The 144,179-nt window shown below is 43.6% G+C and overlaps 1 protein-coding gene and 1 long non-coding RNA gene across 3 annotated transcripts; both read right to left on the reverse strand.

Moving 5' to 3' along the window:
* Positions 1 to 15,298: 15,298 nt before the first annotated feature.
* LOC138266588 (uncharacterized) lies at positions 15,299 to 112,491 on the reverse strand. 2 transcript variants are annotated; one of them, XR_011199557.1, is made up of 4 exons: positions 112,438 to 112,491; positions 71,901 to 71,985; positions 23,277 to 23,390; positions 15,299 to 15,822 (listed from the first exon to the last, which is right to left on the reverse strand). It is a non-coding gene; the product is annotated as an uncharacterized lncRNA (long non-coding RNA). The 2 variants fall into 2 exon arrangements; XR_011199558.1 differs by lacking the exons at positions 71,901 to 71,985; positions 112,438 to 112,491 and adding an exon at positions 58,648 to 58,769.
* RAP2B (RAP2B, member of RAS oncogene family) lies at positions 59,642 to 61,665 on the reverse strand. The gene has a single exon (XM_069213321.1). It carries the CDS (start codon positions 61,304 to 61,306, stop codon positions 60,755 to 60,757), a length of 552 nt encoding a protein of 183 aa, XP_069069422.1. The 5' UTR covers positions 61,307 to 61,665; the 3' UTR covers positions 59,642 to 60,754.
* Positions 112,492 to 144,179: the final 31,688 nt, after the last annotated feature.

A 144,179-nucleotide genomic window follows, 5' to 3' on the forward strand; every position in this document is an offset into this window, starting at 1 on the left:
TTAACAAATTGTACTCCATTGTCAGAAATGATGGTGTTGGGGAATCCCTCACGCCTAAAAACGTCTTTGAGAAAATTAACTGCCTTGGATGCTGACGGGGTGGCACAAAAATAAACCTCTGGCCATCTGCTGTGATAGTCCATGAGAACAAAAGCATAACGCAAGTTATGAGGGAGAAAATTAAATGGCCCTATCATGTCAATCCCAATCTTCGACCAAGGTCTATCCGGAACTTGAATAGGATGTAACGGAGGCGTACACACCTTGAGACCCTTCTCAGCAGAATTACAAATTGCACACCCTCTAATAACAGCATCAACATCTTTATCCATAGATGGCCACCAATAACTCTCTCTTAACCTCCTTTTTGTCATTGTTGCCCCAAAATGGCCTTCGTGTGCTGAATTAATCAAACCTGAACGAATACCATAGGGTGGAATACATCTCTCACCCCTCAAAATTATCTGGTCTTCAATAGAAATCTCATCAGCAACTTTACAAAATGGTTGAAGAGGTAAAGGGGCACTTTTCTCTTTCGGCCAACCATTGGTCACAAAATCTTTAACCTGAACTAAAATGGGATCCTCATGTACTGCTGTCTCCCAATCCATTTTGCTAAAAGCCTTGAACGCAGGAAGATCCACGCTAGCTACAAAACAATCTTCTCTATCATCTTCCGAATCACATTAATCCGTGTCCTCAATGGGAAACCTAGAGAGAAAATCCGCTCTTACATTAAGTTTACCCTGTAAAAACTTATCCTCAATATCATATTGCAGCAACTTAGTGGTAAGACGAGCAATACGCAGAGTGGTATAATTAGTTTTGTCTCCACTGAGAATATAAAGCAGGGGCTTGTGATCGGTTACAATCACAAACCTCCTGCCCCAAACATAACTCCCGAATTTTTCACTTGCCCAGACACACGCCAACAACTCCTTTTCAATGACGGAGTAATTCAACTCTGCCTCTCTCAACACTCTAGAAGCATAACTAACTGTCACTTCTCCTTGCTTAGAATCTTGGACGAGAACAGCACCCAGACCATATCTGCTGGCATCAACCATTATTTTACGTACTAACTGGGGATCATAAGGGCGTAGCGCTTTAGCATTGGTCATTTCAACTTTCACTAAATCGAATGTGTCTTGGCAATTTTTGTCCCAAGAAAACGCCACACTCTTCTTCATCATATTAGACAAGCACTTCATCTTAGAAGCGTAACTAGGAATAAACCTAGAATAAACTTCACACAAACCCATGAAAGAGCGCAGTTCATCCTTATTTTTAGGAGGAGGACAGTTCCTAACAGCATCAACTAGACCAGGTCTTGGTTTGACACCCTCAGACGACACAACATGTCCCAAAAATTCAATCTCCCTCTTCCAGAATTCACACTTTTGATCCTTCACCACAACCCCGCTCTCCTCAAACACTTTTAACACTAACCTAAGTATTGTGTCATGTTCAGTTAAATGTTTAGCAAAAACAAGTACATCATCCTGGAACACTATTACTCCATCAATATCCCTCAAAAGATGTGACATAATGCGCTGAAAACAGATGCTACTGAGGCAAGGCCAAAAGGCATTCTTCGCAACTGAAAAGTACCAAAGGGTGTGTTAAAAGCTGTACAATGTTTGGAATCTTCTTCAAGGACAACTTGGTGGTATGCCGAAGCCAAGTCAATTTTGGAGAACCATTCAGCACCATTGAGTTTACCCAACAAATCATTTATTCTGGGAAGCGGAAAAGAGCCAACCCATATCTCCTTGTTCAAACTTCTTAAGTCAACGCAAAGGCGCATTTCACCACTGCGCTTGCGAGCAACTACAATGGGAGATAACCACAAACTAGACTCAACCGGTTCAATTACGCCTGCTGATTATAACTTTTCCAACTCTAATTTAAGATCTTCTCTCAGGCTGAAGGGGATCGCTCTCAATTTGTGCTTAATGGGAATGGCGCCCTGTTTGATTCTGATTTTATGTTTGAACCCCCTAATACACCCCAGTTTTTTCTCAAACACAAAAGGGAAAGACTCATGTAAAATCTGCAAATTTAAACCACCACCATCTTTAACAACCATGACCTGCTCAGCGGTACCTGGCCTCAGTACCATACCAAAGAGGCCTTGGTGGTACCATCCTAATATGTTAAGACCCTGTACTGCCACATACACCTTTCCTCGGATTCTGCGCCCTTTGAACTCCAAAATATCCTCAATGAACCCTTCAAGTTCGATCTTCCTTCCTTCATAGGAGACAGGAGCTCTGTCAGGAGGAAGTAATGTTCTAGAACCCCAAGTTTTCTTAAACAAGTCCGATGTCACCATAGTGATACGTGCACCGGAATCAAGTAAATGAAGTATCTTGCCCCCCACATTAATATCTACATAGGGGTCAATACACTCTTCCGGAATACCAGAAACAACCTGTTCATCCGTGACCACAACAATCATATCACGGAACTGACTTTCCAAATCTTGATCATTTACCACAGGAGGTTCACACACACTATTAACTTTGACATTCTTGCTCACATTACTCTGACAAACTTTAGCAAAGTGACCTATACGGCCACACTTATGACACACCACATTCTTAGCAGGGCATCCCTTAGAGTCTTTCACATGTGGTAAGTTACCACATCTAAAGCAAATATTTGTTCGTTTAAAAAAAAAACTGTTCATAGATTTCTGTTCTTTGTGTGTAGAGACAAAGTTAATAAATGTTTTTTCTTCTTCCTTGCGTTGAATTGCAAGTTCCTTAAGTGATGCCTGAGCCATTTCTATGCTCTTAGCTTGCTTGATAACATCATCGAGAGAAGGTTCCCCCATAGTGAGAAGTCTTTGCTGAATATGTTTGTCAACACAATGTCCTATCAGCTTGTCTCTAATAAGTTGATCACGGAAAGTGCCAAACTGACATTGTGCACACAGCTTACGAAGTGCACTGACAAATTCATCAATGAATTCATTTTGTAACTGGCTCCTCTTGAAAAATTTGTGGCGTAAAACAACTAGACTCGGCAGTTTATCAAACCTCAGAGAATTTTTTTTAACAGTTTCTTGGTATTCATCCAAATCTTCATTTTCCTGAATTTGAATATCTGGGAGATGTTTAAGAATTTCACGGCCTTCAAAACGCAGAGAGTGTAACAACAACAAAAATTTCCTCTCCGGTCTAAAACGTGATGCTCCAATCGCACCCAAATAAGTCTTGAAAGCGTCGAACCATTGAGACCATTGCACAGGTGGTTCTCCAGGTGTTTCTAAGAAAGGCGGAGGAGCAGTAACAGATTGCATTATGCAATACTTGGTTTTATTTTTGAGTGTAACTTTGTGAAAATATGATGTTCTGAACAGGAGAACGTAAAATGATACTTGAAGGAAAAGTCGAAACAAAACACCAAAAGACCAAAAGAACCTAACTTGATCACTAAAAAAGGATCAAAACTGCAAAACACAGTTTTAGTATAAGTAATAGTCAGTGATTATAACTAAAACTCTAAGGACAAGCATAAAATACCTGTTTCCCAGTGAAAACAAAAAATAGAGCCATGTAAACACTGCTGCTGCTTGGAAAAAGTCATGTGGGCAGACGCGCTTCAGTAAACCAAAACAGTTTCATGTAAACACAGCGGTTGCTTGGATAGACAGTAACCAAATAGTCAAATTTCGCCATAGGCGGACGTGCGCAAACTCTTCCGTAATAACACAGCGGTTGCCAGGATACAGACGCGCGCACTTCCTCTGTTCACACGCTCTACGCTTCAGTGCGTGCTCGAGCTAGCCGGTTGCTAGGCGCGTATAACTTCTGACAATGAAAATTTGTTTTAAATAAATAATGAAATATCACCCTGACGGGAATGGTCCCCCGTGACCATCGAAAGCAGGATACAAACTTGTGAAGGAGACGACTTCAACACTTGATAATGCGAATGACTCGGTGATTTCGCGTAGGTTCCGTGGTGGCTCCAGTAACTGCTCGTCGCCAAAATTATGTTGTGGTTCAGGAATGCAGCCGGAGGAGATTTGGTAAGTAAACAAGTTTAATGTGAGATATAACAGGAGCCACCCACAGCGCATCCTTCTAGCCGCCAGCCAACCGCCGATCTGCCTCCCTACGTCCTCCCCGTTCCACATTCCACCGCTCTACCTCCCCGCGCCCCACATTCCACATTATAAATAATACCAATACATAACAGATTGTCTGTCACATATTCTGCATTTCTACCTTTCCCAATGATATTGGTGTTGTCCTCCCACCTTTAGTAGTGTATGGTGATGGATTGTGGGATTGGTAGTTCTACAGGCTGTCTATGCATTGCCAGTGGGTGTGCATGCAGAGCTGGGAGGGATGTGCTTGCAGTGGGTATGGAATGCAGGGGTAGATATTTAGGTGTGGTAATTGTGATGATGCCCTGTGTGGGATGGAGTGGGGTGAAGGGAGTCAGGGTGAGGGGGTGACATAGCATACAGGTATTGGTGGTGGTGGGTTGGTAATGGTGACTCACCAGTGTCCAGTCCTCTGGGTACTCCAGTGAGGCCCTCAGGATGCAGTATTGCCAAGACTTTCTCTTCCCATGCTGTCAACTGTGGGGGAGGAGGTGGAGGTCCACTGCCAGTCCTCCTGATGGCGAGCTGGTGCCATGCTGCAATAGAACGCAACTTCCCCCATATGTCGTTCCACCTCTTCCTTATGTCATCCCTTGTGCGTGGGTTTGTCCCCAAAGCGTTCACCCTGACCACAATCCTCTGCCATAGCTCCATCTTCCTGGCAATGGAAATCTGCTGTAGCTGTGCTCCAAACAGCTGTGCTCTACCCTGACTATTTCCCCCACCATCACCGGCAATTCCTCATCAGTGAAACGGGGTGCCTTTGTGGGGACATGGGTGTTGTGTGGTGTGTGTGTCGTGCAGAGGGTGATGTGTGATGAGGTGTGTGGTGCGTGACGGATGAATGGGTATTTGTGGTGTGTGTGTGTAGTTATCTCTGGGATTGGCGTGGCAAGGTGTAGTGGTGTTCTCGTGTTTGCAAAGGTTTGTGGGTGATGTGGGGGTGTAGTTAAATTGCTGTTGGTGGGTGTGTGGGGTGTGTGTATTTGTGTTAGGTGTGGGTTTCTTGTTCTGGCCAATGTTGTCTTGTTTTGTTTTTGGGTGGCCATTTTCCCGCCATGGGGTGTGCACCGCAAATGGTTTACCGCCGTTGAATGTCCGCTGTGGTGATTCGTGGGTCACTATTTGGAGGGTGTTGTTTTGATGGCATAACAGTATGGATGCTAGTTCCGACATTTTATCGCGTTTGTTGATTTGTGGCGGATTTGTGGTTGTGGCTGGTTTCTGTTGTTTTTGCGTGTGTGTCATAATTTGGCAGATGGATGTTCGCCTCCGTGTCAGTATGTTGGCATCCTTCACCGCGGCGGTATTCAAAATTTACCGCCAATGTCATAATGAGGGCCTAAGTATGGTGAAAAGGAGGAATTACTGGGGATGGGGGAAGGAGCCGGACCAAGAATGGCCTTATCCCTAATAATTCCTCATTTCTTAGTGGACTTTTAAGCTCTAACTTGTAATCGGTTACATTTTTCCCAGCGCTGTAGATACCAGCACCTTTAATATCATTAAACCAGAGGTGGGGGCAATCCACCCTTTTATCTGGCCAGCCATAATGAAAGTCTGAGATCCGGATGATGCAAAGCCATTTGTGTGCATGCACAATAGTACACTTAGCATACGACTGCAGAACACATGGAATAGCAAATCACAAAAGGGCATTCATAAATGTATGCACATTGGTAGCCTGGCATTAGGTGTTGATACGTTTGCTACATGTTTCGAGTATGCTGCACAAGAAAACCTACCACTAAGTTGTAAATGAGGAAGTTTATAGAGGAAGGACCAAAAGAAATGAAAACATGTCGTCAAAACTGGGTGTAGAAAAGAAAAAATATAGTAATAGCACAGGGGTGGCCTTGAATATCCACTGACACACGTTCCAGGTGCAAGCCAAGCACAATTCACTAAGGTTACACAAAATTGTTCAAATAGTAGCAAAGGACCAACAGATTCAAATTTAAACCATATCAGCGTTTAAATAAGTCAAACACTACACCAAACTACTCAAAGAAAGTGTGATGCAATTACGCAGAAAGCAATGGAGCCAGGAAATAACACTATCAGGATAAAGAAAAAAAGTGAAATATAACATGACTGGAACAACAATGGTCATGCACATTCGACCCAAACTCGCAAGAGGGTCAAAAATCCAAATCAAAGAGCATTTACAGTAGTTAGAGTACGCTGTCAGCAGAAACGTATTAAAAAGAAAGTAAGTTACAAATAAACACATGTAGACGGGCATTTGAACAAACAAAACACACACATCACACACATGTAAACACTACAAACATTACACACGTTAAACAGAAATGTGTCTAAAAAAAGATATCTGTACACTGGCTAATGCGGAAGGGGACCCACTGATAGTACCCGCATCAGACCCTTTACCAGTTGCACCTTAGCAAACGATCTGAAGAAAACCAGCCACCAGCACAACGTTTGCACCGTGAAGGCATCGATGTCTGTTGCTCTGTTCCTCACTGCGAGAAACAACTATTTAAGGAGGAGAAAGAGGACATACAAAAACAGGTAAATTAAAGGTAAAGTTCAGCGGGTTAAGACTGACTAGGGATGCACTTTGGTTAGACTGGTAAGCAGGTAGGTCTCGGTCTCCTCTCAGTTCTCAAGACACTTTTTGGCAGAAAATGTTTTAAGTCCAAAGCTCTGGATTTGGGCTATTTGGGCAACTTTAGCACCACCTACAATGGCACAGGAATGGATGGGCACCACTGGAGGGGTCAGGACACACTCAGGCTGGGTCCAGGTGTGAGTCAAAGATAGTTGTAGCTATTTCTGTCCCTGAGACCTTGATGGGGAGGCCAGCCAACTAGCCCTTGAGTTCACTCTGGAAGTGCTGAGTGCAAGCAGAAGTGCAGGTCTCAAGCAGTAGGGTAGTCCACTTAGAGCACAATGCAGGCTTCAGGCAGAAGGGTAGTCCACTTGGAGCAGCAGGGCAGTCCTCTGAAGTACACAGCAGGTCACAGGCAGCATGACAGTCCTCTGAGAGTCCCAGACGTGAACTGAAGAGTGAATGAGTCTGAGGGTCCTAGTTTTATTTGTGCTGCCAGCTTTGAAGTGAAAGTAAATTCTGGAGTTTTCCACCCACAGACGGGTCTGGAATTTCCTGTCTCCCTGCCATGGTCCCAGTCTGTCTGCAGTCACAATAGGTTGGGGTGACGGCCTTGGGGTGTGAGTTGGAGCAGTGTCTTTGGAGTGCAAGTGGGGCTGTGCACAGTTCTACCACCCACGCTATAGTGGAAGTCCCTTCCTTCCAACATGCAGTCCCTCTATTGTGTGGCTGTCTGGGAGGAATACACAAAGGCCAACTGCCAATTACATGTAACTATGAGAGAGGTGGGCCTCACAATACTGAAAATTTAATTTGTGAGTTTTTCATTACATGTTTTGTAAGAGAAGTGTGACAGGTGCGCATGTAGCTTCCAATATATTGAACCAGCCACCACTGCATTAGAGATGTGGATGTGAAAGGAAACTTACCAGGCTCTGTCCTCCTTCCAATGTGTGGGCCCGTACCCAGTGTAATACAGAAAAGAGAGCAGAAGTGGATGTGGTGGCAGGTATTGATTAGCTGGCAACAGTTCTTGCAATAGTGACTCAGACTAGATGTTATTGTCTCTGGGGTAACTTATGTATAGGGTTTCCCACTCTGCAACAGCATATGATGCACACAGACACTCTTTGGTTGTTGTTTTACACAGTATTGAGCACTTCAATGTGATGTGTGGGTAGGATAGAGATTGCTGTGACACATACCTGGCAGGGTAGTTTGTTTGAGCAAGTTTTGGCAATACTGACAAAACCCCTCCACGGAATGGTTGCCTGCTGCTGCTGGGACTTTCAACAGTGGATGAACAGGTGTTGGGAAGAGTAAAGGAGAATATTATGGACATTATACTTTTTTGGCTCTGTGTGGAGATGTAGTTGAAGTCATGTGTGTTGATGATTTACTTTTGTTGCATTTGTTGTGAAGTATGTGATGTATCTGGCACTGTGTTATGATTGCATTTTGTTTGTGGGAATGGTGACATTTGAAGGGGTTGTCATATGTTGGTCCACTAAGAAATAAATTAATCTATCTGAAATGATAATGTAATGCGAGTCTTAGAACTGACAGGTCATGCTGGGGATGGGGGCTAAGGGTGGGCATCGTGCTGAAGTGATGTGGAAGCATGATACTGACGTTTGTCAGGGACTGCACCTGCCACATGATAGGGCTTGTTGTGTTATAATTTTCTCAAATAAGGTTTGCATCTAATTTGGACAATGGATCTTGAGCACCAGATAATATCTGGGGACACTTCTTAATTTTGTATTGATTTTGTCCCAGAACATTACATAAAAACTCTGCCAAACATGTCCTTGACGGGCCTCCTATCACCTTGTCATTTCTTTTTCAAGCCCTGCATAGCACATTCTGCCACCCCAACATATTCACTCAATCCACTGAGGATGTGGGAAGGTAGCCCATATAGTATATGTTAGAAATGGGGTTTTTGGTTGGCAGTCAGGTTGCCCTCTGTCCAAGCAAGAACACTCTAGTCAGGGTAAGTCACACACAATCCAAAATCAGCCTGTGCTTACACTCCGGTAGCTTGGCACGAGCAGTCAGGCTTAACTTAGAAGGCAATGTGTAAAGCATTTGTGCAATAAATCATACAACACCATAGCATAACACCACAAAAATACACCACACAGTATTTAGAAAAATATATAATATTTATCTGGGTATCTTCAGGTCAAAACGATCAAAGTTGCAATACGAATTTGTAAAGATATCACTGAAAAGTGATAGAAAGTGTCTTAAGTCTTTAGAAAGTAAACAAAGTCTCTTTCAAACACAAAGTACCTGGTTTCTGGTGGAAAATCTCCTCAGAGGGCCACAGGAGAAGAGGTGCGTGGAAAACTGGTGTGTGCGTCGATTTCTCCTCTGCACACACGGACTTGCGTCGTTATTTTCCACGCGGGGAGTCGGGCGTCGTTTTCCGGCGCGCGGACAGTCTCTTACTGTGGTTTGTGGGGAGTACCAGATGTCCCGGGTCTGTGCGTAGATTTTCCTGCTTGTTTTCCGGCTGCGCGTCGTTCTGCGGGGCTGCGCGTCGAAGTTTCGATCTCACGGCAGGCGTCGCGTTGATTTCTCCTGGAAAGTCGGGCGGCGTTGTCCTTGCAGGGCCGTGCGTCAAAGTTTCGATCTCACTGCAGGCGTCGCGTCGATTTCTCCTGCGGAGTCGGGCGGCGTTGTCCTTGCGAGGCCGTGCGTCAAAGTTTCGGTCGTCCCGAAGACGTCGCGTTGATCAGCGTCGGTGTGCGGCGTTTTTCTTGCCGCGGAACAAGCTGTGCGTCGAAAAGTTCAGCGCACGGAGCGTCCAAGAGGAAGAGAGAAGTCTTTTTGGTCCTGAGACTTCAAGGAACAGGAGGCAAGCTCTATCCATGCCCTTGGAGAGCACTTTCACAGCCAGACAAGAGTTCAGCAAGGCAGCAGGGCAACAGCAAGGCAGCAGTCCTTTGTAGAAAGCAGACAGGTGAGTCCTTTGAGCAGCCAGGCAGTTCTTCTTGGCAGGATGTAGTTTCTGGTTCAGGTTTCTTCTCCAGCAAGTGTCTGATGAGGTAGGGCAGAGGCCCTGTTTTATACTAAGTTGTGCCTTTGAAGTGGGGGTGACTTCAAAGAGTCTCTAAGAAATGCACCAAGCCCCCTTTCAGCTCAATCCTGTCTGCCAGAGTCCCAGTAGGGGGTGTGGCAGTCCTTTGTGTGAGGGCAGGCCCTCCACCCTCCCAGCCCAGGAAGACCCATTCAAAATGCAGATGTATGCAAGTGAGGCTGAGTACCCTGTGTTTGGGGTGTGTCTGAGTGAATGCACAAGGAGCTGTCAACTAAACCTAGCCAGACGTGGATTGAAGGGCACAACAAGATTTTAGTGCAAAGAAATGTTCACTTTCTAAAAGTGGCATTTCTAGAATAGTAATATTAAATCCGACTTCACCAGTCAGCAGGATTTTATATTACCATTCTGGCCATACTAAATATGACCTTCCTGCTCCTTTCAGATCAGCAGCTGCCACTTCAACAATGTATGAGAGCAGCCCCAATGTTAGCCTATGAAGGGAGCAGGCCTCACAGTACTGTAGTGTAAAAACGAATTTAGGAGTTTTACACTACCAGGACATATAACCACACAAGTACATGTCCTGCCTTTTACCCACACAGCACCCTGCTCTAGGGGTTACCTAGGGCACACATTAGGGGTGACTTACGTATAGAAAAAGGGGAGTTCTAGGCTTGGCAAGTACCTTTAAATGCCAAGTCGAAGTGGCAGTGAAACTGCACACACAGGCCTTGCAATGGCAGGCCTGAGACAAGGTTAAGGGGCTACTGAGGTGGGTGGCACAACCACTGCTGCAGGCCCACTAGTAGCATTTAATCTACCGGCCCTAGGCACATGTAGTGCACTCTACCAGGGACTTACAAGTAAATTAAAGAGTCAATCATGGATAAACCAATCAGTAGTACAAGTTACACAAAAGCATATGCACTTTAGCACTGGTTAGCAGTGGTAAAGTGCCCAAAGGTCAAAAGCCAACAACAACAGGTCAGAAAAAAATAGGAGGAAGGAGGCAAAAAGTTTGGGGATGTCCCTGTCAAAAAGCCAGGTCCAACAGTTTACCATAGAGTGCAACTACAAAATTAATGATCAGCTCTGTCTCTTCCTCAGTGAAGCTAGTCTTCATCTTGGCTAGTAATGTGTGGATTTTCAGTGCAGTAGAAGCTCCAAGACTCTGGCTCTAAGATGACAAGCAGCACAAGGAATACACAAGGGCCAGCTGCCAACTACACTTAGTCATGTAACCCTATGAGTGAGGTGGGCCTGACAGTTTTGAAAAATGAATTTGTACGTTTTTTATTAGGAGGACTTGTAAAACTAAAAAGTACATGCCTATTTTTTTCAATACACAGCACCCTGCCCTTTGGGTTATATAAGGGCCTTCCGTAGGGGGTTACTTACATGTATTAGAGGGCATGGACCTGGATGTTGGTTTTATTAATGTGCTTTACATTGTGATTGGTGCCAGATGTGCTGGAACAAGGTCAGATGTAGCTGGCTAATTATTTTCCCATCAGAAATTATATGTAGTGTAATTGTTCAGATCTCGTTGTTAGGTACACAAAGGTGTAATTCGATCATAACCTTACTTGTAGTAACATTAGAGTATTACTTTGAGGAGTACATCTAACCTTCCACTCATTTCCATCAATTACCATCAGTACAAGGGGACTGAAAGATGTATGTTTACTCTTAAACAGAAACTTCTGTTTTTTTGATGAATTAACTTTTATTTGGAGTTGAATGCACAGCGATAGCCTATTTATTCCTAGTTGTATGTTTACTTTTGTGAATTGCACCGAAAGGTTATTTTAACCCCCAGATACACTTAATGAGAGAGTGAAAGCGTGATATCTATTTGATTTTTTCACAGCTTCTTTCTCCACAAGGAAAACAGTGTCCTGTGCGGAAGCCACTCCTCTTACAACCCTATCAGAACTGAGGGTGAAGGTAGCTCCTTTCTTAAAAAAAAAAAAAGTACTATTTGTATGTACAAATGTTTGTGAGCAAAACATTTCTGAGTGGTGTGCACCAATACTGCACTGCCTCGCCTGAGAACCCTTGTATTCATCAGCCCTTATTCCTACACTTACAACAGAGGAAAATTAACCCTCTATAACGGTTGAAATTTCAACATGATAAGAGCACCTAATAATGTAATTCTAAAACTCTACATATCTTTAATCAGTGAGTCAGGAGATTGATTTGTTTTTTGTGAACACCTGAGTGCTAAATGTTTCTGAAATAAGCCCAAAAAAGAAAAATTAGCAGAAGCAACTTTACATTATAAGGATTCCCGCAATACTAATATTGGCTATCATAAAAGTGCAACCTTCACTATTAGATCTCGGCTACAGTCAGCTTTAGATGTCTGTGTTGAAAGACATATTGTGTACAATGCCAGTACATAAAAAGGGCTTTGGGTCAGCCCATTGCTTTTTGTTGGTTAGCTCTCTTTTAAATTTCATTTCCTTGCTTCTTATTCAATGGCTTACTTTCTTCTTCCTTAGTTTGTTGCTCCACTGGAGCATATCTTCCTCACTATCATTTTAATTGGATAGATAACATTCTTCTACTGCTTAAATCCATGGAACTATTTTTCTATTTTGCTTTCTGCACTCCATGTGAGTGCATGTGTTTTCATATGCTCTCCATCTTGCCCCACACCCTCCATATTGCTTCCTCCTCCCCAGCTAAACTATTGCTTCCACCACACAGCCCCATCTACTTCGGCTATTTTTTATTTTATTTTTCATCCCCCCCCTCTCTTCTGTTGCTTCACCATCTGTCCCTGTTAACCATTTCCTCCATGCCACTCACCTCCATTATACATATATGTGAATGCATGATATGCCTGATTGCACATATTTAGGCTACCCTGTTTCAGGTTTAAGCCTTTGATAAGTGACAAAAACCAGAGAAATGTGAACAGCCAAAATCAGTGTAAACATCTAAACACTGATAAACACCTGTACAACCAAAAACTAAAATGCCATTCAAGGAAAGTAAAATGAAAGAGAATGAGTCATTGTTATGTCTTCCTGAATGGGCCAACACAATGTAACTTTGTTATAAAAGCTAGCAACAAGAAAGACTAGTCTAAGACTATTGTGATTGAGTTTTGTAGTTTAGGGATGACAATAGAATAATGTTACTTCATCCTTTCTTTTACTCCAGGTTTGCATGCTTGAATTGATGATGCAGGGTTTAGAAGCATATTTTAGGTCTGGTCTAATTATTTTATACACTGTAGAGCAGCATTTCTTAACCTGTGGTCCGGAGACCCCTGGGGGTCCGCAATACCTACCCAGGGGATCCGTGACTGCTCAGAAAATTAAACAATATTAACAGATTAATAATATGTATATAAATAAAAAAGCAAAATGTAAAACTGATGATTTTAAAAAGGTTTAGTAAATATAAAGGAGTGCCCCGAACTGAAATTAGGAAAGCTACAACCTTCCTGTTACAATTTTCATATCTTTATATTTGATAGAGAATTAAATAGAGTATTTCATAATTTGTTTATTTGTTCAATGAATTCTTGTTTCTGCATTTTTGTGTATTATTTTGGATTTCAAACCATCAAAACTGCCTAAGCTGGGGTCCCAGGCTTCCAGTAAGGACTTGGTGGTGGGTCCCTGGAAAGCAATAATGATTCAGTGGGGACCCTGGAATCTAGTAATAATGCTTAAGTGGTGGTCCACAGAAGTCAAAAGTTTAAGAACTAATGTTGTAGAGAATATGGGAGGATTAAAATCATATTTGATCTTTTGGCAATGTATAATTATTTCACTGATTGGTGAAATGTCTGGCTCATACGAATCTTGGCCAATATATATTATTACATTTTCTCACAGAATGGGCAGAACCCTTTGATACATTAGCCCCTGCATCTAAGTTAATTCTGATAGCATGTCAACGTTCAAATACCACACCCTTTAAACCTTCAATACAAGGTGCAATGACAGGTACCTGTGAAAAGATTGCTATCAACATGCGTGTGGGATAGTGCTGAAAAAGTACGTTTTTCCACATGCCATCAACATTCATAGCTGAAGATGTCATGATATTATGTGTGATACCTTCATCTAATCCTGGCTTTTTACCAAACTGCGCTTTACTATTGGTTTTTTGAGCCATTACTTACAAAGTTTACAGACAAATTTCAAGTCTCAGAATACAACTTTGTGTCGGTTAACTAGTCAGTACTGACTTAAAGTGAGACATTTGCAATGGAGACACTTGGCAGCAATGAATGTCCACACAGTAGCAGCATCACCACAACGTAACCAGGAAAAGAATACAGAAAAGCAATGGCAAGCATGATAAAGCATCAAGTTTCAGGTGCCTAGGATTGTGGAGCTACACATTAATCTGGTGTCATTGAAACTTTTAAATGTTCCACAGAGTAATATGCTGTTGGTAGGGATGACAACCCCTACAGTTTTAGAATATTCAGTAAGTAATAGGTGCATGCCCCCCAACTGTGTCCAGAAATGTGTTTATTAAAACATTTGAATCTAGCAATCTAGCACTCTTCCTTTTTAAATACATGGATAGTCCTGTAAAGAGCAGGGTCCTGACAGAGTGAGTGAGAGTGGTAATGAAATACGAGAGAAGGTTATGAGATGCTAGTATGAGGGAGAGTGCAATACTCAGACTTTCCGTGCTTAAAACAGTATAAAGTAAGTCTGTTGGTCACACTGCCAATGGGAAGACTATACATGGCCTGCAAAACATCTCCCTTAACAAATGTGCTTTAGAACAATTACAACAAAACATAACATTTTTACAAACACTGGAGAAACACTGTTTTGTCTATTTTTGGGTGGGGGGCAGCTGAATAAATAATGGCAGGCACTAATTTCAAAAGTTTTGGAAAACACTGGGCTAGCACCACTGAAGCCCACACAACATAAACACTGAAAGCAGGCCAGTTTACACCAATGTGATCATAAATAGGTCGGCCATACACTACAAAAATGGCTGCCACAGCTTATTGACACATCTAGGCGCATGCATGGTTACATGTGCACATGTATATCTCATCATGCGACCATCAGCCTCTTTCACCTATTGGCTGGAGAATTTGTCAATCATTTCTTGGCCTAGCCCAGCACATTATTTATTTATCACTGGATACTGGCTGGTTGGATATATCCTTCTGCTTCTACTCCAGTGCTTGCACTTAATGGCCTGGTGGATTACTTTACAACTATATTCCTCACTGTGTGATGCCGCTGGCTCCCTCTCAAGTATCTCAATATAGTATGCTAATGCTAGATCATTAGAATTTATATCTATTGGCTTTGCCAATTATTGTTTTTCTTTTACAAATATTGGACAGCATAAGCAATAGGCATTGTCTAAGTTAAAAGACAGCTATTGTCTTTGGTAAGCAAGACATACTGTCTTTGTCAATGCTTGTTTAAAACATGTTTAAACAGAAACTAGGTACACGCCTAGTTCTGTTGAGTAATATTGACTTCAATCTCAATACTAACACATCCATTACATGTGATTACATTTAATCAAATTTTAGATATGCATTTTTATCAGGTAAACATAACGTTGAATACATTTATGCTGTGTGCAAATGTTTTATGATCCAGGAATATTTTAATAACAACAGGCAAACTAGATGTTTCAAAGGACAGCCTTAAAGGGATGTGCATATTTTGAATGAATTTACTATACTGAAACTTAAAAGATATGTAATTTGTACTGTTCTGGTAACTTACAAAACATAACTATACATGATTATCAGTTACCTGATAGGGCCACTTAATTACTTTATTCTTCCAGAAAATATCCCAATTAATTTCTATACATTCATTTCATCATATAAAGAACAATATTGTTATTATGTGCTTGCCATTCCTGGTTTGGTCTCTCTGCATGCCTTTGAGACTTCTTAGCAGGAGTCAGCAGCATCTATCCAGGTCTTCAGATGGTACACCGCCTGATCCTAGCGCTTCACCCGTATTCCTGCAGGGCTTCATTGTGCACTACAGTGTTAAAGTGTTAGGGCTCATCACCTGCAGAGCTCCAGCTTTAAATGCATTCCTTTGGGACCTGCTGGAATGATCAAGAAGCAAGTAAGATTAGTTTGTTAGGTATTTCGTTTGTGTGCTTTGCAAGCATTTGTTAGTTTCACTCCTGAAAACTGCATTTGGGAATAGTGCAGCAATGGGAGACTTTTACCAAGTGCCGCAGCACAATAATGTTGGCCTTATAGCACCGCATTCATAATCACATGTATCTATGCAAGTTGCCAATTATCTAAGCTCTAAAGAGGCCATTTTTTATACTTAGTATTTTCTAACTTTCATTCCTATGATGACTAGTTGATATTCTGGTACTATCGAAGTTATGGGTTTTCACCAAACAGAGCTTAAAAACTCCAGCCCTCTCAGCTTTCATCTCAATGCATAATGTAATGCATAAAGGCAAACAGAATTGTATAACCTTCCGCTTTGAGTGTGTACTAAAGTAGGTGAAGCCATTCGTATAACATTTTATTAATATTATTTCATTAAGTACAGTACTTTAGTACTGATACTCTCTTGTTAGAAATGTCTGTCCATTTATCAAACTGAGTAGGACCTTTCACAGCCTTGTGTAAACCTAGTTTATATTACATTCCCTGCAGAATGAAATATTTGTAGGCATCAAATACTGAAGAATGTGTTTTACAAAGTGCGAAAACAAAGTCTCCTTAGGGGTTATACAACCAAAAAGAGATTCTGTAATGTACATTGAACCTTATTGAAGCAATGATTGCTATGTGGACTTTTGCATTTTTCTACCATTGCACACTTATAACCATTATACCACATACAGGACTGACTATGTTAGTATATGCATGTTACCCCCAGGCACATGGATGCAACTCTTTAAATGAAAATGGTAAAATGGAAGCCTCTTAAAAAATCACCCAAAAGGTACTCCTTCTCAAAGGCCTTTCAACTAGTACCATGTTTGTTTGTAAATGAAAAACAAGTGTCACAAAAATTATGAAATGGAACCCATCCATTTTTTTTACAAAGATTTAATATAGATAATGAGGTTATTTCCCGTTTGAATTCCCATATGAGTCTTGATATAAAGCAAGTAAACGTTAAAAAAATTATATGAGCATTTGTATGGATTTCATAGAGATGGGATATAGAAAAACAGACATCACCTTGATAATTTTTAACTCTCCAAACCTGGTTGGATCTGGAATATATCATCACTTCTGTTGGATCAGATTGCAAGGTTAGTGTGTCTTGACAGTATCTGCTGCCACAGACTGCCACGGTGGCAGGTAGAGCTGTGCCTGCAGCCCAAGACATCTTGGCCATAAAGTGGTATGTGCATCTCTACTTTAATTAATAAGTCAAAAAATGGGTGTTATGGCAAAAGATTATTGCAAGATACAAAAATAAAACAGAGGTGTTTTTTAACTGCTGAATGTACTAAAATACTGAAACAGAACAAGCCATTACCTAAAAGCACTTATAGTTAAAAGAAAAGCATGTGCTAATACAATAAAACAGGAAGAAAATACTGATGCATAACCACCAGCTACAAGATTTGCATTTAAAAAATGAAAAATGAAATAACACATTAAACTTGCACACAGGACCACTTTTATTTCTTAAATAAAAATGTGAACTGTTTATTGTGCTTGATGGCTTTTCCTCTTGTTTTAATACTCTATGTTTTTCCTATAGTATGAATATTGTATGTAACACAACGTTTTAATGACTCCTTTTTTTAGGTGTTATAAAATATTTTTAAGAATCCCGGATGATGAGATGGCTCATCTGGATTGTTCTTTGGGGACAATTTGGTATTGCTATGTTTAGACTTAACCTGTTTCTGTATTTCAGTACGTAAATTCAGTAGTAAAGGTTTGAGAGTTTTTTCTGTTATTCAGATGTTTAATTCCTTGTTGCCTTGTGTGTGCCTTCATAGGGCATCGTGTGCCACTGCATGTGTATAATTGTCTTCCAATTCATTGATGGTACTGTCAGCAATGTTATTTGGAGTTGACAATAGAGTGCATATGCTGTTTTTTGCAGTAAACATCCAGTTAAGACCATCTTTGATGTGGAGACACACTTTCAATCACTTTTCCTGAACCGTGTACAACACCTCTTTCATGTCATGACACTTACTCCAAATCCTCTTTCATCACAAACTTTGTGATCTCTTAATAGGAACCCAACAGAACTATCCTATTGTGACATTGAAGTTTGAGCCTTTTGTACCGCAAACCTCACTTAATTACTTTATTTTCTCTCCTATTGTTACCTTTATTGTATGATTTTCTTGTACCACAAACCTTCCTTCATTAGCTTTTTTAATGCCTAAGATCCGATCTGGCCAATATTACACGATTACTCCTGATCTGTGCCCCTGGGTCTTGTATCATTACTTTTTATGCAAAGGCTGCGAATCTAATCTCATATTAAAACCTTATAAGCAAATCTTCCGCACTGCTAATTTCATGCCTTGTACACCTATTTTGAAGCGCTCCCTCCCCTTTATTTTTTGTCGCCACTTATATCTGAGTCTACCGCTTGAGACTGCTTACTGCTTACTCTTCGGTCTCCTGTCACACATTTTATACAGTAACCGCTAGTACATAATCCCTCACCACTGCAAACTCATATCAGGAATTCTTAATCCTGACCTTCTTTTTTTAAGTCTTAAGTAGAAAGTTTATTGAAAAATCATACAATATACAAAAAATAAAAATACATTTGATAATAGGAATGAATTAATATAACAACAGTTCCATTTCCTGAGAAAACACGTATTAAAAGAAACACTTTAAATATATTAATACTTTAAAACAGAAGTATATATGCATATATTATTAACATTATTATAAGAGATAGTTAAATGTAAGTAGGTACATTAAGATAGTGAGAGAAACACAATTCATGGTAGTTTAGAGACCTCCTCATTTCTAGGAAAATGATTACAAGAAGAATAAGCCAAAGAGTTTAAGTAATTTGTAATAGTTAACCATAGCATGTCTCTTTTAATAGCAAGGGATACGGGGGAGACATAGGGCCTGATTCTGACCCTGGCGGCCGGTGACCGCCAGGGTAACCGGCCACGGGAGCACCGCCGACAGACCGGCGGTGCTCCGAAGGGCATTCTGACCGCGGCGGTTCAGCCGCGGTCAGAAAGGGTAAACCGGCGGTCACCCGCCGGTTTACCGCTGCCCTTCTGAATCCTCCATGGCGGCGGAACGCGCTCCGCCGCCATGGGGATTCAGACACCCCCTACCACCATCCTGTTCATGGCGGGAAACCCGCCATGAACAGGATAGCGGTAGGGGGTGCCGCAGGGGCCCCCGTAAGAGGGCCCCACAAAGTATTTCAGTGTCTGCTATGCAGACACTGAAATACGCGACGGGTGCCACTGCACCCGTCGCACCTTCCCACTACGCCGGCTCAATTCTGAGCCGGCGTCCTCGTGGGAAGGTTGATTTGCCCTGGGCTGGCGGGCGGCCTTTTGGCGGCCGCCCGCCAGCCCAGGGCAAATCTCAGAATCACCGCAGCGGTCTTTCGACCGCGGTGCGGTGTTCTGACGGGGTTACTTTGGCGGGCGGCCTCCGCCGCCCGCCAAAGTAAGAATGACCCCCATAATCTCTATCCAGCCTATGATTATAACACACACCATACCACCAAGCTTGAAAGGATAATTGAGACGAATCCTTCCAATTTTTCGTAATTTGTTGAAAAGCAACAGCCAACAATAAATCCAATATTACAATAGATTTTTTGGGAAAACTAAACAAGTCAGCTGCAAGGCTACCTAGAAATATGTTGGCAAAGCTCATGGGAATTTGAGTGTTAAAAATAGTATTAATTTGACTCCATACTTTAACCCAAAATTGAAATGTATATGGACATTAAAAAAGCATATGTTTAAACCGGAGACCAGGTTATTACAGGACCAACAGGAGGATGGGAGGTTAGAATTAATTTTATGTAACGAAGGAGGTGTTATTAATAACCTATTATATATAAAAATAAAGTTTGAATTGCATTAGCTGCTCTAGAGGATTTCCGTATTTTAATCCACACTCTGTTCCATAAAGAAGGTGAAAGTGAAATATCCAGATCCTTCTCCCACTGCATTTCAATTGCAGACTTAGGTCTATCTTCGGGAACAGCTGTAATAGTTTGATAAAGACAAGAAGCTGATGCAGATTGTAGTAACAAATTCTTAATTGGAAGAGGACGGACTAAAGGTGTTTGCTGAGCTGGAAAAGATTGATATAAGAGTATTTTTTATGAAAAGAGGATGGAAACGAGAAAATAAATTGTGCCAATACAAAAGAAAGGGGGGAATTATTTTCAAATAATTGATGTACCCATCTTAACCCCTTCAAATGCCAAGATTTCCAATAGATGGTTCTATTATTCAACTTATTGAGCTTATTGTACCAAATTGACGAATTTAGAAACTGCACCTTATCATCGTTGTATGAAGCAAAAACAGGCTGCAAAATTCAACAAGAGTTGTTCAAAATCGGAAGGGAGATAGAAGTGGTTTATTTGACAGTCAGTACCTCCAAAAATGTAAAGGGAACAACAAAAGACTTTTCAACGTCAATCCATAAGGGTAAAAAAGCAGAATCATCATCCTTCAATAAACAAGAAGCTTGCTTAAGAGAAAAAGCCATATGATTAGAGCAGAGATTCTGAAAATTAACCCCTCCGCTGCATTTAGGTGTCATTAACTTTTGAAGAGACATTCTGGGTTTCTTAATATTACATAAGAATTTGATTAAAATAAATTCAGCTTCTTAAAATAAAAACATGGGATTGATAAATAAAAGGATTACAGGGAGTAACATCATTTTGAGAGAATCTAATCTACCCCACCAGGATAAAAATAAAGGGTTCCATTTAGAGATATGAGAATCAAGAATAGAAAATAATTGCAAAAAATTACAAGAAATTGTATCTTTAAAAAAGGGTTTAAACCACAGACCTAGATATTTAATTTCATCATTATTCCAATGAAAATTTGAGGATTTAAAATTCTTAGGAAAACAGAAATTATTTAGGGGAAGTATTTCACACTTGTCTCTGTTTAACTTGTACCCTGAAACAGAAGCAAAATTCTGTACTTTCGATAGAAAAGAAGGAATTGAAGATTTCGGATTTGATATAAAAAGTAAGATGTCATCTGCATAAGCCGAACATTTTATTTGTCTTTCCTCATATTGGAAACCATGCAAATTTGGATTAGCTCTAAATTTCAACAAAAAAAAATTCCAAGGCAAAAACAAACAGAAGCGGAGACAACGGACAACCCTGACAAACTCCTCTATGAAGTGAGAACGAGGGAGAAATAAGACCATTTAGAAAAATAGCAGCTTTAGGAGAGGAATACAATAACCAAATTAAACTTATGAACTTAGCTCCAAAGCCAAACCAGGAAAGTGTTGAAAAATAAAAGGCAAATTAACCCGATCAAAAGCTTTTTCAGCATCTAGAGCTATTGCAGATAGAGAATCTTTATATGTCACAGACTTACTTAAAATATAAAAAAATAGGCGTGTGTTGTCCAACAATAAGCGTCCTTTAATAAAACCAGACTGCTCTTTACCAATTAACTTAGGTACAATCAATTCCAAACGCAAAGCAATAATTTTAGCAAAAATGTTATAATCCAGATTTTCTAGAGATATAGGTCTATAATTCTTGCAAAACTTTGGATCTTTGTTACCTTTTGGAATAAGAACTATTAAGGCTTCTTGAAAAGACCCTCCAGAGGATTTTGCTTCAACAAAATGGGTAACAAATCTTAAATAATCTTGGAACCAATAATTTAGAAAAACGTAAATGGAATTCAATAGTGAAGCCATCAGAGCCTGGGGCTTTACCTTTTTTAATACGTTTTAGTGCACTGAGAATGTCATCAATAAAAATATCATTGTCAAGCTCAGAAAAATCAGAAGAGTGGAGTACAGGTGGATTAATGGTAGACAAATATTGATCAATAAGATCCTGAGCGGGAACAGAATCAGGAGTATACAATTGTGTGAAGAAATGAACAAATTCATCCGTAATTTTTTGTTCTTATGTAATAAAAGATTGGAGGAGTTATAAATAGATTCTATCTTTGTTCTATCTTTTTGATTTTAAGATAATTTGCTAGACGTTTTCCTGATTTATTTTGGCCCCCATAATACTTAGCACTAGACTTAGGAAGATAAGAATTAGAAATATCAGTTGAATTTGTATTGAAGATAAATTTAGCTTGAAGTAAGTCATTAAGACAACTTGTAGATTTGGAAGAGTAGTAAAGATTTTCTAATTGTTTGATGCAATTCATTAAACTAAGTATTTTTTTATTAGCCATTTTCTTTTTGTTGGCAACATAAGATATAATAAAATCCCTAGATGCCGCTTTGAATGTATCCCAGATAATTTGAACAGATATCTTAGGGGTATCATTTCTTACAAAGAAATAAACTTCTTCAAAAGCTGAGTAAAATTATTACAAGAAATAAGAATTATTAAATCTCCATCTATTACTTGGCTGATTATGTGCGATAAGATCAAGGTCCAAGCTCACAGGAGCATGATCCGAGATTAATATGGAACCAATCTCTGAACCCAAAATGTGTTGTACAAGAGGTTGTGAGACAAACAGATAATCAATCCTCGATTAGGAAGAATGTACTGGGGAAAAAAATGACAATTCATATAATGTGGGGTTACACAATCTCCAAACATCCGTTAATGCTCTTTGTTGAATCATGGAGGTAAACGGTGAAAATATGGTGGATGGAAAATCTAGAATTGGACTTGTGATCAAGAAAGGGATCCATAACGATGTTATCAAATATCATCTGAAAGAATCATTAACTTAGCTAATATTTCATTCCAAAAGAATTTATCAGGTTGGGTTGGCGCATAAACATTAAATATAGTGAAAGGTACTTTATTATTATTCATTGAAACTATCACCCATCTAACCTGCTCATCACAATCTTGAGAAAAATCAGTAATGTTCAAAGCCTTCTGACACAGTATAGTAACCCCATTTCTTTTTCCCATACCTGGAGATGCAAAAACATGACCTACCCATTGTCTTTTGAGTTTAGCTACCTCATCACCTGTTATATGAGTCTCTTGCAACAGAGCAATATCAGCTTTCAATTTAAAATATGTGTTAAAACTCTTTGACGCTTTATTGGGGATCCCAAACCTTTAACATTCCATGAAAGAAATCTAATTGTCATTTAATATATAGAATATGTAATATGACCATGAAATTAATGCATATAAACCACATATTAATATGAAGAAATGGAACCGAAATAAATCATTTGGTGTACAGAAAAAGAAAAATAGAACTATGAGCATGAGAAAATAGAAAGAAGAAAAGAAAAGGAGAAACAAATTGTAAAAGCAGAAGAGATGAAGTGAAAGAAAACAAACAGAACAAAATAGAGAAGAAAACATGAAAACTACAGAAAAAACACAGATCGAGTAATAAAAACATACCTATAAGACAAAAACAACGTGAGGATGGTGAAACCACAAAGGGAAGACGACAGAACCTTCACTCCACGACTGCAGATACGGATTAGAAGAGGGACCCAGCCACATAGGTTGCTACTACAAAAGATGGGTACGTTAATGCATGAAGTTCTAAAAAGAGAGGAACATGGGAAACATTCAAAACTGTAGATAATTAAACACATTTAAGATTACATATACCAATAATGGGCATATCCATTAAATAAGAGGAAAATTGAAAAACAAAAAGCAATACAATATTTAAGTCTCTGATATTTTGGAAGTGTTCATCGTTTCACCTGTACAAGACTCAATAAATTGCTGAAGTGATACTGGATCTTCATAGGTTGTGGTCTTATTATTGTAGGTCACCTTGAACAAACATGGATGAAAGAGACCTTACCGAGCATTAAGTGGCTTTAATGCCGGACGCATATCCAGAAATTGATTTTGTTTGTCCGCTGTCGACTTAGCATAATCCTGAGCAAAAAAGAGATTGGAACCTGACCACATGATCCGACCTTTAGTTTTGCTGCTCTGAGAACCTTTAGCAAGTCTACATACTCCAAAAAATAAAGTATGGTTTCTTTGACGTCAAAGCCAAATGTTAGGGATGACCAAGTCCCTGCGCTCTTTGTATATTCAAAACAAGAGAAGTAGGTAGGACCAGAATCTTGGGCAGAAATGCTTGAAAGAAAGATAAAGAATCCAAACCTTCAATTCCTTCAGGTAGACCATAAATACGTAGATTATTCCAAAGGATCTGATTTTCTAGATCCTCTGCATGCTTTTTCAACATAGTAACTTCAGGTTGCAGAGATTGAATAACCACCACTGGATCCTCGAGCACTTACACTCTTCATTCCACACGAGAGACTCTGTTTTCCACAAGAGATCAATTTGTCGTCCAATATATGTAATGGTTTATTTATATCCTCCATATAGGGTTTAAGCACTCTTATTTCCTCAAGGGGTAACTCCATAGATACGGTATCAACAACTTAAAGAGGAGATGGAGGATCCTTTTTAGCTCTCTTATTCGTGGACTTCGTAACCATTACTGGAAGCTTGGAGGATACTTTATTAATAACAGTAGGAGGAGAAACAGGCGCTGAGAGTGTGGCATCAAGAGTAATAGCCCCAGCATTCTCCATATTGGATAAAGGAGCAAATTAGCTTGAGAAAGGAATATTTTCAGAACTTTTATTGCTCTGTACTTTGTTGCTAGTCAATTGAAGGTTCCTAGATCTGGCCATAAGCACAGATTAATAATTCTGCCCAATATATAGTAAAGCATATATTTTATGAAGTGAGGTTCATCTCAGAAAAGAAAGCAGTCCAAAATTCTCATTAAGCTGTATCAAATCTTCCAAAAAGGAAAATACGATGAATAAAGAGCATAAATACACACCTTTAAATCAAAAAAGTGCAAAAAGAAACTCTCAGACCACTATGAATAGAGCAAAAACGTAATTATGAGGTGAAAAATAAAAAACAAAATGGCGGTCGCAATAAATTCCTAAGACAATGCAAGTCATTTAAAAAAGGCTTAAAAATACCTTTTACTTTATTTTAAGGGGAATAATGCTGCCAAGGCATATTCCCCTAACTTTTCCTCTCTTGAGGAGAAACGAGCCGGCTCCCTGTGCCCCTGTCGCGGTCAGGGAACTCCGGTAAAGGCGGCCATCTTCTTACGGCGCCAAGCCACGCCCCCCCAATCCAGACCTTTTTACATGACCAGTTTCATATAAAACCACTTATTAGACAAACCCCTTCAATCACTGCATCTCTCCCACTATATCCTGAGCTCTCATGATCAATTCTTATATCATGACATATTACCTCTTACCCTATCCTTTAAGTTTCTTTTGAAGTACTCTGAGCCTATTGTACAAGCTTTGGCATAAAATTACCTCTTTGTCTCGAGTCACCAGTCTAATACTGCCACCTCTTTTAATACATTATGCATTTGTATAAAGTGCAACTTTCGCACATTCCTTGGCCTTTTAAGCTCTGAACAGAATGCTGCCTAAAGTTAGTGGGATTTCCCATGGAGATGGCAAGCTGTGGTGACTGGGTGTTGCAATGCCTCAACAAAACCTGAATGAGTGTGGTCAGTGAATCTTGCATTTTGGGAACAGGATGGAAGTCAATTTCTGAGTCATGTGTCTTCTCTATCACAGATTCACTATATTTCCTGCCCCAGTACTGGTCTCTCACCGAGCCATTTTAAGACTGTCCCCATTAAATTATCTTTGTCTCCCTGTTTCAGTGTGTTCCCTAACCCAACCTTGACCACAGGAAGTTTAATGTCGCAATGTGGAGTCCTTCACAGAGAGGAACATTCTATCCACTCTCCCTTATAAGCACATTTGGCCTCATTGAGAGCTGGAGAGAAGGTGGGAGGGAAAGGTATAGGATTTTTAGTTTCGGGCCACGTGATTTCCAAGGTGTTGAAACCTTATGAGAGAAACAATACAGCATTTAACTGAAGCATAAGTTCCTTCAGTCTTTCAGGGAGGATTGGCCTAGACTCCAGGCACCCTGACCACAGGCTACTAGTTTTGTACAATCCAGCGAAGTTACTGTTTTTTACATTCAAACATGCTTTTAATGACAAGAAGAATATGTTGCTGGGCTCTATTGGGATCATGTTACAGGAGTCATATGGACGCATGGCACACAGTTCTGCTCATATCAAAGGAGGATTTCTCTACAAACATAAGGCAGGAGAAGTAAGCTGTCTATCTCAAGGGTAAGGGATTCACAGATCATTCACAAACATACTTCTGCGTATGAAGGCATCCCTGATTTACATTCATCCTTTGTTCAATGAGATATGTCTTGATCCACAAGGTGTTAAGGGTTCAATTACGAGTGCCGTGGGGATAGTGGCACATTTATTGAATCCCATAAATAACTAACCCCTGCGGATTGTTATGTATAGGATACGATACATTTTGCCAAATGCAAGTATTTTCCCATTGGAAATGGGGGATAACAAGCAGGTTTGGTGTTTTCTCACCAAAATCTGCATGTTCCAGAATTTCCGTACCATTTTCTACTGATAAATATCTGCAGCCTTGACCTGCTGATATTCACCTGCAGAAAAGTCCCTATGTCTGATTTTATCACACCTGGTGATTACCTGGTGAGATAAAATCGAGCATTCTCCTAATTGCAAGACTTGTGCAAACAGGGGTTTGAATGGGTTCTGGAATTCACTGAAGCATTAATATTCAAGGCCATTGTGTCAAGTCATCAACAAGGTACTTTGCCGTTAGACACCAGAGTAGTATGATTCAACTTACATCAGAAACAGCTCTTCCAGCATCAACATCCACTCAGACCTATCAAAAACATACCTGCTTCCATAGCAACCTCTATTACACTGAAGTCTACTACACAAAATCATAAAATAATTTACCTAAGTATAACAATTACACACTTTATTCCACACAATTCATGTAAGGCAAACCACACTCCAGGCCTATGAAGCTCACTGCATATCTATCCTAGTTCATGCCAAAACCACAGCATCAACCTAATCTGAAAGACACCATAACAAGAACCTCTGTATTGACCAATCAAGGCCCACTCCAATCATCTATGCTGATTTACAAATTTAAACTGGGTACTCCAGGTCCCTTCTCTTTTTCTAAAAATATCTCAATTTGGACACATGTATTTGCCACCCTACAATAATCCCAAAAAATACCTCTTTGGCTTTTCACTGATACACTGTCTCATATTGCCCAACTATTCAACCTACCTTTATCACTCATTACTGAAACAGTAACACTGATAACAGCATCAAACGTAAACCACACTGACTATTCAATGAAACTATGGAGTCACACAGAGAATGCATCATTACTCATGCTAAACAATTATACTTCTTAACTTTTTCCTAGATCAGCACAGTGAAAGCACCAAATACAAGTCCACAACACACCACAGGGTGTACTAAGACCTACAAGCCAACAAGCTTTTGTGAGTCACATATAAGTCACCCAGTGTGTATAAATATTACAAGCCTATACCTCATCATATTGTTCATCTTGATATCCAAATTGATAAAAAGCATTTAAGTTCCTTACACCACCACCATACTTGTGCCTAGGCTCACCTCCATACCAAAACATTAGTAAATGTAAATGATAGTAACTACCAATGAGTATGTATATAACCCACTAGACTAATATCACACTCTGAATTTAGATGCATTCTGATAACCTGTGTTAGACCTGGCAGCTTTTTGGAGTGTCTCCCCTGTCTTTTTGCCTTCTGACCTGTTTTATGGTATACTGGACTCTGTTGTTGCTGGTTTATTGTCTCTGAGCACTTTAACACTGTTTATCACGGCTAAAGTGCAAGTGCTCCCAATGTAAATTGTAATGTGAGTGGGTTATCCATGACTGGGATATTTGATTTACTGGTAAGTCCCTAGTAAAGTGTACTAGAGGTGTCCAGGGCCTGTAAATCAAATGCTACTAGTGGGCCTGCAGCACTGGTTGTGCCACCCACATTAGTAGCACTGTAAACATGGCTCAGACCTGCCACTGTAGTGTCTGTGTGTGCAGTTTTAAATTGCTGAGTCAACCTGGCAAGTGTACCCACTTGCCAGGCCCAAACCTTCTCTTTTGTACATGTTAGGTACCCCTATGGTAGGCCCTAGGTAGCCTCATGGGCAGGGTGCAGTGTATTTAAAATGTAGGACATGTACTGGTGTGTTTTACATGTCCTAACAGTGAAATAGTGCCAAATGCGGGTTTCACTGTTGCAAGGCCTATCTCTCTCATAGGTCAACATGGGGGCATCCCTTTAAATCACTTAAAAGGATAGATTCTCTTTGAGAGCAGATAGAAATATAGAGTTAGGGTCTCTGAACCCACAATTTAAAAATACTTCTTTTAGTGAAGCTGGTTTTTGGATTGTGAGTTTGAAAATGCCACTTTTAGAAAGTAGGCATTTTCTTGCTAAAACCATTCTGTGACTCTGCCTGTTTGTGGGTTCCCCGTCTGGGTCAGTTTGACAGTTGGGCTGTTTATACCTTTCATCTAGACAGTGACACACATGGAGCTGGGGTGTAGCCTGCATATCCTGATGAGCCATCTGAGCTAGAGTGGAGTGAGGAGTGGTCACTCACATCTGAAAGGACTGTTCCTGCCCTCAAACAATGTAGTCTCCAAGCCCCTGGTGTGTGTCTGGGGCCTGGCCTGGACAAGGAAGGATCTTTCAAACACTTGAGACTTTGCTTTGAAGTTTGCCAACTTCAAAGGCAGAAAGGGGTATAAGTATTGGACCCAAAACCCCAGACTTTTAGAATCTTTCTGGAATCGAGAGGAACTTCTGCCAAAGAGAAGAGCTGAAGAGCTATAGGTGGAGTACTGACCCTTTGCTGTGTTGTTTTGCTGGATTGGTCTGCAGTTTCTGCTTCTACCTTAAAAGAGAGCAAAGGATGAACTTTGCTGTGTATTCTCCAAGGGCTTGGAGTAGAGCTTGCCTCCTGTTGGAAGTCTCAGTGACATCAAATACTTCAGTTTCCTCGACCTGCAGCACTGGGAACTCTGTGTTTTGTGCTGTTCAAGAGGGGAAACAACGCGGCACTACCAACGACGCTGCTGGCCTGCACTGTGACCTGCAGACGCCGCACTGAGCCACACTGACCTCCTTCGCACTGCGACCCTGGTCTCACCGATGCCATCATCGGATGACTTCAATGAGCTTCTCCTCGCACCGCGACCTGTGGGCCCCATACTCTGGCATTGCCTTACTCACACTACAGCCTGGACATCCCTGATGACGACGGCTGCCTGCACCATGGCCTGTGGACACTGCTCGTGAGGTACAGGAAGCACTTCCCGCACTACAGCCCCAGTCCAGTGATGCCAGCACCACAGACTCCAGTTTCGTCACCAGGCATTCCTGCCTGCACCGTGGCCTGTGGACAACGCTCGCGAGGGTCACGAAGCACCATCCTGCACCACCTGCTTGGACCTACCGATGACAGCGCTCTAGCAATGACGCCGCCGCTGCCTGCACCGTGACCTGGTGACACGGTACGTCGCACCACCCCACTTCACACCACAGCCCTGGTCTCACCGATGCCGCTGGACGCATCACTGAGCTGCGGCCTGCACTGTGACCGGTGAGCACCGCACATCACGTCATCCCACTTTGCACCGCAGCCCGACGCGATCCATGCCAGCGTTCCTGACTTCATCGGCCCGGAGTTCAATCTGCGAAGCCAATGACTCCGGCACCGACTCCGGAACCGACACCGCAACGCCAGTGACACTGCTCTCCGGAGCTCACCACGAGGATCACGACTCCCTGCAATCCCAAAGGTACTGTTTGTGGATTTTCCCTACATCGTAGCTATCCCGTGATGCCCCGGCCGGTCTGAACTTTTGGTTTTGTTGATCACGATGCCGTAATAGCCCCAGGTGGAGCTATAGACTGCATGGAACTGTATTTTTGAGAAAATGTTGTAGAATTCATATTTATTACTGTATGTTGGATTTTTTTATCATATTTGTTTTTGTTTTATATAGATAAATATTGGCTATGTTTTCTAAAACTGGTGTGGTGTCCTTATGTAGTGTTTTCATTGAGTTACTGTGTTATGTGCAAATGCTTTAAACATTGGTTCTGAGATAAGCGGGACTGCTCTTGCCAAGCCACCAAGGGGGTAAACAGGGGTTTGTTTTCTGAGTGGGTATCTCCCTTATCCTGACTAGAGGGAGAGTCCCTATTTGGACAGGGTACAAACTGACTGACAAGTAGAGACCCCATTTCAAACAATCGCAAACTCAGCCTCCAAAGCCTGCTATGAAGTATATAATCTAATAATTCCTGGTTTACTAGATCATCTTATCATACTTAAGATTGAGTTCAATGGTGATTAAGCCCCTATAGAACATGATGCAATCTCACTCAAGCAAAGGATTGCATTAAATATCAGACACAGCCAAAGAGCTGAGGCTTAGCCATAGCAATTGTACAGAAGCAAGAAGTACACACTAAACCTAAGCCAACTCCCAAACTTGACTGTGAAGCGGGTTTGTGGTGTGGCATTCTTGACTTGCTAATATGTAATAAAGCCTGCCAATCTAAGGACTATATTAATATGTTCCATATATGCTGGAAATTTCAGTGAAATTATGATAGACCCATCCTGGATGACTTCCAACACTCAGGGCTTGATTTAGAACTCGGCGGAAGGGTTACTCCGTCACAACTGTAACGGATATTCCATCTGCCGAAATCGAAATCCCATAGGACATAATGGAATTTATATTTTGGCAGACGGGATATCCGTCACCGATGTGACTGAGTAACCCATCTGCCGAGTTCTAAATCGGGCCTTAGTTTGACCATCCTATCAATGAAGCACCTCAGACACTCACAGACAGCCTGGAAAACAGAAAGGGTCTCATTATGACCCCGGCGGTCAGCATTAATATGGAGGAAAGTTCTGCCAACAGACTGGTGGTACTTTTCTCCATTTTATGACATTGGCGGTTTGGCTAAAGCCAAACTGCCAATGTACCACACCGACCACCATGGCGGTAACAACCGCCGGGCTGCAGACTTCACTCTCCAGCCTGGTGGCCGTCACTTGCCTGCCTGCGGGATTATGACCCCGCCTACCGCCATGGTTTTCATGGCATCCTTACTGTCACAAAACCCATGGCGGTAGGCACTATCAGTGACAGGGAATCCCTTCCCTGTCACTGATAGGGGTCTTCCCTGTCCCACTCCCCTTCCACAGCTTTCCCCCCTGCCCCCTTCCTTCCTGACCCCCCTATACATGCCCCTCCCTTCACACACGCACCCACGCATACACACACACATTCCAACATTCATCCACGCATGCATACATCCATTCACATACACACATACATACACGCAGACATGCATTCACACAACTCCACAAACACATACTCACAGATCCATACATGCACACACACACACACACACAACACGCAACACACACCTGCATACACACACGCACAGACATACACACAGATCCCCACACACACACACACAACACCCCACCACCCCCTCCCCTGTCGGAGCACCCGACTTACCTGTAGTCAGGGGGTCTTTTGGCAGGAGACGGGATGGCCAGCTGCTCCCAGCAGCAGCATCCGCCTGCGGAACACCGCACGGTCGTATTATTCCCATAATACGGCCGGCAGCAGTCTACTGGCATGGCGCTGCTGCTGGCAGCAATGCCACCTTACCGCCATCTGCCGGCAAGGCCACAGCTGGATTTCCGCCATCCTTCTAGCAGAAATCCGGCTGTGGTCATAATACGGCAGACGGCTGGTAACCGTGGCAACAGTCTTTTGGTGGCTGTCACCACGGCGGTAGGCAGTTTTTACTGCCAGGGTCATAATGACCCCCAAAGTTTGTCCAACGTGACGGACGCTCACCTACTAAGCAGGCCACTTACTCCTTGAATGCAGTGTTCACACTCCGGTCAGGATCAAAGTTGTCCCTCTATTGATCTTATTTTAAAGGAATATATTACATGAGATTCCACATCTCTGCCTCCTATATCACTAACCCCTTTCCAAGCTGCAACCATTTTGAGCCACATTCTTTGTGGCAATTGACCGAACTTCCAAATTCACCTCACCCAGATCCCACACTACTAACACACCCGCCACAGTCTTCATCTGAGGAACAACGTTTGCTCACCAACACACTAACAATTGTTGCAAAAGAATCTCTAAAATGAACAAAAATAATTCTAATCAAAGTGTTTCAATGACCAGATGTGAAAGTAATTTAAAGCAACCTGCAGAGCACTAGAACACAAATGTGAGCCTGTTAACCTTCTCTCACACATACATACATGGCAACTAAGGAACAACAGTGCAGTCTTAAATAAGGTCAAAAGTAAAAGCTAAACAAATATTATTAGTACCTCCTTCTGTCCAGAGAAGTATATATTCAAGCATATAGGCGAGCTTTAAAAATGCACATGAATTATTGAAACAATACATCATATGTTTGAGTGATTCCGTTTGTGGACATATCAAATCCAAAACAACCGCCATCCTCAAGCACATCATTCTAAAGACCCCACTAACACCAAACAATTGCCTCTCTAGGCATGCTCAACATGGAAATTGTTAGACTTTTCATCCTCGGCGTGGTCTCCCTTAACTTTTTGCCTCTGTTCCCCAGGTTTTTGATGTGTGCTGGACTCTGATTTTGCTGTTTTTGTTACTCTGGGCACTTTACTGCTGCTAACCAGTGCTAAAGTACAAGTGTAATTGGCTTATTCATGATTGGCATATTTGGTTTACTAGTAAGTCCCTAGTAAACTGCACTAGAGGTGCCAGGGCCTGTAAATCAAATGCTACTAGTCGGCCTGCAGTACTGGTTGTGCCACTCACACGGGTAGCTCTGTAATCATGTCTCAGACCTGCCACTGCAGTGTCTGTGTGTGCAGTTTTAACTGTAAATTCGACTTGGCAAGGGTACCCACTTGCCAGGCCACACCTTCCCTTTTCTTACATGTCAGACACCCCTAAGGTAGGCCCTAGGTAGCCCCAAGGGCAGGGTACAGTGTATGGTTAAGGTAGGACATACTGTATACTAATGTGTTTTATATGTCCTGACAGTGAATTATTGCTAAATTTGTTTTTCACTGTTGCAAGGCCTGTCCCTCTCATAGTTTAACATGGGGGCTACCTTTAAATCTGATTAAAGTGTAGAGTCCCTTTTGGAGCGCATGGACATGTGGAGTTTGGGGTCTCTGAGCTCAAAATTTAAAACTACATCTTTTAGTAAAGTTGATTTTAAGATTGTGTGTTTGAAAATGCTACTTTTAGAAAGTGAACATTTTCTTGCTTATACCATTTCTGTGACTCTGCCTGTTTGTGGATTCCCTTTCTGGGTCAGTTTGACAGTTGGGCTGGTTGCAGCCTGATGAGCCTTCTGTGCTAGGAGGGAAGGGAGGAGTGGTCACTTACACCTGAAAGGGCTGTGCCTGTCCTCACACAATGCAGTCTCCGACCCCCTGGTGAGTGTCTGGGGCCTGGCTTGGGCAAGGCAGGATTTCACATTCAAAAGAGACTTAGGGGGTCATTCTGAGTCTGGCGGGCTCCCACGCCCGCCAGACTTCCCCCCTCCAAAATACCGCTCCGCGGTCGTAAGACCGCTGAGGGCATTTTGGCTTTTGCACTGGGCTGGCGGGCGACCGCCAAAAGGCCGCCCGCCAGCCCAGTGCAAAAGAGCCTTCCCACGAGGACGCCGGCTCAGAATTGAGCCGGCGGAGTGGGAAGGTGCGACGAGTGCAGTGGCACCCGTCGCGTATTTCAGTGTCTGCAATGCAGACACTGAAATACAATGTGGGGCCCTCTTACGGTGGCCCCTGTAGTGCCCATGCCGTTGGCATGGGCACTGCAGGGGCCCCCAGGTGCCCCACGACAACCCATACCGCCATCCTGTTCCTGGCGGGAGAACCGCCAGGAACAGGATGGCGGTATGGGCTGTCAGAATCCCCCATGGCGGCGCAGCAAGCTGCGCCGCCATGGGGGATTCCCAGGGCAGCGGAAAACCGGCGGGAGACTGCCGGTTTTCCACTTCTGACCGCGGCAAAACCGCCGCGGTCAGAATGCCCTGCGGGGCACCGCCAGCCTGTTGGCGGTGCTCCCGCCGACCCTGGCCCCGGCGGTAAGGAACCGCCGGGGTCAGAATCAGGCCCTTAGACTTTAGATCACTTCTGGACATCAAGATGAACCTCTGCCTGGAGAAGAGCTGAAAAGCTGAGGAAGAAGAGCTGCCCTGCCTGTGACTGTGCTTTGTGGAGCTATCCTGCAGTAGCTGCTTCTGCAAGAGTAAGAGGGCAAAGACTGGACTTTGTGTGCCTTCCATCTTGAGAAGAAATGTCCAAGGGCTTGATTTAGAGCTTGCCTCCTGTTGTTTGAAGTCTCAGGGACAGCAAAGACTTCTCTCTGGAGAGACTCCTGCTCTGACAAGTGGTGCCCTATCCAGTCTCTGGGCCCTTGAAAGGAAAGCTGGTGGAAATCCAAGGAATGACTTCGGACCGCCGCCGCTGCTGAATCCGGTGACGCCGCCTGCAACCGACTCCGCGATCTTCGCTGGAACGTGACAACCTTCGCAGGCCCGCCGCTGCTGCAGCCCCGCTGAAGTCTGCAACTCCGTGGAAGTCGCTGCACCACATCGTGACCGGTGCCACTCGAAGTGCGCTGATTCAACGTTTCGCACAGACGCTGCGATCCCCGACTTCGCGCATCGACTTGTTTTCACTCTTCACCAAAGGTACTGTACTTGGAGGTCTACGCGACTCCGTGTCCGGCGCCACTTGTGTCTGCTTGTGGGGAACGACTCCGTCATGACGCCGTGTTAACACCTCATCGGAGCATTTTGTGTTTCTAAGCTCTATTTTTGAGTTTAATCTTTAAAAATTCATAACTTGACTTGTGTATGTCGGATTTTTGTCGTTTTGGTCTTGTTTTGTTTAGATAAATATTTCCTATTTTCTAACGGTATTGTGTCATTTTTTAGTGTTTTCATTAAGTTACTGTGTGTGTTGGTACAAATACTTTACACCTAGCACTCTGAAGTTAAGCCTACTGCTCTGCCAAGCTACCAAGGGGGTAAGCAGGGTTTAGCTGAGGGTGATTCTCTTTTACCCTGACTAGAGTGAGGGTCCTTGCTTGAACAGGGGGTAACCTGACTGTCAACCAAAGACCCCATTTCTAACATTGGTGATCAGCGGTTGGGATTTGGACTTGTATTTGTACTTGACATACAGTGATTAAGTGTACACTGCTATTTTGAGTGCAGACCACTACGTAACCACATACTACCTGTCTTGTGATTTTTGCTTTCTCTCTTTTGGACTGTTTTTGTTCTACTTCCATTTTTGCTGATCCCTTGAATGACTTCTTGAACTTCAGTTGGGAACTTGTTTTTCTGCCTTTGGAACTTTGCGTTTAAACCTCTCATCATGTCTCAATCTGGAGATGCATCAGTCGAAGCTGCTTTTGGCCTAGATAAATTAGAGAGCTTTACAAAGGCTCAGTCGAAGCAGTTTTGTAAAAGTTTTGACTGTCCCATTAAGAGCTCATCGAAGAAGGAGGAGCTGCAAAAAGGCGCTGAGGGCCTGGGTGACAGCCACAGAAGCTGAGGAGCACACAGAGGATGAGGAGGATGAGGAGGGAGAGAGGCAATCCATTCACAATGGTATAGTGGGTGGACCTGTTATACCCAGGGAGAGAGTCTCTAGGGCAGGTAGCAGTGTGTCCTCCAAGGGTCTGACCCCTGAAGAGTTACAGGACAGACAGGCAGAGAGGGACTACCGGTTGGAGCTGAAAAAGCTCAGTCTAAAGATGGAGTGGGAAAGGGAGAGGGAGTAGAGGAGAGCAGCCCTTGAGGAAAAGAATATGCAGCTGGCTCATGAGCTTAACTTAAAGGAGTTAGATCAGAGGAGCCAGTCTAGTAAAGATGGTGGCATTACTACAGTGCAGCCTGAAAGAAGAGTAAACATACCAAACGATCTTGTGAAAGATTACAAGAGGGTGGGTGACATATACTTGTGGTTCAAGGGGTATGAGTCTGCTCTCCACATGAATCTGGTCCCTGAAGCTCATTGGGGGGTGGGTCTGTGGAAGCACTTTGAGGTAGAGGGGAGGAATACACTGACAGCCTTAGGGGATGCTCAGAATGTCACCTACACTATCATGAAGGATGCCCTACTCACAAGGTATGGTCTCACCCTGAGCAGTATAAGGATGAGTTTAGATCCTACAAGAAAAAGGAATCCCAAACATGGTTGGAATGTGTAGATTCTTTTTGCAGGTCACTGGATGGTTGGGTGAAGGGCCATAAGGTAATTACGTATGAGGGGCTTTATAATCTGATTGCTTGGGCGCACTTGTACAGTTTATGTTTTCCAGAGCTGCGCCAGCACCTGATTGACAGCAAGCTGACTGATCCCAGGAAGCTTACGCAGGAAGCGGACAGCTGGGAGAGCACCAGGGTCCAAAAATAGTATGGGGGAGACCACGCCCAAGGGTGGGCAGGGTCCCCCTCAGAAGAAAGGGTAAACAGGGGGAGTTCTCTAAAGGGCCCCAAACTGATTCCCAGACCCCCCAGTGAGAAGAAGCCATGGTTCTCCAAAGGGAAGCCAGTGGCAGGTGGCCCCCACGTAAGTGTTATGCATGTGACCATGCCTGTTGATTGTTTGTTAGGCAATGACGGAGGATTCCCCTTGGAAGGAGGTGGAACACAGGTCTCACTTGGAGATGTTGGGTCTGCCTGGGCGGGTATGCGTATCCACCCGGTCAATGGCAGCCCGTCAGGGTGGTCAAGAGCCCCTGGAGCCTGAAACAGTGGCCCAGGGGACCGCCAAGAAGAGGAAGGGCAGGGGGCACGGGAAACTGCCCCCAAAGTTCCCATGGTCCGGGAGGACGCGGAGCCTGAGGGTGACACCCCCGAGCCTACAGGGGAACAGGTGGCTGAACTGGGGGAGGTCCCTAAGCTGTCGCAGTGGCAGCAGGAAGGGGGGCCCACCTAAGAAGCATTCTGTGAGGCACAGAAGGTATGCCCTACTCTAGAGGGGGTGCGGCAGCAGGCTGCAGCCCAGGCGGCTGAGGGGGACGCCATGATCACACCTAATTTACTGGGAGGATGGCCTCCTGTATAGTGAGCCTAAGGTTCCTGAGACTGGGTGAGCCTGTGTGCTGGTGGGTTTAGGGCACTCCTACTGGGTCTGGCTCATGATGCGCCTTTAGCTGGACACTTGGGGCAGGGCAAGACCTTTGACAGGCTTGTCACCCGCTTTCATTGGCCCCTAATGCGAAAGCACTCTGATACCTAATGTAGGTATTGCCAAACTTGTCAGGCAAGTGGCAAGAGTGGGGGGAAATGTAAGGCACCCCTCCAACCTTTTCCTGTAGTTAGTACCCCCTTTAAAAGGGTTGGTTTTGACATTGTGGGGCCTCTGAGTCCCAAGACAGCTATAGGCAGCAGGTTCATCCTGGTCTTGGTGGACCATTGCACTCGGTACCCAGAAGCCATTCCTCTAAGGACCGTCACTGCCACTGTGGTAGGCCGTGCCTTGATGGGAGTTTTTACCCGCATGGGGTTCCCCAAGGAAGTGGTATCTGATAGGGGTACCAACTTTATATCTACATATATGAAGTCTCTGTGGAAGGTGTGTGGGGTAACCTACAAGTTCACCACCCCTTACCACCCCCAAGGTAATGGTCTGGTTAAGAGATTCAACCGCACCTTGAAAGGCATGATCATGGGCCTGCCAGAGGCCTTGAGGCGGAAGTGGGACATCCTCTTGCCATGCCTTCTGTTCGCTTACAGGGAGTTGCCTCAAAAGGGACTTGGCTTTAGCCCCTTTGAGCTCATCTATGGCCACCCTGTGAGGGGACCTTTGAGTCTGGTGAAGGAAGCTTTGGAGAAAGCTCCGAGTAAACCACCCCAGGATGTATTTAGCTACATGCTGGCTTTAAGAAACCAGACCGCCTGCTTCAGGATCCTCGCTCAGGAGAACCTAGAAGCAAGCCAGGAGGATATGAAACGGTGGTACAACTGGAACGCCACTCTGGTCAAGTTTCAATCTGGTTAGAAAGTGTGGGTGATGGTGCCAGTGGAGCCAAGGGTGCTCCAAGATAAGTGGACTGGGCCATTTGAGGTGGTGGAGCGCAAGAGCGAAGTCACCTACCTGGTGGACTTGCGGTCTCCAAGGATCCCTTTAAGGGTCCTGCATGTCAACCGCCCCAAGCCACACTTTGAGCGGACTGAGCTGTCAATGCTCCTTGCGACAGATGATGGGATGGAGGAGGAGAGCGAGCCACTTCCTGACCTCCTGTCTGCAGGAGAAAAAGATGGGTCAGTGGAGGGAGTGATCCTCTCCCCCTCCCTGACTGAGGAGCAGCAAGGTGACTGCTGCCACGTGTTGGGGCAGTTTTCCTCACTGTTTTCCCTGATCCCAGGAGTCACACACTTGTGCACACATGATGTGGACACTGGGGACAGTACACCTATTAAACAGAAAGTTTACAGGGTGACTGACAGGGTCAGGGCATGCATTAAGGATGAGGTATCCCAAATGCCTACCCTAGGGGTTATTGAGCACTCCAGCAGTCCTTGGGCCAGCCCAGTGATATTGGTCCCCAAAGCTGCTGCACCTGGTGCCACCCCAGAACTCAGGTTCTGTGTGGACTACCGGGGACTCAATGCGGTCAGAAAGACTGACGCACACCCCATTCACAGAGCTGATGAGCTCATTGATCAGTTGGGAGCTGCCAAGTACCTTTGATTTAACATCTGGGTACTGGCAGATTGCCTTAACTGAGGGGGCTAAGGAGAGGTCAGCATTCTATACACCAGATGGACACTTTCAATTTAAAGTGATGCCATTTGGGATGAAGAATGCCCCTGCCACCTTTCAGAGGTTGGTCAACCAGGTGCTGGCAGGACTGGATAAGTTCAGTGCTGCCTAACTGCATGACTTTGCTTTGTTTAGTTCCACATGGGAGGAACAACTGCAACACCTCTGGAGAGTGTTAGAGGCCCTGCAGAAGGCAGGCCTCACTATTAAGGCGAGCAAGGGCCAAATAGGGCAGGGTTTGGTGGTGTACTTAGGACACCAGGTGGAGAGTGGCCAGGTGGCACCCCTACAGCCTAAGATTGATACAATTCTGGTGTGGGTGCCTCCCAAGACCCAGACTGAAGTGAGAGTCTTTTTAGGTCTCACAGGATATTACAGGAGGTTTGTTAAGGGATATGGTACCATTGTTACCCCCTTAACTGAGCTAACTTCCAAGAAGCAACCCAGGAAAGTGACCTGGACAGAGGCTTGCCATAATGCTTTTGATGCCCTGAAGGCTGCCATGTGCACAGCAGCTGTGCTGAAGGCACCTGACTACTCCAAGGAGTTTGCTGTGCAAACAGACACATCAGAGCATGGTATTGGAGCAGTACTCTCACAGCTTACTGAAGAGGGCCTAGATCAACCCATAGCCTTCATTAGCAGGAGGGTACTACCCAGGGAACATAGGTGGAGTGCCATAGAACGTGAAGCGTTTGCTGTGGTCTGGGCACTGAAGAAGCTAAGACCCTACTTGTTTGGGACTCACTTCTGAGTTCGGACCGACCACAGGCCCCTCAGATGGTTAATGCAGATGAGGGGGGAGAATCCAAAACTGTTGAGGTGGTCCGTTTCCCTACAGGGGATGGACTTTATGGTGGAACACCGTCCTGGTACAGAGCTCGCCAATACTGATGGTCTGTCCAGGTTCTTCCGCCTTAGTGATGAGAACTCCCATGAGGTTGGGTAGTTGCTTCCCACTTTCAGCTGGGGGGGACACGTGTTAGACTTTTCATCCTTTGCATGGTTTCCCTTAACTTTTTGCCTCTGTTCCCCAGGTTGTTGATGTGTGCTGGACTCTGATTTTGCTGTTTTTGTTGCTCTGGGCACTTTACCACTGCTAACTAGTGCTAAAGTGTAAGTGCTCCTTTACAAAATGTGTATGTAATTGGCTTATCCATGATTGGCATATTTGGTTTACTAGTAAGTCCCTAGTAAAGTGCACTAGAGGTGCCAGGGCCTGTAAATCAAATGCTACTAGTGGGCCTGCAGCACTGGTTGTGCCACCCACATTAGTAGCTCTGTAATCATGTCTCAGACCTGCCACTGCAGTGTCTGTGTGTGCAGTTTTAACTGTAAATTCGACTTGGCAAGTGTACCCACTTGCCAGGCCTAAACCTTCCCTTTTCTTACATGTCAGACACCCCTAAGGTAGGCCCTAGGTAGCCCCAAGGGCAGGGTGCAGTGTATGGTTAAGGTAGGACATATAGTAATGTGTTTTATATGTCCTGACAGTGAATTATTGCTAAATTCGTTTTTCACTGTTGCAAGGCCTGTCCCTCTCATAGGTTAACATAGGGGCGACCTTTAAATCTGATTAAAGAGAATTCCTTCCCTGGCATTGATAAGGGTCTCCTCCGCCCCCCTTCCCCTCCCCAGAGTCCTTCCCCACCCAGCCCTCCCCTCCCACCCCCCACATATACACACATACATGCACATACAAACACACCAATACACACACGCATACACATATTCACCCATGCATACACGCATTCAAACACAGTCACACACAGCCCCATACATGCACACAAACCCCCCACCCCCCTCTCCTGTCGAAGAACCCAACATTCCTGCTTGCAGGGGAACCTCTGGCAGGAGATGGGACACGGCACTGCTGCCAGCAGCCGCGTCCGCCAGCAAAACACCGCCAGGCCGGAACATGATACAATAGGTGGTGTTTTGATGGCATGGCGCTGCTGCTGGCTGCAGCACCACCTTACCGCCGTCCGCCACCATGACAATAGCTGGAATTCTGCCAGCCTTCTTGTGGAATTCCGGCTACGGTCATAATTCCATGGATGGTCAGTAGCCACGGCGACGGTATGTTGGCGGCCGTCGCCGTGGCGGTAGGCGGCATTTGCCGCCAATGTCATAATGAGGCCCATAGTGTCTTGCGCATGGCTCCATATTTTAATAATCTAGTGCATAGTGCATAAAAGCTACAAAAGGTCTGAGCTTCTATCTCAGACCCAGGGGGTGTATTCACCTTCCGTTTTCAGACTACATCATATGCTGATTGCCCTATTACACTTACCTGTAAATAACAACATATTTATTATAGATCCAAAAAAGACAAAGTGCATTGTGTTACTTATGTGCCATTATATAGATTGAGATTTTAACCCACTTATTTATACTCATGCACATCTTGACTGCTCAGCTTTGCTACCCCCTGGGAAGTTAACTGCCAATAGAGAGAAAATTGGTTATCCAACTGAAAACTGTCAGTATTTGAGATGCTAGGACATCAGTTGTAAATGAGAGTACCTGTTACGGACCATGGCCTAGTAACCACTGACAGCCCCAACAGTGAAAGAAAGGAACTCGGAATCTATCACTAAATTGTAACCGTGCAAATCTAATTGAATACCTACAGCATGTGAAAGAAAGCAACAGGTCCTGAAATGGAAATCCTTCTCCATTTCTGGAAGAATATGAATAGTCTTCCTGGTGGCACCAGACTACTTTTTAAGCTCCACACAGAGTCATCAATGTGTACAACACATGCACATGCAACAATTATCAGTCATCCAATCCTTACCATGTCCACCACCCCTTGGGTCATGCCACCTATCATCATAATTTGTTTGCAGCCTCTTCTGTAATACCAAAGTGTCCAGGGTGCCGAAAGCAGGATCATTTACCCCTTCCAGCCATGGGGCATATCCCTAGACTACAACTCTTACCCATGCCACACATCAACAGTGTAGTCAAAATCTCACTCACCACATGAGTGGTGGATGGATTTTCTCTTTCCTGGCATCCCCATAAGGATTATTTTGCTAAACTATTGCTAATACTTCACTGCTTAGACCAAGACTACTGCCCACACTTAATTCTTAAGTGCTATCATTCTTATAGGCAGCAGAGTGTTCAAAAGTCTGTTGAATCAATCAGGGGAGGCTGGTGGATTTTAAATTTGGTGGGGTGGGAAGAGTAGACCCAATGAAAATGTGGCAGCGAGTACTAGAAGCGAGCCAAACTGATATAGAGGTGTGTGGGGATAGTCCCCCCACAAGATAATTTTGAAACAAAACAGATTCAAATGGTGGACTTTACAGCACACTGCCAGTACCTTTCATTTTAGGGTAATGCATAGAACAGTAACACAGTGTGCAGTACTAGACATAACTGCATACAAACACAAGTATGCACTATCTAAAGATCAATTAAGGTCTCAGTAAAAAAAGTGTATTTGTGTTGGATACTTTCTACCAGCAGTTGTTTTCTACAGTTTTTTTGTCTGTTTCAGTCTTTTAGCAACTTAAAAGAGACAGAGGCCAAAAGGCGGCAAGCAAGCTTCTCTTCGCTTCTCTCATGCGAAGCGGACACCCCTGTAACAGACATGTTATGCCCATGTATGCACTCTTGATGTTTTGTACTATTTATTCTAACCATTTTCCACAGAGATCCCCAATGCATGCTATGCTTCCCTGTGTCTGCGGAAACCACCTGGACAATGCATGCTGTTTTGACCATTGTTAATTAACTCATGGCGGTGATGAGGCCGAATGGCCACATCTGTAACCCATGCAACTCTACTCTATCCTTGCTCCACTGTACAGCTTCACTCCTATGTACCCCTTCTCTCTTTCCTATTTCCAGAATTGTTTTGGTCCTCATCTTCATTCTATTCACTCTTCAACCCTTCTATCCATGCCCTGCTACCTTTTTCCTCCACTACAGCTCGTTTCTGTTTATGCTGTAGTCCTTATCAGCACTGTCTCAATTGTACCTCTTTCTGCTTGCTTTTCTTTCTACTCCTTCTCATATGTTGTGTTTCTCTCCTCTCCATTCCTGTTTTCGTTCCCCTAATGTCCCATCTCTCTCTCTCTCTCCTTCACACCTGATCTACTTTCTCTCTCCCGCTGTATTTGTGTGGATGTCCTCTCTCCCTTCTTTCCAGCTCTCTTTCACATCTTTCACATCTTTCCCCACCAGTCCTGCCTTCTTTTCTTTCTCATTCCTCCACATCTCATTTGTTCAAGAGACTAACACTGATGTTGGCGTACACCTCTAATTTTGACTGATTGCATAAATTAGGAAAGAAAGAAGGCCCACATAACCGTTGATCACTTGATTCAATTGTTAAATTATTCGCACGGTGTTTCATATAGCCTGTTTTAACTCAGCAATCCCAGGCTCAGTGATAGGGCTGAGGACAGACAGCATTTTCTTTTCATTACAGCGGATTTGTTTTAGCTATAGCAGAGCTGAATGGGTGGCATGGGTGAGCAAGGTCAATCTTTCCATACAAAGGTCATCGTTTCAGCATATCCTGTGACTGACTGCTCGTGGTGCGGACCCCTCCTGAGTCCCTTCTGTGCAGTCTGCTGTGCTGTATGTGCGCAACCACGGACAGTCTGGGCCTCTGTAAGACAGCCATTTTAACTGCTTATGGCTGCAGGGCAGCTTGGTGCGCTGTCTCGGCTCAAAGTGAACAGAATCCACTGGCAGGGTCAGCTCTGCCAGTAAGTCCACCGTGCCACTATAACAACTCCAGACTCTGGGCAACACTTAATTCAGGGAGCACCAAGCCACTCAGATGCTACCAGCAACTTAAACATGTGGTATGGGAAGGGAGACTACTAGGGCAGGTGGCACAATACTTTCCTTTTTACTGCACATTACTGTCTGTGCCCATGCAGCATGACACACATCCATCCCAGTCTCTACAGGAGTCTAATGCCCGTTGGCGCTGAATCTTCAACACAGGGCACTGGTGTCCTTGGTGAAAGGACATGCAGCCACAGGACATTTCTACTTTTACAGAACTCGACTGGGACGAACACTGCACACTAGCAAAATGAGTACCAGTCCCAAAAAATAAGTGCAAGTGGGGGTCCCCTTCGGCAACCAAAACATAAGATAAGGACTTGTGTCGTACCATCAGGGCTGGGGTGGGGCGTAGGAATGTTGCACGGTTCTTGTTTAAAAACTCTCACTTTTTACAAAGACAGTTCTTCAAATCTAATGTATTATGGTGAAATGCTGCAATGTGTTATAACATATAAGACTACCAGTGTACATATATGTCTCACACTGTAATGTAGAATTTATATAGTGCTTCATACCCTCGAAGAGGCCACAAAGCACTCTAGTTTACATCAGATTATTTGCTTTATTACAGTGCTCAGTACCACCGCCATGGAGCTTCTCAGAGCTGTAAAAAGCAATGTTTATGATTGCTTCAGTCGGGGTGAGTAAATCGAACCTCTGGTCTGCTAGTTGCACACAAATCTCTGCAGAAGACAGTTGCCCATTAAGTTATCAGAACACAACCAGAACCACTTGAGGAAAGGCGAGGTCACTCCGCAGTAGTAGCCTTATGGGGAAGCAACTTATTTGCTGTCAAAGTGCAGTAGGTTTGCAGCACCATAAAAATGTTATGAGGTACTAGTAATGAAGTTAGCTGTATTAATCTGCAAAGTAGACATAGTGTAATCGGCCACAAAGGATCTCAGCAGCAGGCCCATGAAGACCTCTGTTGTAGATTAATCCACTGACCCAAGTGTTAGTGGTTGGAACCAAGAGCCTGCAGTTTTCACATAAATCACCAAAGGAGGCTTAACTGGGCTGGGACTCATAAACACAGTTTTGCAGATCTCTGCAGAAGAGCCCGAACACGCTGAGCTGAAAGTGTATTTACTGTATTTCTAAGACATACATGCTCTCATACAATTCATTCAATTAAGTGCTTCTCTCTGAGCAAGACCTCAAGAGGAAGACCACAGCCCCCATTTTGAAAAACAGCTGCCTAGTGCTCAGCAGCAAGCAATGAATTCATCCCACAGGGAACCACGGAAAGCGGGTGGAAGGAAGCAAGGACGAGGGAAAAGATATGCCCCAAGAAGGGTAGTGTCAGGAACCTGAGGGTATTCATAGGTGTTAAACAGAAGGGAAGTATCCTCTAAAGCCACGGGCTCAGGCTCTGCTTCATAACGTTTTCAAAAGTGAAACTATAAAGTACTAAAATGTACTGCAAATGAATCTGAAGTAAGGTGCCCCTCCTACAGCCTGCCCCCTCTCGTGATAACACCCAATATCTCACTGCCACCTTCACCCTGCCCTGCCCCCTGACACTGAAATTAATTAAGTTTTGTTAACTCCTCTCAGGGCGGCTGTATGGGCGCCCCAAAAGCAACCAAATCCAAGACACTGGAATTCACCATGCCCTCTAATAGGATGTCACTGCTGTAGCTTGTGCCTCCAGGTCAGAGAATCCTTTGCTCTTCTGGCACATGCGCAGTAGGTCATGTGCAAATCTATCTCCCTTCTCCCCTTGGAAAAATAAATAGATGCAGATCATTGTATCACTGAGCAACAAGTTGGCATTCATTTCTAGCTGCTCTGTGCTTTTTCTCCTTACCTCGCCTCTCCCCTTTGTTTAGTCGGGTGACGCCCTCCATGCCCATTAACCCCAGCTACCATTGGACTCAATACTGCAACACCATGCAATAAGTGTTCCTACCACTGTTGCTCTTCATGCTTTCATGGGTACCAGTTGCATATCTCATCAATTTCAAGCCACTCTCCTGGGCCTGAATTTTTATTGCACAGGGGATCATGCACCATCCCCACTAAAGAAATGTGTGAAATAAAACTAAATTCACTGATAACTTCAGCTTACACATTGACATCTAATCTTCAAAAAGCTTTTAAAAATCGGATCACTCCCAGTACATCTGCCCAAACTTTGCCACATTAGATTCACAGCAAGCTGTTAGAATCAAGCTGCAAAACTAAAATCAGAATGGTTTGCAGCTGCCACTGACCTTGATTTGCAACACCACCTTAGAATAATATCCATCTAATCATAGCAGGGTAGCTAGTTCCAACATTATTTACATGGCTACTACTTACAATTAATCAGTTTAATTAATTTTGGCTTAATTTATTTCAGATGTTCTGGGTAAGGTAGCGCTGGGGACTAAAGCACCTATGAAAGTGCACTAATAGGACACACACCTCCTCCTTTCATAAAATACAGGACCCTGCTCCAGCACTTCTCCACATTTACCACAGTGCTAAAGGCCACATCGCTGGAATCATATAACTCTCAACACAATACTCCCTTTAACCTTGATCATTTCATAGGTGTTGTACATCTCCTTATATCTACATAGTTAGATCCACAACGACTATTCTACTAGCAGTGTGTTATTAACACACCCATTAAAATCCCCAGACACCGATTCCAACCCTCTGTACCTCCCTACAAAAATCGGTAAGTCCACCACTGCATCCTCAACCATATTTTCCTGCATTGTGACATCTTCTTGTTGCTCACAACAAATCCACAGGTAACTTATCACTCCAATCACAGAGCTCCATTAACCTATCACTTCCAAACTGCCTTCCACGCCATTCCCTTTTCAGTTCTAAACACCACTATTGATATTCACCATTAGGCAGAGAAATGTGTTAACAGAACGCTTCCTAAAATACGAGGGAGCTACAGCCAAACTTCTGGTGAGTCACAATTCATCAAAAGTTACAATGTCACTATGCCATAGATTATAGTTTATGTTTGACTGCCTCATAAAAAGTTACAATTCACACTTACAGATGCAATACCTCAATAGTAAATCATTGGCTCAGTTAAACCCATTAGAATTAGACGTTTCTACTTAGATAAACTTGCATTGCTTCCGGTTCAAAGTCGCAATCTCTTTTTATCTTCATACATTGTCATGAATATTTTCAGAGCCAATGATGTCAAAGTGCCGGAGCAGCACTCTTGATACCTGGAGTAATACTGTGGAATGATTTGACATTCCAAAACATAACGTGCAACAAGTAGTGACACAGCCACTTTTCTTAGCTTTGGTAAAACACACACTTATGTAGAAGAGGTATCACAAGTGCAGAAACAGCACAGGATTCCTACAGATGCAGTGACAATGCAACAAAAGTATCAGCATGGCAAGCTTAAATCAAACACAAATTAGATTAAGTACATGCATCAGGCATGCAAGCTTCCCTCACACATTCAGAACATGTACTTCAATGGAAGGAGCACAAATATTCCTGATACATAAACGTGTGCAGAACCGGCAGATGCGAGAGTACTTCTAACACAAGGAAAGGACAGGAATGCAGCAGAAGAACAGGCATCCCTTACACAGAGAACAGACATTGCATAGGCAGCAGAGGCACCAACTTCCTTGGCACATAGGGCCAGATGTATGACCTTTTTTTTGTGACTCGCAATATGTGATCTGTTTGCGAAACCCAAATTGCGAGTAGCAAAACAAAATGTCCAACAGTGTTAACCACACTGCTTGCGATTCCCAAATGGGTCGCAAGGGACCTGCCTCATGAACATTCATGAGGCAGTTCGCAATTTTAGACCTATATGGGAATCGCCACACTCACAGGGACGGTGGCATGCTGGGGTCAGCAGACCATCATTTCTGTGACTGCTTTTCAAGGAAACTAGGATGTATTTCAAAAATGAAAATGAAAAGTTTTTTTCATTATTTCAGAGTAGGCAGTGGTCTGTGGGACCACTACATGTGCTAAAAAATATTTTCGCTACCAACCTCTTACCATTTAATCAATGGTTACCACCAGTTTGAAATTGTTGTTAACTGTGATTGTTTTGTGACCACATTCACGGTCACGCTCATAAAGCAATCAGACATCTCCCTGTGAATCGCAATTAGGAAGGGACGCCCTCGGGACACCCCTTCCTAACGCAAGTAGGTAACTGGATACTGACTCACCAAATAGGGACAGTGCATTGTAAAAGGCCATTTTGCGGTCGTGATTTTCGCCCTTTGTGACTGCAAAATCTCATTGTACATCTATCCCATAGTCTGATTAGGTATAACTCATGCAGCAGCAATTCATCCTTGATTCAAGTGCAAAAGCAGCAGAAGTTAATTTCACTTATGACTTAATGAAACTCTCACAAATGGACTGTGAAAAAGGCAGGGGAAAAGCTGGATTAAAAAAAAATGAAATTGGCACTGCCTGAAGGGCCTACCATTACGTGGCATACAAAGGTCCTTAAAGAATACTACATCATGATGAAGTAATAGTCAATTTTCCTTTTATACACCAGCTACCCCTACAATCACGTTAACTGTGTCTTTGTCTTGGACTTGCACAGCGCTCTGCTGCCTTTCGAGTTGATTAGTGCTATGTAAATTCCTCGTTCTGACATACATACAGGGAGGGTGCAGGGCTCTCTTTACCTTCCTTCAAAACCATAGCAATTCCAATAGAATTGAGGAGTAAGTGCGGTTAATTCTGCTCATTTGAATAATAAATTACCAAAATAGCAGCCTGCCCTTAACTCTTGCTCTCTCTTGACATGTATTAAATCCTCTGACAACCCCTAATCTTCGCTCTGTTTTGCTCCTTCAGGGGATTGAAGGCAAGAGAAGTGTTTGCTGTGGCACTGAATAATTAGGGATTCATTAAAATAGCTTTCCCCGTGAGCACTGGTGCCATAATCAAAACATAGATGTGTCCAACTCTTTAATTTTGCGTACTCACATTTATTCTTTAAAAAACGTATGTGAATCAGGCTTTTACCGATTGGGACTGAGGGAACAACCTTGGCTGCAATATAGCTCATTAGGTTACCAAAAAAAACGCTAGAGGCGCAGGTCTTCCCTCCATTCCCTCTGGCAGTACAATGTGCCATTCAAACCAACATCATAACCACCGAAGAAATGGCAAGTTGACAAATCTCGACGTAAAGATAAATGTGTGCTCTACTTCTTTAGAAAGTACATGGCATACATAAGATGAAGCAAGTTCTTTAGGGATAGGTACTTCTCCATACTGTGCCAATTCAGTATCACAGGAGAAAGGCCAGCGAGTGAATGGTTGGTGAAGTGTGAACCACTGAATATCCTTTATATCTTCATAAATGGGCTGTACTATAAAGTCCACTGGGGTACTTTTTCCACTCCACCAAGCTGGTCCATTCAAGTGGGAAAAAGAATCACTATGTAGGCTTTTCCCAAAATTGTACAGCACCATAATGCAATTCATTTGACCCTCCTTTTGCCTTGGCAAAGGAGAAGGGCCACTGCCTGCCTTCCCTTTTCCCCCACTCTTGTAATTTCACAATACACCTCACCATGCATTGATAAAATGAATGAGTCATTTTACAAATAGCCACATCAACCGATTAAACAAATTAGTTTTATGCACATGTGCTGCAGAATCTATTAAAGAATTCCCTGTTCACCAACAGACAGCTTAGATCTTGCCTAGCTGTCTGTTGTCAGCAGACCTATATTGTACAATACCAATACTTACTGTATATTGGGACACCCGGATGTTTATGTTGGCTTTCTTGTCAGTTTCATTTCACATCTTCTAATCCGATGGCTTTCCTTATTTTCTTGCATTTGTCTCTCCCGTGGAACAGCAATTTACCATCCATATGATTGAATGATGTGTATTCTTACACTGCTTACTTTCAGGGAACTACTTTTTTTGCTTTCTGCACTCAATGGGAAAGCATGTGTTTGTTTGCTCCCTTTCACTCTGTGTTCTGCTTCACCTTTAACATCCACCCCCTACACCCTCTATGTTGCTCTTTCACTTGCCAGATCGTCTGTTCCTTCCTCCACCTCGTTCCACTCACTTTTTAATTACACCCGCCACTTTAGCTTCTGTTTACCCCAGCTCCTGTCTGCTTTGCGCTGCTACCTTGCTCCATTTATGTTTTACTTTCAAGAGGACAGGAAGTTGGAATGTGGTAATGCACTTGCGCATAAGGTCATCATGCTGAGACCACGCACCAAATAGCCACTGCATCATCACACGCATACATACGTCATCAAACTGGGGGCTGGATTTTGGCTTTTATCAGTTTCTTTTGCCAATGCAGTTCAGCATAAGCAACGTGCACTTATTTTCTTTTTTGCCGATGCTATTCAGCATCTGGAAAATCCAAAAGGTTGTTTAATCCCTTTCAAAGGCAAGCCCTGTTGGCTTTGCCAGTGCTTGTTTCTTTAAAAAATAACCTATGTAATTATGTCTGGGGAATTCAGATGCAGACACACATAGATGCATGTATGTCTCAATTCACAAACATTTTGCTATGATGAGGTGTGACTTATGTATGTATTGCTCCTGGCATACTCCTGAAGTTAAAGAGTAAGCCAGGAGAACATATGGTTTATTGTGTGGATTATCCTTGAAATGTAGGAGTAAGACAGGGGTGCTACAAGAGTAAGCCACAGCAAAATACTGGTAAATAATACCCATAGTTTTCAGTCTGCATGAAGAGCAACAGGAAAAGGAAAATACAATTATGTAAAGTCATATTTCAATATATAGCTAGAAACCACCTGTATGTATCCAATTATTATTTCAAGACCTCCATCTATAACGGTTATCGAAGATCACCACAAAAAAAAAAAAAAATCTACAACTGCAAAATGTGCGGAAATGATGAGTTCTCATCAAACCTCTGACAATAGAACGTCACTGCAGAACCCTTGGCATCTCGATAGCAGACAAGAGCATCCGTTTCACTTGAGGATGTGCTTGTTTGCAAAATAAGTTTTCTTTTTCAACGTACACTTAAGTAACCATGGCAGGTATCCCAAAGTAGTAGTAAAAACAAGTTCTTACAAAGCGAGACAGGTTTGAAAGAAGAATTCAGCCTTAGGACTTGTGGGCTATAATCTTCAAATTCTCAACATTTTTGTCACTTCCTCTCTCTAAAACGAAATGAGTCAGACAGCTGAAATGCCGGCCTTTGGATGGGGGTTTAAAACATGGTTCAGGGTGTAGCATGTGAGAAACACTGTAATATTTTGTCCTAGTATGCCAATCTCCCAACATCGGAGGCACACAGATGTCAAAGCTATCACTCTGGGCTATGAGTCATCACTACAAGACCAGTTACACTATTCTTACCATGTGACCACAATTCAAATTTAATTTCGAAATCAACATCAAACTTGGCTTGATTATAATTCAGAACCATTCACACTGGCCAAGGCACATGAGCAAGTACCACATGCAATTCCAAAAACCTACTTGCTCTCCACTACCTTACGACAAAAAAAGTGGACTACCATGGGAAACTAACGACAAATTCAGAGTCTAAAGCCTCAAACCCAACACACACAGAAGGCAGTACCTGCCACTGCTGCAAAGGAAACCAATCAACCAGACCAAGCTTGTTAAAACCTCTATTATAGCTACAGTAGCGCCTTAAGCAAAAAAGGTAAATGTCTGTCTGTCATTAAAAGAGAGCACCACCAACTCACAACACTTTTGGTCCCTTATATCTAGTGCAATGTTTCTAACATGCAATCAAAAAGGCAACAGACGTAAACCTGCACAATGCCATGGTGCAGACTGGGAATAAAAAGGCAGCCCAGACAAAAATGTTCACCCCTTCCTACCTTCTGTCTCTCTCTTTCCATAAATCCAGCATCTCTCTCTCTTTGTCTCTCTGCCTCTCCTGAAGTCTCTGCTGTGCCTTTTTGCAATAAACCGTGGAGAGCAGTGTCAGCCCTGATCTTTCAAAAACCAGCCTCCAATAAATCCAGGCCTATGGGCAACGACTAGGAGGCGAAATGGCCAGTGCAGCAAGTGTAGAGTACTGTGCACAAGAAACACATACTGCATAAAAATGAAAGATTTTTGAATTTCTATAACATACACCAGGAATATTTTTACCAAGCACAAATGGAACACGCTGAATGTGCACCTTTTAATGCACAGGGGGAAAAAGAGCGGCACAGACATATTTGGCTGCAAGTGAGAAATGCAGGTCTCTCAGCAGTCTGTTGGCCCTATTGACTTTTCAGTAAAGGACATAAATTGATGGAATTGTTTTCCCTCATCAAACGTAACTCTAACATTGTATCTTTGGAAACAATACCAGCTCTATAGTTCAAAGTAAAAGATATCTTAGTGGAGCCCCACAAACACAAAGGCCAGTGGGAAATATGTTCAACTCTACATAATGATGAATCAGAACAAAAACACTTCCCTAGCTCAGCCACATGCCTCAGCCACAGTAGGGTGATGTGAAACCTAACCACGATACATCTGATAATCTTGCCTGCCAACTACTGTTTAGTTGCAGCGTCAGTATTCTGGTAGGAAACTAGGAGTCTATTTGCCAGCAAGTCTACATGATTTGTGTACTGTTGAGAATTCACTGAGCCCCCCTGTAACTCTACTCATTGGTTAAGCATTTTGCTATGATAAATTTCAGAAAATTGCTGTGTTATTAAGAAAGTTCCACAGTGATTAATTATGGTCAGGGCCAATGTTTCTGAGAAGTGTCAAGTCACCAGCCTGAGTAACCTTTTTCATGGAGCAGGGAAACAAAACTTATGCAACCAATGTTGTCAGACAATACGAAGACGTATAATATCAGCAGGTATATTTATTGAAACAGACCAAAAATTACTTTTGCTAGCATTCCTGGTAGAAACATTTATATAAAGGTTTTTTTTGCATTACCTGCATATTTTGTAATTTATAATCTCTACAAGACTTTTGCAGGTGTTTTCAGATTTTTACTACAAACTTAAAGTTTGTTTTCATTACAATTATGTAAATATGTCCCTACTAAAATGTACTATTCTTTTAACACTTGTGTTTTTATTCTGATGAGAATGTTTACTCCTGCTCACCAAAAATGTATGCCATATAATCTTGTTGTTGCGGGGTTGCTAAACTACGTCTTGAGGGCCAGACTATATTAGGCACATACTACCCTCTAAAACTAAAACATATTGCTCCCCAGACATGATACCAAGCTAATCATGCAACCAATGTCAATGCCTGATGCTTGTTGGATACAGCTATTTACAGATGAAAGGTTACGCATTGACTAGCACAAGAAAGTGGAAAGCTTAGTTATGACTTGACTGAGAGAACGACTGCACCTTGAAAACTGAACTGGAGTAAGACTTTCAAAATGCAACTTGTCTACTAGTATTAAGTATGAAAGCTGCACTCTACCTAATTTATACTTTTTTCATGAAACAAATTTGTAAAAGGAGGCAGTCTTTATTTATTATAGTTAAGCCACATTAAAAGCGGAGTGTGGTAGTAAAAATGGCAAAAAAATGCTTCTTGCATCCGTTTTTAGCACAGTGCATTAAATAGGCCATTAGATAAAGCATAATGGCAAACACATTTTGTAATTCACCGCCAGCCGTAATACATTTGTTATACATGGCTTCCATAGTAAGCCTCAATCATTTAAACCTGATCCTAAATCTAGTAAGTCACTGTTATGACATAGCAACTGCTGATAACAAGACTCGCTAACCCACTGTTGCTGCAGCATAAAGGCCTCCAGGCCAGGCTGTCAGGCCTCCCTGGTAGCCTTCCAACGAGCTGCTGCTTGTCTGCTTTGACTGAAAGCAGAAAGCACATCTGCAGGAGGGGGAAGGAAGGCAGGGAAGGTGGAGGGGGTTGGTTAGGAGTGGCAGGTACGATTTTTCACATTTGGGTTAGGGATGAGAGGCAATGTTATGCATGGCTTCCCTTTACAGGGAGGAGGCACTGCTATGTATGGCTCCTCCATTACTCCTCTGCTGCTCCCGCACAGCAGTTTGAAAGCAGGAGTAGAAGCTTTTGGGGGAAATACATAACATGAAATGACATCATAGACACACATTGTTTATTTGATGTCACTCAGAAGCCCTTGGAGAAAAACAACCCAGTAAATTCTCTGCTTCCCATCTATATTTCTATATGTTACGTATGACTCTGGTAGACAGCCATTACCATGAGTAACTGGATTCAAATCTACTAATTCACTGCTATGACAAAGCAACGTCACAAAGGAATCATAGGATGCTCTGGCTGGGCTCTTTAAGAGCTTGGCAGAGCAGCGCTGGAAATAAGGGCACACAGCTTATGTAATAGCGGGAAGGGAAGGCACAGTGAGTGCTGGGGTTGGTGGCAGAAGGCCATGTATTTTTGTTTTAATTTGGGACAGGGAGGAGGGACTATGTTTTGTATGGTTCACTATCATTATTCATCTGCCACTGCATAGCAGCTGAAAGCAGGCGTAGATGATTTTGGGAGAGGGAATACGTAACAAAAAATTATAGATGGTTAACAAGTGAACTACTAGTGTGATTTTGCCTCAGAATTCCAAGTGACTTCAAAGGCATCACAACCTTTGCTCTTGTTGTCTATTTCATGTCACTCAGAGGTCCTTGATGAAAAACCTCTCCTGAATTTTATTGTAACTCATCTATTATTCTATATGTTATGCATGGCTCTCTTTGGAAGCCTGCCAGTGCAGTGGTACTTGTCTGCTTTGACTTAAAGCAGAAAACACAGCTGCAGGGGAAGGAAGGCAGGAAAGTCGGTGAGGGTTGGTTAAGGTAAGGTATTGTTTACACAATTGGGACAGGAAGTAGAGGCTTCCTATTACTCCTTTTACTCAGCCGAGACGTTATAAGCAGGAGCAGATGATTTTTAGTGGCATAACAAAACTTGAGGGCCCCCCTGAAAAAGATGTTGAGGAGGCCTCCTATGCTCTGGGTCCAGTAAGGAGCTCTCAGGCCAGGGGTCGTTGCCTGTGTCCCCCCTGCAGGTCAGGGGTTATTGTTACCTCACTGATGATTCTGGGGGCAATAGGTTAACATCTATAATGTGTTATCATCATTTACTACCAGCTGTTACCCCGTTTGTCACTGTTACCAAGGCTGATACTGCAACACAACTCATTATCCTGCAAATCTTAGATTATCTATCCTCAAAAAACCACACATACCGATTTGAACCCTCATTGACATTTGTCCAATCAGACAAGATAATAGAACAAGTTAGAAGCTCGGTGCTCACACTTGGGATGAACTGCAGACTACATGTTCAAATCCCAGGAATATTAACTGTACCATTCTTCTGAATAAAGTGAGCAACACTATGTTAGGTTATATTAATATATGTTATTTTCAGAGCTCAGAAACACCAATATTTTTATCAGTAAGTATTGTATAGAAATATAATTTCATAACACACATTGAATTAATGTTCTAGATTGAACATCACTGCCACTCCTTGAAGAATGGTCAACACATTCAATAGATTCAGTATGATTTTCACAACAAAATAATTGTATGCCACTAGTGTGCCATCACCTATACTTCCAGTTCAAAGAGGCGACCAGCTGTTTAGCCTGAAAACCCACACTGGAATGTACTTGTCATATGTATGAAAATTACTCCTGTTGCGAATTTTAGCTTCTCTAACATGTACGCCAATCCATCAGTCTTGGAATTTACTTTCTTAGCCTGTCATCATAAAATCTGTGATTTAAACTCTTCAATATTTGTGAACCAGTCTCAAAAGGGACTATAGTCTGTCTTTACTCCCTCAAAAGGATTGCCGCTAGTATCACTCGCGGATCGCTGCACGGTAAAGGGACATGGTGGCGTGCATCTGGGAGGGTGAAACAAAAACACTGTATGTTATATACAAAACAAAATTATCTGTTCTACCGCTGTGCGCTCCTTTTTCCTGGTCAATGCACGCACAGGCTCTCAGCTTGCCCTGTGGCCAATCCTAACATTGCATGAAAGCGGCTTTAGGACTGGCCGGAGCGCCCAGCCAGGCCATTCCCAAGTAGTCTGGGAGCCAATGACTGCTCTCTCCAGCCCAGCAACACAGTGCTGGGTTGTGTGAAAGCACAGTGCGCATGTGTGTTTGGCCGGCCCAAGACGGCCGGCCAAACACACATGCGCACTGAGGCGAGTGCACAGTGCACTCCCCCTCGTCCCAGTCATCTCCCATGGACCTGCCCCTTTACCAAAGAAACAATAATAAACAGTTTAGAATTGTTTTGTTGTTAATAAAGGATTGCAGGGCCTCCTACTCACGGGGGAGAGACACTCTTCCACCATAGCAGAGGAGCCACCGCTGTCTAGTACTGGATACAGTACACCAGATAATGCCTTACAATCAGGGTCTCTGGTATCATGTGATCCAGCAGATGCAATATTTTTTAGCATAAATATTTACTGCATTTTTCACATTCACCATCAACTTTACACACTTCTTATTTCAATAGCTTCTAGGTCAAGTGGATCAAAGTCACTAAATAAAAGTACTACATGTATTGTCATGCACTGGCAGACCCCTTTGCAAAGGTTAACTAGTCACCATCCAGTTGTTAGTTACTGTATTCAGATGTTACACTGGTACTAATTAAGTGGTATTCTTGTCCATATATTGTTAATCTGATAAAAAATGACATTGCAAAAAAAAAAAAAACACTATTGTGAAAGATTTCCCTAAATTATGCATTGTAGTTTGCTTTTTTGACAGTTTAGTCACTTCTCTGCATAATTTGCTCCCCCATTGATAGTTTCAGTAGCCCTGCCACTGATAAGTATATGAGGAACAGAACTATGTTGAGGTTAGACCTCTCACAAGGTATCTCCTAATTAACATGCACCTCCCCTATAGAGTTACTGCATTGGTATTGTGCTTGAGGTCATCTTATACGATGACTTGAAAATGCCTCACCGGACTGGTCACCTTTTAGAAATCACTTCCCATACAGTTGTTCTCACCAACATGTTTTGCTCAAAGAACAAGGATGTGCTACTGATTGAACTGTACTTACAGTAACACCGCATAGACCCTCTTTCATCTCCTCGAGACCATCTCTCATCACTTTCAACTCCCTAAGAAGTGGCAAACTTATGAGAAATCGAGGAATGTGTAATTCCTTCTTAAATGATGAATAATACCATCATCCTGGACGCATTACAACATCCAGATAAAGTTGCAGGAAAAGCCAGGTGATTTGATCACCAGACATGGTTTCTGCTCCAGGGTTTTACAAACATAAACTTTAATCCTAAAATAGTTACTGACTACTGAGGGTTTGTGTTTCACATTTCCAAAGTGGGAGCAGTCAGAACTGGACAGCTTACACTATACATGGTGGGCCGTCTGGAGAAGCAGGCAGTAATCGCAAGATCCACTGAATGCACTCCACAATATCAAACTTATAGTCAGGGCCACTGGAAATTTGTGATTATGAGGCTGCAGCGATTTTCTCAGAATTATAGGTTTGCCGTATTTGCCACATAATCTGCAGATTTTAACAACAAAATAAATTCTAGTTCAAACGGTACAAAAGTTACTAAAAATGCAATGACATGTTGCTGCATGGTGGATGGCCCTCTGCAAAGCTGAACTGCACACCTTTCTGTTGCTGTTGCTAGACTTAGACGTTAAACTTGTACTAATAAGGTGCAGCCAATGTCCAGACAGTGTTGCCAAGTTCACAAATGATGAAATAATGAAGTAATTATATTACAAAATGTGCAACATTATGCCTCATAATTTGCCTTTTCTTGTCGCTTAATCTACTCAACTCTGCTGCATAATTTGGCACTCTTCTGATGCATACTTCCAGTGGCCCTGGTCATAACGTGCCTGGGACAGGGTCACAATATAGGTCCATTAAAAACTTGAATGATGTGAAGGCGGTCTACTGCCCCATGTCAGCCTCCGGATCCAACATTTTACATTTTTTAATGAGTGGCAAGCAAATTCCAGAGCCCTTGCTATTAATGAGGTGGGTGGTTTACGACTTATTTGAGCAAAGTCCCTTTGCTCTGTGAGGGATTTGAGAACAACTTGCAAAATATTATTCTGCAACCAGACTTTGTGTTAGCCTTGTAGAGCCAGATACCTAAACTGGGCAAGTCTCACACCTTGGACAACAGTGTCACAAATGCCCCTCTTGTATACTATAAGGAATTCTTACAAAGACATACTAATAATAATACTCATAATAATAATACTTAGCAAATCTAGATTTGTCAAGCTGTGGGATAATGACCTACTACAGGTAAGAATGACCAACACCATAAACGATGGAACTCATTAGAAGCAGTATAACGTTTGAATATGTGGTTTCCAAACACAAACGTTATCAGGTTTGCATGTTGCAATGGGGGACCAGAAGCAAAAAGATAGTATGCATAATTATGTGAAAATAGTCTCCTTCAAGAAGCTTCGGGACGACGAAAATCCATGAGTAACTTTGAGATGTTCCTCTCTTGAGATGTGTTGCACAGATACAGGAGTAGCCACGTGACCCGAGTGGCCCTTTCTCAGCCGCTTCAGATCAACAACCTTTTTCATGCCGGGTCACATACGACCTTGCTCTTAACTGGGAAAGAAATCTGTGCAATATAATCTTGCATTGTCCGAGTCTGACACTCGGACCTGTCAATCCCGTACAACCCTGTCAAGGGCACGAAATAATTTGACTACTACTGCAACAATGCACTGGGACAAGACTCGATCTACCTAGGTTGGAAATTACTGCAGCATTCTGTCGAGACAACGATGCACATGTCCAGGCATGCCTAGTGCCCCCTCCATCGTTTCTAAAAAGAAACCTTCCAGTTTTCAGCTAAAACTAATAAGTGTACAAGTGTTTAGGCCCCACCACCCTACCAATATCTATTTCTTCCAATTCACATCCACTGGCAGTAAATCAATATTTCATCCCAAGATGTTCTGCGTGGTCTCCTTTGATTTAAATTCAACGTTTGGGTGTAGAATTTCCGTACGCAGTACAAGAACCAAGGCACAATGCCACGCGTGTACAGAAGGGTAGCATTTGTAGCCACACTGTGTCAAAAGCGGCAAGATTGGCTCCTGCCTCGCCTCGGGAGGCAACTCCCTGCCTTTAAAGGAATTGGCACATACCCACAGCCTCCCATACTAGGACGTAAGGGGCGCGAGATAGCCAGGCGTATACCCTTCTCTTTCTGAGTGGCACTGGGGCTCCTCGGCAGGGCTGAGGGCTGTGAGAGGCGCTATCCACCCTAGACCACACCTCACCCTACTGACGTCATGACGCACTGCGTCCCACTGAAGGCGGAAACTGGGATGCACAGCCTTATGCCAACTAGCGCCTAGGGGTACACAAACCGCACCCTAAATAAGGCAGTCGGCCTCACCTACTACCATGGCGCCTCGCTGCACACAAAATATGAAATTACTTCGTATTAGCTAGGCGGTATTACAAGGAGGAGTTCCTTTGTTTAGTGAACTAGATAAGACTGAAGGTAAATGAGCAGCTTCCTTTCGAATGAACAAAACAGGAAGAGGCGCTTGTGCAATCTCACAAGAGAATGAGGCGCCCTCCGCTGCAAAAGCACAGTTCTTCCTGCTAAACCAAGCGTGCATTTTAATACTGTGAACTGCCACGCGTTTCATTACACTGGGATGCCGCTCTCACATACACGTAAAAGGGGATCAGAAACCATCAGAAGGTGCAGAGTAATGTGTTGGTCCTGTTTGTAAAGTGCAGGATTGTGAGAGACCGATAACCCTGATATATATATTTTATCGTTTAGCAGCTGCTCATCTCCTTGCAGTAAACATAAGAATATGACGATTAGCAAATCGTGATTTCTAAAGTCTCGGTAGAGGTAAAAATATATCTCTAGGCGCATACTGCGGTGTTGTGCCCCACAGTTTTTAAAAAATATGCTAGAATGGTAACAATGTAGCTCACAAAATTATTTCTACCTGCTTTGCTGCTCACAGCATCTCAACTTCTAATGTAAAGTGTGCCCTTCATAGTCCATAACACGAATGGAGTTGAACTTAATTTAATTGTATACTAAGGCAGTCCTTTTCAAATTACCTCGCACCTCATACTTGTAAATAAAAAGACAAACCTGGTGAGTTTTGTAAAAAAAAGTCCATTTGTATTAAAATTCTTTTTAAACATAGACGACTTTTAAAACCATGTTTGCAGATTAAAATTACAACGTGTTAGTAATTCCATTGTACATCACAACATTAAAATCTTTGTCTTTCATGACCGGAGGGACCTCACAACAGGGAACCAAAAGGAGCTACACGCCTGTTAACTTGAAATAAACGAAGCTGCAAACTTGCAAGACACGGAAATTAGACTTAAAAGGCTCAAATGTAAGAACGAAATAACTTCCGAGGACAATAGGCCCATTTGTCCTGACATGTCCATAATAATTACTGAGAGGAAACTGTTAAGCAGTTGTGGAGTTACAGATAATTGGATTCCGTGGAGTTTTCACAGGTTGGCACCGGCTGGAACAGCTGAGTCTTCAAGGCACTCTGTGGAGACAGGGGTGCTGTAGGCCCTGGGTCACTCTTGGAAAGAATTAAAACTGCTCTTTAAAAGGCTAGTCGTCAAAACCACGTATTACCAACAAAACATTTGTGCAGATGTGGAACATTTCTTTTCACAGCTGATACAAAAATACAACCTATATTTCCAAACTCTCATTCGTTACAGCAGGTAAACAAAAATAGAAAAGATTTCCACAAATGTCAACAGGGCCCGTCGCGGCTCTCCTTCGCTTTTGGCATTCAGTGTTAGTGACCCTGGTTCAGATGTGCAAATATTTGAGATTGGATACGATGTATCAAACTTCCAACTTTGCATACTCAGATCTGGATTCAGTTACTTGATCGATGCTTCCATGCGGCCTCCTTTCGTGCCGATGGAAAGACATCTCCCTTCCGCCTGACCCAAGTATAGTCTCTACCTCTCACTGCACTTCGATTTACCATACAGTTTTTGTCGCATGGCATGATAATCTTCTCTGCAGCGCCTAAACATTTTGTGGTGATCCAGTGCAGTCAGGAAATGCAATAAGGGATCTGGTCAGGTGCACACACTGAAAACAACATCCCAGAACACTTGTGGCCATGCACGCTTGGCACCGATGACATCGGCTGGTTGCAGCTGGTGTCCGCGTATGCAAAGTTGTTTTCAATCATACTCCATATAAGTAGTGCATTGTACGCCCGTGTACTCTCAGAGAATGACACACGAGGAGCAGCACTGGTCGCCACCGTTTGGCTGAGAGGCATAGTTCATTTGCCGGACAATCTCTGCAAACAGTTCGTCCACTGAGGTCTTATGTTTGGCCGACGTTTCCAGGAAAGGGCAGTTCCATTCATCGGCCAGGGCTTTGCCTTCCCCGTATGAGACTTCTCTTTCGCCCTCCAAATCCACTTTGTTGCCCACTAGGATCATGGGCACCTTCTCGCAGCGCTTGACCCGTATTATTTGGTCCCTCATGGGCTTGATGTCCTGGAAGCTCTGCTGGTTCACTAAGCTGTAGACTAAGATGAAGCCTTGTCCGTTCTTGATGTACAAGTCTCTCATCGAGGCAAACTGCTCAGTCCCTGCAGTGTCTAGGATCTCCAGGACGGATGGCGACGAGTCCACCTCGATCTCTTTCCGGTAGAAGTCTTCTATCGTCGGGTCATACTTCTCGATGAAGGAGCCTGTCACGAACTGGACAGTCAGCGCCGACTTCCCAACTCCGCCTGAGCCCAGCACGACCACTTTGTATTCTCGCATGGCTCCGGGCGGCGCACTCCCTTTCTCCGCTTCTTCTCCCCGGTAGCCGGAGACCTCTCTTATCTGACAGCCCGGGCAGGCTCAGGTCATCCGCCACAGTCCAGCGGGGAGGGGAATGGCTCTTCTTGCAGGTCAGCGCTGGCTCTTCGAGGCTGCAGGCGCGCCCCGGCACCAGAAGTGTACTCTGTGACTCGCGCAGCCTTCCATACCTTCCTGTTAGTTGCTGCCCACACTCTACTTATCTCAAATTACACTAGCACTCTGCAGGAAGCTCGAGGTGATTGGCTGGGCGCGTCCCCTGCATGTGGCCGGCTTGCCGGTAGGCGCTCACCCATTGGCTGAGCTTTTCTGTCTCGGAGACTGGTTTTACTGGCGAGCCTTTACCTATTTATGATTGGTTATTTATATGCAGCTACTGATTGGGTGACACTTAGTTTTTCTTTTATTAATTTAATTGTAGCTTCCTCATAGAAAAGTGCTCGCCACTGATAACATCAGGGACCGCCCCCTCCTTATCCCTTTTTCTATTGTACCGGAAAACAACCAGCGTTGTATCAAACATGATAATGTCTTGGAACTGGCGTTTTTTTTTCCAGCCCCTGTAATACTGTATTTTTACTGTGTGCGGTTTTCAGATGTGTATATACATATATATTTTTGTTTAAATTGCAAATACGGCTACTCCCAGCTCTTGCTAGTGTGTCGAGTTCCAGCCTATTTATAGCGACCACATTGAGAACACCTATAATTTCCGAACGAGCTGCTGTATTCGGTGGCATGAAAAGCTTTTCAACAGGCAATTAAAGCATCACAGTTTTTCTGTAGCTGCTGCATTCGCTACAAAGTGACTCAGCGGGAACGATTCTGCAGCTCGCATGTTTGTATCTGCAGCCCACACTCTTGCTTCGGAAAAAAACACACATTTGGATCAATTGTGTTCTTCCCTTGGAGAGAGCTAACCCGGACTGTAAGGAGGCAGCGTGTGAAGTGTAGACATTGAGAGAATTGGGGGGGGGGAGGTGGCGGGGGGAAGCGATGGAAAGAGGCTATACGCACATTTATTGCCATGTGCCTTCCTGTATGTGCTATCACTCCCAAGTATGCACATAAACATGCTGCACAAGCATCGGTAATTACCTGAGTCAAGTAAGCACCATATGGCCAGGTATCAGCATCAACTGTCAACTACATTCAGATTGATGACAGATCAAACGTCTTTGCAGCAGGAATGTTAACCTGCTGAGCTACCGAGTCTAGTTAAGTGAACTGACTGTCTGCGATGACGTTTCACAGATGTGCAGCGTTCACATCCTGGCCTAAATGACTACACGACTGTATAGGAACTCACGCTCGGTAGTGATGACACTGCTTCAATTGTTTACAAAGTACCGAACGTCATTTACTAATTCGATCAGCAGAGGCTTTTAGTCCCCTTCTTCAGTACGCTGATAGGTAACCTAATCCAGTCAGTGTAATTGTTAACTTGTTAAATCTGGCCTTCACAGCTTTAGTTGCTTTGCCAGACTATCATGTTTCAAAAATAATTCAGACCTAATATACATTCAAAGGGGGCTTTTGGTCATCAGGCTTCATCTATTTGATAGTTATTGCACCATCCACATTTTGCTTCCTCCCACCACATCATACAATATAGGGCAGTGGTCAGCCCACTTTACCAGTTGACTCCCTTTACCTTGAGTGGCTTCACAAGGCTGTGTACATTATGCACATCTGCCTAAATAGGTCATTTCTCTACAGTGACACAGCTGGTTTAGAGTGTTCACTTGAATTTTTTATATTAAGTGTAAATATTGACTGTTTATTCTGCCTAAATTTTTAATCTCATTTAACACATTGGTGTTATATAGTGTTTAAGTGACATTGCAACATTGTAGCTTCCTGCAATAAGTGACATTGTAACAGTGTTGTGGCATGAGACCTGAGCACTTGGTTAGGTGATAATTTAGAATTCTCTCGTTCACCAATAATAATAAAACATGTATCATAACTGAACGGTTTATTAATAAAAATAAACCCTAGTAAAACAGCCATATCAGTGAATGTTTATAAATATAACATTTTTATTGCAAGCATAAAAGTATTGACTATAGGTGACGTTTTCCTTTTTTACTTTTAGTTTGGAGGCATATGCTCGCAATAAATATGACGACTGTACCAGCCTGCAATGCTTGGTTAACTTGGTGTCACCATTCTTGCTGGCGTTGGAGCGGGGGTGACCTATTGGCGATGGCTAGGGGTGACTTACTGAAGAGATTCAATCTCAAACAATATAGGGAAGAAGCATTTCGGTCACACATTTCTTTATGTGATGTCATTGGGGTGACTTAAATTTCATGTGTGTTTAGGAGAGTGAGTGACCGAATTCTCAAACCAATTGATGTATCATAAAGAATGTCTTACTAAATTCATAACAGTGCAGAAACACCTCTTTTATCAAAGGGATTATTAGGTGTAAATGTGTATGTCCAAACGAGGGAGGTGTGGGGGGGGGGGCGGGGGAGACAAAACAGAACCTCAGAAAAACACCATGTAATGACTTTTAAAAAAATATGTTTTTGTATGTATAAACATTTTACGTGAATATTCTGAAAATCTGTGATGAATCTGCCGAGCCTCCCACTGAACCCCCTCCCACACCGCCTGGATCAGTGTTGTGATCCATACATTATCCTGTGCTTACTTGACATTCCTCAACGTGTTGCATCCAGAAGCTTACACACGAATCTGCTATGTCAGACAAAGGCAAGCAGAACTTTTGAAGCCACGAAGACGTGGAATTTGTTAGGTCGAGCACATGAGTTTAGGATCATGAATGATGTGTACACTGGATATGACCTCCTTTATAAAAAGGATTAGTTGGAGGTATTCCAAAGAAAACAGCCTGGGAAAGTATTGTGCAGGCATTTAGGAGGGAAACTTTCTTAGACACTGAGCAAAACCTTTGCCAACCTTTGTATAGTAAAGCTGTTAGGTATAAGCTATTCAGTCTCTGTTTCAGCCTGCCTGACTGCAACTATCTTATCACTAGTGACAAAGATCCAAGAAGACCACAGCGCTGAATACTTCAACATCCACTGCCCCCACTCTATAATCCTCTCCCTCAAAGGAAGGACCTACTTCACCCTGTCTCTGAAATCATATTGGCATAGTGGTTGAGGGATTATACGGTCCTTATCAGGAGTGGGATGGAATAGTCCATGTACTTTTCCGTTCCTGCAGGTCCTGGTATTTCCAGGAAGGGAAATAACAGGGAGTACAAGTTCTGGTGAATAACATGCACGTATCAGGTTTATCGTGATGATTCATACATGATGTTCCCTGTAAATGGGACAGGGGACTGTATGTACATTTATTGATGTGTCACTTCCTATGCGCACAATTGCTACCACAAACATGGACATACGTTTATCTACTCCATCCAAACCAGCATGGGTACCCGCAACCTCAGATAAGTTGTAAAAGTGCCAACTCCATTCCAGAGGACATTGCTTCAGGGTCATGCTGCTTGCGGTTCTGGGATTATAGCTGCTGAGGACCTTCCTTGGGCCTAATTAGAAAACTCCTTCTACCCAAACAAGCTAGGCGCTCACCCTTCATAACACCAGTTAACACTTCATGCAGATGCCGCCCCTTCTGACAGTGTCAGTTTTCTGACACTCAATTAATTATAACCCAACTGTGCAGTTTTCTGACACTCAATTCATTATAACCAAACTGTGAGCAGCAATCAAAAGTTCTCTAGCACTTCAGATGCTTCTTGATGCTAGGTGATGAAGTAGCACACACTCCCAGTTTAGTTCCATGACAAGTTCAGCCTCAGGTATCAGTACAATTGAATATGCTGTTGGGGCATCTCAAGTCCCTAGATGCTCACTCATCACCCATAGTACAACAGTGCAACTCTCACATTAAGTCATAACAGCAGCATCAATCCATCATGCCTAGCTTCCTTCATAGCACCCTGTATTTCAGAGAAGCATCTTCCTCATACAAGTACACCTGTACTGCCCCTGCTGAGCAGTCAATCAGCTCTTTCCCTCAAAGCTGGATCCAGGCAGCCCTCCCTGGCAGACAAGGTAAGTTTTTACCCGGTTGCTAGTCCTGGTAAAGGAAATTCACAGTATTTACCCCAACCCAGGAGTTCCCATTAATCTCCTGGTCACAACTGTTGTGGGCTCCAAGCTTCTGTTCAGGCATTCTTGGCACTCTGACTGGAAGTTTCCGTCCCATCTTTATACCCAAAATGCAAACGCTCTTTGTGTATTCCAGCAGATCAGTTCTTTGACCTGTTCTTGGCAGTTCTACTCTTTTGCTAATGGCATAGAGGTCCAGTTATACATAGTCTTTGTAACTCATGTAAGAACGAAGGTAGACAGATTCTCGAGTCTTGAGCAATCCGAAGGTGCCCCACTTAACTAACTGTTCACCTGTGCTAGCTATGCCTTCCGGAGAAAAACATGTCAGGAAATGACAGGGAGAATCAGCTTAGTCTCATAGGAACCTTCCGTCTCCTTTTCCTAACACTCCTCTGTCTGACCCACTACAAATGATCTCTGGAATGTCCTCGCAGAGTCCTTTAATTCATTTCTGCTGTTTGGATTCTCTTTAACCTTACATCTTAAATCTCGCTCAGGTGTTGCTGCACAAAATGGAAAACTGTGTTGCTACAGTCAAATGTGTCACACATACACCACTTTGATCCTCTACACACACAAGTAATGTACACACATGCAGCATCCCCATCCCTATTGGATGGGCATAGGACCCAGCTGTAGGGAATTGGCAGATAAAATTTGAACTACAGGGAAGGCCAGTAAATCACCTTTCCTTGAAGGTGACAGATAAAAATACTACAATCAGTGTCACTGCTACCACTGTTGTCTGTTAGAGTCCAGTGAGTGGACAATAATCACACTCCCGCAGAAGAGATGGTACATGGTGTGCCTCTCTGACCACAGAGCCCTACTCTGAGTCCCAGCCTGTGTCACAAAAATACCTCCAGTGCCCAAGCATGTTCCTCACATGTGCTAAGGCAGGAACTTATAGCTGGTTAAGGCAGATCCAAGCCAGAACGGAGACTTACTATAGCAGGGGTCTCCAACCGTTTCTGTACTGAGAGCTTCTTCTGATCAGTGACAATCATCATGAGCTCCTGAAGGCTAAACAACTTATGCATTGTTATCACAGAGCCCCAGTTTCATTGACATTGAGGCTGATAGATCCAGACACTATGGTTTGAAAAAATACTTTGACTAAGGGCACTATCACAGGGCTGCCATGTGTGTCACAGGGAACATGGTTATTGTGGAAGTATTAACTTCTGCATATGAGCGGGCTATATGTGTATGCTTGAATGACAGTCTGTGTCTTATGTACTTGTGACACAAAACTTACCATTCATACATTGCATTGTACTGTTGCATGTATAAAACAAACATACAACCAATTTGTTTAATGGGAAATATTTAGATTGCAGAGAAAAGTTCTGAAAATCTTTAAACTATGGGGCATTTTTCTGCACTTTAAATTTCTCCCATTAAAAAAAAAATATTTTTTTCAGTTCTACGTATGGCACAGTGCCTACTGCCATTGGGAGTAAGATGCCTGCTGTTTGTAAATTTAAAACTTTGAAATTGGAGAAAATTAAAATGAAGAGTTACGTTAATCATTCAGGTTACTTTGCATTTTATTTTGATCCCATTTAAAAACATTCAGAAACATCATTTTGTTCTCACTCTCCAATATTGAGTTGAAAAGGACTTTTATTACCTCAGTGATTCAGTTCTTTACCTCTGTGCCCCATCTCCAGCATGGGTCATAAATCTGACTAAGCACTACTAATCATCAGGCCCTGCTATCTGCAACCTGATGATAATAACTTAATATAAGCATAGTCTTTCCTTACCTTTGAAAGGAAAATTTGACCCTGTGCCTATTTAAAGATGAATTCAACGCTATACCTACTCTGAAGGTGTCTTGGAGTTACTGGTAGCTCACAATCAACTGGTTGGAGACACCTGATCTAAAGCCATGTAGGGGAGCTTTCTGTGTCCTTAGAGATGCTCCCAACCTCTAGATCTGAATTCTCCTGGACTTCTTTATCACTAGAGAAGCCCAGTCACCAGTTTGAGAAAACTGGCAGGAAAACCCATCTGTATTCCTATGCAGTAAGACAGCTTTGCGCTCTGCATGAAGCAATATTCTTCTAAAGAGATTGGCCTCCATAGAAATTTGTTCTTTTTGTCTTTGTAGCCATTAACAACGTAAACCTTTTGTGATATTTCTGGATTACAAATTTGGTACCAAACAAGTAAGAACGGAACCCATGGAGGGCCTACACTGTGGCAAGGTACCCATTTTTAATGAGAACCCAGTTCTGCTCTCTAGTCTGCGGTTGATGAAGGCAGCAGGATGCTTTCTGCCATTTTTGTTGAGCTGGAAATGAACCTCTGTAATTCCTTTGTCATCCTTTAAGTCATCAAAAACTTTCTGACACTCCTGAGTCCAGATCACTTTCCTAGGCTGCTGCTTGGAGGTCATGGCTGTCAAAGGGGCCACTGTATTTCCATATTTGGCAACATATTTCTTGTAATAGTTGGTGAGGGCTAAGGAATCCTTCACCTGGATCTGAATTATTGGAAACTCCAAATTCACTACAGCTTGTAATTTCATCTCCAATGCATGAATCACCCTTTTCCCCCACAAGATGTCTAAGGCAGACCACAGAGGACTGACCTACCTTCACAGTCAGTTTGGCCCCATGCATCCTCACCTACACCTGCTCTAGGCAGTACTGGGGTTTCTTCTATGAATTATGCAAGAAATAAATGTGTTCCAAGTAAGCCACATTGTACTCTTACAGGGCAGGTGCTGGAAAGTGGCAGGATAATTCTTAAAACCAAAGGACATAACTTAATACAATAGAGGTCTTATGCAGTGGAGAATGCAGTCTTCATCTTGGCATCTTGTGTCAGTGTAATCTTTCTTTAGCCATTAGTCAGACTGAAAACATTGATGCATCAGACCCCTCACCCCAACACTAGACTTGTGGTGGCATAAAACATGGAACTTATAAGCCTTGGAAAACCTGATGGTGATTTTACAGTGTGTGGTGGCTCACTTTGAAAGAGTGTGGACCCCATTTCTCAAATATCAAAAGAAATACATTTTGAGCACAACTAGTCCTCTGCACACCCACTGGTAAACATGGCAGATGAGGAATTGCTCTCCCCTGTCTAACTGATATTGGCTAGGAAGAGAGAATAGTACAGGTGGAGGCTAAAAATCAACCTTAGCCGTGTGAACTGGTGATTTGTTTTTCAAAAGACAGGAGATGTGATTGTTCTCTGATGGATTGTATATATGCTCTAAATGTTTTACATTTTAAGTGTCCATGCCAACTGGAAAAATGTAATCACTGGTGTATTCTGGTATCACCTAAAAATGTTTAATGTGTTTAAAAAGAAATTGCCAAGGTAATTGGCTGAAACTAATATATCCACCAGCATGTCAACATGATGGTTAGGATCGGTAGCTATCTTTGTGAATGTATTCTGGACAAAGTACTCCACACAGAAGTGTAGAACTTTTGATGCTTGCTTAGGAAGTAGCACTGCTGGATTAGTCCATAGTTTGCAGCAGTGTTGAGGCATTCCCATGTCCAACATCAAAACAATATCTTTCTTTATGCACTTCTGGACCTGGTCTAGTATCTTATATAGTTTGCTTTTAATGACATCCTTTAGAATTTTCTCTTATTAGGAAAACTGTCTCAAGTGTCCATTTCATAGGTACAGACTGGATCTCACCCTGGGGTGAGTGGGAAGAATTCGTAAACTGTTGAAATCACCCCCCCCATGCACTCCATCTTGTGTTTATGGGTTAGCAAAGAGGCAAGATTTACCCCTTCTGCTGAGATATCCTTCTCATCACTGTTCAGCAAATGTTGAAGGGGGGCATTTTCTTCCTCAGTCTATTCCGCTAGTGACAGGATGCTAACTGTGTACTTTCTCTTTTTGATAGGGCTTCCGCTTCTGTGATTCTCAAGTAAAGCCTCTGTCAACTATCATCAGAAATTTTCCTAACGACCTTGTAAGGGCCACTTCACTAGCCCTTCAAAATATGAGTGCAATTTGATTTGAGTCGAATACTTCTTGCCAGTCTCAGTAACCTCTCAGTAGAGCCTTCTGGTCATACCACTCCATCATCAGCTCTTGACTAGCCTGAATGTTCTTATTCACTTCACTCATCACCTGAGCCACACGTTTCCTGAGGCTGAAAATATAGCCCATCATGGACTGGAAACTCAGGGCTGCCTTTCCAACTCTCCCTGACCAAAGTCAGTAGAAAATAGACATGATGTGCAAATAAAGGCTCCAATGGGCTAATCCTATCCTCTTATGTGTGATTATCCTATAGACAAACACGAGTAGTGCCTAATTTGTAAAATAATAAGTTGAGTGGCGCAATCGTTTTGTTACAGAATACTAAGGCTATCAAGTGTTGATCATCCACCATAATTCACCCCTTGGCCCTTTATCTCACTCTTGCAACTTCATTTTCATGCATGTTTTCTCCCTTTGTCATTTAAAAAAAAACGTTATTTTCCACCTTCATTTCTCCCTTTACTGCTTTGCATCACGTATTCTAACCCAACGTCTAATCATGAAAAATATATCCCTGTCCCAAAAAATCAGTGCCACCGGGCCCCACCTGCTACCGTTGGTTCACATGAAACACTGAACAGGAGACAATGGAGGGAATCCCATTTCTGTCTGAGTTTCTTAGGTAGAATTCCTGCCATGCTCGTTAAGGTCTTGTTAAATTGTTCCGCCAGCCCATTGGTGTGCTGGTGGTGCACAATGTAGAAGAGGTAGATTATACCAGCTTGCTCCCACATCATGACCATGTGTGAGGTAATAAAATTCATTCCTATTTTAGGAACTGCTGCGGTCTGCACTAAACCACTCTTTCCTGAACTCGGGGACTCTGAGAGCCTTTGTCCAGAAACTCTCTTCAGATGTGTCTTCTACATAATTCTCCATGGAGCTTCCTCCAACCTTCTGCTGGTCTGTGAGAGTCTGTTTCACCCACAGGTCAATAATGAAATCTATAATGATGCCCCTTTCCATTTATCTAATAACTGACCTACTCTTATCCCAACTCATCTCGTTCAATTCATCTACAGACAGATTTCACAGGCTTGCTTCATGCCATTTGCCACCTGCTGTTCCTTTGTACAGGTCATGTACAAAAAGCTGGACTTATTAAATGCTATTCCATCTATTCAAAGTGAAATCTAGTGATCTCCACCGCTTGCGATCAATTGTTGGAATGTTTTCCATAGTCGAGAAACAATCAGGGGTTTCTGAAATCAGCTGTCTGCTACAGAGCAGATTACCATTGGTGTTCAAGGGCTTAACCTTACTATTGGACAAAAAACGGACCATCCAATATGGCTCTTAAGTACTTTTGACTTAGGGTTGCAAGGTTGCATATTGTAAGTACGGGATTAGCACAGTGCCATCAACTCAGAGCTGGAGATTGGCAAAGCCTTTTTCCATTTTTACAGCAAAGTCATTAAGCATAGGATTAGCAAAGTGCCATCAATGCCGAGCTGAAAAACGACAAAAGCCTTTTACCACTCCAGGAACAACATTACATTTTTGAATTGTAAAGTACACTCCAAGGCAACCAGGAATAAATAAAAAAAACCTCTGACACATGTTTTTGCTATTAGAGCTTATCATCAAATTATAGCTTTGTCCAGACACAAGGGTGCAACCATTATAAGTCAATAAACATATATTGGTGCTTTTACGTTACAAAATGCAGTTATATAAACCCAGAGATCACAAGGGACCATGAAATATGGAAAATATTTAATGTTTTCCTGTGAAATATGGAGGTCATTATAAGAATAATAGCCCCTAAATCATTCTTCAGATATTTCACATTGTCAGGGCTCCCAGGATTATGCAGCATGGGTAGCCAAATTATGGGCAAGGTTATCTAAATTACGTTGCAAAAAATACAAATTATGGGACGCATTTTTCTCACTAATACTTTTATCCATTTTAGATAGAAACAACAGTTCAATTTCGGTTACTGACAAATAATAAGCCATTTGTAACATCAGAAACGTAATAATGCATGTAATTAGATGTAAAACCATATACACAATATTCTATTATTAATTTGATTAGTGGAATGACAGTGTTTCCCATGTGTACATTTGTTTCTGTCTATTGTACATATGTTTTTCTATTGAACTAATTCCATTACTGAGATCAATTATGCGAAATGTATATTGGGAAGTAACGACACACCATGTTGTTTATATGCTTGTCTTGAGGATGACTAGTTGGTTGGGAAAAGAATGTGTTGGCGACCAGTGAGCCATAAGGGAAAGCAATATGAACCGCCTTTTATTTGCATGGTGAGGTTCTGACTTTTCATTTGAGCCAATGAAATATGGGTCTTTATACCTCTGCATTTTGTGCAATAAAAGCACAAAGACTTGTTATATTAATAGGTACATCAATATTATATATGTAACTTAATAATACCCTACCTTCTTACTTATGGTTCTGATTTGTTTTCTACTGAAATCAGGAGCTCCGAAGTTGTGGTTATTCCAACATCACCATAAAGAGCATCTGAAAATAAGGGAGAATACCATGCTGACACCATTACTGCCATATAATTGTGCTTCTAGTGGAGCTGTGTGTTGCTAACCCCCTACTACACATATGACTAACCAGAAGTCTATCATTCTCTATTCTGAATGCTTCAGTGGATGAAGAAAAAACAACTAGTTCTGCTCAAATGGAGAATATTCTGAAATTTTCCTCACGGCCCCTATAATCCCATCCAATTTAGTCTACTCCACTTGGCCCTCTATGCTCAGTTGAAAAAAACATAACTTGGTCGTGTTGTTCAACAGAAATCTCTCATTCAAACACCAAATAAAGATCATTACAAAGATAGCCTCCTGTCATCAGTGGCCACAAGGAGTCCTACCATTCTTTTAATTTATCTTATATATATATTAAATGTAATACTAGCTGTGCGTGTGTACCATAGTGCCCATTGTTACACCCTATATGCTGGTCTTAGAAAGAAATCTCTAAAATCTCAAAGAAGTCTATAGGCAGGCGCCCTCTACCCCTTTCTGGTTAAATTCTAGGAACACAATACACCTTTGTTAAAATCCCTACAGTTATTACTTGTTAAAGAAATATCCAGTTTCAAAACTCTCTGCATCGTCCATAACTCTCTTGATGGCTGTGCTCTGGAACACATCTCCAAGCTATTCACCTTTTACTTTCTTACCAGTGTCCCACAGCCAACCACTCAAAATCTACTGTCTGCTCAGCTGACACACTACAAGAAATTCTTCAGTATATCTTTTCACATGCAGGATTCTTCCCTGTGTGACCTCTTACACCACACCAAAGACTTGAAAATGACCTTCTTAAAATCAGAAAGTTCTTAAAAAGAACCAATTCAATCTATCACATGGATATTCTCTTTCTAAGATTGTTCTTTCATCTTCCACCTGACAGATTTGGCTTAATTTTTGATTCAAAAGGCAGGCCATTGGCTTATAAAAATTCAAAGCCACAAATGACATTGCTGAATCATCTAAATCCTTTGCATAATTTTCAAGCCCTGAATGAGGACTCAAACAAGGAGACATTTGTCTTCATTGGCTGGCTAGTTGATGTCTATTCTGCAATTGAGTGCTTTTGTCATCATGTACTTTTCCCAAAGCACCCTCTGACTACCGCTTGTTGGTTACTTTACATAACCCAAAAATACAGAAGTAGCCACTGTATGGGGTGGCCATATGGATCTGGTCCTCATTTAAGGACACCAGCGACATGCCCATGCATTTTGTTGAAGATCATACACGTGGAAGTAAAGTAAAAATGGATCAATGCCCAATGACATTGAGAGTGGCCGCAATGCCAATGAACCAAATGATTAACACAAATCCAGGAGTATGCAATATGAGGCGAGTGGATGCTTATACCAGTAAATCTTGAATGTTGTATGTAGGTGACAGTAGCCCAAGGGAAAATCATGTGAACACAGACATCCCTCAGTGGTCATAGTATCCAAACTGAACATTTTGTTCTCTGACACCGCTTCACTGCTTTTTTCGGGTCACGTTGGCAGCCCAACTTGCTTAACCTGCAGATATATACAATTTGTGATTAAATACCCTTGACTTTGTGTGCTTATGGTGTTGCCAGGCTCTGGATCTTCTTATAATTATTAGTGCTTCAAACACAATCTTATAACTAGTTGTCAACATACTCCCTGTCATAGAGGCAACATTGGATATCAGTGTGTATGATCCATATAAATACATATTTCTTCCTGCAATTCCATTTTGCCTATTGTCTCAGTTGTGTTTTCCTAACACCCACTATGATATCCTAGTTCATGAATTCTCCTCTATTTCACCCTTTTATTTAGTGAATGGTAATCTATGAGTGCCTGCTGAGTGGCTTAGAGCATTCGTTCTTAACGTTTAGACTGCTGTGGACCCCACTGAATCATTATTGTAATCCAGGGACCCAGACTGAGACATTATTGGAATTGGAGACCCTCGGCCTAAGCAATTTCTATTATATGAACCACAAAACAATACACAAAAATACAGAAAAAAACATGCACACACCAAACACATGCCCAAATATTGGAATATTCAGTTTCATTCACAATCAGAGTTGGAAAATGGTTCAAATATTCAACATTACTTCTATATTTGTATGTATGCTATTAATTTTATTGTATTAATTTTAATATTATTTCATTTTGTAAAATAGTCATGGACAGCCTGAAGAGCCCTCTGCTCACCACAAGTCCCCAAACCAAAGGTTAAGAACCACTGGCTTAGAAAGCTGAGAGCTTGCATCTGACATCAGTTGTCGAGTTTTGATAGGAACAACTGTTTTTTATCCTTCTGAAGTTTATAAACTGAGAACAGTAAAATTATGAGATAGTATAACATGTTATTTCCATATTTACAACTGCTATCAATAGAGAAAATGGGGCTTTTAATGCTATGTAAAACAAAATATTATTACTATGTTCAATATTTTGTAAAAATATTTTCTGCAACAAAATACCGTAATACAAAGAAACATTCACAGGTATCCGGGACATCTTTATTTCTTTCTCACAGGGCTTGTATTTTGTCACAGTATGGCAATTTATTAATGCTAATTAGCATGTGCATATTTGGTGTACCTGATGGGACCTGGTACTTGTAGGAAACTGGCCCCTTGATACAGTACCCCCACACACTTTTTACCTGATAGTTGGTGCTAACTTGACTGAGTGTGTGCTGGGATCCTGCTAACCAGGCCCCACACCTGTGTTCTTTCCCTAACCTTGTATCATTGTTTCCACAATTGGCAAACCTCTAATAAGTGCCCTGTAAAAGGTACCAGTGGTACCAAGGGCCCTGCGTCCACAGAGAGTCCTTAAGGGCTACAGCATATATTATGCCACCCAAGGGAGCCTCTCATCAAACAAATGCACACTACAACACAGATTGTGTATGCTCATGGAGACTAAAAGGCAAAGTCGACATGACATCCCTTCCTGGGTGCCATGCCTACCAAACACCACCTGTGGCATGGTAAGTCACCCCTCTAGCAGGCCTTAAAGCCCAAAGGCAGGGTGCACTACACCACAGGCGAGGGCATAGCTGCATGAGGAATATGCCCCTACAGTGTCTAAGTCCATTCTTAGACATTGTGCAGTGTGGTCATATTGAGTACATGGGCTGGGAGTTTGTCATTACGAACTCCACACCTCCATGTTGGCTTCAATGAATGCTGAAAGATTTGGTATCAAATTCTCAGCTCAATACATTCAAACTGATGCCAGTGTTGGATGTATTGTAAAATACACACAGAGGGCATCTTAGAGATGCCCCCTGAAATTCACCCAACTCTCTAGTGTGTGGCTGACTAGTCTATGCCAGCCTGCCACCACCAGACAAGTTTCTGACCCCATGGGGTGAGGGCCTTTGTGCTCTCAGGGGTCGGGGACAAAGCCTGCTCTGGGTGGAGGTGCTTGGCGGTGAGCCTCAAGGCTCCTGCCTTTTGTTCTGCTGCCTCAGAGCACTCCAGCTAGTGGAGATGCCTGCCTCCCGGACCAAGCCCCACTTTTGGTGGTATCACCCCTATGGTGCTTAGAGCTGAGGTGAACCTCTCCTGGCAGAATCTTCCATCTTGTTTTAGAGAGAGACAGCCAATAGGGTTAAGTATGTGTCCTCCTCCCCAAAGGGAGTGGGCATAGGAAGGGTATAGCCACCCTCAGGGTCAGTAGCCATTGTCTACTGCCCGCTGACACCTATAATGCCCCTAAATTTAGTATTTAGTGGCACCTCTGAACCTTGCTCTTCTAATTCCTGGTGACCTGGAGAAGAAGAACGACTGAAGAGTCAGACCAGCAGTAAAGAAACCAGATGACAACTGACTTGGTCCCAGCCCTATCAGCCTGTCTGGAGCTTCAAGACTCCTGCTTCAAGAAGACCATTTGTCCTGCAAGACCAGTGACCTCTAAAAACCTTCAGAGGATGGCCTGCCTTCCCTAAAGACCAGATCTCCCCGTCCACAAAGAAACCTCCAACAAGGACTCCACAGGCCTCTGGACCCACAAGTCCTCCCCACTCTGCACCCGACGCCCATGCTTCGAGTCCAGGTGGCCCACCTGACAAGAGAGAGTACCCAGGCGATTCTGACCTTGAGTCAACCCCGAGTTGACCCCTCCTGACCACCAACATGATGCATGCAGCCTGAATCCAAAGGACCCCCCTGACCGCGACCAGATCCGGTGGAGACACCCGATGTCTAAAGGTATCCCTGCACTCGCAGCCCCCTGGCCTTGGGGAAACCAGCCAATGGTCCATCAATGTCCAGAGAAGCCTCAACTTACCTGTCCAGCCATTGGTCTTCTTCAGCTGACTTCGTTGACCCAGCGTGCAGCCTTTGTGAACCCGGAGTTCCTCACAGGAAAGCACTGGGGGGCCCAACGTGTCTTTGCACCCTGAACCCGGCCATCCCTGTCCAGCTGAGGGTGTGGGTGTAGTGCTTACCTGTGGCCCTCCTGGTGCTTATCCAAACTCCCAGGGCCCGAGCCCTTAGACCACAGGTACTTACATTCAAATCATTCTCTTTTGAGTGCCCCCAGCTTCTATCGGATTCCATTGGGCACCCAAAATCAACTTTGACCTCTGCACCCGGCTGGCTCCTTGTTGCTGCTTTTACACTCTTGGTGTCTTCCTAAACCTTGCCCTGTGGACACCTTAACCCCTGAAGACTGGGACCATAAGTCTAGTACTTACCTCTAAACCGTGTATGTAATTTCACCCCTAGGACTGCATTGCTTTCAATGAGAATTGCACTGTGTTGTCTTTTGATACTGAAAAGTATTACTTACCTGAAAACTGTTTTATATGTGAATTACAAACAAAGTGCATTTAATACTTGAAAGTGATGCATTCTTGAAACTGTACTTACCTGCAACAAAGATTCTTTTGGTTCTAGACATAAAGTAACAAAGTATATTTGATACATAAACATTGGATTGGAGTTAGCCATTGAGTGTGTGCCTCATTTCTTGACTGTGTGTGCACAACAAATGCTTAGCACTACCCTCTGACAGGCCTGACTTCTCAACACAGTCATTTCAGAAGCACCACAATGGATGCAGGACCCAGTGACTCTTTTTATGCTACTAATTTTGCCACTCTTTATAACAATAAACAGTTCAAATACTCATCTTTCCCTTGAAGCATAGAAAAAAGGGATTTTCCTTTTTTAACACACTTGTGTTCTAACAGTAAATTGTTTATCCTTTTATATAATGACTGAGTGGAACTAACAGGGCCTTTTTTGTTACCATTCAGCAGTCAGTTAAGAGGTCTGTCCATTTGTCAGCACATAAGTTCTAATTCTGATTAGTAATTCTCACATTCTGACATATAATAGTTTTGGAGACATTTCTGATGAAAAAAGGAATGCCTGTGGAAAGTTGTGTTTATACACTGATTTTTACAGGTGATTCCTTCTTACTGAGCTATTTTGTGGGGAGATATACCTTTGAATAATAACTGGCATTAAGCCCTCATAAAACCCTAAAGATGCAGTAAAGCACATGCAGACATTTCACACTTGTTGGAACCTGATTTAACTGCTTGTTTCAGAAATAAGCAAATTCATCACAGCCTTTGCTTTTCTCTCTAAGGTTCAGTCCTTTTTAAAGGGAGTCTTTGATCCTTGTGTTTTTTCCTGCGCCAGTATGTAGAGGAGGAACTGTGCCGGTTGGCAATCCACAGATTTTAGGTTCCAATATTTCAACAAATATCAGGTTGGACACTTATAGAATCAGTGCCCATTCTTCTTCCAACACCAGTGAAGAAATTATACATTTCAAATGGTCACAAGAGAAGCCCATCCAGCAGAACATACTTTTCAAAGTATGTCTACATTGTTAAATTACTCTAAAGGAAGAGAATTAGTTTTTTTAATCAATGATTTAGTGTTTCAGCTGAATCATGGGTCTCATAAATGAAACAAGATTGTGAAGTAGAATTCCTATGTACTCCAGTGCAAGAACTGCTTCCTTAATCACATTAATTTTCTTCATTGGAATATCTGACGATCCTACAAGAGGTTTAGGATCTACTGTACTGAAGTTCTCCTTCTACCCAAGGACTTTGTAAGCAGTCTCTTCCTATCAAGGAAGAATAACTGAATTAAGATCACAAATAAGTCTTCATGACTTGATTCAGTTTGCATTCTAAAGATATTTCAAAATGTAAATACTAGTTTGTCTATAAGAAACCCTCCATTCACTGGACTAGAGCCTAATCTGACTGATTGTCTTTTGGGATAAACTTGTATTAGTGTTTTCAGTCAATCAAGCAAGATTTATAGAGCATGGCAAATCACCTGCAAGGGTATCTAGGCACTGAGAACATTGTTGCTGCTAAAGGGTTCAGTTGAAAAGCCAGGTTGTGAGTCCTTTCCTGTAAGCAAGAAGAGAGGACGAGATCTGTAGGTGAAGTAGAGGTCCTCCAAGATTTTCTTGCGAGGTAGGAGAAGTAGCATTCTCCACTGTTGCTTTGTCTGATGTGGGGTGTGTGTGCAAGGGAGAGGGAAGTGGAGTGCAGTTGTCTAGAAAAAGTTCAGGTGGTGGTTGATGTATGCTGTTCCTTGATTGTGAAGGACCTTGTAGGTGTTAATCAGCATCTTTAATTGACATCTCTTCTGAATGGAGCCAGTGGAGCTTCTTGAGGTGTAGGTTGGTGTGGGTTCATTTGGAGCGATTGAGGATGAGCCTGGCTACTGAATTCTGTTTGGTCTGCAGTCTCTTTAGGATGTGCATGGTGATACCTACGTAGAATGTGTTGCCATAGTCCAGCCGAATGGTGACTAGGGCTTGAGTGACGGTTTGTCTGGTGCTGACGGGGAGCCATTTTAAGATCTTACAGAGCATGTGAAGAGTGAGAAAGCAGGCGGAGGAGACTGTGTTAATCTATTTTTTCATTGTGAGCTTCTTGTATAGGTTGATGCTAAGGTTGTGAGCGTGGTCAGTTGGACTGTGTGCTGGTCCTAATTTGGTAGGCCATCAGGAGTTGTTTGACGGGGCATTGTTGTTCCCGAAGATCAGCACTTCCATTTTGTCTATGCTGAGTTTTAGGCAGCTGTTATTCATCCAGTCGGCGATGGCTGTCATGCACCTGCAGAAGTTCATTGTCGTGGTGGAGGGGTCTTCTGATACCGAGAGCATAGGCTGGGTGTCATTGCTTAGGATATGATGTTCATTCCGTGAGTTCTGACAATGTTGGCTAAGGAGGTCATGTAGCTATTGGACAGTGTAAGGCTGAGAGATGAGCCTTGAGGGATGCCACAGATTATTTTCATAGGTTCTGAGGTGAAATGTTGTAGGTGGAGTCTCTTGATTCTTGATAAGGGTGCGATGAGGTATGGTGTTGAATGCTGCTGAGAGGTCGAGGAGGATCAGGGCTGCCGTTTCTCCCCAGTTGAGGAGGGTTCTGATGTCATCAGTGACAGCAATCAGGGCAGTTTCAGTGTTATGGTTGGTGTGGAACAAAGACTGAGAGGGGCCCAATAGATTGTTGATCTCCAGGTGTTCTTTGAGCTGGTGGTTGATAGTCCTTTTGAGGACTTTGGTTGGAAAGAAGGGCAGAGAGATCGGACTGCGAGTTCTTGAGTTTGCTGGGGTTGGTGGAAGGTTTCTTGAGAAAGGAGCTTGACTTCTGCATGTTTCCATACTTCCGTGGGAGCGAGGAGTCTGAGGGTATCAGAAACGGTAGGCTAAGGTTCAAAGTTTTTGTAGATGGTGGGGATCGTGTCATGGAAGAAGTCCTTGACTGTGTCTCAGATTTCCTGACAAGGCCTGCAGATGTTTTCAGTGGCTGAGGGATGGAGAACTCTCTGTTGATGTTGAAGAGCTCTTTGCTGTTGTTAGAGCTGGCTTTGATGCAGTCAGCCAGGGCACTCCTCTTCATCTCTTCCAGTAGTTGGTGGTGTTGGTTGAGGATGACTTGAAGGTGGCTCATCTGTGGGCTCCTTGCTGGTGTGCCATTTCCTTTCTAGTCATTTGTAGTTGCATTTTGTGTGTTCAATTTCAATGGCAGTGGTGGATCTATCAACACAAGTATCTTCCTTTTTGCCTTTTATATGTGTTCTTATGTATTACACAATTATTGAAACCTTTTACAGTGGGACCTAGGACTCAAGGTTTTAATGAGATGAAATAATAATCTTTCTGGAAGGGATGCTGTTCATGTCTCAGGATCCTTCCAAACTCCATTATTGGCGTTGTGTGATATCTTCCTTACTTCAGAACCAGAGAGTCATATTAAATCATGAGAGTTTTAGTCTTTTGTATCATATATTATAGAGCTTTATTTTTAATTTGGAGTATAATAACTTTGAATTACCTGATGGAAATTCTGATTTTGCTGCACCAAATGTCACTGGGTACACTGTTAAAAATGGTGAATCTGTTAATACCCCCCCATACAAACATAGATGCAGTCCAAAGGAAGGAGTCTCCTTGGATTCCGATGTGATGAAGCTTCTTGATAAGGGTGTGATGAGATACTGTGCTGAATGCTGCTCAGAGGTGGAGGAGGATCAGGGCTGCCATTTCTCCCCAGTCGAGGAGGGTTCTAAAGTTATCAGTGGCAGCGATCAGGGCAGTTTTGGTGCTGTGGTTGGTGTGGAACCCAGATAGAGAGGGGTCCTGATGGAAATTTAGATCTTGCCACACCAAATGTCACTAGGAACACTGTTAAAAATTGTGAATCTGTTAATATCCCCGATACAAACAACATTTCAAGGGATTTTACATTATAGGGAACTGATAAAACTAAAAATCCTCTTTAAATGTGTTTCCATACACAAATTATTACAATTAAATAAGAAAGTGCTACATTGCTGCCTAGATCATCCTGAGGGCTGGCACAGGAAAACCATTTTCACTTCCTGGCCAAATCTAATATTAGCGTGATTACGAAAGCAGAAGCAGTTGTGGCACATGGCATGATCAATGTTCAATTGGGTATATAAGGATAAGTGGAGTCTAGGGAACATATTTATAATTTATAACAACTTGAAGGTTTATTTGCAATGTATGCCATTATATATTAAATGTCTCGATGTTTAGTACTTTTCATGATGACTAACTTACCGGGTATCCAAAATATATCATCAACTATGGAGGAGGGGGGCTAAGACCTAACCCTATGGTGGAATTCACCAGGTTTCTCCTTATTCACAGAATTACAGTTCAAGCACCTTGTCTTCCATGTGTTTACAATCAAAAAGCAGATTAGGAGTCAAGACATTTTTCAGAATACAGTGATTGGCGCCTTCATGCAAAATCATATTAATGACTCCACCCCATATTGAGACAATTGCAAACGGAAACTCATGTTCCATGATTTTTCTGGTAGAGACTTGGTCTAGCTGGAGCTACCACAAATGCAAAGCTGCATAACTGGAATCAAGATCTCCTCTATGCTTTTCCTCTGTGTTCTCTGACTATGGGAAAAATATTTCTGACATGGTGTCAAGTAACGTTTGTTAACCAAATCCACCCTATTTTGAACTCTCATGTCTGGATTCGGCTCTTCTAGAACTTACAGTATATTGTAAATTTCTACTTCCATCCTTCCACAATCTTCTTCAAGGAATTGGATGCAATCCACAGAATGTGCTCCTGTCAGGAACCTTGGTAGTGGCCTGAAGAATTTTGGGTCAGTCTCACCCAATAAACACCTTTTGACTGCTTATTACACTCATTGAAAGTTTGGGGTTAAGATGCCTTCAGAAAATATGAACCTGACTGAGCAGTTGGTGCTTGGAAAGGTTAAGGAATGTTTATCCATCTTCAACAACTGTTTCAAACATTGTTAATTTCTTAACTTCCATCTCCCCAAGGTATGGCTTCTAGAATAAACTTTATATGTCAGCTGTTTAAAAGGAACACCAATTGGTTAAGGGTAAACCTTTTGGAGAGCACATTTTAGTCTACATAATTTGCAAACTTCCCTTTCCCAAATAAAATATTAAATGTGCTTCAATTCTGTCCTTAATCTTTTTTGTCTGCTAAACATACAACTCCGTTGAGCCAATGTTTCTTTTAGAAGAGTTGCTATAATTTTTTTTTTTTGCCAGACGTTTTATCTCTACAGTTTTACGTTTTAGAAGCTCTTGGCAAAACAATATAAATGTAATACATTTGAATATCCTTCTTTCCCATAGCATTCATGGTCGTGTCCAATGTTTACAATGTTTAAAAAAATATGAAGTTAGACCAGACAATCCATTCCTGCTTTAGCTATTTAAATCAAATAGGCTATGAATTCAGTTGGGATGGGTGCAAATATGTTTGACTAACATTCTACTAATGTAGTAATATTTTCTTAAGCTTTCCCGATGGGGTATTTAGAGGACAGTTTCAAATCTACGGATTAATCCAGAATAAATGTGTTTAAAATGAGTAGTTGCAAACGGAAGGCCCATGTTTCCTTGGTGATTGTCAGTATTCACAAACAAGCATTGAGTCACTCAGAAAATGAAGATTTTAGTAACTGTTAGAGGAGGTAGGCCCTGACTTTATTATCACACCCATATCTTTTTCAAGTCATGAAAATAATTATTCCTACCCTTATGATAAGACTTATGCATGATACTATTTGGCCAATAGCTCCAGTACCAACAGTCAGTGGTTCAATATGAAAAATCCACGTATATTCTGAATGGATTGCTCTCTTAATTCTTCATTGACTCTGTAGTGAACATGTTGATATTGCTGTTACCATGGACATTTCTGAATTTACTCTCTCCAAGAATGGAGCTCTTTCAGGCTGCAGTCAGCCATTATATTAAGGGAGCCATTTCCTGACTGGTTTGTAGTTTGTCTTAGTTAGACCTTTCCCATTGCTTCATGGCAGTGGTCGTTTTTATGCTGCCAGAACTGACTACAATGTAACAAATGGCACAATTAATTGGAAGTATAATACTTGTCTCTGCTTCTTTTCTTAGTAAAAAAAAAAAAAAAAACACGCATTTATTCTTTGTCTGGCAATATGAAACTTTTAAGATCTGTCCTTGAGACACATTTAGCTGTCTCTTGATTTTTTATTACTTTTTAGTTTAAAAAATATGCATGTATATTCATACATAGATAAACGTTTTAGTCAGATGTCTTCATCCATTGGTTTACAAAATTTACATTTTGCTGAGTCTACTACAACATATAGCATAGGGCAAGTGGTCAGCGTACTTCAGCCATTGGCTTTCCTCACTGTAAGAGCTAGCATTTTGCTTATACACACGTGTCGCAAGTGTAACTTTAACATAATAAAACTCACATAAATGTTTATTCATCATATTTACTATATTTGGATTTAGGAAACGGCGATCTTTATGGTGCTTAGACTTTAATCAATTATGATATGAGCGTGGTTTTTCATTTTGGCTAATATCCGGACATGGCCTTATCACATTGCGTTATTGCTCTGGTCGAAAGCAGGGTAGCACTGTTGGTAATGAGCATTCGCTTCTCATGAATTAGCCGATTTGGGCTATGATTTATTTGAGATTTTATGGGAAGTAATGGTTACAGGGTTCTTATTTGTAATCTATATTTATTGAAATATGAAAGTGATATGAGGTCATACAATTATTGTTATCTCAAGTGACATGGTTCATATACTATACTCTACACAGTTGCGTGAATGTACCAACATACATGCGGGATATTATTGATTATAATGAGGTTGGATTGTATGAATACTGAATTTCTATGATGGCCTCAGATTTTAAAATCTTTTAAAGAGAAGTGCTGTGCTCAGTAATATGAGAAAGTGGATTATTAGTTGGGGTAAATGATAGTATATCACAATGTCACTGTTCTTCATAAGTCAAACAAAAGTTTCAGTAATTCAAACCTGAGCTCAAACCGTTGTAGCTATGACATAGACTAGACATGCTTAATTTAAACTGTGTAAAGCATTTAGAAGAGCCAAAACAGTTTAAAAGTATAAAAACTCATACTGTAAAAATTCCACTCTAGTTTATAAAAATATTGAATATTTCAATGAACAAATTACACCAAAATGACAAAAATCCAATCAGGGGAACCAGAGATATGAGTTTTTAAATTTTACAATAAAAATAGTGCCAAAAAGCGCAAAGGGCCAACTGCAGGGAAATGGTTGACCATAACAAAAGACAAGGTTAAGGTTTAAGGCAGAATGGTGCACGGGTCAGATACACAGGTCAGATTTATCAGAGTTGAAAAATTACCTTCACACTTAGAACATTTTCAAGAAGGTAGAATCCTCAGTGGGACAAGGGTGCAGACTGGATCCAAAGATGGGCACTTTCATGACCGGTTGATGAGTGATGAAGTCATAGATGAAGGAAAAAATAGCTCAGAGTGGAAATGTCTGGAGCTTGCACCGAGGAAGTTGTCTATGTTTATAGGATGCTGCTCCACGTCGGGCCATGTGAAGATTTCTACTTTCAGCATTTTCTTGAAGTTAGATTTCCCCAGTGGGTCAAAGTTGCAGGCTGTAGCTGAAGAAGGTTTGAAGTAATTGTATGCCGGGTGGCATCGGGCCATCTGAAATGGATTTTCTGCAATAGAGAAGCATGTAGCTGTGGCAAAGCCAGGGTCACCATTGATGCACCCTCAGAAGATTGGCTGGCCAGTTGGTCCTGTCCCCTCAATGGTTCTTCAGTTAAAAAGTAGGGAAAAAGATTTGAAGTCCCAGATTTCTAAATTTAGGTAGAAGAGTATATTCTGACACCACCCAAGGCTTCCAGGACTCCCAACTTAGCAGTTGGTGGTCAGGACTCACTCAAATGGAAGGCACCAGCAGGGACCAGGGCAGGTCCAGATGAACCTGATCAGCTGGTATTTTTCACGAAAGTGATCTTCTTACAGCCTTCGTGTTCTTGTAGCTTAACACGAGGTCAGCCAACTAAGACTTTGAGTCCACTTCTTTGTCTGCGTACAAGTAGGAGCAGTTCCAGCACTCTGAGTTCTCTTCACAGGTCTCAACAGCAGGTGCAATTGTTTTCCTGTCTTCCACAGGCCCAGAACTGTTCTCAAGAGTGTGCCCAGGGGTGCTTCTTTATGCATAGCACTGCCCCATGGTCGGCGTGATGCCTGCCCCCTCCCTACCCAAACAGGAAAAACTTCCCAGGAATAACCCTACCTACATCTGTAGCAGTTCCTGTGTGCCCTACTGCAAACAGCCTTCTATTGCCCTTCTCTACCTAAAATCAAGATGGTAGAAACTTTCATCCTTTGTGCTGAGCTCCTGTTCTCACAATAGAGGTCTGACCACGGAAATGAGCAACACTTCCACTGTGGTTACTCAAAACTGGTTCTGGGGGTAGCTTCTCTCCCACTGGGATTTGTGCCTGACTTGCTAGAAGAACAAAAGAAAGGGTAAGTCTAGGTGTTAACTTCATCTGCCTATGACAGATAATTAAGTTCTTGGCACGGCCCAGATGGCCATCCTATCAGAAGATCAGAACACTTCCCCACACTAAAGGCCTTTGTTTCAGCTCATTGAGCATATTCAAAATAAGCTATTCAGCTCCTGTGTGAGAGTTAAAAGTTCATGCTAGACATTTTAGGTTGGCAAAAGTTGACTTTTTAAAAGTGCCTTTTATTATAAAATATTTAGTTCCAATCTGACTTTACCAATAAATTGCATTTATGATAAACTATTGAAAAAGCCCACAAATTAAACTTTTAGATGGGTCCTAGGTGTAGATGACATCATTTATTTTTAATATTAACTTCCAGTACTTTTCTATGGAACAGCTGACTGTTCTACTTTGAAAATATAATTTGGGGCCCAGTCACTGTAGGGATTGAGGAAATTCGATTTTTAATACGATCGTATCGACCCGCCATTTTGTGGCCCGCCGCCATTTTATGTTGCCTTCACTCAGGCAGCACAGCGAACGAAGTCCATTCTGCCTTTTCTGCTTATTCTGCAACATGGTGTTCAAAACAGCCTTCTGCCTCTATCTTTACAAGGCTGGTATTAAGGTCTGACCGAGTACACTAATCCCTGTCTGGTTTTCTAATCCTTGTTTCAACTATCTGTAGGCTCACACTATTCTCCGCCGATCTTATCTTATCGTCTGGCCTTCGCTGTCCTTTGCTAGTATTCTCTCATTTCACAACTGTCCTCCAAACGCACACAAACTTATCGCACCACATGCAACTTCGTTGTGGATCGGTTAATGAATTAGTTCAAGGGAGGGGTGACAAACACAGCTGGAGGGGAGGCAACCTTAAGTCACTTGATACTTTGTTCTGTCTTGTTTTCCGACATTTCTATTGGCTCTGTTCTATCTTTACATTATTCTTACTGGCTCCTTTCTATGTGTTCTGGGAGTGTATGTAGTTAATAAATGTTTTTATACGGTATATAAGATTGTGCGCCACAAAGTAAAGTGGCAGTCTCCTGAGAACATACCTTGTGTACTTCTTGGACAACTGTACTAGCTGCAGCTAATAAAATCTGATCTTTTACGCCTGACAGAGTGTCCCGTGTCTCTGTTAGTTGAGGCAGGTGAATCCAAGGAGATTTCAGGCGTACCCTGCGCCGCCAGGCCCATAAGGTTCTGGTTCTTCAACTGGCGCCCAACGTGGGGCGGCTTCAGCGGTACCGGTTCTGCCTGAAGGTCGTGAGGAACCCCGCAAGAAAATTCTGGAGGAATCGCGAGCCACGTCAAGCGACCCCTGTATGTCGAAGTGGTCCGAAGGTCTTTTTCAGCGCGGTTACTCCTTCCTGACGGCTACTGACGACTGCTGCCCTGACTGCCGCCCTGCCTTGGCCCTTTCTTTGATGATGTATGGTAAAGCGAGACGATAGACGGGCCTCTGTTGGTGTAAGAAGACATCCTTAGTTAAGTATTTGGTGGGTCGCGCCCACAAATTTTGGTCTTTGTTTTGTCCTTAGGTCCTTAAATTTGGCCATTGCAGTGGCCAAAGCCGAGGGGTAAGTGCATTTGTGCTGTGTAAACTGAAAGTTTTACCCCCTTGATGTTTGTGAACAGCCAGTAAAAATCGTGAGATGTCTGGTCTGACTAAGTTTGGAAAACTTTGTTGCTTTGGTTGTAATAGGGACTCCCAGCTTGAGGACTCCTGTCCGATTCCTTCGGTTGGAACTCCCACATATGAGCTCTATTCTAAACATGGTGTTGGTCCTATTGCCTTTAATAAGACATGGACCCGATATACAAAGAAAGATGGTGTTTTAAAATGGCCAGAAAATGGTAGTTTCGAAACTGATGTGCTAGATAATTTAGAAGCAACGTTATTTAAAAGAAAAGCCCGGCCGGCAATGTTTGACTCTTTTCGCCTTTGGCGTAAGGAAGCCAAACAGAGAGAAATTAAACAAGCGAAACGAGATAGGAAAACACAGGTAATGACGATTATACAGGCTGCTCAGCAATTCAAAGATGATGAAATAGATAATGCAATGGAAATTTCAGACAGACAGCATCGAATGGCAATAGATAAATGCTATCCGACGTTGCCTATCTCTTCCCTTGATAAGAGAAAAGATTTTGAGGAAGATTCCTTAATGTCCCACTTATTGAAATTGCCTCCGCCCTATGTACAAGGTGCTAATGCACCCCCGATGTTACAGCCTGTTCAGCCGCCAGTTGTGCTTCCGCCTGCTCCAGCTTTTCCACATTTGCCTCCTCAAGTATTGCCTATGCCAGCTTTGCCTTTAACTCCTTTGCCTTCTGCTCCTTTGGCAATTCCTAATGCTCCTTTAGTTAATTCACCTAATACCTTGTCCCCTATCCTTATGTCAAATTCTCCATCTATGCGTAAGCGATTTGCCGATACTGTCTCTGGTCTCTTATCACCTTTCTTTGAAGCTTTAAACGTGTCTCCAGCTTTTTCTCGAAGACAGTCTCGTAGTCAATGCCCAGACTCCGAAGAGCGAGAAAAATTGGACTCACTTGCTTGTAGATGGATCAAGAAGGGTCCCCAATATAGTACGTCTGATATTATGTCCACCTTTCTGCAATGGAATGCACCTACGCAGAGATATGTTTTTAAAGTTATGTGCGATACTCTCGCTAAAGAATGGGAGGATATGAATTTGGGTTCGGTCCCACAGGATCTGTTAGATGTTCAGGCTGACTTTGACAAAGGACTTATTGTGGGTCCTAAGGTTGAAAACGCTGTCAGAACACTTATTTCTTTCAGATCCCTATTGTTCTCACAGACTTTTCCTGATTCTGATCCTTCAGTTAGGACAGCACTGAAAAACTATCCCATGAGAGAGGTTTCTCCAATATGGAAGGAAGAAGTTGCAGCAGCAGGTGCTAATCCAGCTATTCCTGCGCATTTTCAGCGCATATGGATACATGTCCCCTGGAAAAGGTCTGAAGTTTTAGCACTTAAACAGTCACTACCAGATCCACGCAAAAATCCTGCTGGTTACTATAAAGAGTTGTCGCAAACAGTTGATGCATGTACTATGAATCTAGCAGATATTGACATGTTGATGGGAAATGTAGTTCCACAGACAATATGGGCTAAAATTCGTAGAGAGGATCACGCTCAAGAATTAGGCGGCGATTGGAACGCTATTATTGCCGCAGATAGAGGTCAAGTAGGTGGTGCAAAGCCCGACGCTTTGATCTCAGAACTCCCTGGTAGGATTATTACATTAATGAAAACAATGATGCCTGCTTTGAGAGTTAATTGGGATAAGCTAGCAGTATGTAAACAAAAGAAAGATGAAAGTGTTTCCGATTTCTTTACCGGATTCGAGGAGACATTCATTGATCACAGTGGTCAAGATATGGCTACAGAAGGGGGACAGCGATTATTTGTGGATAAGTTCGTATATAACTTGCTTCCTGAACTATCACACAAGCTAAAAGACTCCGAGAGTTCATGGGCAGTTTCTTCTTCCGCCCAGATATTGGCTACTGCACAATATTATGAAAATAGAGACAAAGAAGAAAGGGAAAAACAAGAGAAAAAGACGAAAGAATTAAAAACTAAAGTTCTCTTGCAACAGGCTTATCCTCCTCGTTATGTTCAGCCTCAGTTTCAACAGCCTCCGCAGTTTCAGAGGTTGTATCAAAAGCCTGAACCATTCATTCCAAGACCTTTGCTAGGTCCCAATCAATGTGCTTATTGTAGGGAGGAAGGTCATTTTAAGAACAATTGTCCGGCATTGTTGCAGCGTAATGGAGCAACATCTGCTCCACGAGGTCGTGGTGGTCCTCAGTCAGCAAATAGAGGTAGAGGTCGAGGTGTGTTAACCCAAGGGCAGTGTTCTTTTGTTCCTCCAAATTCCGGAAATTACTTTGACCAGCAAAATGTTAGGTCTACACAGTATTATAGTGAGGATCAGTATATTGAAGGAGGGAATGAAAGTCTTCATTTTGAATAGGACAGCCATGGACAAAGTAAGGGGGTTACGTCAATTCCAGTGGATCAGAATGGACCTTATGTTAATGTCACTACAATGGGTGTTTCAGAGCCATTTCTTTTAGATACTGGTGCCATGAGAAGCTCTATCATTCATTCTAAACTCCCTGGCGCACCTTTGTCTGGCTTAACGAATGTATCTGTAGGATTTTCTGGCGCCCCTGTTCGCAATCCAGTTTCTTGCCCTTTGCCTGTTTCAATAGGCCCTTATGATTTAGAAGCTCCGCTTCTTCTGACGAATGGTTGTGGTGAAAATCTGTTGGGTTTAGATCTATTAAAAAGAATGCATGCTACGATATATTGTTCACCTTCTGGTGTATACCTCACTCTAGGACAGAAAATGACTAGTCCAATGTACTTATCAAAAGATCAATTTCCACCTGAATTGCTTTCTCTTCCCGAAACGCTTTGGGCTACGGGTCCGAATGACGTTGGTTGTCTTGAGATCCCACCTTATGTTGTTACTCTTAAGCCCAATGCTGAAATGCCACGTATTCCGCAATACAGAATCTCTACTGAAGGTGAGAAAGCACTTCTGGAAATTGTCCATGATTTGATTCAGAAGGGTGTGGTTGAGGAAACGAGAGGAAATACATGTAACAGTCCTGTTCTTCCGGTTCTTAAACGCACTGATCCTTCTCAGCCTCCTGTTTATCGTTTTGTAATTGATCTTCGGGAGGTAAACAAGATTGTCGTACCGCAGTTTCCTGTAGTCCCAGATATCACTGCTCTGTTGACGATGATACCTTCTACAGCGACTTGGTTTTCAGTTATTGATTTAAAGAATGCTTTCTTTAGTATTCCCATCGCCGAAGAGAGTAGAGATATTTTTGGTTTTTCCCTCGGAGGCCGAAGCTTCCGGTTTAAACGCGCACCTCAAGGTTATTGTGAAAGTCCCTCTGTTTACAGTCAAGCTCTAAAATGTCATCTTGATGCCTTTTCCTTACCGTCCGGTGCCGCTCTCATTCAGTACATGGATGACTTATTAGTTGCCGCTGATTCAGAGGAGATTTGCAAAAACGTGACCGTTGCACTGTTGCGTCATTTGTTTGATCTGAATCACAAGGTTTCTCCTTCTAAATTACAATATGTCTGTCGCGAGGTGACTTATTTGGGTCATCTCTTGTCAAAGGAGGGACGACGATTGACCCCCGAACGAATTCAGGCAATTGCACAAATGTCAGTGCCATCCACACAAAGAGAGGTACGTGCCTTTTTGGGCATTACTTCTTATTGTAGACAGTGGATTCCGAGTTTCTCTTTATTGGCTAAACCGCTGTTGGCGCTAACTTTAAAAGATACGCCTCAGCCTCTTCCGTGGACTGACGAATGTCAGAAGAGTTTTACTGATTTGCGTATTGCTTTGTGTTCTGCTCCTGTATTGGGTACTCCTGATTACAGTAAGCCCTTTACGCTCTATGTCCACGAAAGAGAGGGTTGTGCATTGTCAGTCTTAACGCAGCGTTTTGGAGATCAACAGCGACCATGCGCATATTTCTCAGCTACGTTAGATCCAGTAGCTAAAGCATTGCCTAGTTGTCTTAAGGCGACAGCGGCAGCAGCAATTTCTATTCGACAGTCTGCTGGAGTAGTGCTAGATAATACTCTCATTGTTATGGTGCCACATGCAGTGGATACTTTACTAAATAGGACAAAAACGCAGCATCTTACGAGTGCTCGGTTGTCCGGATATGAGCTGACGCTTTTGGCTAGTCACATACACATCAAACGATGTAATACCCTGAATCCAGCTACTTTGTTGCCTCTTCCAGAAGAGAGAGATGTTTCTGAACAGCATGATTGTTTTCTCCGTACTGAAGAAGAGACTAAGGGTAGAATTGACCTAAAAGACACGCCATTAGTGAATCCAGATGGAACACTATGGGTAGATGGTTCTTGTTTCAAGCTCCCGAATGGAGATACAGTTTCAGCCTACGCTATTACTACTTTGCATACGATTGTGGAGACAGCACGCATTAGACATAATTCAGCTCAGGCAGCTGAATTGATAGCCTTAACTAGAGCGTGTGTGTTATCCAAAGGAAAAAGAGTAAACGTGTACACTGATAGCCAATACGCTTTTGGTGTAGCGTTTAACTTTGGGCGTTTATGGAAGGAAAGAGGATTCTTTACTTCCCATGGTACTAAGATACAACATGGTCAATTAGTGACTGAACTTCTTGAGTCACTTACAATGCCTACTCAGATAGCGATTGTGAAGTGTAGTGCACACAAAAAGATTGTGGACGATGTTGGTCGAGGAAATGCATTTGCAGATGAGGTAGCGAAAAAGACAGCCAGAGACAACACAAGTCGAATGTATGTTGCAGGTCCCGCAAACTGCGTAAGAGAAAAGGGAATGTGTGAAGATACAGTAGAGAGTGTGAAATCAATTCAAGGAGAGGCTACGGAGAATGAGTTGAGAAAGTGGAAGGAAAGTACAGGAATGTTAGATGAGATGGGATGTTGGGTTGAATTATCAGAACATCAACGTTGGCTGTTACCAGATGCTTATGTACTACCTGTAGTTACTATGGCACATGGTCCAGCTCACCTAAGTGCAAAAGGAATATGTAAACTTCTGGCTCCAGTGTGGCAAAATGAGGGGATCCCAAAGTGTGCAAATAATGTAGTAAAACATTGTATTGTTTGCTTGATGTACAATCCGGGAAAGGGAACCCCAACTCCAGCAGGTCATTTTGCTCCTCCAACATATCCATTTGAGGTGTTGCAGATCGATTATATTCACATGGAACGATGCAACAACCTCAAATATGTTCTGGTGGTAGTATGTGCTTTTTCTAGATGGGTAGAAGCCTACCCTCTGAAGGACAATACTGCTTTATCAACTGCCAAAATACTTTTGAAAGAATTCTTCCCTAGGTTTGGTTTGCCGCGCATTGTCTGGAGTGACAATGGGAGCGAATTTGTGGGTCAAGTCATGCAAAAAGTTTGTGCAGGTCTTGGCATAAAACAGAAGTTCCACGCGGCGAATCACCCACAGTCGGCTGGTTTAGTAGAATGCTACAATGGAACCTTGAAGCTTAAAATTGCTAAGGTGCAAGCTAGCACAGGACTTAATTGGCCTGATGCTTTACCATTGGCTCTTCTGTCCACCAGAACAGCAGTACACTCTCGTTTGGGGCTTAGCCCTTACGAAGTGATATTTGGTCGCCCAGCTAATGTATGGGGAGTTCCTCGCCCTAAGAAATACTCAGACTTGCCATACCCGATGTTGATTGACTACTTGCATGACCTTACAACTAAATTGCGTGTTCTTCATCAACAGGTTCAGAGTGCTCTACCAGAGGCTTCCACAGACCCAGGTCATTCCATCCGACCAGGTGACTGGGTCTGCACGAAAAATTTCCAACGACAGAGAAATTTGGAGCCCAGATGGAGAGAGCCACGCCTGGTTCTTTTGACCACAAGAACAGCAGTTAAAGTCGAAGGAAAGAAAAACTGGGTGCATGCCGTGCACTGCAAGAAAGTGCCTTTGCCCTTGCCTTTCGATCAGTGGGTCCGTAGAGGCATCAGTGACTCTGAAAGTGAGAAAGTTCCGCAATTTGTACCATTCAGTGATGCGCGTCTAATTGGAACACTTTCTGAGAAAGAGGACGACGACATCCTTCAAGAAGCAATACCATCGCATCGTCGCTTGAACACGACAAATCCAGGAACATTGTTTCAAAACCAGACTGCCTCTGGACAGGAACGCTATAATTTGAGACCAAGACCAAAGAACTTGTAAATTTCTCTTCTATGTAGTACTCTATCCCGGTTGCAGGGTCACGGTAGGAGTCTTAGTTACGACCTGAGTAAGTGGCAATAGGCCTGCAGGACCTCACAGTGTCATAGGACGGTAGATAATCGTGACTACAGTGATTGAGGAAGATTGCCGTGAGCATCCACTTAGAAAGATGGAGGCTACATTAGATAAAAGAGAAAGTAAAAATGTAAAGAATAATTGTAAAGAAATATGTAGTCGTTGTAGTATTGCTCTATGCGTCATTATATTGTCGTGTATTCTTTTGGCATCTGTAAACTGGATCATTATTACTCTGCAGCAAAAAGTTGTCTCTTCTCCTACCTCTACATCTTCTTCTACTATCTCTCCGCACCTATTTCACACTCTTCCCCAGCATGAACTCATCAGAAGAACTGAATACTTTAACAATTCCTTCGTCCAGTTATTACATCAACATCAGTTAGTGATCAATACAACTGACTGTTGGGTGTGTGGACTCATACCACATACGGTAGAAAAAGGAATGCCATATTTAGTTCTTCCATTCTCCTATGAAGGTTCCGCTTGGGCTTATTTTGTCATTTTCAATAATGCATATCAAAGTAAAATTAAACAACCTGTCAGTTCACATAGTGTTGGTTCAGATTTCAGTCATAGTTTATTGATAAAGGGAATGGTAGCTATGGCTAAAATCATGGAAAAAAGTGAAGCTTCCATAGATGAAAGAAAAGCATATACTAATTGGAACATAACTAATTACATTTCCAGCCTCAATGATAAGATTGAGCAAGGAAAATCTCCTCCGATACGGGTCATACCCCAACAAGGAAATTTCTGTCTGCAAATAAATGGTAGAACTCCAAACACCGGACAAAGAGAAAGTTTATGTTCCCATACATATGTTTATTCAGCCCTGAATTCACCGCCGTTAGTACCATCTCAAGGTACATACTTCGTTTGCCACGATAGGGCTTATACATGGTTGCCAGCTGATTTCTCTGGTACTTGTTATATAGCCTTTCTTCTTCCCCCTACATACACCGCTCCTGCGAACCATCATAAAAATAGATATGGCAGAGGGATTGTGGATTCGAAAGACACAGCAGGACAAGAGGGAGGAGATTTCCTCAAAGGATTTCTTCCCTTCTGGGGTCCAATGGCCAACAGCAGAAATATAAGGCAATTGGTTCGTGTCGTAGAAACCACCATAGACATCACTGTAGGAGCTTAAAGTAACATTACAGCTGAACTACAGGCTGATCGTCTTATGACCTTGCAGAACCGTGTTGCCTTAGACTTTGTTCTTGCGGACCGTGGTGGAGTATGCAAATTGATCGGATCAAGTTGCTGTATTTTCATACCTAATGTCGCTCCGACAGTATACCAAGCTATCTCTAAGTTACACATAATCTCCGAGTCGATTCATCAGGACGAAGGAGATTGGTCCTTTTCAGAGTGGTTTTGGGGATTACTGTCCAAATGGGGTTGGAAGGTATTGACATTCTTTGGAGTAATTTTAGCTTTTATATTCTCTTGTTGTCTTTGTATGCACTGCGGTCCTGCCATCTGTAACCTATGTGCTACTGCATGTATTCCCAAACCCAAGTCACAAAGAGCAGAGAATATCAAAATGATGGTACAGCAACAGCTTGATGACCTCATGGCCATAGACATCGACTCAGATTAACATGAGTTTGTGTATCTTGCCTGAGTTCTGGCAAAAGGAGGGTCTGAGGAAATTCGATTTTTAATACGATCGTATCGACCCGCCATTTTGTGGCCCGCCGCCATTTTATGTTGCCTTCACTCAGGCAGCACAGCGAACGAAGTCCATTCTGCCTTTTCTGCTTATTCTGCAACATGGTGTTCAAAACAGCCTTCTGCCTCTATCTTTACAAGGCTGGTATTAAGGTCTGACCGAGTACACTAATCCCTGTCTGGTTTTCTAATCCTTGTTTCAACTATCTGTAGGCTCACACTATTCTCCGCCGATCTTATCTTATCGTCTGGCCTTCGCTGTCCTTTGCTAGTATTCTCTCATTTCACAACTGTCCTCCAAACGCACACAAACTTATCGCACCACATGCAACTTCGTTGTGGATCGGTTAATGAATTAGTTCAAGGGAGGGGTGACAAACACAGCTGGAGGGGAGGCAACCTTAAGTCACTTGATACTTTGTTCTGTCTTGTTTTCCGACATTTCTATTGGCTCTGTTCTATCTTTACATTATTCTTACTGGCTCCTTTCTATGTGTTCTGGGAGTGTATGTAGTTAATAAATGTTTTTATACGGTATATAAGATTGTGCGCCACAAAGTAAAGTGGCAGTCTCCTGAGAACATACCTTGTGTACTTCTTGGACAACTGTACTAGCTGCAGCTAATAAAATCTGATCTTTTACGCCTGACAGAGTGTCCCGTGTCTCTGTTAGTTGAGGCAGGTGAATCCAAGGAGATTTCAGGCGTACCCTGCGCCGCCAGGCCCATAAGGTTCTGGTTCTTCAGGATGTGTTTTACATGAAATGTTTACATGCCCTATTTTTAAATACCATGCACCCTGCATTATTGGACATTAAGGCTTACATAGGAGTGACTTATTAATATTTAAAAGGGAGGGTGTGGGCTTGGTAAAAGGGGTATTTTGACAGGTCGAGTTATCAGTTTAAACCTGAACAGCCAGCCTATCGGTGACAGGCCTGTTTTGCACTGTCACTCTAGTGGTGGCACAATGTGTGCTGCAGTTTACTGGTTACATTTAACATACAGGCCTTGGGTAAACTTTATACCACATACTAGTGACTTATAGGTAAGTAAACTATGACGATTTATAGCCAATTCAGCAAGTTTAAGGGGCAGAGCACATGCACTGGGGCCTGGTTAGCAGAGCCCCAGTGCAGAGAATCAAGAACCAGCTGCATTAGTCCATAAAAATGGGGTGATCATGCAAAAGGAGGAATTCACCTCATCACTTCAGATTAAAGGTGAGGAACAGAACAGTTATTCCCTTGGCAGTTGTCATCCGGTAAGTAGAAAAACCTGGAAAGGCTATTTCCATTGTAATGGTCAATCTCAGGTCTGTACTTCACTGCACAATCCATACACTGAGGGGAGACAGACCACCTCATCAATTTGTAGTTTTCCCCTCTCATCTGCTTGAGACATCTATGAGGACAGTGGTGAGTCTGAACCCTTAAAGGAGTCCCAAACAGGCAGAGACTCAGCTTCTTCAATAACCATACCACAGTAAAGACTTCCCTCCCTATCACACTTCAAGGCTGCTCTCTGGGGACCATCTGTTAGTAAAATCAACTGGATTGATCATGACCTTCATCATTTAGCTGTGATAACACTGCCCCAATCATGTATTCTGAAGCATCTCTTTTGACCACAAATTCCTTGGTTCTGTACACAACACCTCTTTCTGGTTGTCAACTGCCTTCATATACCCCTCACTCCTTTTAACCTTCTTTGGCTGCGTCTTTGAGTTCAGCTCTGAAACAGGGCTACAAAGGTTCCTTACGCCTTGACAAAGCTTCTATAGGAAGGATCTACTTCATATGTTTCAGAATAAGCTCCCCTTCTTCTAGAATCAGGAGTAAATCCCGCCCCAGTGTTGGTGCTAACTCCCAAAGTAAGGCTGCCCAGTGCTGTTGACCCACATTGTGTATTCTCAATGTTCTTTTGTGGGAGACAAACCATTTGTCAATGTTGTTCCCCAACTCAAAGCTAGGCATTATACCTTTAGGCATGCGAGGGGTGTGTGACCCCAGTAGACACCTTACTATTAATTCAAACATCTTCTTCAGACCTCAGGAGTCCTAAGTTGGCCTTCTTCACCTTCAAGTCCAGTCTTCTTTCTTCCAGTGCATGTTGCTTCTCTTGCACTGCTTTGGCTGTCAGGTTGGCCTGCAGCTCCCTTGCCGATTCCCCCTCATTGAGCTCCAGCTATCCGATAGACAGTTAAGAAGAGCTTGTGCTGGGTGAGCTCACTTCACTCCCGGACCTGGATGGTACACCTGAAAATCCATCTCAGGACAGGTGGTCCCCTGCTCCTTCGTACCCTGGGGCAGCATCCACAGATTCCTTCTTTTAGGAGATCTGTTGTTTGGGGAGATCTGCCTTCTTGGCACTCTGGCCCAACTTCCGTTTACTTTTTCTGCATAGGGGCTTCATCTTCATCAGTGTGAAATTTGTCAAGGTAACCAGATCCAACTCCATGTTCCCTTGTACTTTTATAAGGTGCCTAAACTGGAATAAAAAATAATTGAAAAAACCCCAGAAATGACCTGTTGAAATGCCTGATGTCAATTAAAAATCAAAAAGCAAGTTTTGCTTTCAGTTCAATTTAGGGGGGTATAATTTACAACTTAATAGCTGGTAGTACTGCACAACACAAGTTCTATATCCCACCGCTGCCGCCAATCTGTGAAAGTGGTTTATTAATTGTGGTGGTTGTTAGTCTACTTTAAGTAATATTGTCCCTTTTCTTGTTAGGCCCGGTAAGGGTTTGATTATTTAAATTTGAGCTCAATCCATGGTATCTATGACACAGAGCAGACCTGCTTAATTTACGAAAATGAGTATAGCATTTAAAAGTATCAGAACAGTTAAAAAGTCAAAAACACAGCCCAATGAAAATTCCACTTCAATTTATACAAATAGAGAGTATTTTACTGAAGAAGAACATAACACCAAAACACCAACAATCAAATAAGGGGAATTGGAGGTGTAAATTTTTCAAGTTTTAATAAAAATAGCACCAAAAGGCACAAAGTGCCAACTAAAGGCAACTGGTTGCTGTAGAATGGGACATGGGTAAGGTTTAAGGCAGATTGCAATGGATCGCGGGTCAGATAGACAGCTTAGACTAGCCCCGGCCACAAAGTGACATTCACACTCAATTTGTTTTTCTAGAATATAGAGTACTAAGGGATCAAGGCTGCAGGATGGATCCAAAGACAGGCTCATCAACAACAGGTTGAATGAAGTACAAGGTCTTGGTGAAGCCATCGATGAAGGTGGGAAAAGCTCTGAGTGGGAAAAGTCTGAAAGTTGTGCCCAGGAACTTGTTGGTGTCGATCGGATACTGCTCGGCTTTGGGTCGATGAAGACTTCAACCTTAGGACTTATACTTTTCTCTGAAAGTTGGATTTCCTTAGGGGGGCAAGGCTGCAGGCTGTAACCGAAGAGGGTTGATGTCAATGGATGCTGGTTGTCATCAACCTGCTGAAATGGATTTTCTTCTGCAGAGAAGAACGTAACAGGAGCTGTGGTGAAGTCAGGCCCACCTACGATGCATCATCGGTGGATTGGTCCTCTCCCCTCAATCGTTCTTCAGGCCAAAATTTAGCTGACAGTGTCTAAATTCCAGATTTCTAGGTGTAGGGAGGAGAACTATACTCTGACACCAGCCAATGACTCCATTACCTCATGTACAGCACTTGAGGGTGAGGACTCAGTCCAACAGAAGCCACCAGCAGGGTCCAGGGTGAGTCCTATGGTAAAAGTTTGAATCACTAAGCAAAGAGTGAGACCTTGGGCTATTTTCCCCTTTTTGTCGTATATACTTGGTTATGGAAGATACTATTTATCGCAAGGTTCAAATAAGTGTTATGTATGATAATTATCTAATAGCCTTTCTACCTTAGGACCTTATGTAGAGTTTGGTGAGCAGGCTACTCTTACACAAACATGACAATATCCTGACTGCCATATTACAAATGTGTTACAAGCTATGGAATTCCTAATAAACCGGATATCCATCACTTTTATGATGGACTAACCCATCCAACAGATATATATATACATATATGTATAAAATCACTAAAAAACTACACTACAGGGGTGTTATAGTTAGGTTCCAATTTTACACCCACAAAACCATATAAATTCAAATGTTATAGTTAGACTTATTTCAAGTAAGTATAACCCATGCCCTAAGGTAACTATAACTCGTTCTCACAATGGACAGTTTTCTCATCAATAATTTTAGTGGAAATGTTACAGTGATATTATCAGTTATGTCATAGAAGATGTCGTGAGTGATGAAATATCTGGGGTAATTAGCAGTGTATGGTGAGTTTTAAATTACTTTGTAAATATTCCTGTTAGCCCTTAAGAAGTCATAAGTAGATGGTCCCATTTGACAATATATATGCTCACTGGTTCACTGAAAGAGTCTACAAACAATGCAAAAGAATTATAAAACATATATTGAAAGTTTGTGATTTTTGTATGAATATGTTATCCCTATTAATTTGTTTTATATATTAAATACTAACATAAATTAATTTGGAGGCTATTTTATTTATTATACATATATTATATGTATATATATATTATATATTTATTATATATTTATGTATTTATTATTGATTAGGATCTGTTTCTATATTAGAGAACTTCAGAGTTGCACACTCTCTTTTCACGTAGCAGTCAATGTAAATATGATATACTAAAAATAAGTGATAACCTATAATTGTGTGAAAAGGGCAAAATGGTGTGCACACTGGTCACTTTAGACACATAGATCGCCATAACGCTACAAAATAGTTGCATTATATGCCAAAACTCTATCTAATGTATCCTTTCATTTAAATTAAAAAAATCTGTTTAGCTTAATAAAAGTTTTTTGTAATCGATCAGCATCTTCCATATCCTGCTAATGGCTACTTGCAGTGTACTTTATCCTGCCTTGACACTGCTGTGGGCAGAAATGTTAGAATGGGGGTTTCCATTCATTATTACTAAAATGTATGGTTAAAGCATCCTAAGATGGATGTCTATGCATGTTCAAGCATGTTTGGTCATCTTTCAATGATTATGAACGACTTTTCAATTGTTTACTATTCCAAGATGGCCATCACATTGCTTTGAGTGTGTCAGCCACTTAGGCAATAAATAAATGATGATAAATAAATGATAACATAGTCAAAAACATGCAAAGAGGCCCGTCAAAGCATGCACATTTTTGGTGGTCATCTTTGAATGTCTTTCACGTGCTTTATTAACCATAAAAATAAAGAATGCCTTCTTAAATGGCTTCCCATGTCTATCCAAAAACTGGCAAAGCCAATAGCTCTGTAGGTAGTAATTAAAGGCAAGATCTCTTGGGTTTGCCAAGGCTTGTTGTAAATAACAGAGTGTGAGAAATTGGGTTAATGCTTGAAGTCCTTGTCAAGCAACAGCCACAGTCCCTTGCAGAGTGAACTACAAAAAGTCACTGCATTAACCTGCACTTATGTATGGGTCGCTTTGCAGAAAAAGCAGGCAGGGTTAGCAATATGCAGAACACAAACAGTAATAAAGTGAAAAGACAACACAAGAAAAATACCAAACCAACTAAGAAAACATACAGTAAGCTGTAATATGTTATTTTACAACAATATGACAAACATCCAATCAGTAGAACCAGAGTTATGAATATTTAATGTTTTAAGCGAATTCTAGTGCCTAAAAAATCAAAGCACCAAATCTGAACATCTGGTCTCACGAGACAGGTCAAAGTTGAAAGTTAAGGCTGACCGCAATGGAGCATGGTTTGAATACAAGAAGTGGATTCGGCCCAGTCAGCACTTACCTTCGGAGTTCCGAAAAAATGTCTGATAAGGTAAAGTTCAATGGGGCAAGGTTAAGGGAAGTATCCAAGGAGACAGCATCATCGTCAGATAGCTTTGAGTCAGACAAAGTGACTATTTCTACATTTGGATTTAGTCACCAAAAAGGAAGTAAAAAAAACTCCAGCGGTATGAAGCAGAAGGTTGTAGCAAAAGACAATACCATGAGGGCCTATAACCTTATTGTAAAGAAGCGCATAAACAGATTTTCTGCTATGCAGAAAAATGTAGTGGGAGAAGCTGCAAGTCAATCTGACTGGTGATACACCACGGGTGGATAGGCGAGCTGATTGGCCCCAGTCTTCTCCTGGTTCTCAGAACGCTTTTTTCCTAATTTTGCCTCAGTCTGTTTTGGAAATTGGCCATCTGATGACCATTAGCACCACAACCAAGGGCCCAGGAGTGAAGGAAGACCTCTTGGGGGATTGGGACTAACTCAGGCTGGGGCTAGGTGCTGGTTTAAGATGGAGGAGTTTGTATTGTCCCTGTGATTCTGAACAGGAGAGCAGCAAACTGGCAATTAGAGTCACTTCTGGCAGTCCTGGATGCAGATGTAGATGCAGGACTCAACAGCAGGGCTGGCCTCTGAGGGTTCAAGACAGGCTCCAGACAGCAACACAGTCCTTCCAGGTACAGTACCAGTCTGGCAGAGTGCACAGCAGGTCACAGCAGCAGGCATTCTTTTGAGAGTTCTTCCTCAGGTCCAGTAGTGAACTGAAGAGCCGGTCAGAAGGTCCTATTTTTATACCCTGGTACCCTTCCTCTGGAAGGTGGGAGAATCTTCTAGAACATGCCTTAGAAGTCCATGGAATTGCCTGACTCCCCTGCCTTGGCTCCAAGTGGGCTGCAATGACAATACAGGGATGTTAGGCCCTTTGTGTGAAGGCAGAGCACAGGCTACTCAGGTGTAAGTGGGGCTGTTCTCAGCTCCGCCCCATCCTGCCAGCAGATGGCCTATTAAGGCACAACCAATTCCTCTATTGTGTGACTGTCTAGGAAGGATTCACAAGGTCTATCTGTTAGCAACAGCCAGACATTTGACCGCACAACAAGCTGCAGGCACAATGGGCTGAAGGCAGGATAATGTTAACTTTTTAAAAATAAAAACAACAAGGTGATGGACGGATTGCTTGAATTAATCTCAGCAACCATCAGTAATTCGAGGACTCATCCCATCCCATCATTTTTTGCCCAACATGCCACCTCAGTTTTTAACCAGCCATATGCAAATCAGTCTTGACCATGCTTCTCATGGGAGCAGTCCAGCCCAAACTGCCGGGCCAGGTCCCCCCTGAACTGGAACAGAAACAACCTAAGACTGGTTTCAGCCTAGTTAGGGCTCTTCAGCAGATGCAGCTTGGTTCCAGTGGCACAGTGAGCTCTGGACCTAGGTCTGAGCATAGCTGGTGTACTTAGGGCAGCAAACACAAAAACAATGTGATGGATGGAATACTTGAATTAATCTCAGCCACTGGCAATTGCTCAGGGCCAGATCCAGGACATCATTTTTCTTTCCATGTCACCTCAGTTTGGACCCAATCATATGGAAATCAGACTTGATCCTGTTCCTCATGGGAACAGTCCAGCCAGAACAGCCAGGCCAAGTCCTCCCTGAACCAGAACAGAAGCAACCTAGGACCAGTTTCACTCCATTTAGGGTTCTTCAGCCAGGTATAGTTTGGTTTCAGTAGAACAGTAAGCTCAGGACCCCTTCTGGGCATACCCTGCACACTTAAGGAAGCAAATGCAAACACAACAAGGTAATGGATGGAATGCTTTACCAAGTGCTCCCTGAACCAGAACACAAGCGACCTAGGACTGGGTTTACTCTACTTTTGGTTCTTCAGCCAGGTATAGCTTGGATCCAGTAGCACAGTGAGCACATGACCCTTTCTGGGCATACCAAGTGCACTTAGGGCGGCAAATGCAAAAAAAAAAACAAGGTTATGGATGCAATGCTGGAATTAATATCACTGGCAATTTCTTGGGCTGTATTCCAAGCCATCATTTTTTTGCCACCTCATTTTGGACTCAGCCGTATGCAAATCAGTTTTGACCCTCCTCCTCATGGGAACAGTCCAGCCTGACCTGACAGGCCAGGTCCTCCCTGAATCGGAACACAAACTGCCTAGCATCTGTTTTGCCCTATTTAGGGCTTTTCAGTCAGGTTTTTAAAGTGGCATTTTCAAAACTGTAATGAAAAATGTGACTTTACCATTAACCTCTTAAATGCGGGCGTCGGCCACTGGCCGACGCCCACACTACCTCCCTGGTGCGGGTCACGACCAGTGGCCGACACCAGGGAGGGGGTTAATAAATCCTCGGTGCGTCGCACCCGAGGATTTATTTATTTATTTTTTTATCCCTGGGAGACACAGAAGCTCTTCCGTGTCTCCCCCCATCCCCCACCCCTTTGTGACATCAGCGCGCCGCGTGGCGCGCTGACGTTCCTATGTGGATTTCCCCATCGGAGCAGGAAGCGGCCTTGCGCCCGCTTCCTGCTCCGATGGGGAAAACGGCCACAAACGGCCTTCCCCACATTCAGGAAGGCCTCGTAAGAAAGGGGAGAGTCTCCCCTTTCTTACGAGGCCTTCCTGAAAGTGTTTCCTGGCCCACGATCGCAGCTGTGCTGCGATTGGGGGCTAGGAAACACTTTTCAGGTTTCCTGACCTCCGATCGCAGCTGTGCTGCGATCAGGGGCCAGGAAACAGTTTCAGGAAGGCCTCGTAAGAAAGGGGAGAGTCTCCCCTTTCTTACGAGGCCTTCTGAAAGTGTTTCCTGGCCCCTGATCGCAGCTGTGCTGCAATCTGGGGCCAGGAAACAGTTTCAGGAAGGCCTCGTAAGAAAGGGGAGACTCTCCCCTATCTTACGAGGCCTTCTGAAAGTGCGATCGGGGGCCAGGAAACACCACTAGACACCAGGGATTTCACTTGGGGGGGTCGGCCCCCTTGGAAAACGGGACCCCCCCCCGGGGGCATATTTTTTTTCCCTGAATCGGAACACAAACTGCCTAGCATCTGTTTTGCCCTATTCAGGGCTTTTCAGTCAGGTTTTTAAAGTGGCATTTTCAAAATTGTAATGAAAAATGTGACTTTACCATTAACCTCTTAAATGCGGGCGTCGGCACACTACCTCCCTGGTGCGGGTCACGACCAGTGGCCGACACCAGGGAGGGGGTTAATAAATCCTCGGTGCGTCATACCCGAGGATTTATTTATTTATTTTTTATCCCTGGGATACATGGAAGCTCTTCCGTGTCTTCCCCCGCCCCCCACCCACCCCTTTGTGACATCAGCGCGCCGCAAGGCGCGCTGACGTTCCTATGTGGATTTCCCCATCGGAGCAGGAAGCGGCCTTGCGCCCGCTTCCTGCTCCGATGGGGAAAACTGCCACAAACGGCCTTCCCCACGTTCAGGAAGGCCTCGTAAGAAAGGGGAGAGTCTCCCATTTCTTACGAGGCCTTCCTGAAAGTGTTTCCTGGCCCACGATCGCAGCTGTGCTGCGATCGGGGGCTAGGAAACACTTTTCAGGTTTCCTGGCCCCCGATCGCAGCTGTGCTGCGATCGGGGGCCAGGAAACAGTTTCAGGAAGGCCTCACAAGAAAGGGGAGAGTCTCCCCTTTCTTACGAGGCCTTCTGAAAGTGCGATCGGGGGCCAGGAAACACCACTAGACACCAGGGATTTCATTTGGGGGGGTCGGCCCCCTCGGAAAATGAGACCCCCCCAGGGGCAATTTTTTTTTTTTTTCTTCAAAAAAAAAAAAAGAAAAGACAGGGCGACCCCCTGTGGGGGTAATATTTTTTTTTAGTTGTTGTAGGGTTTCCCTGGGGGGCATTTTGTACCCCAAGGAAACCATACAACAACAAAAAAAAAATATATATATATATATATATATATCTATGTAGATATATCTATGTACATGGATATATCTATAGATAGATCTATAGATATATATAGATATATCTATGTAGATAAATATATATATAGAGAGAGATCTATATATATATATATATCACTTTTGTCAACATGTGTGTGGTTTCCCTGGGGGCTGCGATCGGCCCCCAGGAAAACCAGACCCACATATAAAAGTGATATATATATATATATATATATATATAGATTTGCCACCAGTTGTCTTGCAGTTGCAGCTTGCGTCTTCAAAGCAATGTACATACTTCAACTGACGCTTTTCAACTGTAGCTTTTAGGCAGCAATAAAAAAGTCAAGTATTGTGATTATGTTTCTGCTACAAAAGGGTCAGACTTGTCTAGTGGCAGTTTTAGTGCCATAAAGAAGCGCAGAAGGTTTATATGCCTACTGCAAAGAGAAAATCTGTATTTTATGTAAATAGCTGAGTACATTAGTAAAGTCAGCCATTACCTACTCTACAATACAAATTAAATGTATGTGCGGGGTGGAGGGCAGCTATGGAGAGATGAAGGGCACTTTTGCTGGGTGGTAATGAGGGAATCCAAGGAGGAAGGAGTGGGAGCACCAATAATGATTGTTGGACTGGGCGCAGGAGGTGCTAAAGACTGTGACGAATGGTATGTGACAAGGTGTTTTTGGAGTGTCTTGAAAGTACGTGCTGATTGAGGGAAGAAGCGCAGGTAAGGTGGCCTCTACTGTTGCATGTATCTCACACACACCATTGATTTTGTGACTGTCTACGTAGGCTAGTGTTTTAGAGAAACAGGTTAGCCAATAGCAGAGATGGCATCTTGATGGATGACTGCTGCCGTCACTCGGGTTATAGAGGACAGCTCTGACATAGGATCAGAGACTGAGACATCAGATACTGAGACAGCATCTGAGGGATAGGACAATGGCGCAGACTCTGGGAGTGATTTTTCAGTCGGAGGAGTCCCATTCGATAACTCCTCTTCCAGTACATTATGAGGGAGGTGATGAGGACAGTCCTGCTGTCCCTTCGCAAGCAGTCTGTGCAACAGGGTAATAGTGGGTTAGCCCAACCCAGAGTGCAGGTGAATGCGGCGGCAAGCAGAGAGAGAGAGAGTGCTCTCTTGGGAGCTCCCCAATTTAGTTCAGCCCCAAATTCCACCGCCCAAATCGTATTGTGGAGACATCAAAATTATCTATCGCAAAACAAACTGGTTTTGTAAGGCAGGCACCTGTGTTTTTGGTCCTGGGTTCGGTGGCCATATGGAGAAACACACTAAACCCAAACATTTCTGGAAACTAGACATTCGGGGTAGTCCACAGAGGTGTGACTTGTGTGGATTCCCCAAAGTTTTCTTACCCAGAATACCCTGCAAAGCTGAAATGATGAATAAAAACTCTATTTTTCTCGCAATTCTGTCACACAAACTACAGGCATATGCTGGGATCCACAAAATTCCTACCACCCAGTGATTCCTCACCTGCCCTGATAAAAACACTCCCCCCCTGAGGGCCTACACCTAGTGCCTGCGTCAGGAATGGACCACCCCAGGGTCAACAGCTGCCTCATGTAAGGACCAACATTGACTGTTGTGTGATCTATTCCTGTCGCGGGCATCAGGCCTACCCACACAAGTGAGGTACCATTTTTATTGGGAGATTTGGGGGAACGCTGGGTGGAAGGAAATTTGTGGCTCCTCTCAGATTCCAGAACTTTCTATCACCGAAATGTGAGGAAAACATGTTTTTTAGCCACATTTTGAGGTTTGCAAAGGATTCTGGGTAACAGAACCTGGTCAAAGCCCCACAAGTCACCCCATCTTGGATTTCCCTAGGTCTCTAGTTTTCAAAAATGCACAGGTTTGGTAGGTTTCCCTCGGTGCCGGCTGAGCTAGAGGCCAAAATCTACAGGTAGGCACTTTGCAAAAAACAGCTCTGTTTTCTGTCAAAAAATGGGATGTGTCCACGTTGTGTTTTGGGGCATTCCCTGTTGCGGGCGCTAGGCCTACCCACACAAGTGAGGTATCATTTGTATCGGGAGACTTGGGGGAACGCTGGGTTGAAGGAAATTTGTGGCTCCTCTCAGATTCCAGAACTTTCTGTCACTGAAATGTGAGGAAAACGTGTTTTTTTAGCCACATTTTGAGGTTTGCAAAGGATTCTGGGTAACAGAACCTGGTCAGAGCCCCACAAGTCACCCCATCTTGGATTCCCCTAGGTCTCTAGTTTAAAAAAATGCACAGGCTTGGTAGGTTTCCCTAGGTGCCGGCCGAGCTAGAGACCAAAATCTACAGGTAGGCACTTTGCAAAAAACAGCTCTGTTTTCTGTCAAAAAATTGGATGTGTCCACGTTGTGTTTTGGGGCATTTCCTGTCACTGGCGCTAGGCCTACCCACACAAGTGAGGTATCATTTTTATCAGGAGACTTGGTGGAACGCTGGGTGGAAGGAAATTTGTGGCTCTTCTCAGATTCCAGAACTTTCTGTCACCGAAATGTGAGGAAAACGTGTTTTTTTAGCCACATTTTGACGTTTACAAAGGATTCTGGGTAACAGAACCTGGTCAGAGCCCCACAAGTCACCCCATCTTGGATTCCCCTAGGACTCTAGTTTTAAAAAACGCACAGGTTTGGTAGGTTTCCCTAGGTGCCGGCTGAGCTAGAGGCCAAAATCTACAGTTAGGAACTTTGCAAAAAACAGCTCTGTTTTCTGTCAAAAAATGGGATGTGTCCACGTTGTGTTTTGGGGCATTTCCTGTCGCGGGCGCTAGGCCTACCCACACAAGTGAGGTATCATTTTTATCGGGAGACTTGGGGGAACGCTGGGTGGAACGAAATTTGTGGCTCCTCTCAGATTCCAGAACTTTCTATCACCGAAATGTGATGAAAACATGTTTTTTTAGCCACATTTTGAGGTTTGCAAAGGATTCTGGGTAACAGAACCTGGTCAAAGCCCCACAAGTCACCCGATCTTGGATTTCCCTAGGTCTCTAGTTTTCAAAAATGCACAGGTTTGGTAGGTTTCCCTAGGTGCCGGCTGAGCTAGAGGCCAAAATCTACAGGTAAGTACAGCTCTGTTTTCTGTCAAAAAATGGGATGTGTCCACGTTGTGTTTTGGGGCATTTCCTGTCGCGGGCACTAGGCCTACCCACACAAGTGACGTATCATTTTTATCGGGAGACTTGGGGGAACATAGAATAGCAAAACAAGTGTTATTGCCCCTTATCTTTCTCTACATTTTTTCCTTCCAAATATGAGAGAGTGTGTAAAAAAGACGTCTATTTGAGAAATGCCCTGCAATTCACATGCTAGTATGGGCAGCCCGGAATTGAGAGATGTGCAAATAACCACTGCTCCTCAAAACCTTATCTTAAGCCCATTTTGGAAATGCAAAGGTTTTCTTGATACCTATTTTGCACTCTTCATATTTCAGCAAATGAATTGCTGCATACCCAGTATAGAATGAAAACCAACTGCAGGGTGCAGCTCATTTATTGGCTCTGGGTACCTAGGGTTCTTGATGAACCTACAAGCCCTATATATCCCCACAACCAGAAGAGTCCAGCAGACATAACGGTATATTGCTTTCAAACATCTGACATCGCAGGAAAAAGTTACAGAGTAAAAGATAATGAAAAATTACTGTTGTTTTCAGCTCAATTTCAATATTTTTTTATTTCAGCTGTTATTTTCTGTAGGAAAACCTTGTAGGATCTACACAAATGACCCCTTGCTGAATTCAGAATTTTGTCTACTTTCCAGAAATGTTTATCGTTCCGGGATCCAGCATTGGTTTCACACCCATTCCTGTCACTAACTGGAAGGAGGCTGAAAGCACCAAAAATAGTAAAAATGGGGTATGTCCCAGTAAAATGCCAAATTTGTGTTGAAAAATGTGGTTTTCTGATTCAAGTCTGCCCGTTCCTGAAAGGTGGGAAGATGGTGATTTTAGCACCAGAAACCCTTTGTTGATGCTATTTTCAAGGAAAAAACCACAAGCCTTTTTCGGCAGCCCTTTTTTCCATTTTTTTGGGAATAAACAAAATTTTCACTGTATTTTGGCTAATTGCTTGGTCTCCTCCAGGGGAAACCACAAACTCTGGGTACCATTAGAATCCCTAGGATGTTGGAAAAAAAGGACACAAATATGGCGTGGATAGCTTCTGTGGACAAAAAGTTATGAAGGCCTAAGCGCGAACTACCCCAAATAGCCAAAAAAGGGCTCAGCACGGTGGGGGGAACGGCCCAGCAGCTAAGGGGTTAAAGAGAGTTTATCAATATAATTATATAATTTCATAGGTTCCAAACATGATATATCTACCTCCTCTCTTTTAGAAATGACAGCATATTAAATGTAATAAGGAAGCGCCAATATTATCTTATGGGAAGGGTAGGCATCACAGTAGTGAAGAACAAATTTGTGAGTATTCACTACCAACACATGTAAAACATAATAGTACATGTCCAACCTTTTAATTGCACAGCACCCTGCCCTTTCAGTTACCTAGGGCCTACCTTAGGGGTGATATATATATAATAAAAGGGGGGTTAATGGTTGGCAAGGGGGTTTCATGCCAAGCCACCATGGCAGTGGAACGCTACATTCAGGCTGCAATGGAACACATTTAAAGGGGCTAATTAAGTGGCAATAAGTGCTGCAGGCTCACTAGTAGCACTTACTTCACAGGCCCTGGGTATCTGGTATACCACTCTACAGGGGACTTACCAGTGAAGTTAATATGCCAATTGGGTATAAGCCACATAAGCCATGTTTTAGAGAGAGAATCAAGCATTTTAGCACTGGTTAGCAGTGATAACGTGCACCAAGACTTAAAAGTCTTAAAATCAACAAAAACGAATTCAGCAAAAAGTGGAGGGAAAGGCAAAAGTTTTGTGGGTGACCCTGAAGAGAGGACCATGTCCAACAGAGAATAACAAAAAAATGTTTCATTTTGGCATGAAAAAGTCACTTTTGGAAATGATTAACTGCACAAAATTCCCCAGTGGTGGTTAGTCCAAGCAAATTAAGCACTTTTTTATGTGCACAGCAAAAAACTGAAAAATACACTCCTTGCACAACTAAGGGCACTAAAAACAATATGCAGAACCCTTGTATTAGAGTATGTGGTTAGTTGTAAATGGAGCCAATGGAATTATGTGATTCTGTGGTTTCATTGTTTCATGCATATTTATGGATTGGTGACATTTTCCCCATAATCCATTACCTAGTGTACAATCTGCAGATTTTAAGAAAAAAACTATATTTTTAGCCAGTGGTGGCTGGCAACTCTGAGAGAGGTGGAGCAAACAAATGGGTGGGGTGTGGAAGCATTCACGAGCACTGAATACAAAGAGTCTAGGAAATAAAATAAAAAATAACTTACCTTGCTTGTTGCAGCCTGCAAGATGACATGTCCTCCGGCTCTGGCCCCCTTCTGCTCTCCTCGGGGCTCCAGTCAACTCCCTTAACCAATCCTGGCTCTAATCCCTTCAGTAGTTTTGGAGATATTAGAGTTAAAATAATATAGATATCTAGGGATGTGGATTCTCCATGGATCCTACTGTCCACGTGCTGATATCTGATTGGCTGCCAGCATTTCAACAAGGAAGTGTTGGCAGCCATCTTGGCACTAGACTTCAGCCGAGTCCCACAAAAAAAGTGAAAAAAGAAAAGAGAAGGGGCCAGGGTAGGAACACTCTGAGCCCCTAACCTTGGTCTAGTGGTCCCTCAGTGACCCCACCAAGGCTAAAAAGCATTTTTTTTCAAATGTCGGTGATATCCGTGGATATGGAGATTTTCCTGTCATTTTTTTAAAAATAAAGGGTGGTTTCCCGACCTTTTTTTTAAATTTGACCCCAGGTGGCCCAGGGGCATTGGGGCCTTAAAAATGAGGGGATGCACAGGGCCTCCTCCTAGGGCTTCTATTATCCCTGGGGACTGCCACCTCCTGGGATGATTACAGAGAAAAATGCAAGGGAGAGGTGCACTGCATCTATCCGCAGCCCCAGACACCGCCACCTTCCCTGGGCAAAGATACAATTTTATGAGGGGGGCCATGCAGCACCCCACAGCCACGGGGACTGCCACCTCCCTGGGGCTAAATACACTATGTATGCATGGGAGCCGCGTTGCCACCCCCCCGCAGCCCCTGGAATCTCCACCTCCCTGGGGCAAAAATACAATTGTGTGCAGGGCATCATGCAGCTCCCCACCCCCCATCCCCCACACAGCCCCGGTAACCACCACCTCCCCGGGGCTACAATAAGAAAAGGAAGGGGGTACATTGTGGACCCCCGAGGACCACAATCTGTTTGGGGCCAATAGAAGCCATAGATGGCCCTTGGATGGCTCCTGCTATGTCCTGGGATGCCCACCCCAGGGACGTAGTTGTTTGCTCTGATTTGGCGGGAGCTTCAGAGCAAACACTCCGCATTCTGGAAGTGGAACTGTCAAACAGATGAAAACATTGCTCCCGGAAGCAGGGAGCTGCTATTTAAAGGAGCTCCCTGCTTGTGGGAGCAATTCTGACTCCAGCAGGATGAGGGAAGCTGGCTAGGAGCGCAGGCCTTGTTGCTACCCCTGCGGTCCTGTCACTCTCTCTTCCATCATATATATATATATATATATATACATATATATACATATTGAATAAAACAGAGCAACGCATAATTACAAAACATTTACAAGCTCTACTGTTTAAACTTCTAGCAGTGCACTTTTATCACATTGGATTGATACTTGGCAGTCAACTAATAAACCTAAAGATATCTCCAGTGTCACAAAATGAGGTAATTGTCATGTTTCAGTATTCTCACATGACTCTGTATGTTGCCTCCTATAACAACCAGCCCCGCGATCTACATTAGATAAATATACGTGGGCGTCGACTGACCAGCTCTGTCACATAATACGTTTTCTTCACATTAAATCATCCGATCGGAAAACTTCAGGGCCATTTGGCCAGTATAATTAATAACGCCAAACACATCCGCTGACAGGATGAGTCACCTCCACAATGATTTGTTACGTGGGTTGATTCTCTCTAGACATGAAAGGTTGTAGAATTTCGAATGTGTCAGCTAATTTCAGAGCAATAACCAGGATTCAACAAACTGACTCGGTACATTCTCTGCATGTTGCTTCAGGTAGAAAATAACGTCATGTGGGAACTGCTGCATCAAGGCTTTAAAAAAAATCATTAAATCATTTACTTAATTGTGCGTTCATCTCTGCTAGGCTCTATCGCAAGTTATGCACAATTTAAGTTGTATTACTTCATGTTGCACTTCATAGAGGCAACTTTACCAAACATTGGCAATGTTAAAAGCTTAGGCACTGGAAAGTATGTTTCTTCTAAATTCTACAGGGTTGTCAATGAAAGACGTTAACTGAACTACCAGGTCTCGTTAAACCGAAACTGTTTCAAAGTATACATTTTATCTGCTGATAAAAACTATGAAATACTGCAGATGGGTCGTAAAGGTTACAGATTCTAAAGACCAACATGTAATAGGTCTTAAAGATTAGAAATTCTAAATACCAGTAGGTGCTGTCTTATTGTTTAGTCCAAAGTGGTTTATTTTGCTGTATTTTTATGTGATACGTTGAGCAATTGTGTTTTGTTATGTTGAGCGACATACAGCGGCGGCAGCTGCAAATCTTGTGCAATTGTGTTTTGTTATGTTGAGTGACATGCAGCGGCGGCAGCTGCAAATCCTAATGGTGAGGGAAGGGCAAGGGGACGGAGGAGGGGTACAAGAAAATAAATAAATAAATAAACACTTACCTTTCTCCACCGCAGACTCCTCCTGCTCGCTCCTCTTCTTGTGGTGTCCCAGCGTTCACTGGCACACCAGCACAGGCTCCCTAGCAATCCTGGCACTGCTTTCATGCTAAAGCTATCATGAAAGCAGTGTCAGGATTGTTCTAAGCACAACCTTGGGGTCTGTGCAGTTTCTCCAGCCCAGCTCTGAAATACAGCCGGGCTGGAGAAACCTAAGTGTGCATGTTTGTTTGGCCGGCCTGAGACAGGCAGCTAAACACACATGCACACTTAGGATCACTGTGTACTCCTCCCCCCTCCCACCTGCCGTGTCCCAGCCCACCCCTCCTTGTACTCCAGGCTGAGCCAGCAGATGAAAAATGAAACAATAGTGGAACTATCTTTCATTTTCCATCTCCTGGCCCTTGGCCAGGTGGGCGGCGCTCCTCCACAATTGCGAAGGAGCCACCAAGGACTACATATTTACTCTTTCGAGGGGATCATACTTCTGCTTCTCACCACAAAGCTTTTAAGTGAAATAGAATGGAGGAAATGTCAAATCAGAAAAATTGATATTTCTTTGTATTAACACTCTTCAAAACTTGAATATCGCGGCTGTGCCATGCTCACATAATAAAAAAGTCTCTGTTGAGGAACTGTCCCCCTTTTCACAGTACTAGCATCACAGTTTAGACATTTACTTTAGCCTTTGTAGCATTTTGTTCTCAAATTGCTGCTCGTCTGCTCCTAAAAATACCAAAGCATAAATCTGTTACAATTTATTTGGCCTCTTGCATTGGCTTCCAGAGAACCAGAGAATTAAATTTAAGTCTCTCTCTATGACACATTGAGCATATTATAAATGGGGCCCATGGCTGTTGCAACATTTGATGAGGCCTTATAGGCCTACAAGTTATATGAGATCCTCCTCCTTACAAATGTTTCAGATTCTGAGGGTGTGTAGGATGAGAAATGGGAGTTGGTCTTTCTCTTATTTTTCAACAAAAAAATGGAATGCTTTGCCCATCGCATTGAGGGTGGAAGATGAGCGTAGCTTCAGGAAACAGCTAAAAATCTGGCTGTTTGTGTAATCATATTAGTAGGTACTGACTTTAGCCTCAGGCCTGGAAGGCCCTTTTCTGCAGCCATGAACTCTTCATGTTTGAATGAATTGAATTGAACATTGCTGTCTTTAGGTCTAGGGCAGTACAGCTGTCAACTGCATTTAATTCGACATATATTTTTAGTGGGCTTTGGGTTTGCCCCTATCAACCGTTAGCTTTTTTGACCTTCTTCTTTGAGTCATTGGTTTCATCAGTCACATCTTGGGTCAACCAATTAGCCTCTTTGTTTATCACTTGATATTACTGGCTTTTTGGGAGTGTTTCTCCACCACAATGCGGTGCTTGCATTGAACTCCATGAGGGAATACTTTACAACTACAGCCCTCTGTGAACATCATCGGGAGCTATCTGACCATTCTTTCTGGCTTCCTCCCATGTGTCCTGCTCTTTTACTAGTCCTGCCCCTCATCTTCCTTCCCATCCCTATCTCCTCCTGTGCACTCCTCTCTCTCTTGCCAGTCATACTCTTGCATTTCCACCCTATCCTTCTCTGTGTGAATCTAGTTAAAGACACAACACCAACCATTTATTTCTGCTTCACATCCCTGACCCCTTCCAGTGTGCGGTTCTTTTTTATCACCGCACCATCCTCTTGTATCCCCCCCAGCCCTCCCACTCCCCAAGTACAGTACTCATTCCCCTGCCCTCCACCTGCTCTTGCTGCCGCAGAGGTGGCTTCTCATAAGCACCAGCAGAACTCAAGATATTTTTGCTTTACAGAAATGAAATGCAGGCTAAACTAAGGCTTCCTTGCCTCCAATATTCTCTGCTTTTTGTTTCTATATTAAAAGTTCAGATACTAATCGGGCCTACTTTAAAGTCCATCATTTCTTTATTTGTTATGGAAACTAAAAAAGGACTATGATGAAGGCTCCCTTGCCATTAAACCTGAATTTGACATAGAAATAAACACAGGACTGTTGTGTCGGCAAGGGAGCCTACCATACTTTAATTTATTTTTCTGCCCTTAAATGTCTTATGCCCAATGTGTTAGCACATTAAACTCAAACCTATTGACTTTGCCAATGTTTGTGTTCCCTGTAGCAAAATATATGCACTCAGGCTCCTGTTTATTCCTCAGGGAGGATACCATCCCCCACCAATCTCAATGTAGTATAAGAAGCATGACTATCAAGAAGATGGCATCTATGCATCTGCTCCCACAAGCAGCCTAGCAAACTATTGGCATATAAGAATCAGGTATTAGTGTTCACAAACAGATTGCCTGCCCTGTCAATATATGCTGCACATCCATGTCTCCACCAAGATGTGTATTCTCCTTAAAGAAATTTCTAAACTTTATTGTGTGTTTTTGTTCTTTAGCATAAAATCTGAATCTATTTAAAAAATCTGTAGAAATGAAATTTTAGTTTTTAAGTTAGTCATCTCTAATTTATTTGTTTAAAGAACTAAAACAGTAACTGAAGGATGACCTTTTTGATTGGGGAATGGCAATGACAGAAATATTAAGCAGTTTTGTGGTTAAGAGAAAGCACAGTAGATTGGATGGTTGTTCAGGCTACACATGATATAAGGAAGGGTATGACGTATCTGCTTATTGTACCACAAGGTTTGTTCTGGTCTGATTATACTATTAGACCATGAGGACTGTTGTAGCGTTGTGAGACTAGGTGTGCTAGTAAAGTCACAGTTGTTGGAGAGGAAAAGAAATGTGAAGAAATTACGCTACATTAGACATTGATAGAAAACAATATAAAATTATATGTGGTGAAAGAGAAGTGTAGGCCTAAAGTCTGTTCTGATACCAGAGAGGTGAAGAACTCACTTGCAAATAGAATTCATGAACAGCAAGGTTCTAATAAAAGGAAACCATGTGTTTGTAAGCTTGAAGGAATTTATAGTCATAGCACACAGGCATGTATTCTGTTGTCCCAGTAAAGTAAAAGCATGATTGAAGAATAGGAGCAGGAGACTGAAATAGACATTGGTACACAGCATCTGATAAGAGTTCTTGGGAGCACAGTGATAAAAATTGCACACAAATATACTAAATTCAAAAGTGGTGAATAGTTAGTTTGTTAAGCATTGTTAGAACCTCAATAAAAAATGTGTAAGAAATAGTTTAAAGGTTTAGTGACACTGGTGATTTGATATTTCACAACAAACATGCAACTATTGAGTAACTTTCTATTTGACCTTTTGTAATAAGCATTGCTCATATTACCATATGAGTGGCTGCCTGTGAACCAGCAAATTAAGACTAGCTGTTCACCTGAATGGAAATATCTACTCTTCCTGCCACAACAGTAAAAAGCTGTATTTGCCTCGCGGAGAGGAGTCTTGTCTTTTTCTTTATCTCAAGTTTCCCCACAACATTTGTCAAGCCAGCATAGGAGTCCCTTTTGTCCTCAACCGACTGCTGCCACCAGAATCATGCCTACCCCAGCTCCATCGATCATTGCTCAGCTTTGATGAGGTAAGCAGACACCATGTACTCAAAAGTTCTCCCTATTCACGGGTGGTTTGAAGGACCCAGTGATTGACGTCTTTAAGGTGATGATAATGTATATTTTGTTCCATGTTTTGTGTATATTGTTCGACTTGTCTCTCTAGCAATGGCCAACAAAGATGTAATTTAAATATAAGGATATAAGGTTATTGTGTGCAAGATTATGTACATGTGTTGCACAATATTAAGTTAAGGCACTGCTTAGTCAGTAGAGTGCTTATCCCAATATAATGATTTGAAGTTGGTGATTTGTATATGTGTTTCCAATATGTGTTCCATATTTTGGCATAGAGGACGGCTGAAAGGTAAATGTCATTAAGCCTTACCTCCAAATATAGTATGGACACTCAAATTACAGTTTTGGACCTAATGTCCAGAAATAATTCCTTGGACTATGAGAGGCATGGTTTGAGGGTTATCCTCTCTTAAGATCGGAGGGAAGTGGACAGTAGCTGCCGACAGTATTTACTTTTTAGGGTCAAAACAATTGTGATTAACATTTAGAACCAGTTGAAGTGTTCATATTTTTTAAATGTTGATGAGCGTGTATGTATGTGTAAATAGAAATGTGGCCAGAGAGGGATGATGTTGTATAACATTGCTTTGTGTCATTATGATGTACAATGTTTAACATGTGACTGAAAAGGATAATTGTCTGATTTCTTGTTTGTAAGGACCAGTGTAAAAATTTAAACAGATAAATATTGAGTAGACAGATAAAAGTTAAAAGTGCAAAAGTTGTTAAAAATACAAGGGGGGACTAAGGAGACTTATGCAAAAGACCTTCCCAGGTGACCAGTAAAATTATAGAAAAATTGTCAGGAGTGGTTTAAAGCTACTCAGAAGCATATGTATCCCAGGCCAGAGGAGAGGACATTTGATGAAAAATTGTTAGAGCACATTGTTGCACACCTTAACAGTAAATTTTCAGGAGCTAAATTGCAGACGCGAGAAGCCGCCTTAGCCGTGTGGTAAGTTTTTTTGTGAGAAGTCTAAGGACTCCTCAAATGTTCATACCCCTTGTACTCCGTCCGCTCCCCCACCTCCCTATGACTCAATTAGTAATTCCCCTAAGGCACGTGGTATTTATCCACTGACACAGCTACAGGAAGCCACAGCAAAGTTGAGACGCCTTCACAGTCCCTAAAGGGATCATCCAATGTTGCCCTACAGATGTCAAAGCTGGACTGAAGGTTTAGCCCCAATGATGAGTCCATGGCCACCAGAAGGGTCCTTTAATCCACATGACATGGCAAATGCCGAAGACTGTATACTTTATGGTGAGGGAGATCCAGACTGGGATTATCCTTACTTAAAGAAATGTTTGTGCGTGTGGCAAAAGTATGCCAGACAGCATAACCCCCACTATTCTGTCATTCCCACATATATCAGATGCTCCAGATATGTAAGGGGCTTGGGGCACCTCATTATGTTCCTTGGCCACAAATGGTCAAAGAGAATCATACAACGTTGTGACCGCCACTAACAGAGGGAGCAAGGAAATGGATTAGATCCTTTGAAAAGCAAACTTCAGGTATCACCCTGGCAGTAGGTGTCATAAAAAGTTTACTTAGCTTTCAAATAGGATATGAGACAGATACTGTTTTTTAGAAAGCTGGAGTGAGAAATGTTACCCTCAATGAAACTAGGTGTAATGGTTCTCCATTCAATTTAGTTTGGACAGTATTGCGGGGTCAGTTGAGGAAAATGTATCCTTACAGGACAGACAGGGGGTCCCTCATGTCTCAATCAATGCAGCCAATTGTGTATCCGGCTCAGTGTCTCAGCAGGATGAAAGAAAAGTAGACTGAATAAGTAGGTCAGGGTTGGGAAGTAACAGGGGGAAATGATACTCTATTTTACAATGTACTGAAATAGGGGTTACCCTCCGATGTCTAAGACAACCTTGATAATATAGTGGCTTTGCAAGCCAAACTCTAGACAGAGACACAGATACATGTAATCATTTGTTATCAAAAAAGAAGCAGGAGAAAAATAGAACCAAGCAGGAGGTGACAGAGAAAGCAGCAGCCAAGTTAGTGCAGCAAAAGTTGTCATAGAAAGGAGCAGCGGAAAGAACTGCAGTAGCAGCCACCACTCAGATGACTGAAATGTCTGTGGAATTGGTCCTAGTGACCATATAACAACAGTACCCACAACAGCAGGATAATAGAAAGGCACAAGGGAGTAGCAAGGGGCATGAATAGGAATAGAAAGAGGCAGGATAGGTCCCCAAAGGACGGACCAAACGTTTCATTACTGTCACAGATATGGACATTTTATTAGTGATTGCAAGACTAAGAGATGGGGCAAACAAAATGGAAGGTCAGGTGTTTACATTCAGACAGGAAATACAGTAGTGCAGCCACAGTTAAGTCCTCAAATAAAATATGTACCTCAGACACCACCACAACATGCACAGCAACCAGCAATGTCTTAGGTGCAACAAATGCCACCACAGGAAAGTTACCAAACACCCCCAATGGCCTCAATGTAGACCGGGAGGTGTGTGAGAGGAGAAAATCCTTTCCAGACAAAGGATGTGGGAGGATAAACAAAATAAAGGTGCCCACAGAGTAGTTCCATGTGTCCAGTAGTGTCAATGATGCACAGGCCAGATGAGGAATCCACTGTGACGGTTGCTATCAATAAAAGGGGGTATGTATTCCTCATAGATACAGGAGCAACCCAACCTTGTATTAGAGAGGGATTCCTTCCAATTTTTAATAAATCAATGAACACACAAGGATTCTGTGGGGCAGTAACGAGGGTTCCAATTACTAAACCAGTGGAAATGGAAATAGGAGGGAGGTACATTGATGGCTGTTTATTGTTCTCTCCAGCTGCCCCAACTAATTTATTGGGGAGGGATCATATGACCAAATTGAGGCCCTCGTTAAGACATTGGTGGTAAATGCTGCCTACAGCCTCGGCGACAGCCACCAAAAGACCGCCACAGCGGCTAACATCCATCTGCCAAATTATGACCACAGCTGGATTTCCGCCACAAGGAGGGAGGAAATCCGGCTGTGGCCATACTGGTGGATGATGTTAAGGTGGCTCTGCTACCACCAGCAGCGCCACGCAAGTAGACCGCCACCAGCCGTATTATGAAAAATAATACGGCCTGGCGGTGTTCTGATGGCAGGTGCTGGTGGTGGTAGCAGGATCCGTCCCGTCCCCTGCCGGAAGACCCCCTGGAGGCAGGTAAGCTGGGTTTCCGACCGAGGAGGGGGATGTTGTGTGTGTGTGGTGGTGTGTGTGTGCATGAATGTGTGAGTGTGTGCGTGAATGCAAATGTGTGTGTAGTGTTGTTTGCATGGGTGTATGCATGTGAGAGAATGCGTGTATGAATGGAAATGTGAATGCATGTCTGCGTGTCAGTATGGATGTGTGCGAGAATGTATGGATGCAAGCGTGAATGAATGCGTGTATGCCTATGTGAGTGAGTGTGTGTAGGAGGCTGGACTGGCTTGTAGTGAGTACCAAGGGGTACTTGCACCTTGCACCAGGCCCAGTTATCCCTTATTAGTGTATAGGGTGTCTAGCAGCTTAGGCTGATAGATAATGGTAGCTTAGCAAAGCAGCTCAGGCTGAACTAGGAGACGTGTGAAGCTACTACAGTACCACTTAGTGTCATATGCACAATATCATAAGAAAACACAATACACAGTTATACTAAAAATAAAGGTACTTTATTTTTATGACAATATGCCAAAGTATCTTAGAGTGTACCCTCAGTGAGAGGATAGGAAATATACACAAGATATATATACACAATAGCAAAAATATGCAGTATAGTCTTAGAAAACAGTGCAAACAATGTATAATTACAATAGGATGCAATGGGGAAACATAGGGATAGGGGCAACACAAACCATATACTCCAAAAGTGGAATGTGAACCACGAATGGACCCCAAACCTATGTGACCTTGTAGAGGGTCGCTGGGACTATTAGAAAATAGTGAGAGTTAGAAAAATAACCCTCCCCAAGACCCTGAAAAGTGAGTGCAAAGTGCACCAAAGTTCCCCTAAGGACAAAATAGTCGTGTTAGAGGGAAAATGCAAGGAAAACACAAATCAGCAATGCAACAACGATGGATTCCTGTCTGAAGGTACCTGTGGAACAAGGGGACCAAGTCCAAAAGTCACAAGCAGCTCGGAGATGGGCAGATGCCCAAGAAATGCCAGCGGTTGGTGCAAAGAAGCTCTTACTAGGCTGAAGAACTGTGAATACTGCAGGAACGACAAGGGCTAGAGACTTCCCCTTTGGAGGATGGATCCCCCACGCCTTGGAGAGTCGTGCAGAAGTGTTTTCCCGCCGGATGGACGCCAACAAGCCTTGCTACACGCAAATCGTGCGTTTGGCGTTTTTGGACGCTGCTGGGGCCCAGGAGGGACCAGGAGGTCGCAAATTGGACCTGCAGAGAGAGGGGACGTCGAGCAAGACAAAGAGCCCTCACTGAAGCAGGTAGCACCCGGAGAAGTGCCAGAAACAGGCACTACGAGGATGCGTGAAACGGTGCTCGCCGAAGTTGCACAAAGGAGTCCCACGTCGCCGGAGACCAACTTAGAAAGTCGTGCAATGCAGGTTAGAGTGCCGTGGACCCAGGCTTGGCTGTGCACACAGGATTTCCGCCGGAAGTGCACAGGGGCCGGAGAAGCTTGCAAAGTCGCGGTTCCCAGCAATGCAGCCCAGCGAGGTGAGGCAAGGACTTACCTCCACCAAACTTGGGCTGAAGAGTCACTGGACTGTGGGAGTCACTTGGACGGTGTCGCTGGATTCGAGGGACCTCGCTCGTCGTGCTGAGAGGAGACCCAAGGGACCGGAGATGCAGCTTTTTGGTGCCTGCGGTTGCAGGGGGAAGATTCCGTCGACCCACGGGAGATTTCTTCGGAGCTTCTGGTGCAGAGAGGAGGCAGACTACCCCCACAGCATGCACAAGCAGGAAAACAGTCGAGAAGGCGGCAGGATCAGCGTTACAGAGTTGCAGTAGTCGTCTTTGCTACTATGTTGCAGGTTTGCAGGCTTCCAGCGCGGTCAGCGGTCGATTCCTTATCAGAAGGTGAAGAGGGAGATGCAGAGGAACTCGGCTGAGCTCATGCATTCGTTATCTAAAGTTTCCCCAGAGACAGAGACCCTAAATAGCCAGAAAAGAGGGTTTGGCTACCTAGGAGAGAGGAAAGGCTACTAACACCTGAAGGAGCCTATCACAAGGAGTCTCTGACGTCACCTGGTGGCACTGGCCACTCAGAGCAGTCCAGTGTGCCAGCAGCACCTCTGTTTCCAAGATGGCAGAGGTCTGGAGCACACTGGAGGAGCTCTGGACACCTCCCAGGGGAGGTGCAGGTCAGGGGAGTGGTCACTCCCCTTTCCTTTGTCCAGTTTCGCGCCAGAGCAGGGGCTAAGGGGTCCCTGAACCGGTGTAGACTGGCTTATGCAGAATTGGGCACCTCTGTGCCCAACAAAGCATTTCCAGAGGCTGGGGGAGGCTACTCCTCCCCTGCCTTCACACCATTTTCCAAAGGGAGAGGGTGTTACACCCTCTCTCAGAGGAAGTTCTTTGTTCTGCCATCCTGGGCCAGGCCTGGCTGGACCCCAGGAGGGCAGATGCCTGTCTGAGGGGTTGGCAGCAGCAGCAGCTGCAGAGAAACCCCAGGAAGGGCAGTTTGGCAGTACCAGGGTCTGTGCTACAGACCACTGGGATCATGGAATTGTACCAACAATGCCAGGATGGCATAGAGGGGGCAATTCCATGATCATAGACATGTTACATGGCCATATTCGGAGTTACCATGGTGAAGCTACATATAGGTAGTGACCTATATGTAGTGCACGCGTGTAATGGTGTCCCCGCACTCACAAAGTTCAGTGAATTGGCTCTGAACAATGTGGGGGCACCTTGGCTAGTGCCAGGGTGCCCTCACACTAAGTAACTTTGCACCTAACCTTTACCAGGTAAAGGTTAGACATATAGGTGACTTATAAGTTACTTAAGTGCAGTGTAAAATGGCTGTGAAATAACGTGGACGTTATTTCACTCAGGCTGCAGTGGCAGGCCTGTGTAAGAATTGTCAGAGCTCCCTATGGGTGGCAAAAGAAATGCTGCAGCCCATAGGGATCTCCTGGAACCCCAATACCCTGGGTACCTCAGTACCATATACTAGGGGATTATAAGGGTGTTCCAGTAAGCCAATGTGAATTGGTAAAAATGGTCACTAGCCTGTCAGTGACAATTTGAAAGTAATGAGAGAGCATAACCACTGAGGTTCTGGTTAGCAGAGCCTCAGTGAGACAGTTAGGCACCACACAGGGAACATATACATGCACACCTATGAGCACTGGGGCCCTGTGTGACAGGGTCCCAGTGACACATACATATAGGCCACAAACCTATGAGCACTGGGGTCCTGACCAGCAGGATCCCAGTGACACATAACAACCATACTGAAAACATAGTGTTTTCACTATGAGCACTGAGGCCTGGCTATCAGGATCCCAGTGAGACAGTGAAAACAGTGACAAACACCCTGACATACACTCACAAACAGGCCAAAAGTGGGGGTAACAAGGCTAGAAAGAGGCTACCTTCTCACACAACCCCCCCCCAAACGAAGGACAATAAGGCTAACCTTGGCCAGTTGAGACTTTATTGTCTAAGTGGTGATAAGTAGAGAGTAGCTCTGCAATAGACTGGTTACTCCCTTTATCATCCACTATATGGTTACTTCCCTGTGGGGATGTAAACCACCCTGTTTGAAGTTTTTTAGCTAAGCAACAATGTGAAGATGTATTTTCAGAGTTTCTATCAGTAAGTTTTAGTTTAGAGCAGTGGGAATTGTCCACTGAACCTATTTGTAGTGATGGAAATGCCAGACAGGGATGCTGTCTCAGAAAAGCCATAGCTGGGCAAAAACTTTGTCCATCTGGCTGGAAGAGAGAACAGGGATGCTGTTTCTCTTGAGTTGGAGCAGGGCAGGGATGCTGTCCTATCAGCTCCACACTAGGGCAGGGATGCTGTCCTAAGTGTTGTGAGGCAGTGCAGAGTTTCTGCACTAAAGTTTCTCTGGGAGGGTTGGAGGGATGCTCCATGTTAACTAAAATGGGGCTCTTTTTCTCACCAATGTTAGTTATCCCACAGAGAGGTACTTCTACCTCAGGGAGTCCAGCTTTGCCAGCTGATGATTCCCTTGGAACAGGTGCCACCCTAGGAGAGGTTTCTCCCACCACAGGAATAGTATCCTGAATGGTAGGGTGGTTAGGGGATACTGTGATACCCTTTTTACCTGTTGATGGAGAGGGATCCTGAGTTTTCAGGCCTTCTCTCCTTTGCTTTTTCATTTCACTTGAAATGAGAGGGAACAATTCCTCAGGGATGCCCAGCATGGCTGCATGGGCATAAAACTCTACATCAGCCCAACCTGAGGCCTCTAGGTCATTACCTAAGAGACACTCTACAGGTAAGCTAGGTGATACCACCACCTGCTTAGGGCCAGTAACTCCACCCCAACTAAACTGAATTATAGCTAAGGGAAGAAACTTAGTGGAGTTATGGACATCAATAATCTTATACTGTTGTCCAATGATGTGTTGTTCAGGAGGCACTAGGTTTTCAGTCACCAAAGTGAAACTGGCACCTGTGTCCCTGTAGGCCAAGGCCTCAACACCATTTATTGAAACTGTCTGCCTGTACTTATCCATTGTAAGGGGACAAGCAGCCAGTGTGGCAAGGCCAATGCCACTAGGTGTGACAAAAACTGTCTTGGGACTGATTACATCAGTTTCCACTATGGACCCATAAGTGAACCCAACTACACCCTTTGCTTGACTGTTGCCAGCAGTCCCACCACTAGTACCACTACTGCTAGGGGCACTAGAGCTTGATGTATTAGTGGTGGTAGGCTCAGGGGGTTTACCTGGACAGGACTTATCCCCTGGCCTATGGCCTCTGTTTTTACACACAAAGCACCAAGGCTTTTTAATGTGTGCAGGTTGGGAAGAAGAGGAAGAATTTGTTTTATCCCCACCCTCTGAAGAGTGTTTAAGATTTGAAGTGGGATCTTTGGTTTTACCCTTATCCCCATGCTTATCTTGAGATTTTTCACCATCTTTCTTCTTATTGCCATCTTTGTCACCCCCTGTATGAACTTTTCTGTTCACCCTTGTTCTGACCCATTTGTCTGCCTTCTTTCCCAATTCTTGGGGAGAGGTCAGATCAGAGTCTACCAGGTACTGGTGCAACAAATCAGACACACAATTATTAAGTATATGCTCTCTCAGGATTGTGTTATACAGGCTTTCATAATCAGTAACTTTACTGCCATGTAACCACCCCTCCAAGGCCTTCACTGAATGGTCAATGAAATCAACCCAGTCTTGTGAAGACTCCTTTTTGGTCTCTCTGAACTTTATCCTGTACTGTTCAGTGGTTAAGCCATAACCATCCAGAAGTGCATTCTTAAGAACTGTAAAATTATTGGCATCATTTTCTTTCACAGTAAGGAGCCTATCCCTACCTTTTCCACTAAATGATAGCCATAGGATAGCAGCCCACTGCTTTTGAGGGACATCCTGTACAGCACAGGCCCTCTCAAGTGCAGCAAACCACTTGTTAATGTCATCCCCCTCCTTGTAAGGGGGAACTATCTTATGCAGATTCCTGGAATCATGCTCTTTTGCAGGATGACTATGGGGAATACTGCTGCTGCCACCATGGGTATCTAAACCCAACTTCTGTCTTTCCTTCTCTAATTCTAAAGACTGTCTATCCAAATCCAGCTGTTGCTTCTTGAGCTTCAGTCTGGTTTGTTCCACTCTCAATCTATTGAGCTCCCTTTCTAACAATCTGTCATCAGGGTGGGTGGGAGGGACATTTCTAGATACAGAGGTATGATGGGAATGAACAGAAGGAGACCTGTCCCTTACAAGGGGCACCCTAACAGCTTGGCTACCAGCATAATGTGAGAGCACATCATCAGTATGATGTGATTCAACCTCTGTACCAACTATGCTAGACTGTCTAGTAATGGGCAGGCTGAGAAGTTTCTTTCCTGAACCTTTTCCTGGGGGAGTCCCTGGATCAGATTGAGAACCATTAGCTACTTTTTCTACAGATTGGGCACTTATGGCCTTATCCTGTACTCTAAGCATATTAATTAACAGTTCTAAGGAAGGATTCTTCCCTACACTCAAACCTCTCTCTATGCAGAGACTCCTTGCTCCTTTCCAGCTAAGGTGATCATATGCAAGTTTGGACAGTTCAACTTTTTTTCCTGTGCCAGACATTTTTTAGAGAGAGTTAAAGTGATAGCAAAAGAGAAAAAAGTTTTCAGAACTTTTTGGAAAGACAGAAAAAAACTTTTTAAACTTTTAAGAACTTTTTGAAAGTTTAGAAGTACTTTTCAGCACTTAGAAAAGAGTGAAAAGAGGAAATGCAAAACTTTTTGGCTATGTGTATATACACTGACCTTGTTTTGTATATTTTTCTCTTATGAAAAGTACAATGACAAGAGTGGTAAGTAGTCTCAAAGCACTTATCCCACCACTGCACAACCAATGTAGGAGGCTGGACTGGCTTGTAGTGAGTACCAAGGGGTACTTGCACCTTGCACCAGGCCCAGTTATCCCTTATTAGTGTATAGGGTGTCTAGCAGCTTAGGCTGATAGATAATGGTAGCTTAGCAAAGCAGCTCAGGCTGAACTAGGAGACGTGTGAAGCTACTACAGTACCACTTAGTGTCATATGCACAATATCATAAGAAAACACAATACACAGTTATACTAAAAATAAAGGTACTTTATTTTTATGACAATATGCCAAAGTATCTTAGAGTGTACCCTCAGTGAGAGGATAGGAAATATACACAAGATATATATACACAATAGCAAAAATATGCAGTATAGTCTTAGAAAACAGTGCAAACAATGTATAATTACAATAGGATGCAATGGGGAAACATAGGGATAGGGGCAACACAAACCATATACTCCAAAAGTGGAATGTGAACCACGAATGGACCCCAAACCTATGTGACCTTGTAGAGGGTCGCTGGGACTATTAGAAAATAGTGAGAGTTAGAAAAATAACCCTCCCCAAGACCCTGAAAAGTGAGTGCAAAGTGCACCAAAGTTCCCCTAAGGACAAAATAGTCGTGTTAGAGGGAAAATGCAAGGAAAACACAAATCAGCAATGCAACAACGATGGATTCCTGTCTGAAGGTACCTGTGGAACAAGGGGACCAAGTCCAAAAGTCACAAGCAGCTCGGAGATGGGCAGATGCCCAAGAAATGCCAGCGGTTGGTGCAAAGAAGCTCTTACTAGGCTGAAGAACTGTGAATACTGCAGGAACGACAAGGGCTAGAGACTTCCCCTTTGGAGGATGGATCCCCCACGCCTTGGAGAGTCGTGCAGAAGTGTTTTCCCGCCGGATGGACGCCAACAAGCCTTGCTACACGCAAATCGTGCGTTTGGCGTTTTTGGACGCTGCTGGGGCCCAGGAGGGACCAGGAGGTCGCAAATTGGACCTGCAGAGAGAGGGGACGTCGAGCAAGACAAAGAGCCCTCACTGAAGCAGGTAGCACCCGGAGAAGTGCCAGAAACAGGCACTACGAGGATGCGTGAAACGGTGCTCGCCGAAGTTGCACAAAGGAGTCCCACGTCGCCGGAGACCAACTTAGAAAGTCGTGCAATGCAGGTTAGAGTGCCGTGGACCCAGGCTTGGCTGTGCACACAGGATTTCCGCCGGAAGTGCACAGGGGCCGGAGAAGCTTGCAAAGTCGCGGTTCCCAGCAATGCAGCCCAGCGAGGTGAGGCAAGGACTTACCTCCACCAAACTTGGGCTGAAGAGTCACTGGACTGTGGGAGTCACTTGGACGGTGTCGCTGGATTCGAGGGACCTCGCTCGTCGTGCTGAGAGGAGACCCAAGGGACCGGAGATGCAGCTTTTTGGTGCCTGCGGTTGCAGGGGGAAGATTCCGTCGACCCACGGGAGATTTCTTCGGAGCTTCTGGTGCAGAGAGGAGGCAGACTACCCCCACAGCATGCACAAGCAGGAAAACAGTCGAGAAGGCGGCAGGATCAGCGTTACAGAGTTGCAGTAGTCGTCTTTGCTACTATGTTGCAGGTTTGCAGGCTTCCAGCGCGGTCAGCGGTCGATTCCTTATCAGAAGGTGAAGAGGGAGATGCAGAGGAACTCGGCTGAGCTCATGCATTCGTTATCTAAAGTTTCCCCAGAGACAGAGACCCTAAATAGCCAGAAAAGAGGGTTTGGCTACCTAGGAGAGAGGAAAGGCTACTAACACCTGAAGGAGCCTATCACAAGGAGTCTCTGACGTCACCTGGTGGCACTGGCCACTCAGAGCAGTCCAGTGTGCCAGCAGCACCTCTGTTTCCAAGATGGCAGAGGTCTGGAGCACACTGGAGGAGCTCTGGACACCTCCCAGGGGAGGTGCAGGTCAGGGGAGTGGTCACTCCCCTTTCCTTTGTCCAGTTTCGCGCCAGAGCAGGGGCTAAGGGGTCCCTGAACCGGTGTAGACTGGCTTATGCAGAATTGGGCACCTCTGTGCCCAACAAAGCATTTCCAGAGGCTGGGGGAGGCTACTCCTCCCCTGCCTTCACACCATTTTCCAAAGGGAGAGGGTGTTACACCCTCTCTCAGAGGAAGTTCTTTGTTCTGCCATCCTGGGCCAGGCCTGGCTGGACCCCAGGAGGGCAGATGCCTGTCTGAGGGGTTGGCAGCAGCAGCAGCTGCAGAGAAACCCCAGGAAGGGCAGTTTGGCAGTACCAGGGTCTGTGCTACAGACCACTGGGATCATGGAATTGTACCAACAATGCCAGGATGGCATAGAGGGGGCAATTCCATGATCATAGACATGTTACATGGCCATATTCGGAGTTACCATGGTGAAGCTACATATAGGTAGTGACCTATATGTAGTGCACGCGTGTAATGGTGTCCCCGCACTCACAAAGTTCAGTGAATTGGCTCTGAACAATGTGGGGGCACCTTGGCTAGTGCCAGGGTGCCCTCACACTAAGTAACTTTGCACCTAACCTTTACCAGGTAAAGGTTAGACATATAGGTGACTTATAAGTTACTTAAGTGCAGTGTAAAATGGCTGTGAAATAACGTGGACGTTATTTCACTCAGGCTGCAGTGGCAGGCCTGTGTAAGAATTGTCAGAGCTCCCTATGGGTGGCAAAAGAAATGCTGCAGCCCATAGGGATCTCCTGGAACCCCAATACCCTGGGTACCTCAGTACCATATACTAGGGGATTATAAGGGTGTTCCAGTAAGCCAATGTGAATTGGTAAAAATGGTCACTAGCCTGTCAGTGACAATTTGAAAGTAATGAGAGAGCATAACCACTGAGGTTCTGGTTAGCAGAGCCTCAGTGAGACAGTTAGGCACCACACAGGGAACATATACATGCACACCTATGAGCACTGGGGCCCTGTGTGACAGGGTCCCAGTGACACATACATATAGGCCACAAACCTATGAGCACTGGGGTCCTGACCAGCAGGATCCCAGTGACACATAACAACCATACTGAAAACATAGTGTTTTCACTATGAGCACTGAGGCCTGGCTATCAGGATCCCAGTGAGACAGTGAAAACAGTGACAAACACCCTGACATACACTCACAAACAGGCCAAAAGTGGGGGTAACAAGGCTAGAAAGAGGCTACCTTCTCACAGTGTGTGTATGCGTGGAGCATGTCTGCGAGTGTGCGTGAAGGGGAGGTGGGGGATCAGAAGAGGGGTGGGGATGGAAGAGGGGGTGGGGGGCATCTGGGGAGTGTGTCGGGGGTGGGTGAGCCTCCTACCAGTGACAGGGAAGGAATTCCCTGTCATTGGTAGGGCCTACCACCATGGTTTTCGTGGCGTTGCGAACAGGCAGGGCCATGATGCCCTTGGTGGCACAATAGCGGCCGCCAGGCTGTAGATTCCTATCTCCGGCCCGGCAGCTGCTATCGCCATGGCGGTCGGTATGCAGCCAACCCGCAAATGTCATAATGTGGCGGTATGTATTGCCAGCCTGTTGGCAGTACTACCGCCACATTATCACCGACTGCCAGGGGTTGTAATGACCCCCTAAATGTGCCTATTCATTTTGAGCCTGATGGAACTATGATTTGTTCTACCCCTGGAGTTCCATCCTCCAGGATCATGGCTACAACAGTAGATTCTTGTAGTGGAGATCAAATCAGAGCTCGACCCACTAATACAGAAGCATTCATCACAGCAGTTTGTCTAATAATAGCAGAAACACCAGAGGTACTGGAAAGAGAGGTCCAGTTACCAAAAGAGTTTCTTTTCTGGTGACAAGGGTAAGATTCTTGGATACCTGGCCATGAGTTGATATTACAATTAGAGGTCGTAAAGATAACACCAACCTGTGGCGCTCTGATAGCCAGTGATTATAACCATGATTTGTGGGCATGTGATATATTCATTGAGTTGAGTAAAATGGTTAGGGCAATATTGGATGATCAACTGTTTGATGATGATTCTAAGAAATCAGTTGTATCTTTCAGGATGACATACCGTTGAGAACAGCATTGAAAGTAAGGATGCCCACACCAGGTAGAGCTTTTGATTCTGTCAGGTATGTATATTTTTTCTACGTACCAGATACCTTGTGGACTAAGGGTCCCCATGAGGTCGGTTTTATTGGTACTGCTATTCCATTTAGAATTACACTGAAGGAAGGTGCTATTCCTCCTTTAGTGAGACAGTATCCTCTTTCTAAAGAAGCAGATGAGGGCATCACCCCCTACTATACAGGTGTTATTACAGCAAGGAGTAATTTACCATGCAGTGTTTCCTTGTAATAGTCCTATTTGTCTGGTTAAGAAATTTTTGAGTAATACTTGGAGGGTGGTTCAAGACCTGCGCCTCTTGAAAGATGTCGTAGTACCAGAATTCCCAAATGTTCCCGACCTTTCCATCATTTCGTGAATATTCCTCAGGATGCTAAATAATTCTCTTTGATTGATCTTAATAATGTTTTTTTTAGCATCCCTCTTCATCCAGACAGCCGTTATTTGACCATGTTTTCCTATTGCGGGACTCAGTCTTTGTATTTTAATTTACCTCAAGGGTATCTTGAGTCCTCTAGCATTTTCTACAGAGTTGTGAAAAATGATCTGTCAACCTTCCATTGTGGCAGTACCTGTAGGAAAGTACCATCTTGCCTGGCATGTTACCCCCATTTTTCACTGTATATATGTTGTTTTAGTTGTATGTGTCACTGGTACCCTGCCAGCCAGGGCCCCAGTGCTCATAAGTGTGCCTGAATGTGTTACCTGTGTTATGACTAACTGTCTCACTGAGGCTCTGCTAATCAGAACCTCAGTGGTTATGCTCTCTCATTTCTTTCAAATTGTCACTAACAGGCTAGTGACCAATTTTACCAATTTACATTGGTTTACTGGAACACCCTTATAATTCCCTAGTATATGGTACTGAGGTACCCAGGGTATTGGGGTTCCAGGAGATCCCTATGGGCTGCAGCATTTCTTTTGCCACCCATAGGGAGCTCTGACAATTCTTACACAGGCCTGCCACTGCAGCCTGAGTGAAATAACGTCCACGTTATTTCACAGCCATTTTACACTGCACTTAAGTAACTTATAAGTCACCTATATGTCTAACCTTTACCTGGTAAAGGTTGGGAGCTAAGTTACTTAGTGTGTGGGCACCCTGGCACTAGCCAAGGTGCCCCCACATTGTTCAGGGCCTATTCCACGGACTTTGTGAGTGCGGGGACACCATTACACACGTGCACTACATATAGGTCACTACCTATATGTAGCTTCACAATGGTAACTCCGAATATGCCCATGTAAGATGTCTATGATCATGGAATTGCCCCCTCTATGCCATCCTGGCATAGTTGGCACAATCCCATGATCCCACAGGTCTGTAGCTCAGACCTGGATACTGCCAAACTGCCTTTCCCAGGGTTTCACTGCAGCTGCTGCCAACCCCTCAGACAGGTTTCTGCCCTCCTGGGGTCCAGCCAGGCTTGGCCCAGGATGGCAGAACAAAGGACTTCCTCTGAGAGAGGGTGTTACACCCTCTCCCTTTGGAAAATGGTGTGAAGGCTGGGGAGGAGTAGCCTCCCCCACCCTCTGGAAATGCTTTCACGGGCACAGATGGTGCCCATTTCTTCATAAGCCAGTCTACACCGGTTCAGGGACCCCTCAGCCCTGCTCTGGCGCGAAACTGGACAAAGGAAAGGGGAGTGACCACTCCCCTGACCTACACCTCCCCTGGGAGGTGCCCAGAGCTCCTCCAGTGTGCTCCAGACCTCTGCCATCTTGGAAACAGAGGTGCTGCTGGCACACTGGACTGCTCTGAGTGGCCAGTGCCAGCAGGTGACGTCAGAGACTCCTTCTGATAGGCTCCTTCAGGTGTTGCTAGCCTATCCTCTCTCCTAAGTAGCCAAACCCTCTTTTCTGGCTATTTAGGGTCTCTGTCTTTGGCGATTCCTTAGATAACGAATGCAAGAGCTCATCCGAGTTCCTCTGCATCTCTCTCTTCACCTTCTGCCAAGGAATCGACTGCTGACCGCGCTGGAAGCCTGCAAAACTGTAGCAAAGACGACTACTGCAACTCTGTAACGCTGATACTGCCGCCTTCTCGACTGCTTTCCTGGTGGTGCATGCTGTGGGGGTAGTCTGCCTCCTCTCTGCACTAGAAGCTCCGAAGAAATCTCCCGTGGGTCGACGGAATCGTCCCCCTGCAACCGCAGGCACCAAAGAACTGCATCACCGGTACCCTGGGTCTCCTCTCAGCACGACGAGTGAGGTTGCTTGAATCCAGCAACTCTGTCCAAGTGACTCCCACAGTCCAGTGACTCTTCAGTCCAAGTTTGGTGGAGGTAAGTCCTTGCCTCCCTACGCCAGACTGCATTGCTGGGAACCGCAACTTTTGCAGCTACTCCGGCCTCCGTGCACTTCCTGCGGAAATCCTTTGTGCACAGTCCAGCCTGGGTCCACAGCACTCTAACCTGCATTGCACGACCTTCTAAGTTGTCCTCCGGCGACATGGGACTCCTTTGTGCGACTTTGGGTGAGCACCGTTTCACTCCACTTTGTAGTGCCTGTTCCGGCACTTCTGCGGGAGCTGCCTGCTTCTGAGAGGGCTCCTTGTCTTGCTTGACGCCCCCTCTGTCCCCAGACGCAATTGGCGACATCCTGGTCCCTCCTGGGCAACAGCAGCATCCAAAAATCCTAACCGCATGATTTGCAACTAGCAAGGCTTGTTGGCGTTTTTTCTTCAGAAAAACACTTCTGCACGACTCTCCATGGCGTGAGGGATCCGTCCTCCAAAGGGGAAGTTCCTAGCCCTTGTCGTTCCTGCAGAATATTAAGCTTCTACTGTCCAGTAGCAGCTTCTTTGCACCCACAGCTGGCATTTCCTGGGCATCTGCCCATCTCCGATTTGCTTGTGACTGTTGGACTTGGTCCCCTTGTTCCACAGGTACCCTCATTTGGAAATCCATCGTTGTTGCATTGCTGATTTGTGTCTTTCCTGCAGAATTCCCCTATCACGACTTCTATGTCCTTTGGGGAACTTTAGTGTACTTTGCACTCACTTTTCAGGGTCTTGGGGTGGGCTATTTTTCTAACCCTAACTGTTTTCTTACAGTCCCAGCGACCCTCTACAAGGTCACATAGGTTTGGGGTCCATTCGTGGTTCGCATTCCACTTTTGGAGTATATGGTTTCTGTTGCCCCTAACCCTATGTGTCCCCATTGCATCCTATTGTAACTATACATTGTTTGCACTGTTTTCTAAGACTATTACTGCATATTTTGGTATTGTGTACATATATCTTGTGTATATTTGCTATCCTCTTACTGAGGGTACTCACTGAGATACTTTTGGCATATTGTCATAAAAATAAAGTACCTTTATTTTTAGTATATCTGTGTATTGTGTTTTCTTATGATATTGTGCATATGACACTAGTGGTACTGTAGGAGCTTCACTCGTCTCCTAGTTCAGCCTAAGCTGCTCTGCTAAGCTACCATTATCTATCAGCCTAAGCTGCTAGACACCCTATACACTAATAAGGGATAACTGGGCCTGGTGCAAGGTGTAAGTACCCCTTGGTACTCACTACAAGCCAGTCCAGCCTCCTACATTGGTTGTGCAGTGGTGGGATAAGTGCTCTGTAACTACTTACCACTTTTGTCATTGTACTTTTCATAAGAGAAAAATATACAAAACAAGTTCAGTGTATGTACATCTAACCAAAAAGTTTTGCATTTCTTTTCTCACTTCTTTTCTAAAGTGCTGAAAAGTACCTCTAACTTTCTAAAAAGTTCTTAAAAAGTTTAAAAAGTTTTTTTCTGTCTTTCTAAAAGTTCTGAAAAACTTTTTCTTCACTTTTTCTGTCACTTAAACACTGTCTAAAATGTCTGGCACAGGCCAAACTGTTGATCTGTCCAAACTTGCTTATGATAACCTTAGCTGGAAAGAAGCAAGGAGTCTCTGCATAGATAGAGGTTTAAGTGTAAGGAAGAATCCTTCTAGAGAACTGTTAGTGAATATGCTTGTTGAACAGGATAAGGCCACAGATGGCACTCCTGTTGAAAAGTTAGCTGATGGTTCCCACTCTGACTCTGGGGCTCCCCTAGCTAAAGAAGTGGGAGGGAAACTTCCAAGCCTGCCCCCTAGCAGACAACCTAGCATAGTTGGAACTGATGTTGAGTCACATCATACAGATAGTGTGGTCTCACATCCCAGTAAGAGTATTCCTTCTCATCATAGTAGAAGTGCTGTTTCTGGGAGCCAAGCTGTTAGGGTGCCTTCTGTTAGGGACAGGTCTCCTTCTGTCCTTTCACATCATACTTCTGTTTCTAGACATGTCCCTCCCACCCAACCTGATGACAGATTGTTAGAAAGGGAGCTCAATAAATTGAGAGTGGAACAAACCAGACTGAAGCTCAAGAAGCAACAGCTGGATTTGGATAGACAGTCCTTAGAACTAGAGAAAGAAAGACAGAAGTTGGGTTTAGAAACCCATGGTGGCAGCAGCAGTATTCCCCATAGTCATCCTGCAAAAGAGCATGATTCCAGGAATCTGCACAAGATAGTTCCCCCTTATAAGGAGGGGGATGACATTAGCAAGTGGTTTGCTGCACTTGAGAGGGCCTGTGTTGTACAGGATGTCCCTCAAAGGCAGTGGGCTGCTATCCTATGGCTATCATTTAGTGGAAAGGGTAGGGATAGGCTCCTTACTGTAAAAGAAAGTGATGCCAATAATTTTGCAGTTCTTAAGAATGCACTCCTGGATGGTTATGGCTTAACCACTGAACAGTACAGGATGAAGTTCAGAGAGACCCAAAAGGAGTCTTCACAAGACTGGGTTGATTTTGTTGACCATTCAGTGAAGGCCTTGGAGGGGTGGTTACATGGCAGTAAAGTTACTGATTATGAAAGCCTGTATAACTTGATCCTGAGAGAGCATATACTTAATAACTGTGTGTCTGATTTGTTGCACCAGTACCTGGTGGACTCTGATCTGACCTCTCCCCAAGAATTGGGAAAGAAAGCAGACAAATGGGTGAGAACAAGGGTGAACAGAAAAGTTCATACAGGGGGTGACAAAGATGGCAACAAGAAGAAGGATGGTAAGTCTTCTGACAAGGGTGGGGACAAATCTAAAAATGAGTCTTCATCAGGCCCACAAAAACACTCTGGTGGGGGTGGTGGGCCCAAATCCTCTTCTAATCAAAACAAAGAAAAGAAACCATGGTGCTATTTATGTAAAATAAAAGGCCATTGGACAACAGATCCCAGTTGTCCAAAGAAAAGCACCAAGCCTCCTACCACTACAACCCCTACTGCTACACCTAGTGTCCCTGCTAATAGCAGTGGTGGTGGGAGCAAACCTACTAATAGCCAATCCAAGGGAGTAGCTGGGCTCACTTTTGGTAACTTAGTTGGGGTTGGTCTTGTTAGGGAGACCACAGAGGCTGTGTTAGTCTCTGAGGGGGCTATTGATTTAGCCACCTTAGTTGCTTGTCCCCTTAACACGGATAAGTACAAGCAGCTACCCCTAATAAATGGTGTTGAGGTTCAGGCCTACAGGGACACTGGTGCCAGTGTTACTATGGTAATAGAGAAACTGGTCCACCCTGAACAACACCTACTTGGTCACCAGTACCAAGTAACCGATGCTCACAACAACACACTTAGCCACCCCATGGCTGTTGTAAATCTCAACTGGGGGGGGTTACTGGTCCAAAGAAAGTTGTGGTAGCCTCAGATTTACCTGTAGACTGTCTACTAGGAAATGATTTGGAGACATCAGCTTGGTCAGATGTGGAGTTGGAGGCCCATGCAGCAATGCTGGGCATCCCAGGGCATATTTTTGCTTTAACCAGGGCTCAGGCCAAAAAGCAAAAAGGACAGGGTAACTTGGATCCTGGAACAAAGGACCACGTGCTCCCTAAAGCTAGGGCTAGTAGAAGTAAAGCACTACCTACTATCCCTCCCACTACAGTGGATTCTTCTTCTGAGGAAGAAGAATTTCCACCCTGTGCAGAACCTACACCAGAGGAGCTGGAAGCAGACACTGCTGAGCTTTTGGGTGAAGGGGGGCCTGCCAGGGAGGAGCTGAGTGTGGCACAGCAAACCTGTCCCACACTAGAGGGTCTAAGACAGCAAGCTGTCAAACAAGCTAATGGGGATGTCAGTGACTCTCACAGAGTTTACTGGGAGGACAACCTCTTGTACACTGAAGCAAGGGATCCTAAACCTGGAACTGCCAGGAGGTTAGTGATTCCTCAGGAGTACAGAAAGTTCTTCCTAACTCTAGCCCACGACATTCCCCTAGCTGGACATTTGGGACAAATGAAAACTTGGGATAGACTTGTTCCCTTGTTTCATTGGCCTAGAATGTCAAAGGACACAAAAGAATTTTGCAAGTCCTGTGAAACCTGTCAAGCCAGTGGCAAGACAGGTGGCACCCCAAAGGCACCCCTTATTCCACTGCCTGTGGTTGGGGTTCCCTTTGAAAGGGTAGGGGTTGACATAGTTGGCCCCCTTGACCCTCCGACTGCTTCAGGCAATAGGTTTATCTTGGTGGTAGTGGACCATGCCACAAGATATCCTGAAGCTATTCCTCTAAGGACCACTACAGCACCTGCAGTGGCAAAGGCCCTCCTGGGAATATTTTCCAGGGTGGGCTTCCCAAAAGAGGTGGTATCAGACAGGGGAATCAATTTCATGTCTGCTTACTTAAAGGCCATGTGGAAGGAGTGTGGTGTGACTTACAAGTTCACTACACCCTATCATCCACAAACAAATGGACTGGTGGAGAGATTTAACAAAACTCTCAAAGGCATGATTATGGTACTCCCTGAAAAACTCCGCAGGAGATGGGATATCCTTTTACCATGCCTCCTTTTTGCTTACAGGGAGGTACCCCAGAAAGGAGTGGGCTTCAGCCCCTTTGAACTCCTCTTTGGACACCCAGTAAGAGGTCCTCTAACACTTGTTAAGGAGGGTTGGGAACAACCTTTAAAAGCTCCAAAGCAAGACATAGTGGACTATGTACTTGGCCTCAGATCAAGGATGGCTGAGTACATGAAAAAGGCCAGTAAAAACCTTCAGGCCAGCCAAGAGCTCCAAAAGCAATGGCATGACCAGAAGGCTGTTTTGGTTCAGTACCAACCAGGGCAGAAAGTGTGGGTCTTGGAGCCTGTGGCCCCAAGAGCACTCCAAGATAAATGGAGTGGACCCCACACAATTGTTGAAAAAAAGGGTGAAGTCACCTACTTAGTTGACTTAGGCACTGCCAGGAGTCCCCTTAGGGTGCTCCATGTCAATCGCCTGAAGCCCTACTATGACAGGGCTGATCTCACCCTGCTCATGGCAACTGATGAGGGACAGGAAGAAGAGAGTGACCCTCTCCCTGATCTCTTCTCTTCCACAGAACAAGATGCTGTAGTGGAAGGTGTAGTTTTGGCTTATTGTCTTACTGCTGAGCAGAAAGACCATTGCATAAATCTCCTGGGTCAGTTTTCTGAACTCTTCTCTACTGTGCCAGGTACCACTTCTTGGTGTGAGCACACTATAGATACTGGAGACAGCTTGCCTGTCAAAAGTAAAATCTATAGGCAGCCTGACCATGTCAGAGACTGCATAAAGCAAGAGGTGCAGAAAATGTTAGAACTGAGAGTGGTTGAGCACTCTGAAAGTCCATGGGCTTCTCCTGTGGTACTTGTACCAAAACCTCATTCCAAAGATGGAAAGAAGGAAATGCGGTTTTGTGTTGACTACAGAGGTCTCAACCAGGTAACCAAAACTGATGCTCATCCTATACCCAGGGCAGATGAGCTCATAGATACACTGGCATCTGTCAAGTATCTAAGCACTTTTGATTTGACTGCAGGGTATTGGCAGATCAAATTATCAGAAGATGCAAAAGCAAAAACTGCATTTTCAACCATTGGAGGCCATTACCAATTCACAGTAATGCCTTTTGGATTGAAAAATGCACCTGCCACTTTTCAGAGGTTGGTGAACACAGTCCTGCAAGGGCTGGAAGCTTTTAGTGCAGCATATCTGGACGATATAGCTGTCTTTAGCTCCAGCTGGGATGATCACCTGGTCCACCTATGGAAAGTTTTAGAGGCCCTGCAAAAGGCAGGCCTCACTATCAAGGCTTCAAAGTGCCAGATAGGGCAGGGGAAGGTGGTTTATCTGGGACACCTTGTTGGTGGGGAACAGATTGCACACTTCAGGGGAAAATCCAAACTATTATAGATTGGGTTCCCCGTACTACTCAGACTCAGGTGAGAGCCTTCCTAGGCCTCACTGGGTATTACAGGAGGTTCATTAAGAACTATGGCTCCATTGCAGCCCCTCTTAATGACCTCACATCCAAGAAAATGCCTAAAAAGGTATTATGGACAGCAAACTGTCAGAAAGCTTTTGAGGAGCTGAAGCAGGCCATGTGCTCTGCACCTGTCCTGAAAAGCCCTTGTTACTCTAAAAAATTCTATGTCCAAACTGATGAATCTGAATTAGGAGTAGGGGCAGTCCTATCACAACTTAATTCTGAGGGCCAGGATCAACCTGTTGCTTTTATTAGTAGGAGGTTGTCCCCTAGAGAAAAGCGTTGGTCTGCCATACAGAGGGAGGCCTTTGCTGTGGTCTGGGCACTGAAGAAGTTGAGGCCATACCTTTTTGGCACTCACTTCATTGTTCAGACAGACCACAAACCTCTACTTTGGCTAAAACAAATGAAAGGTGAAAATCCTAAATTATTGAAGTGGTCCATATCCCTACAGGGAATGGACTATACAGTGGAACATAGACCTGGGAGTAGCCACTCCAATGCAGATGGACTCTCCAGATATTTCCACTTAGACAATGAAGACTCATCAGATCATGGCTAGTCTTATTGTCCTTCGTTTGGGGGGGGGTTTGTGTAGGAAAGTACCATCTTGCCTGGCATGTTACCCCCATTTTTCACTGTATATATGTTGTTTTAGTTGTATGTGTCACTGAGACCCTGCCAGCCAGGGCCCCAGTGCTCATAAGTGTGCCTGAATGTGTTACCTGTGTTATGACTAACTGTCTCACTGAGGCTCTGCTAATCAGAACCTCAGTGGTTATGCTCTCTCATTTCTTTCAAATTGTCACTAACAGGCTAGTGACCAATTTTACCAATTTACATTGGCTTACTGGAACACCCTTATAATTCCCTAGTATATGATACTGAGGTACCCAGGGTATTGGGGTTCCAGGAGATCCCTATGGGCTGCAGCATTTCTTTTGCCACCCATAGGGAGCTCTGACAATTCTTACACAGGCCTGCCACTGCAGCCTGAGTGAAATAACGTCCACGTTATTTCACAGCCATTTTACACTGCACTTAAGTAACTTATAAGTCACCTATATGTCTAACCTTTACCTGGTAAAGGTTGGGTGCTAAGTTACTTAGTGTGTGGGCACCCTGGCACTAGCCAAGGTGCCCCCACATTGTTCAGGGCCAATTCCCCGGACTTTGTGAGTGCGGGGACACCATTACACGCGTGCACTACATATAGGTCACTACCTATATGTAGCTTCACAATGGTAACTCCGAATATGGCCATGTAACATGTCTATGATCATGGAAATGCCCCCTCTATGCCATCCTGGCATAGTTGGCACAATCCCATGATCCCACAGGTCTGTAGCTCAGACCTGGGTACTGCCAAACTGCCTTTCCCGGGGTTTCACTGCAGCTGCTGCTGCTGCCAACCCCTCAGACAAGTTTCTGCCCTCCTGGGGTCCAGCCAGGCTTGGCCCAGGATGGCAGAACAAAGGACTTCCTCTGAGAGAGGGTGTTACACCCTCTCCCTTTGGAAAATGGTGTGAAGGCTGGGGAGGAGTAGCCTCCCCCAGCCTCTGGAAATGCTTTCATGGGCACAGATGGTGCCCATTTCTGCATAAGCCAGTCTACACCAGTTCAGGGACCCCTCAGCCCTGCTCTGGTGCGAAACTGGACAAAGGAAAGGGGAGTGACCACTCCCCTGACCTGCACCTCCCCTGGGAGGTGCCCAGAGCTCCTCCAGTGTGCTCCAGACCTCTGCCATCTTGGAAACAGAGGTGCTGCTGGCACACTGAACTGCTCTGAGTGGCCAGTGCCAGCAGGTGACATCAGAGACTCCTTCTGATAGGCTCCTTCAGGTGTTGCTAGCCTATCCTCTCTCCTAAGTAGCCAAACCCTCTTTTCTGGCTATTTAGGGTCTCTGTCTTTGGGGATTCGTTAGATAACAAATGCAAGAGTTCATCCGAGTTCCTCTGCATCTCTCTCTTCACCTTCTGCCAAGGAATCGACTGATGACCGCGCTGGAAGCCTGCAAAACTGCAACAAAGTAGCAAAGACGACTACTGCAACTCTGTAACGCTGATCCTGTCGCCTTCTCGACTGCTTTCCTGGTGGTGCATGCTGTGGGGGTAGTCTGCCTCCTTTCTGAACTAGAAGCTCCGAAGAAATCTCCTGTGGGTCGACGGAATCGTCCCCCTGCAACCGCAGGCACCAAAGAACTGCATCACTGGTACCCTGGGTCTCCTCTCAGCACGACGAGCGAGGTCCCTTGAATCCAGCAACTCTGTCCAAGTGACTCCCACAGTCCAGTGACTCTTCAGTCCAAGTTTGGTGGAGGTAAGTCCTTGCCTCCCCACGCCAGACTGCATTGCTGGGAACCGCGACTTTTGCAGCTACTCCGGCCTCCGTGCACTTCCGGCAGAAATCCTTTGTGCACAGTCCAGCCTGGGTCCACGGCACTCTAACCTGCATTGCACGACCTTCTAAGTTGTCCTCCGGCGACGTGGGACTCCTTTGTGCGACTTCGGGTGAGCACCGTTTCACTCCACTTTGTAGTGCCTGTTCTGGCACTTTTGTGGGTGCTGCCTGCTTCTGAGAGGGCTCCTTGTCTTGCTCGATGCCCCCTCTGTCCCCAGACGCAATTGGCGACATCCTGGTCCCTCCTGGGCCACAGCAGCATCCAAAAACCCTAACCGCACGATTTGCAGCTAGCAAGGCTTGTTGGCGGTCTTTCTTTAGGAAAACACTTCTGCACGACTCTCCACGGCGTGTGGAATCAGTCCTCTAAAGGGGAAGTTCCTAGCCCTTGTCGTTCCTGCAGAATCTTCAGCTTCTACTGTCCAGTAGCAGCTTCTTTGCACCCACAGCTGGCATTTCCTGGGCATCTGCCCATCTCCGATTTGCTTGTGACTTTTGGACTTGGTCTCCTTGTTCCACAGGTACCCTCGTTTGGAAATCCATCGTTGTTGCATTGCTGATTTGTGTCTTTCCTGCAGAATTCCCCCATCACGACTTCTATGTCCTTTGGGGAACTTTAGTGCACTTTGCACTCACTTTTCAGGGTCTTGGGGTGGGCTATTTTTCTAACCCTAACTGTTTTCTTACAGTCCCAGCGACCCTCTACAAGGTCACATAGGTTTGGGGTCCATTCGTGGTTCGCGTTCCACTTTTGGAGTATATGGTTTGTGTTGCCCCTAACCCTATGTATCCCCATTGCATCCTATTGTAACTATTCATTGTTTGCACTGTTTTCTAAGACTATTACTGCATATTTTGGTATTGTGTACATATATCTTGTGTATATTTGCTATCCTCATACTGAGAGTACTCACTGAGATACTTTTGGCATATTGTCATAAAAATAAAGTACCTTTATTTTTAGTATATCTGTGTATTGTGTTTTCTTATGATATTGTGCATATGACACTAGTGGTACTGTAGGAGTTTCACTCGTCTCCTAGTTCAGCCTAAGCTGCTCTGCTAAGCTACCATTATCTATCAGCCTAAGCTGCTAGACACCCTATACACTAATAAGGGATAACTGGGCCTGGTGCAAGGTGTAAGTACCCTTGGTACTCACTACAAGCCAGTGCAGCCTCCAACAGTACCTTGTTGTAATATGTCGATAACATATGAGTTTGCTGCCCTACAGAACCACAGTGTAAAATAGATACCATATTTCGTTTGGTTACTCTCACACAGAGAGGATACAAGGTAGAAAAAGATAAACTTCAATAATGTCAGGATGAGGTCCATTATTTAGGACAATTACTGTCGGTATCCGGTTGGCAAGTAACTCTTGAAAGAGCATCATCTATATGTCAAATGACTGACCCAGAAACGGTTAATGGAATGCAGAAGTTCCTTGGCCTCAGTAACTATGTGAGGCAATGGGTTTTTGTTACAGCACTTATATAGTGCCTTTGATATTTTCTATTAAACAGCCAAAAGACAGAAACAATAAGATAATATGGCCACCAGAAATAAGGGAGACTTTCCAGATGGTGAAGACTGTGATAACAAATGTCCTAGTTTTGGTGATTCCTGATTATACCAAGGAGTTTTATCTCTTTAGTAATTGCAATGGTCGAGTGATGACAGCTGTCCTTACGCAGGAATATCCCTTAGGACACAAACTCATTGCTATTTTTAGTGGACAGTTGGATGCAGTGATGAGAGGACATTATCCTTGGGAGCAAGCTATTGCCACTGCAGCCTTTGCAGTGCAGATGAGCACCCCCATTGATATGGGAACCCATTTGATGCTCTATGCAGTACATGCAGTGTTTGCCAGCATTCCGAATGCTAAGACTACTCTAACCACACAGAGAGTGTCAGGATATGAAGTGATACTGTCACTGCCATCTTTGAAGGTTGCGTAGTGTCATACAATGAACTCTGCAACATTCTTTGCCCATCCTATATTAGACTCTGAGGATGATGCGCTTGAAAGTGCAACCTATATCCCTAACGAGTCTAGTCAAGCAACAGATGATCTTATGCCAGGTAGTATTGTCTATTTTGTTTATGGTTCCTTTACTTGTGACCAGGAGACAGGAGTGACACACACAGGTGCAGCAGTAGTCAGAGCACAATAGCCTGATTCTACAGACCCACTGCACATCGTAGAGCAGTTAACACTATTAACACATTATTCTGCATAAACAGCAACGCTGAAAGCCTTGATAGTAGCTCTTAATCAATATATTCAGATTCAGCTTATGTAACTACCACTGTTGATTCTAGCATTTTGAGATGGAGCAGGAGAGGTTTCCTCAAATCAGACAGAAGTCCAGAGGTGCATAGGAACCTTTTAAGAGCTTTAGTATAGACACTAGCATTACTACAGGCAGTGGCAGCTGACAAGTGTGCAGCACATACAAATGAACAGAATTTTCTGTCATGAGGAAATACACTAGCAGATTTGGCAGCTAAAATTGCAGCTAAGTACAAACCCCTGCCTGTACCATCAAATTCACATGTCCCTGTTTTTGTAACCCAGACTGCTTACATGATATGCTTACCATGTACCGTCATAATTGTACTGTTTGTCAACAATTCTCGTCAAATCCCTCATCGAAGGTGATCAATTCTACCATTCTATTCTATTCTTGCAGTCTTATATAGCGCATGGATATCCAAAGGCCTTCCAGCGCTGCCCAAGATAACAAAGGATCAGCGGAGGGTGCGGAGTTAGATGTCAAAAAGCCAGGTCTTTAAGGCTTTGCAAAAATGAAATTCATGCTCTAAGAGATGCAGGTCCGTTGGCAAGGAATTCCAGAGTCTGGGAGCCAAATAAGAGGTGGAACAACCACCACAGTACACCCTATAAATTCTGGGGACCTTCAGTAGGTGGGCGGATGATGAACGAGGAGATCTCTCTGGAAGATATGGACAAGCAAGAGAACATACAAGGGTGGGGCCTATTAACAGCCCTGTGCATAATGCAAAGGTTCTTGAACTGTAATCAACCTTAAACCAGTAGCCAGTGTAAGTCTCTCAAAGCACTGGAGACTGGCATGTGTTTTGAAAAATTCATCAGCAAGTGTACAGCAGCGTTTTGTATGGTCTGGGGCTTCCTGGTGACATAGAATGGGGAACCTAGGAACAAGGCATTCCTGTAATCAAGGCAGGCTAGCACTAATGCCTGCACAGCTACCCGTCTAGCTGTAGAAGGAAGGATATGAAGGAACTTCTGCAGCACTTTAATAACTCATAATCAACCCTGTATCGAGCCATATCCCAAGGCTCTTTATTGACTCTTGGCTAGGCAGATCATGGAGATAATCCAAAAAAGGGCTTGAGATCGGATAGCTAAAATTGTTACCCAATAACATAATCTTGTTTTATCCTCTTTGAGTTTCAATTTGCAATTCAAAATCCAGCTGGCTTGCCTCCAAAAGGCATGAGGTAAGGGGAGAATAACCCGGATAAGCATCAGGGGAGATTGAAATGACCAGCTGAGTGTTGTCAGCAGAGGACACCAGAGAAAACCCATGAGCCTGGACGATCTCAGCCAGAGCATGTAAGTAGATATTAAATAAGGTAGGGCTGAAGGAGGAGCATTGTGGAACCCCACAGCTTGACGAATAACTGGCAGAGGGAAATGACTGGTTCTGGACTTGGAAACAGCAGTCCTGCAAAAAGGAGGCAAGCCAGTCAAAGGCTCTGTCCGTAACACCAACATTAGAAATCCTCTGCAAGAGAATAGATTGATCTACGGTGTTGAAGGCTGTCCTAAGGTCTAGCAGAATAATAGCTGCTGACTCCCCTTGATCCAGGATACTTCTGAGCTTCTCGACTGCTGCAAATAATGCTGTT

Source organism: Pleurodeles waltl, chromosome 11, assembly GCF_031143425.1.
Source record: "Pleurodeles waltl isolate 20211129_DDA chromosome 11, aPleWal1.hap1.20221129, whole genome shotgun sequence".
Taxonomy (NCBI): domain Eukaryota; kingdom Metazoa; phylum Chordata; class Amphibia; order Caudata; family Salamandridae; genus Pleurodeles; species Pleurodeles waltl.

Coding starts and splice junctions, on each gene's coding strand:
- RAP2B (XM_069213321.1), bottom strand. CDS start 61,306: ATGCGAGAATACAAAGTGGTCGTGCTGGGCTCAGGCGGAGTTGGGAAG.